Source organism: Diadema antillarum, unplaced genomic scaffold (genome assembly GCF_040938485.1).
Source record: "Diadema antillarum isolate AM-2024a unplaced genomic scaffold, OU_Dant_1.0 scf00000022, whole genome shotgun sequence".
NCBI lineage: Eukaryota > Metazoa > Echinodermata > Echinoidea > Diadematoida > Diadematidae > Diadema > Diadema antillarum.
In genome coordinates this window covers 5068064-5191851 of record NW_027270911.1, presented here as the reverse complement: position 1 = coordinate 5191851, position 123788 = coordinate 5068064, and the positions used below count along the sequence as shown (strand labels likewise).

Here is a 123788-nt window from a genome sequence, read left to right as displayed (position 1 = left end):
ATAAGCATCTGTAATGCTATGATTATTCATGGATGGTGCCTGCCAGTACATCCACCTGACAGCAAGCCTGGTATTTGGCAATGTTAACAGAAAAAGTTTGTTAATGTATTCAAAACAGCACAATGAAATAGATGCTTCCCAAAGTGTTGATTGACGAACCATTCTGGTCACTTCATGATCTACACAGGTTCATTCTTTGTTAGAATACGAGTTCCATAAATTGCTATGTTGGGCAAGCTGCTGCATTATGTCTCTTTGAATTTAGTGAAGTGCCTAACCACCTGAGAAAAATGAAAGGTCATTTGTACCCATGTGCACATGAGCTATCTCCGAACTGGCTTATTGCTGCAGATTTAAAAAAAAATAATTTATACAATCAAATGAAACTATTGAAAGTTTAGTAATATACAAAAGTGAAAGTTCAAAGTCAAACACGTTTTTATCAAACACTGACATCACTCATAATCACTTAGGCAAATTAGATTTTGATGTGATGTCTGTCCTCACAAGTATTGATGAAAATGATAATCATGTAATGATTTGCTGGGTTGTTTAATATTAAACTTAATAACTATACCCCCTCTTCTTCATAAAGTCAGCTTTGTATAAATCACAACTGTTGGAGTGCAGTGTGACAAGAAAGATGATATCCTGTATATGCCGTGTATTTCACAGGGTTTTTTTTTTTTGCGAATTTCGCGAGTTAGGTGCTGTTTGCAAATTTCAATAATTTGCAAAAAGTATTAACTCTGAATATGATGTGAATGTGATAAACACATGCACATTGCTCTATTAATTACTGTACTCCACAATTTGCAAATGTAACCACTCACGAAATTGTCAGAAACTATCGACAGTCAGGAAAAATTACTGGCTATATATGGACCCAGGTGTATGTAGTCTTCTTGCATCCATGTGTTTTTCTTGGAAGAGATAGAGATGTCTTTCATTGATATAAGTGTGTTTTATTCATGTGCAACTATTGAACCCAATTAATGTGGCAACAGCAGCTGTTTTAAGGAAGAAGTTGTGAGTGACAGAAAAGTGCCATAAAAAGTGTGCCTGCAATCATCTTGATTCATGGAAAAGATTGAATGCTTGCACCTCAGTCTTCATCATTCTTCAGAATATATGCCTGTACCATCGTCAGATCAACCAGTCCAAATACCATTTTCTTGGCGTTTTGATGATTCTGGCGAGTTTCTCTCTATGTAGTGATTGATGGTGATTGCAATTATATTTTTGTCAAAAATGTAGCTCGTGAAAATCATTCTTCACATTTAAAGGTCCGGAGTTATATGTATGCTAGAAATTTAAGGGTCATGCAGGTTTTGCGAGAAGTAACCAATATACCTGTGACTGCATTTAATGAAACATGACTTGTATCCATTCCTCTGGACATGCGACTGACTGATAAGTAGGTCTAAAGTAGAATGACTTGCCTGAAATTTATGTACAATTTATCTCTATTTCACCAGAAAAGAGCCGCACCAATAAGTTTGAGTTGTTGGTGGTAATTGGTGTGTTCTTTTATACAACTCTATTTTGTTGTGATGTTAAGCTAGCATAATTACATGGTGCAATATGAATTTGATTCAATCAAAAAAAGGCTTCAGATTTTTTTTTTTTTTTAATTGTGAAGACAGACTTTGAGATGCTACTTTTATGTTGTACACAACAGATATCCTGTGTACAGGTTTTTGTATATTTTGCCACATTTTATGACCTGATGTATTTAATGCAACTACAAGTGTTATGGAATTTATATGATTATTTGCAAACCAAGTACTTGCGCAAATTTTGTATCTATGCTTGATGATTCACATTGACGAATAAACAAGATTTTATCCTATGTACAAATGATCTTGTTTGTATAGATGCTATAATTTGTGTGCTTTGTATACAAAGATTCCACGAAGCTGAAATACAGTATCAAATGTGCATACAGGTCTGCTCAATACAAGACAACACTACTAAAGAGCTAAAAAGAGGACTTTTTACATCTCTTCCTCCACTGTCTCACACGCACAAGCAAGCAAAAACACACACATACACACTCAACAACACAATTACACACCATGACACATACACACACACACACACACTCTCTCACACACACACATACACACACACACACACACACACACACACACACACACACACACACACACATTCATTATTAAGGTGGTTCAAACTTTGCAGACCATGGTGTACAAATTTAGACCATGGTCTAAAATAAAGTGGGAAATATAGGTCTACGTTTTACATGTGCGTATCAATGCACATTTGTTACTGGGCATCTGTTTTCGTATGCAATCTGTAAATCATATTTTAAGCAGAAGAAATTTGCATAAACCATGGTTTAGATTTAAACCATTTTCATGAATTTGGGCAAAAGGGTTTTCAACAAGCACTGGTCCATGATGTATGTTCTGCGACACCAAACTCTTGACCCAAACACCACAAATTTCATCTGCAGACTTACGGATCTCAGGAGGTGGCAATCAACCCACTGTGAAGCCCTTCACCTTTAGTATTAATCTATACAGTGGACTCCCGTTATAACAAAGTCCTCAGGACCGGCGTTTTCTTTCGTTATAATCAAACAAATAATAAGAATACATAGATCTAATGTTGCGGCCTGAATTTTTACTTCATTGTAACTGGAATTTTGTTATAACCATGTTCGTAATATAACGGGAGTGCACTGTATCAAACCTGCTAGATGATGGGGCAATGTCAATACGTTGTGTTATTATACCCCCGCCACACATAGTGTGAAGGGGGTATATAGGAATCACCGTGATGTTGGTCGGGCAGGCGGTTGGTCGGGCAGGCGGGCGGTCGGTCGGTCTGTTGCAAAATCTTGCGTCGCGAACTCCTCCTACAGTTTTGTTAAGCAATATAAATGAAACTTGGGGTAAATGATGATATTGAGGTATAGATGTGCAAGACATGTTTTTTGTGTTTGTCGGACAATGCGTTGCCATGGTAACCATAATTTTACCAAAACCTTGTGGATTGAATAACTTATATAGTATTTGAGCAATCAATTTCAAAATTGGTATCTATGATGATCTATAGGTGTAGTTATGCAAGACGCTCTTTGTGTTTGTACCTGACAAAGCGTTGCCATAATAACCGCATGTTTTCTTCGAAATCTTGTGGAGTGAACAACTTCCAGTTTTGAAGCAATTGATATCAAATTTGGTAGGCATTATGGCCTTGAGGCATAGATGTGGAACATATGATTTTTGTGTTTGTTGGACAAAGCGTTGCCATGGTAACCATAATTTTACCTTGTGGATTGAATAACTTCCACATCATTCAAGCAATTAAGGTCAAATTTAGTATGTATGATGATCGGGAGGTGTAGTTATGCAAGACACCAATGTGTTAATATAAGAAAAATGTGTTGCCATGGTAATCACTCATTTTTGTATCAAATTGAACCATTTTATCTATGAAGGTGAAATTTGGTGTGTATGATGCTCTTTAAGTGTAGTTTTGCAAAATGTCCTTTGTATTTGTATCGGACAATGCGTTGCCACGGTAACCGCATGTTTTTTTTAAAATCCTGTGGAGTGAACTTTTTTCAGTGTTCAAGCAATTGCAACCAAATTTGGTAGGCATTATGGCCCTGAGGTATAGATGTGGAACACATAATTTTTGTGTTTGTCACACAAACCATTGCCATGGTAACCACAAGTTTACCAAAACCTTGCAGATGGAGTAACTTTTCCATTATTCAAGCAATTAAAGTCAAATTTAGTATGTACAAGCTGTATCATGATCTAGAAGTGTAGTTTTGCAAGACACCAATGTGTTAGTTTAAGGAAAATGTGTTGCCATGGTAACCACTCATTTTTGTATCAAAATAAACCATTCAAGCTATATATGAAGGTCAAATTTGGTGTGTATGATGGTCTTTTAGTGTAGTGATGCTGGGGGAAAGCATGTTTCCATTTGCTGTAAGTTTTATACTCAGTGTCAACTCTGTAATTGTACAGTAAACTTAAATTATTCTGTTTCCATTTCGACAAGTGCACAAACTTGGTATTAACGTCATTACCCTCATGACATCACATACTATAAAGCAACACTAGGGGCGGGGGTATTAATCACCTTCAATGATAATTCTAGTTACCTCTGCCATGCAGGTTATGTTTTTGTCTGCGTTGATTTGTTGGTCTGTCTGTCTGCAACATAACTCAAAAAATTTGTGAACGGATTTTCGATGAAACTTACAGGAAAAGTTAATATTGGAACAAGGAACAGATGATTAAATTGCAGTAATGTGGATCCACATAACCGTCTGGCTCAAGGGAACTATTTTTTTTCAAGGTTTTTCATTGACAATAGGGCCAGGGAGTTCAAGCTGCACGTATATGAGGTGTCTATCTATGCATGCACTGATCATGAGTGTGAGTTTGATTTGGTGCAGCATGCAGCTAGCTGCTGATGAGGTACACTCTGAGACACAACAGAAAGGCTTCTTCATCAGTGGGAAATAATTTGGGCGATCTTCTTCACGCATGTATGGGTGGAAATGAGCTGCTTGGCAGAGGTCTATCCTCTCCAAGTGCTTTTTTTTAGTTACTATCATTATCAAAGGTACATTTGTGTTTATATGTATCTGCTTTCCAGTTCTATCCAGCAAGACTTCACACTCCTCTGTGTGTACCAGGCTGAGCGCATGTTTTGTTTTTTGTTTTTTTCTTGCCGAAATGATGCAAGCTTGAAGGCATTCTGACACACAGAAACTTCCCACACACACTGCTTTAAAGCAACACACAATGCATGTTCACACACTCCACGCAATGTACACTAGAATCACACAAACCAATGTGGTAACAGTGGAAACTTTCACACTAATACATTTATTTGTGTTTTATTTCTTGGCACTGGGCCACTTTTAGTGAGCTTCACTTGATTAATATTATAGATATTGCAGATGAAAATATGATAGAAAATGAATGTATGTACATTGTACATTATTATTTCAAAATATATGTGCATGTGTAATAATTTCTCCAACAGAGTGTAAAATGCACTGAAAAATTTCCTACTTACAAAACTGCTAATCACAAATATTCCACTGGCTACATCCAACATCACTACATATAAATCTGATAGTTCCCTCTGAATCTTTTTCTTATGTATACAACAAGTTACTAGTATACATAAATTTCAAAGTAGTTCATTCTCTTCTTAATCACAAGATGTGTAATTGACACATCACAAGGTACATACTGGTAATCAACGAATTACAAGCAATCTGTGTGGTCCTGCTGTACAAGTTGCTGTACTCTCAACTGACACTAGCATACAATCAACTTTGCATATTAAAGTTGACCTCACAAGCATTGGGACATTGGTGAAGTCAAGAGACGAATTCCACCCTGGATGGACATAAACATGTTACGTTTATTGTGTGAATCGAAGAATTTTCTTTTTATAGTCCCTTTGGATTCAACTAAGGCCAGGTTGACTGTATTTTGATTGTGCTCGAGTAATATGAATTTGTTGAAACAATTCATGGCTTTGGTACAACACATTTAGTCACTTCTGGAGACTTCAAACCTGAAGCCCGTTTCATAAAACTTGTTATCAGTGACAACTGCCACATTTCTATGACAATTTGCTCTCAGCCAATCAGATGCAGGGATTTTAGTAGCTTGTCACATCTGTGACAACTTATCACTGATGACAAGCTTTATGAAACGGGGCCCCTGATTAACTTTTTTTTAATGTGTGTTAACTGTATCTCAAAAATTTACGTCATAATTCAAGAAAGCATGAAAGAATTGAATTAAAATGTTGAAGAATTTTGATCCTGTAAATAAAATCTAAAGACTTTAAAACCAAAATGTATGATCGATTTATGTAGATTACACATTCTTGAACAGGAGAATTTAAAGGAATGTTGACAGATAATGGCAAAATGACAGAAGTACCAAGGTATGTGCATATGATTGGATGATTTTAGCAATGCACGAAATTGGGGTGCATCATCAATGACTGGAAAGGTTTTCTAGTGGCAAAATGACACCATTGAACATGAAAATATACGGACATACTATCTGCAGACCTCTTCAGTCTCTGATGTGGGAACATGAATGAATCAAAATAAAATGACAGATTCCTCTACACGTGTAGTTCAGTGGGCATTTTACTGAGTCTCCTGGAAATGGAACAGGTAATCAACAGATGCGCTACACTTATCAGAATTTCCATAATTCAGCACAAGAACTGATCACCAGTCGCTCGTAAGTCGTTCGTAACTTTACGAGCAGCTTTATGAACCCCCCCCCCCCCCCCCGGTTGGATATTTTGCATAATAAATGGTGTAGATATCACAAAGGCAGCTGCTCACAAAATAAAGAACCTAATCAAAGTTATGGGAACTGCATTTTTTTTTTGGGGGGGGGGGCGGGGGAAATGTGAATTACTGAAGCTGAACTTAGAGAACTGAACAGTGAAACCTGTTTATAAAGACCAACAGCGAGAGGCAATTTAAAAAGTTTTCCTGAGCAGGTGGTCTTTATACACAGGTTCATCAACATTTGCAATGCTCTGAAATGGAAACACATCTGGTCACAAAACAGGTGGCCTTTATAGAGGCAGGTGGTTGCCACAAGGGTCTGGCTGTACCTTAGTTGAGACAATGCATCTGAGTCATCCAATAATACTGTTTGGTGATTCTGATATTCATCTGTTTGGTGTGGGGGGGGGGGGGGCACTGTATTCAAAGTTACTGTTGGTAGGAATTCATTTAAAGGGGAGGAAAGACAGGTCTATTACCACCGTTGCCAGGAATTACAGGACACTCATTTCAAGTCTCGGCGCTGAAACCTGTCCTTCGTCAAGATGTTTCGTCCAGCTTTGGTACCTTGGAAACGGTCGCCTCGCGGTCTCGCTGCTCGGCCATGTCCAGGATGGCCGCATCCAGTTTCTCGTACTCTGAGAGTTCGTTGTAGATGTGCGAAGAGATGCGTACGTAGAGCGCCCCCTTCAGGGCTTTGACTGGAACCTTCAGCCAAGAAAACAAAGGTGGATGCTGTCAAGGGTCATAATACAACCCATTTCAAGTTCAAACGTCTTAGATGCTATTTCCTACTGAATGTACAGTAATTATTGCCACAGGCGAGGTTTTTATGACTTACGACACTGTTAAAACACTGCTTAGAATACTGATGAGCAAATTTACTGTCTTAGCGGTGTTATAACTCACATATTTACAAAAGAAGCTACAACGAAAGTTTCAACAAATTTAAAATGGTGTTCAGAATACAACCCCTGGTCTTTGCCTGTTTGCCTTTATGCAGCAATAGTGCTCTTGGCCAAGACACTTCATCTGCATCGTCTAGACCTTGAACAAAAACTCTCATTTCTGTGCCTGCTTCTATGTTTACTGCAAAACCAGAAATTTGTATGTGCATTTTACTTTAAAGGGTGTGTACAGTTCTGGTCGAGGTGTAGATTTAGCTTTAAACATTTTGCGAGATATTCAGAAACCACTCTATGAGATGTAAGGGGGAATGCAGTTCTAAGGGGTATCAAAAGTTTATTCGATGAAAATTGGTTTTGAAATGACTGAGATATCCAAAAACAAAGTGAAACAAAGAGATCCTAATAAAGTTGTGGCATGTCACCTTTTATTATTAGCACTTTTTTGATATCTCAGCCATTTGAAAACCAATTTTCATCAAATAAACATTGAATCCTTCTAAGAATTACATGCTCTTTCATATTTCATAAGAGGCTTTTCATTATCTCACTTCGGAATGTCAAAACATGAATCCCTACCTCAAACAGTACTGTACAGTCCCTTTAAAGTATACATTTTGTAATCATATGCTTAGTGTCCACTGGTAGGAATCCAAACTGAACTCTTGTTTACACACTGATGAGATTAAAAACAAACATACTGCTGCCATACCTCTATATTATATTGACGATACAGCTCATTTTGAATGGACTCTGCTACAGAATAATCCACCGTCTTGTTTGCACTAAATTCTTGGGGCAATCGTACCAGGGCCATGGAACCTGTGATCATGCAGGGAAAAACAAACAGAGCCAAATACAATGTATGTCCTCCAAATCAGCCATTTTTGTAGTCCAAATACCTGAATGTTATGATATACAAGTATACAATTCTTTCTCTCCTAAATTCATACATTACTAGTATACTATTATTATACAGTCACTTAACTTTACAACATATTGGCACGCTGGCATACTTTCTTATTCTTAACTTTTGGATGTGACCATTTTATCAACTTCCAGATAATCTAATGTGCATCCCTTAATTGTACAAGGTATTGTTTATTTTCCTGTTGCCAATATAGGGCTTCCCTCCAAAATTGACACAGCTGCTCAAGTGCAATTATTTCTTCTTTGGTGTGTCACAAGCTACTCAAATAATCTGCAGGTTATCAGATGTGATAAGATTTTTGGTTTGATATCCAATATTTTGTTTGTTTGTTTGTTTTAAAGAAGGTCAGTCTGCAGAAAATAATAAATAAAAACGAAAGAGTGATGCAACATTTCAGCATTACACCAGTACACTAAAAGCAGTACAGCTGACTGAATGTCTGGTGAGCTGAAGAAGCGCATCTTGAAAACATAGCATAAACATTGCAGTGTAAGGCGGATATTTGTATAGACAAAAAAAAAAAAGGAACAAAATGATACTAACAAAATTTCAAAAAGCTTTCCACGTTTCAAAGGAAAAACAACTGGTCAGTAGTAGGAAGAAAGCAAAAACAAAAACAAACAAACAAACAAAAACAACACCAGAAAAATTTACCACACATATCCAGAGGAGCCAATAACCCAGAATCCCAGGATTTCACAAGGAGGACAGCTGAAAATAACAAACAAACAAACAAATAAATTATTAATTTTATACAAGGTAACTTATTCCAACAGCCAGATTACGAATCATGTTCAGACATTCAAGCATGACTAGGCTAATGTATATTCTAATGTCACAGCCTTCCTTTGTGTGCCAGTTTCATTACCCACAATCCCCCTACCAGCAACAGTCTAACAAAAAAACATTCACTATTTCTTAAAGACATAAAATCAAAGAAAAGAAAAGAAGAAGAAAAAAAACAAGACTTGATGGATTTAAGGTCATACATCTACTGTGAAAAAGTCACAAAAGTTTGCATGGTTGAAGAATAATGCCTCCCAACATACGAAATCTTTAAAAAAATCATAAAAATCTTTGTAAAAATCTTAAAAAAACAAACATGACATTCGAGAATACACTCCCCTTTAGTACAGAGAAAAAGGGTTGGATTTTTTTTTTTTGGAGTTAGAATAAATTCACTGGAAATCTATAATATTCAATCCCCTTCCATCATAAAGAAGTTTATAGTTTTATCATTCTGAGGAAAGGTCTGAATTACTCACGTTTACAATATACCAGCTTATAAAAGGAATCTAATTTTAAGGGTTGCAAAAGAGACCCACAAACTGAGTGCAGTGGAGGTCTGATTAGAAATTGCCTGGCAGGTTAAAACAAAGTGCTTGGGCACCTTAACCCGTTGAGGACGGTTTGATTTTGCTACAACACGCATTTCCCATAGACGTTTGCCCGAGTATACTCGGGACTCGTCTTCAACGGGTTAAAGGAATGGTATGATAGAGGTTGGGTTGCTTGGGCACCTTAAAGGGATGGTATAATATTGCTTGGGTTGAGATGGGGATTCAGGTTTTAACATTTTGCCAGCTAATTTAGAAACCACTAATATGAAATATTTAAGAACATACCATCCTAAGAGGAGAGGAATTAAAGTTTATTTGATGAGAATCAATTTTGAAATGCCGAATACATGAGAAAAACAAATTAAACAAAGCGGTCCTCATGAAAGGTGTGACCCACGTTTTACTAGGACCACTTTGTTTTGCTTTGCTTTCGGGTATCTCAGCCATTCCAAAACCAATTCTATTAGATGAACTTTTAATTCCTCTGGGAATTGTATGCTCTTTAATGTTTTATTAAAAAAGGTTACTAATTATCTCGCAAAAAGTTAAAACCTAAATCCCCATCTCAATCAAAACTATACAATCCCTTTAATGGGTTCAGGAGAAACATGAGTGGATGTGATTACCTGCTTCGATGAGAAGACTGTGCATTTTCTCCCTCATTCGGTCAACACCCTGGGCCTGCCAGAAATCTAGTACTGTGTGAAGTGCCAAGAAAGGGCTGTAGTCCCTCAAACCTGTACAATGCAAGCAAAAGGCAGGAAAGAATTTAAACGTTCATCTAAATATGACTTGTCAGAATGTAGAGGAAAGTGCAGTCAAATGTCTTTTGTTAACCCATTGAGGACGGACTGATTTTGCTATAACATGCATTTCCCATAGACACCTGCCCGAGTATTCTTGGAACTCGTCTTCAACGGGTTAATCATTATGGTAATTTAGCAGTGATTTACAGATTATGTCAATACAATGGAAGAATCTTGGTTTGGAATTTTTTTTTTTTTTTTTTTTTTGGGGGGGGGCAGAGCGAAGCACTTTGAAGAAGAATAGCAGAAAAGGAACTACAGGTATGGAATATTTGACACATAATTATTTTGATATTCTTTTGGCCACATTAGTGATGAACATGGTATTACAAATCAACACAGGTCAACAGGCATTTGTATTCAATTCAGTTCAATTCATTAGAACTAATCACTCATTGATAAATACAGCTAGTAACAATTATGAATAGTATTGAACAACAATTTGATGTGACAACTGAAATGTAATGCATGTATGTTTGCATGACAATAAGTTACTGACGGTTATGGACCTGAAGAAGCACAGCTTATAATTGGGGCCATTAACATAATAATATACTTACAAATCATAAATACATTCTAATCACACACAGAACACAAAAGAGACTTGCAACACAAACACTGAGGATGCAGTGTAGACACCAACTCAATTCTTTTGGTGATCAAAAAAAAAAAAAAAAAAAAAAAAAAAATCTTTGCTAATTTGATACTGGAATTCCCTCAAATAAGATTCCCACAAGTTTACAGTAAACGACTACAAAGTCCCATTTTGCAAGATTTTTTACATTTTGATAATGTTTCACGAGAATTCATATCATTACATAGATCCTTAATACTGTGTTTACACCATGTTCTCAGCGACCATAGTAGCCCCGTATGCTCGAAACATAGTGCGCCATGGGTAGATGAGACATTCTCCTGTTGAACGTATAGCTATAAGATGCTGTTCTCATGGCATCTGTCAGTCTAAACTATCAATATTTCCTTCCTCGTCCTACTATGGACCGCCTCTACGTTTTGTTACGGCCCGGTTCGTGCTGTCATGTTTTGTTGCGTTCACCAAGTTTTATTACGGCATACAAGGTTCCTCATTGGCACCAGGACTGTCGTGGCAAATTTTTTGACAGTTTAAAAATCTGACATGACATCCACGGCAATCACGGCCTGTCAGTTTGCCTATCCTGTCTCACTGCGTTGTCTCACGTCCATCCCGTTTTGTCCACGGTGGCCTGAAACGTGTCTGCCGTGGCCGCTGGGGGACATGGTGTAAATGCAGCATTACATTACTGAGTCACTACGGCTACTTGGCTGGAGATTTCGCTGTCTCTGCCCACCTGACCAGATGAACTCTGAGCTAAACCCACTGCCGAATCCGTGCGAGACGACGAGGGGTCGCGTCACCACCCGCAGCTCCTGCCTGGCGTAGAGGAAGGCACACCCCTTGGGGTTGCACAGCCACTTGTGGGCATTGGCCGTGTAGTAGTCTGCGTTCAAGTCCCTCATGTCCAGTGGCAGTGTACCCAGAGCGTGGGCTCCGTCGATCAGAACTGGAACACCTCTACGACAGCAAGAGCAACAAGATATGGGATTTTCCAACAAGATTTTCTCATGGAAACAAACAGTTCTCTGAGTATATTTCACAAGGTCCTCACAAAAATTCCACTCAATTCCTTACATCAGAAACATCTGGAAATCAGTTCTGATATAAGTAACATTGAATCACCTTCCCCCCAAAATAGATCACAAAATGAAATTTTAATTACCAAAATTAGAAATTAAGAACTCCACAAATCCACAGGAAAGGTCTGTTATTCGAAGTGATATTCCTATCTTCTAAAGGTAGCACAACAAAAGCAGCTTGCCATGAAGACTTGGTGTGAAATCAAGGAGAAACAGAACAATAGAGATAGCTACTTATGTATCCTACAGTTATGTATCAGAACCAGTAATGAATGCATTCCTTACTGTGCCTGATAAGATCAAGGAGAAGCCTGGGAGAAGTGAAACACACAATTCCCCTGTTGGATACAACCTAAAAGAGGCCAAAGAACACCTACTTTTCATGACACAGCTGGACAATCTGCTTGACCGGCATGATGAAAGCTGCATTACTAGGAATGTGGTCAAATACCGCAAGCCTGGTCCCTTTACTTTGGAGGAAAGAACAGACAAAAAATATGGAAAGCAGGAAAACAAAAATCAGCCGCCTCACAATTGAAGTTGACAAGAACTACTACATATCTTTGGTGACATGCTGCATAATATCAAAGATTGTGTTGAATAGCTCATCTGACAAATATGTCCTTTATTGTCCTTTAACTTCTGGTGTCAAAGCTATTAATTTCACACAAAATTACATATTGCTGCTCATGCTCAAAGTCTGCATTGATCATGTGGACATCTTTCTATCTCCACCATATATATGAAATATTAATGGATTTGAAATCACTACTAATCAGACCATGTTACGTACATGTCACATGGAAAAAAACACAAGAGTTCATGTACATTTTCTGTTGTAAATGAATCATAAGATCTCAAAGGTCAAGGAAGAAGACTATGCTGTACTTGTCATCTTTTTCTTCATGACAAAAACAAAAACAAAAACAAAACAAAACAAAACAAAACCCAAAACAAAAAACAAATAAACAACCCTACAAACACCACATCAAATAATCACTAAGCAATGAAAAAAATAAATCTAGCTTTCTAATTTGCTGATATTTACCCCAGTCTTGAAGATATGAGATCCAAAATCTGTGAGGAAAAAGTGAAATACATAATATGACATCAAGTTTAGACAATTTTTTTCCTTCAAATCAGGTACTTAAATGCAATCATACACTGATAAATTGATGTTGGATGTTATTCAATTAATGCTATTTGGCTTCAACCTTAAATGTAGGAATGGGATTTATCAGTAACTTTTGCATTCCACTGAGTTCAATGAAGTGAAAGTGTGAAATGATTGAGAAACCATGTGCAAACACTAACAAAAACTACTATTGTATAATGTGTCTTTCATCCATCGGCAACTGGCCATGTAGCATGAAAAGATCTATCCTAACATGGTGTTTGAAAAACACAGGTAAGATTTCATATTTCAATAGGCAATGACATATGTAACAAGTACAATGTATGTATAAATATACAGATGCATACAAATCTATCTATCTATTTAGTATATCAGGGTTCAACATTAACTTTTTGTCCTCTGGTGGCCTGTTTGGGCCGCTACAATCTTTAAATCTGAAAATTTTGGTGCCCCAAAAAACAAGAAAACACAACAATCCATACTGAATCTTACATGTATGTACATGCCTGATCGGGCCACCAAAAGATAGTCTTTTTGGAAATACGGCAGCCCGAAATCAATTATTAGTAGCCAAGGGCCACCGTTAATGTCGAGTCCCATAAATATTTTCTATATAGAATGACATATACATGTACCTCTTGATTCGATGTCAGAGGAAGACTAAGGCACTCCTCCTGATATACCAAGTTCATGACCTCTGCCGTATGCTTCAGCAGTTTTTTCACAGCACCTGCACAAGTCATCCCAACAGCCAATGGTCATTTGACTAAATAGCAGAGGAAGGTACAGGTGGTCATACAAGACTCTAACATACATACACACAAACACACATCGTTGAAAAACTGTCAAGAGTACAAATTGTGTATCGGAGACAGACTTGTGCATTACAACAGAGTATGCCTAGACAGCATCTTAAAGGGAAATTCCATCCTGAATTTCTTTTTCTTCTTCTTCTTTTGTTACTGTTATTTTGTTTTTGCATTGTTCTAACGTTATCTAGTCTTCTTGTACGAATAGCACCTGGTCCAGTACACTTAACAACACCATTTTAAAGTGACTTATAAATGCAATTATTATCATTATTATTATTATTATTACCACTACTACTACTACTACTACTACTACTACTACTACTACTACTATAATTATTATTATTGCTCTTATTAAATCACATTGCTTTGCATAAAAACAGCAAAATCAGAGGAGATCTGTAAAAATTTGGGGTATAAATCAGATACACAAAATTTATGTACTGATTAAGATTAGAGAGTGAGAAAAGTTGGCAACGCTGTGTGACGCACTAGTAAGTGTTGCGCAACTCTTCATTCATTTTGTATGCAAAATTTCACTTATTTTCATATTTCTCATATATTTTGGCACAGAGCAAGCTTATCCACTGAGGAGGAGATGCAAAAATGTCTTACTCTCATTATATACCCAAAACAGAACTGAAGAAAATTTTTCCCCAGAGAAAAATGAAAATTTGTGACTTTTTGTGTACAAACAGCATGGAGAGCTACTCAACATCAATATCACACTCAATTGCCAATTTGTCTTGATCTCTTTAGCGTTCATTAGAATTCAGGTGCACTATGAAGCATAAATAATTACAACTCACTCTACATAATGACAAGACACCATTCCTGTCATGCCTTGCTCTGTTTGTATACATCTTTTAACTGTTTTCAAGCACTTCACAAAACATAACATGTAACATCGGTATTCTATTACTCGGCTTCATTTGCCATGACTAAGATTTCTGATGTAGAATTACCATAAGTTGTATCCAGACAGAAGATCTTCTCCCCTTTCTGGAATGGAATGCTCCATATGACAGCATTGATGGCTGTGGTGACATTTGGCACTAGGACTATTCCAGTTGCATCACTTCCTGTGTGAAAGGGGTGAAATATCAACAACAGAAGCAATTGACATTGTGACAATAATCACAATAGTAAGTATGATGACAATGATAAGGCACTACTACAATTACTACAATAATGATAATACGCACAATGGTAATTGTGCATTTGTGACCCGCTACAACAAAATGATCCTAAAGTCGGGCGAGGTCGATTATTTGAAAATTGCATGACACAATTCCCTAATCTTTCTGCTTTAAATTGATATATAACACATCTTATAAAAATAATCGGCTGCGGAGATATCGATGTTTAAAAAAGAGCATGTCGAGACGTCTGGGAAATCACTGTTTCGAGAAAAGCGCCCTAAAAGTTCTCCTTGTGACGCAATCACGATCAAGGGGCGACACAATCACGATCAAGGGACACGCAAGTCAGTATTCACCTCCGGACAATAGAAGGTAAGCCCTAGCAACCCCCGAAATGTTCATTCAAACACAGCGTCGACGGTCTCCTCACCGACCAATCAGTGACCAGGAGGCCAGGAGAAGTGGCTGGGCATAGCGCACCCCGCCAGCACGCACCAGTCGACTGGGCAGTGTGCGAGCTTCACGCTTCGGTTAGCGGCAAGCAGCAAACTGACCAATGACATCACTCTGGTCGTTGTTAGGGGCGGAGCCTATGTGTAGCGCTCAATCCAAATGTTCGAACCAGTTTCTGCTTCGTTGAAACGCCAAAAAAACATGGCCCAGAAAAACGCTATTTTTTAGTCTTTCCTTCCATCATTTTGCTTCAAAATTTCGACAGATGATAGAAGACATGTCAGACTCTAATAATATGTCAAATTCAGAAAATCGTAAGTTTTGACCAATTTTGATGCTCTGACTTCAAACTCGATTTTCACGGCTTCGACCGTGCGCGACTTTAGGACCATTTTGTTGTAGCGGGTCACATTTTTCTTTTTTTCTTTTATCCCACGCTAATAAGTCAGAATCTTTCAATTTTAATCTCACAAAGATGCATTCAATATAGCACTTACAGTAAACTGTTGTATCTTGCAGAATCCCCTCCACAAAATGTAATGTATTGGCAAGCCGAAGCCTTCAGTATCACAACCAGTTACCCAGCAACAGAGAAAGCATGAAACATAGCACTATTCAGCGAGATGCGTCACCTCCACAACTCACCGACAAAATTTGCTAGCCTCCTGGTGACGTAAGCCATGTGGGGGAGCACCTCCCGGTCAAAGAATCGCAGGGGCTGCCTCTCCACGTACCTCTGCCACCGCTGCGCCACGTCCAGGGCATCCTTGAGGGTCGCACCAAAGGCACCATGATTCAGGAAAGTGCAGTCCTGTTTCAAATGCGCGAGATGAAGAGCAAAGGCTGGGTTAGATGGTGATACAGGGAAACCCCATTATCACAAGCTCGCTCAAAATGAGGTAGGTACCATTTTCAGGGGCGGATCCAGGGAGGACTGCACCAGGCACATGCCCCCCATTATTTTTTGTTGAAACAAAAGAAATTAAAAAAAAAAAATGGGGGAGGGGTGCATGCGCCCCCCTTTAATTTTGTAAATGTGCCCCCGCTTTACAGAATTCCTGGATCCGCCCCTGACATTTGGCGAAGTGAATTAGGTGGTCCTGATTTCCTACTACACTAACTGTATTTAGCTGGTCTCTTTTTCAGCATGTTATTGACACAACCAGGCTCTGATGTAATGAGGTAAAATCAGTGATCCCAATTACTTTGACAACTGATTGAAAAGCTGCCCAACACGGCCGTTGATGTAGAGCAATTTGTCAATCAGTTGCAATTAAAACAACTCAAAGCAAGAATCACTCATTTGAAAAAAAAAAAAAAATATGCCTCAGTTGCTGCCATAAGGGATCAGGATCAGGTAGAATCTTGGTAGCCTATAGCTAAATGCAGATGACACCTGTTTAGCAATCAGCAGTGCATTGCTCTAAGTCCAGTATGTATACCCATGATTTTTATCATGGCTACTACTATAACTCTGAATAACTGGTGCTTATGTACGCTGATGAAGGGCACTCTGTCAATCAATTGCAATAAAAATGACTCGATGCAAGAATTTCATTAATTTGAAGAGAGAGGGCGTCTTCAACAGTATATGGTACAGTTGGCAAACTTTACTCAACTTACTTCCAGCAAGAAGTGTTTCTGTCGCACTTCCCTGCCAAACTCGCAGTCTGTGAACTTGGGCAGTTCAAAGGGGAAGTTAGGTGGCTCGTATAAGTCCTGCAAATCAGATGAGATCACAAAGAGATTATTAAATGCCACATCATAGTAGCAGCTGTTGACTCTCTACACACCAGTCATTGTACAACATCTTGGAAATATACAGCAAAATATCAAATTTATGTCATGTTAAACACATATATTAAAAGGTCAACATTCATCAAAATAAAGCATGAGTCGTCTGGTTTTTCTTGTTGTTGCTTTTTTTTTTTGCAATCACATAAAATTCTAGCATTGACTTTGTTCCATAGGGAATACTTATTAGGAAATATGACAGATTTGACACTTTCTGAGACAGTCAAAATCTCAGACACTAGATTTATTCAAAAAATATTTCATGACCTCATACCCACATCCAATTAAAAAAATATACTAATTAAGAGACTCGTAGACTACGAAGATTGAACTTCGATTTGCCTGATAGAAATAACGACCTCTACTCAATGCTGTCGTATTCTGGTAATGAATATTTTTAATATTAACTGCCCTCATTCATATCTTGGCAATACACTCACAGCTTTCCTTGTATATCGAAGTTTGCACTTCATTTCTTTCATTCAATATCATCGGTCAACATGTGTGTCACGCTGTGACCCTTCACCTTTAACCCATTGAGGACGAGTCCCGAGCATACTCAGGCAAGCGTCTATGTGGGAAATACCTGTTGTAGCAAAATCCAACCATTCTCAATGGGTTAACCTTACCTCTGGTGCTTCACATAGCTCCTGAACATTTGAAGAGTGGAAGGAGCCGAAATCTCTCTTGGCACCTGCCAACATCAAGACACAAAATAGTCACTGAACAGTAAGAGAATATCTCATTTGGTATTCAAGCTTTTGGACAGCACGGGAAATCAACTGGAAAAAAGACTGGGAAAATTTGCCCACATTTCAAAAATTTAGTTTAAAGCAGAGTTTACTATCTACTTGTACTTTTTAATACAGCCATGTTTGCGGTCTGTTTTGAGAGGTGCAAGCAATTCACCCAGATTTTGTGACTAGCATGTCCTTAGCTAAGTTGTACACAAATCATCCATGGTTTGGGATTGAAAGGCACATCAGCTATAGTAGTAGACAACTCCTCAGGAAAAAAAACAAAGAAAAAGTTCTAACAAGAAAATGAATCTCAGCAAAAGTAAGAAAAGCCAACACTATTGTAGGAGTCTCATGCATATTTTGTAAAGAGATGTGACTGCACCTACAGAAGCATTAACAATTACTCCAACTTTTGACATTTTGAGGCCATGATATATATAAAAAGTTAATTATAAAATGCATCTTGATTGTCCACCTTTGATTTTATCATTATGACTATTAGTAACATGACATGTACTGTATGCATAAGAGATTGACAACACTTCTGCAAAGTCATTGTTGCCTAATAGTTTTAAATTATGATTGGCTCTCATGTAGATGACCTATTTCAGACTAACTGTTGCCAAGCACTGACTAGTCACATGATGAACACACAATTGCCCATGCAACATAGATGAAGATGAGAGCGATACAGATTTTAAGCAAGCCACCAATAATTCAACCCCAACACCGTCCAAACTTCAACCGCCTGCTACATGTAGAAATCTACAGTATATGCTTCTGCGCCCACTGAATTTTGGCACGGGAGGAGGTTGAACCTTGGTGCGGGTTTTTTAAATTTGGAAATCCATTCAGCTTTATGGTTCATTCATCCATACTGTGAGTAGTGTTACTTACTGATAGGCTCACTTCTTTCTGAACAGTCCATTTTTCACTCAAAATGTGACCGACATTTTCGGTGTACTAGTACTGGCCGTCAAGCTGGTCTGGGAAGGAATACAATATCAAAGGTTTATGATCATGAGGTAGAGGGAAAGCAAGGCTGCACACTAGCACTGGTCCGATGGTCCTGGGACCAGTAAAAATCACTGTCGGACCAGTAACTTTTTCAGGAATGGACCTGTTAAAAAACAGAAAAACTGTGCACCTGCTGGTCTGCCAGACAGGTCAGCCCAGTAGAAAAAATGGGTTAGTGTGCAGCCCTGGGGAAAGACATTCAACCAATTGTCTGAACCAGTCATTCAGTTCAGGCATAAAATAGAGATGAAATGAACAGTGATTCATTCTCAACTACTACTACTAGTATGGCAGCAGCAAAACACAACATAAAAACGGGTGAACAAAAGTTAGAAAAAAAAGTCTTGTTATAGGGGGCTAGAGTCCAAGTCATAATCATTGGATTGATATCATGATGTTTTCTCTTTTATCAATATTATAAACAATATTATCATGTTCAGACTCCAGTTACCTTATTAAGGCATGCCTTTCTTACAAATATTCTACGCAAATTTAAGGTGTAATTACGAGACTGGCAGCTTTTTGATGTCTTTTTCAGAATGTAATCTCTTCAAACAGAAATACCTTTCCAATGTTTTCTAGAGAACGTGATGAAATACACGACACGAATGCATCGATTTCTCACACGTCATGCATCACGCACGTACGGTTCCACGAGCAGCCACGTCGCCGCACTCTCTGGCGTGGGACTCCGTCAAAATCTGCTCTATTCAATCAGCTGCTCTTTGCGGCGGTTGGCGCAAGTGGGTTAGCGGCACACATTTTGTGGAAGAGTCCACACTAAATGAACCACAAGTTGTCACAAATAGAATGGGAGTTCTGTAGAATGCCTCTAAAGCGTCCACTCTACCTTGCAGAAAAAGTCATCAACCTCATGATCAAGATTATTTGCTGCAGAAACTCAACTCACCTGCATACCGCAGCAGTCAAAACCCTGATACCGTCCGCATGAACATAATAGCCTTTCCTCAAGGCGCGTATACTAGAGGTAGTTTGCACAGAGAGCTCAATAATGCTCTTCTATGGTTTACACTAGCTTTAGTCCATGGGCCAAGAGCCGAAAAATGGGTTGTTGGTTCCATCCGAGGTGGCAAAACCTTTTTGGTGTCATTTTGTTTGTCGGACATAGATACGCTTATCAAGCTATGATAGCATTTCCAAATGAGTAGCTTAGTCATAATAAATGAATTTTTAACCAATTTGGTGTCGTTTTTATATCCCTATACTTCTGAATCGAAACTAACCGCTATACAAATACGAGCACTGCCTTCTGCAGTACACAGGTGTTCTGTTGTTGTTGTTGTTGTTTTTGTATTTGGGCGCGTCATTCAAATATGAATATTTACGCCTTTATCTTTATAATATAATTATTTTACATATAATAAATCAATAAAAATTATAACTTTTTACTATCATTTTTATGCGCGCTATGTGTCTGCTGTTATACGGTTGGGACAAATAAGTTCTGGTGCATGCTGATGGCAAACTCTGATCAGCCCGGCTCGTTACATTGAGCAGGCTTCTCGGTCGCGCACACAGACCTAGATCCCTCATTTGCCGCACTCAGGACCCTCTGCCCAACGCATATGGTGCACAAGCAAACTCCCGAATACGATATATAAACATCAAAATTATAATATTATTTCATATATACTTTCCATGAAATAAACATATAATTTACAATAATTAATTTTTTTTTCATTATGTAATAAGTAAACGCGGTGCGCTTAGTCTTTATTCAAGGCAGCGAAGGGAATATCCAAAGGGTTATGATGTCCACAGCTGTCACGCGGTGCGCTTAGTCTTTATCTAGAACAATGTATCGTTATCATATCTAAAGTTCCTAATAAAAGGGATTATCTATACTGTTTTTATACCACCCTCTCAACAAATACATCAGTTTTAAACAAAAATCACTCTGTTCATTTACAACATTATTGATTATAATGTATTGTAGTGTACCGGTACATTGTTTTTGCATAATCTTTCATTGTTGGATGGAAATAAAGCGACATTGGCGTGGTATTAGCATTTTCAACGTAGCGTTTTCACCGGAAAATGATAAATAATTGAAAAATACACTAAATTCACGAGAAATTGCTTTGTTGTTGTTGTTGTTTTTAGATAAAGGGATATACACTGTATTATAAGCTTTGGATATTCCCTTCGCCGTCTTGAATATTAGACTAAGCGCGGTGGACATCATAACCCTTGGATATTCCCTTCGCTGCCTTGAATAAAGACTAAGCGCACCGCGTTTACAACAGAACACCTGTGAACATCATACAGAAGACAGTGCTCTTCTTTGTATAGCGGTTGGTCTCGATTCAGAAGTACAGGGATATAACAACGAGATCAAATTGGTTTAAAATTCATTTACTATGACTAAGCTACTCATTTGGAAATGCTATCATAGCTTGATAAGCATATCTATGCCCGACAAACAAAATGACACCAAAAAGGTATTGCCACCTCAGATGGTACCAATATCTGGCCTGGCCCATGGACTACTTGAACAACGTGCCGTCACCAAGATCGACTCTTTAACCCGAGCGGCTTCCTGTAAGGCCAGCGTTGTGTTGTCTTTTTGTTTTTTGTCGAGCAGTTATGGAAGGGACGCTATAGTTTAAAGGACAAGTCCACCTTCATATACATGTGGATTGTGTGAATGCAATAATATTAGTACAACACATCAGTAAAAGTTTGGGGAAAATCGGATAATCCATTCAAAAGTTATGCATTGTTAAAGTATTTGCGCAGTCACTGCTGGATGAGAAGACTACTAAGGTGTATGATGTCGTATGCGTACAACGATATAAAGAAAATAAAAAGAGAATTTCACAAAATTTCACTTTTTGAATAAAGTGCACATTTCTTCGACTTGTTACTGACATAGGTAATATTATTCTCCCTGCCTTCTGAAAGAGAAAAGTCAAGTGTTCTTTTGTTACGCGAGAAAAGTGAAAATAGTATGTTGAATTTTCTTTATTCTTTCTTTATATTGTTGTACACATCTGACATCACAGGCTAAAGTAGTCTTCTCATCCAGCCTCGGCTGAGCAGAAACTTCAAAAATTCATAACTTTTGAACAGATTGTCTGATTTTCCTCAAACTCTCACTGATGTGTTCTACTAATATTGCTGCATTCACTCAACCCACATGTCCATGAAGGTGAACTTGTCCTTTAACTTGGTTGAGATGGGGCTTCAGATTTTTATCATTATTATTTTTGTGTGTGTGTGAGATAATGAGAACCACTCATGGAAAAAAAAAACCCAACAACATATGATTCTAATAGATAGCAAAGAGCAAACAATTCTAATAAAGAGCGACTGAAAGTTTATTTGATGAAAAACGGTTCGGAAATGGCCGAGATATCCCAAAACAAAGTGGTCCTAATACTGTAAAAGTTGGGCCCAAACTTTTACCAGGTATTTGGATGTCAAAACCATTTCAAAACCGATTTTTATCAAGTGAACTTTGATTTCCTCTTAGAATTGTATGATCTTTCATACTTCATGAGTGGTTTCTCATTATCTCCTCAAAAGTTTAAAGTTTTAAAAATATTTGAAGCCCTGTCTCAACCAGCACTATCAATGCCATCATTGCAATTCATTAGAATTGCAAGCAATTCAGTGGTAAAGGCCTCAGATCAAAGAAAATGTGATGACAATCTGAGGTTTCTTACAGATTCATCTTCATGTAGGTTTTTGATGTGATATCATTAATACAATTTGTTTGTGTATCAGGTACATTGTTTTTCATGAGTATGTATAGCATATCAACAAAATGCCTGATGATGATGGGGGAAATTCTCACACAAAAAACAACAATCAAGATCATATTTACAACTGCATCTAACACACACATCTATCTATCTATCTATCTATCTATCTATCTATTCATAATATATGTATACATATCTTGTGTGTGTGTATGTGTATAAAGCATATATTTCTACAGTGTATTTCTATTTCTATAGAAAAGAGGTAGATAGATGCATAGAAATACTGTAAGTATTTTTAAAAATCTAACTTTGTCAGTGAAATCTTCTCTTCAATCTGCTGGCTGTGCTACACACAGTGTATATTGTTCACTCTCTCCCGCCCTCTCAGCTTTAGACTGTGCTGCTTGTGTTTACTATGTTTTATCTGTCTCCACCAACAACTGCAATGGAAATGGAGTCACAGATGAAACACATTCCAATAGACAACACGGGACACGGGCAGATTTTATCAAATAAAATATCAAATCTGTATTACTGAACATCACACCGTTGGTGATCACATCGTAATGACAGGGAATGCACACATAGAGAATTGATTTGTTTCAAATCAACCACAGCAGAAACAAAACAATCTGGTTCCCTTGCATCCAATTCTGAATTGAGTAAATATTTTTTTTCCCTGGCATGCATTAGGTATGCCCACATCACATAGCAGTTCATAATAAAGTGGGTAGAACAAGGTCGTAAGTCACAAATTGACCTCTTAAAGATGCTTCCCCATCTTGAACAACTATATACAATTACACTTTTTAATAACATAAACATACATTTATGAGACTTTTCTTTGTCTACTGCATGCTGCTCAGCTCCGGCTAGGACAGAGGTAAAACAAACAAAAAATGCTTCAGAAATACTGCAAGTAACCACTAACATGATAAAGTGACAATACAGTGTATACATACATTTGTTTAGCTCAAGACTGCAAAATACCAAAATAGCTGTAAAATACTAATACAGCTGTATTGTGCAATAGTATAATAGTGAGAGAAGATGTCCTTTTCTAATCTATGTCATTAACAACAGGCAATTGCTTCAATGAGAAAAAAAAAATATGATCAAGGACCTATCGTTTTACCTACCAAAGACTTCCATGAAATACAGATGATGTCCCTGCAGAATCATTTTGAAGGGGCAGCACTACATTCGCATTCAAAGTCCAAAACAAAACTTCAAGTTTTATACATATACTGTATCTTAAATGCATCGTCCATTTGCAAACATGTTATCATTGGTAAGAATTTCATTACAGTGTTACTGGAGGGGCAATGGTCATCATCAGTGGTCAGTTTTCAAAACATGTTTAATAAAGAATTGACATTTCACCATTAAAAAAACAAAACAAAAACAGAATTACCAGGAAATTTTGTGGTGACAGCTGACACAACCGTTACAGTCAATGTCAATAAATCACACACTGTAAAAGTGGATATTTTCGCACGACTAATTTTTCGCGCTTGGCTGGGTAAGAAGAAATTCGCGTGTTTTTAATTCCGCGGAATAAAGACATCACGCACAGGTACATATAGCAGGCAAAAATATTCGCATGCTTTCATTTTCACGCTAGTATCTGGTTGCGCGAAATGCGCGAAAATGTCAAAACTGCGAAAATTTCCACTTTTACAGAATTTGACAAACTAACAACCCAACTGGAAGCCTAGTACAGTGTACTCCTGAAGATTTTTGCCATGGACAAGCAGATAAACATAAAAAAGAATGCTTAATTACATCTACAGATCTTGCTCTCATGAACAGTTGGACCCCATTTTTAATTTCTTTCACAATCTCTCATTCTGGGACAGGAGTAAGTACATATTACATACAGATCAACCTTATTAAAAGACGGTGCTTGAAAACACCTACAATTTGCAAATAGAGTACATTTCTCATAACCAAAAAACAAAAACCCTCATGAAATACCAAAGCAGTAAATCTGAACTCCAATTGCTCATCAGTGACAACCAATTCACCTATAATAGTTATGATATTCTTCAAGCATAGACCAGCACTTAGTACTTACACACCTTCCAGAAATGTTTTCATTTCCCTCTTATCTAATAGTCTGTCTCTGTGACATATGGAGCCACATAGAAGCTGAATGACATTCATTGAAATATCTTTTCATTCCAAATGAGCCTCACGTTAAGTTAACGATTAATTTGAGCACAAATTAGCAAAAAAGATAATTCTTGGCCTTTGACCTTTTAGGAAAGACACCAAACACTTATAAACTTTGAAAGATACCTCTGGGATGTGTACAGAAATCCCTGCTCTTAACAAATTCATTCAAACAACCACTAAATAACCTTCACTTCTTTGAAATACATGATCCAATAAGATATAGGAATTCCACAAAACAAAACAACTAATGCAACTCTTGAACTGTATGTCTCTTGTCCACCTGTCGCAACCATCGATCACAAACAAAATCATGCCTATTTCATAATTCAACCATCTTGATTATCTATTTCTGCATTTAATCTTGAGCTGAAAGAATGCCCGAGGCAATTTTCACTTCAAACTGCCATGGCACTGACACAGTACGACATAAAGATGGATCCAACAATATTGAATGCACAGGGAAAAGGTCTCCCTAGCAACCTAACAATTAATAGCTGTGCAATTGATCCATTTTTGTTGTTGCTGCTGTTGTCAACAGAATTTGGATGTTTTCAAACAAGACAAAAAGTTACATATTTATGAATTATTGCACCTCAATTTTTTGCAATGTTTAGCACAAGTTTCAGTAACATCTTGTAAGTATCATGCAGGAAGGGGGACAATGTTTCACAAATTTGCATTAGAAAAATTGCTATTGCTTCTTGCTGTGCTTTGAATAATCAGGCCATGAATTCATAATTTGAATCTTAATATCAGAATTTTTCAGCTTCATTGTCAACTCGTGCAGTATCATGGTATAAGAATGCAGAAAATATGAATATTTCATTACTATGAATATTTCACCAATATGAATATTTCATTAATATGAATATTTCATCGAATTATATTTAGAATGCATTGAAGAGAAACAATGAACGCATACATTCAAAAGTTGACATTTGTCAATGCAAATGGAATACTTCATAATTTCAACATTGGTTCTTTGGGGTTAAATCTGATGGAAAGTTGCATCAGAAAAACACTAAAAGAGAGAAAAAATGGAAATGGATAGAAATAAAAACCTGGAACTTCACTGGCAGCCAACCCACTCACACTTTCAAATAAATTTGAGTTTGATATTTCACTAGTGACTTTGTGTATCACTGTTGAGTGCTTCATTATAGATTACATATCAGTCAATGGCATTGTTACACCGTGAAACTCTATGAAAAATCCACACAAATAAGACATTAAAACACTAATAAATATCATCCAAGTCACACTTCACAGAAGTACATGCATGATTACAAACAGTATATTCATATACACACTGATTGGACGTTTAATGTTCACTAGAGCTCATAAATGTCCTTTCGTCTGGTCACAGAACACAATTTCTAATGAACTTCTAACTGCCCTTCACAGAATGTCAGTTGTCTTTTAATCTATTCCTTTTTTCCATTCAGTTCATCTTGGATGTTCCTAAAACAGCAGTAAATGTTCCACACGGAAAGATCACAAGTGTACTCTCTAGACTTGTGCTCTTTTAGAAGTGGCCAAAGAAAATCACAAAACACAACAGCAACCTGAAATGGCAGTAAAGACGCAAAATCACGATCAAATCATGAAAATATGTTAATCTAGACATTAATGATTCTGTCACTGGAAAAGAAGATCTTTGAAATAAAACTCATGAACAATAAAATCAAAGTCCAAGATCTTGCAACAGTGAGAATTAACTTCAAACAGTTATAAAAAAAAAAAGAGCGAGAGAAATGAACTTTGGTGAAAGTTTGATTATCAATAAGAAAATCAAATTGCAGTGTAGGTGATTTACAGCATACAATTAAAAGGGGGTGTGAAGGGGGTGGAGCTTGCAAATGGGGTGAGGGGGAACTTGTATGAGGACAGAAAGGCAGAGGTTACATGCATTTTGAAACACTATACAGCATTCCACACACAATTCTTTTAAATCAACTTTGCCGTGACAGTGACAACAGACTGGATGAGGTATAGCTGCAATGAAGTCTCAGCTTTAGTGTGTTTGGAATCACAATTAAATTTAAATCTTCGCATATCATCATCTGGACAGAAGAAAAAAAAAATAAGTGAGGGGCAAGGACTCGTGAATATGCACTGCACTAAACAAACACACTAGATAGGTATCACAAATTGAATACGAGACAACAAAGTCATGTTTAGGTCCATGAAAATCAATGTGATGACTTAGCATCAGCAGTTTATTTTCATACACATTACTTGGGTTCCTCGACATCGACATCAAACTTGTTGATCATATCACATTATATGAATATTCCACTTTGTGTGTGTGTGTGTGGGGGGGGGGGGGGGGGCTGAAGAAGGGTCTAAACACAAAAGTTTGATGAAAGATGTTGAAATTTCTTTCCCACCCTTGTAAATTTTACACTCCAAAAACACACAAAGATGTATAAGGTGAAAAAACTGTTTTCTGGGCAAAGTAATTTCAAAGCACAAAACCAAACATAGGAAATGTGATGATGATTAATGATTTGGAAGAATACAAGCGTTAACATTAAGATCTTACATTGGGCAGGTTTGGTGGGCATGTGAGTTTTCTTGAATACACATATTTAACTCTCCCCTTTGCAGTTTGATGTTTGAAGTGACATTAAAACAGTACATCATATCAATGTGATCGAAAGTATGAATTCAAAATGAATGGCACCGCAAAGTAATATTGATGGAATCGGCGCATTCTCATTTCCCACTGTTTAACCCCCTCAAAACCAATATCCTTAAACTATCATTGACATTGTACATACACCAGATACCCAAGGTGACAAGTGGGTTTAATAATCATGAATGGTTTCCCAATAAAACAGATTACATAATTAAGTCAGGAAAACAGAAACAAATTTCTCTAGCCTTCCTGTGTGCCTACACATGCATCTTTTCTCCTTTTTAACTTACATTATCACGACGCAAGTCTTTCTGGAGATTCAAACATGTATCACATGGCGCACCTCAATAATGCCATATCCCTTTTTTGTGAAGACTGTCACTACAAAAGTACATGTACTTCCTCTTCATAGAATGGCAGAGTTGAGTTCTCCGTCTTATCAACTATTATCATCTTAAATTGCAACCACAAATTTACTAATAAGTGCCACATGAACGCTCACATGTTTTAAGAGAACCAAACTTTATAACTAATTATATAGCATAATCACCACATATATATATATAAATTTTTCATATTCTGTATACTTTTTATCTATAAATGATAATCATACATTAAAATACATAAAAAGAAAAAATGGGACAGACGACGCGTCAATTACACAATTTCATGCAAGTATGTCATACTTTAAACAGAGAGGCAAGTCCCCATAAAATAAATACTGCAAATACAGAGAAACCCTGATATAACGAGGGCGCTGGGACCATTGCTAAATTCACCTCGTTACAAACGATACCTCATTGTAAGCGCACTCGTTATAACAGGTTTTCCCTGTACTGCTACACTACAGAGTTGGAATTTTTACTTCATCCAGAACAAGAAGGTAAACTATCTCGCACATCTCAAATCAAAAAAAAAAAAGGAAAAAAAAAGTAAAAGAATAAATACATAAGTAAAGACATTGGAGATGACATTTAATGCCATCCAACTTTACTACACATTTCCTTCTTTCCTCATGCTAATTTCAGTCACTTCTGCTCCTTTTTTTTTTCTTTTTTTTTTGTTTGTTTCATAGCAGAGGTTTCTATTGACATTCTGTGGCATAAACAGAAGTCCACGCCAAGCCACCTTTCTTCTGGGCAACCTTCGTGCAGCAACTCATGGGTTGCGACGGCACAGTCTCTGGTATATGTCCAGAGGAGGAGTGGCCCTGGGTATAGAAACAGAGCGGCCACTACGTAGGGAATCCGGTGCAACAGAAAGCGACCAGCATACTACCACATCTACAGCTCGTAGTGGTGTCCCCTTTAAGTGACTGAACGATCACAACCACCATATAACTCAAGAGACGGCATAATATCAATGCAATGCAAAGATACAGTTTCACGAGCGCGGAAGTCCGATCCAGTACGCTACCAGCTCTCAAAAAGAGAGCGGCGGCTGGACATGCAAAAAAACTTGCAGGCACGACAATACTGAATGTCTCCACACCAGGAGCACAAGTAATGCTTTGAATATCATGATCAAGTTATTGTTAATGAAGAGCATTCTCTTCATGTTTACATAGTAATGGAAAAGGGGAAAAAAATATTGCTTCTGTCTGAATTAGTTCCAGACAATAACAGCTAACAACCAAAACGTGTTAGAGTCCATTATACAATTTAATCCACTTTTTTTCATTCTTCAGTGGCAACTTGCGGTTCATTCTTTCTTAGCATATCATTTTCTTCTGCTGTCAACAGGAGGCTTGGGGTCAAAGTCCACCCATGATGATGTTGTCCTGCGACTCTCGTAAGAACAGGCTGTCCTTCGACTGCGACTCCAGCAGCACCTGGCGGTCCTTGTCCGTGCCCGAGAAGTGGACGATCACGTCGGCGTCAAACTGCGATCTCCTCACGTTGATGTCCAGGAGTCCCGGGTTGGACCGGCTCTCAGCCAATCTGTGTGTGAGGAGAGGACAGTAGAGAGAGTGCTGGTGTGAGTGATGAGGGGCTTGCTTTAACCCTTTGCATGTTTCCAGTGTCAATTGGCACAGACAATACCATAGCATTGTACACACTGTCCTAAGATTTTGGCACAGAAAAGGTTCACAGTTGAAGGCCATCACTAACAATATTTCTCCTTCTTGCCCCAGTTAAGTATGTCTTTTAATAGGCAAGGGGCCATTTGCACCAGACAAGTGCATATTTTTATCTTACTTGCTCAGCAATGAGTTTTATTTGCCCTGGGCAAGCAGGAGTGTAGGTATGTCAGGTTTATAGTTACTTGGTCTAGTACCAGTTGGTCTAATTCCCAGATCTTCTGTCTGACACCAATACAACTGAATGTGAACCCATTCATCTACACAGGATGAGAACATGTTGGACAAGACCAGACAGGCATTAGATAAAGTGAGATTAGAACAAGCCAGTATTTCCTAGTTTGCAGTACCCCAAGTCTGATACTAGCTTTGCTGTGCCAAGTGAAGTGACAACTGATTTTTGTCATTTGTTCTGTTTTGTTTTTTTGTTTTTTTTGTTTTTTTTTTGCTGTTATTCAGATGAGGAATTTAGTCAGTATCTCACACACAGTTATTTCCTCCTATCATATGCAATACAAGATCAGCGTACACCAAGGAATTAGACTTATGTACATATTTGACACTAATAACGGTTTCAATTTTGCCTCGCTCTATGTTGTTTCCATGTGGAATTCCACAAATTTTCTGCACATCCCCACACATAAGATCTTTTAACATTCTTTTCTTAAATATAATAAGTCAGACACTCGAATGTCACTATTGTTTTTTGCTTGTTTGTTTGTTTGTTTGTATTAGTCTTATGGCCATTTTCTACAACGCTTTGCTGCTCAGCAGAGTCAGCTTTTTGTTTCTTACAAAGCCTCTGCACATGCAACTGGAAGTAAAATGATAAAGTGAGTGACATCAACCGGTAAGGATGAATATGTCAACATTCACCAAGTCATTCATGACAATTAGTAGAGCACACACAAAAGCTCTTGGTCTCTCCTCTACCATAAAGCGAGATTAATGACATAAAGCAAGATTTCACGACATGAAATTTTCAGGGATTGGAGCAACGACCTTGTTCAACACATGACATTTTTGCGAATCTTGGCTCTCGCAAAATTAAAATGCACGCAAACATTCCTTGTTTTACTTTAATTAGAAAAACGAATCACTTCTCATCTGAGGAATGTGGTAGCGTAACAAATAAATTGATCGCTCATGGCTCTAGCTCACTTATGATTATAATGATAAATCATTTATTAAGCGCAGAAACTATGTCTATATATTCTACTGCGCTTCAAGAGCTCTTAAATTCCTATGTTGCATAATGCTGGATGGGAAGTAAAAAAGAAAAAGGCCTATGCTAAAACAAAAAAGTTGTCACTTTTGATTTAAAGCTGTCTAAAGTCTGACATTTCCGAATGTCTAATGGTAATCTATTCCACAATCTACGGAGATTATGACCATGAGTCTGAGATTTAATATTCAATAATTCACTGATATAACTAGGGGCCTGACCATTCAGAGCTTTATAAACCAGCATCAATATTTTGGCGAATGGGCAGCCAGTGCAAATTGTATTGAAAGAATGTTATTTCTTCACAAAATTTTCCCTTTAAAAAACTATAAATGACAAAAAGAAATGATTTTAACTGTAAACTTACTTTGAAAAGCAGTCATCTAGGTCCACTTCTCCTCCAAGATTCTGAAATGAAATAAATAAGACAAAAATGGATGCAATACACAGATTATCTGATTCTGAATGATTCATGTAAATGTTTTCCATACAAAGTATACAGTAATTCAGTGCTTTCTTGTTTTGTTTTATAGTTTTGGGTTGTTTGCTTGTTTTTAGTTAGTTAGTTTTTTTTTTCTGGCAAAACAGCAATTTAACTGCATAAATTCTAAACATAGATGTTCTTTTGGCCAGTATTTTTCACATTTCTTATGAGACTAAATCTTGATTTGTCCCCTCCCCCCCCCCCCAAAAAAAAAAGAAATAATGAAAATCTTCTCTGCAGAAGATTTTATTTTCTGAATTTTGATTAGTGTAACCGCCATTGTGATAAGTAAAAATCACTGCAGTTTTACTAGAGACACATTTAAACTGCCAACAGTTGATAAGCTCAGGTTTGAGTTTCTTCAGTTTGTCTCCCTCTGCAAATGAAAATTTGTTAAGATCGCAACTGCTGATCTGTAAATTAACAAACATGTCGGAAAAAAGGAACCAGTGGGACATGTTTTTTATTCACAGATCAGCAGTTGCGATCTTAACAAATTTTCATTTGCAGAGGGAGACAAACTGAAGAAACTCAAACCTGAGCCTTCACCCCTCTGAATAATATCTTTCTTTCAGTTGATAAGCTGTTGTCTGGCTGTCCTCAAAGTTGCTACAAGTATTGGAAGTTGCTTGCAACTGGTGCAAGTAGTTGTTGTTTTGTTTTGTTTTGTCTTTGTTAGTTTTGTTTTTTTCTAATGAAAAAGGGATTCATTGTTTTTCTCCCGGTTTGCTTCTTGTAATATTGGGTCTAGATTGACACATGCAATAGACGACTTCTCCCCTGACCAAATCACCTGATTGACGCAAATAAAAAAAAAAAGTGACAGTGCAAGAACTAGACAGAACTCTGTGACTATAAAGATGATGAATTTGATGTGTTCTCTGATTCAGCTATTTCACTGCAGTTCCCAACTTGTAAAGATTAACTCTTTAAAAACAATTCTAGGAGTAATGAGGGGGTCGAACACATCTGAATGATTATTTCCTTCAGCAAAAGTCCTCTTTACCATAAATGGAGATTACATCAACTTTGAGGGGAGATCCATTGAGAATGGGTCTCTCCAGAATTCATTAATTCATTTTCCCCCTTTTGGAACCCAACATGGCCAACGAGCGGAAGTATTTAGTTCCACATCCTGCGTCGACTCTATTGATTGCGTCAGACGCACACTCTCCAAACACACAGGCACCGCTCGGCATTGGCTTGGCGCCAGTCGGCCTGCGCCACCCCGACAATGAATCAATGAATCACCCGCCATCTTAATCCCCCGTCTTGAATGTGTGCCAACTCCAACCCCCTAACCCTAAGCTCCCCCTCCTCTCCCCCCCCCCCCTCCCCCACATACACCCATACTCTCATAAGATGTCTACAATTCAAGGACCTGACATTTTTGGCAGACTTCTCCTGTGTTATTCTTCGACATTCACAAATTCCCAGTCAACATCCTAATCAGTAAGGTATTGGCACAAACCTTTACCTTCACATAACTTCCCCCAAAATCCCCCCCCCCATCTACCTTTAATTACACCATTCAAATCTTCAGTAATTCAGTGCACCATAGAAAAAATGATGAGAAACTAATAACAAGATTATTTGTGTGTGGATATTTGAACAATTTTGCAGAAGTACCTCAGTCTATGACATCATGAACAAAGAAAGCATAACTGACACTGGCCCAGTGCAATACTTTAGTTTACAGGAAAGCGTCCACATTTGCAACCTATTACCCATGGCAATAGGGGAATAAAATACTGGAAGTCAGATTTTGAATGTTAATCCTCTGTCCCAAGTGAGATAGAATGCAAGACTCCCACACATCGTACTGTGTTCCTGCTTTAAAACTTTGTGATTCACTCTGGCCTGATTCCTTACCATTTCTGTCAGCGAGGTGGCAACCTGGTCTACTTGTTTGTTGCTGTCCACCGGATTGTGGTGGTGGTGGCCGTTGCCGTTGAACACCAGCGGTGGGGGCCGATGCTTCTCTAGCCTGTGATTGGTCATCGTTGACGAGGGCGGGGCGGACGAGGATATCAGCGGTGTGTCGAATGAGACTGTTAATACTGACAGGGAAGAATCAGAAATTAAAATCAGCCTCGTATATGTTAAAGTGCATGTCGGTCTCATGTTGAAGCGATGCATAATAATGCATGATAAAACAAACAAAAAGCCAATCAAAATGTGCTTTATGTCCATGATACATATCATAATTCTTCGTACAATAGCAAAACTAACCTTCCCCTGGTAAGAGTGCTACATAAGTAACTATGTTGTTTTGTATTGTATCGTATCATATCGTATCGTATTGTATTGTATTGTACAGTATCATATCTTATTGTATTGTATTGTATTGTATTGTATTCCCCTCAAATCAATTATTCTTGCATCGAGCTACTTTTCACTGGAACAGACTGACACATTGCCCCTCATTGACGCAGATACACACCAATTATTCAGTATTTCTTTGTTGTGTGTATGTCCATGATTTTTATCATGGCTACTGCTCAAAAACACTGAACAAATCGGTGTGTATTTGCATAGATGATGGGCAAATTATCAATCAGTTGCGATAACCATCACCTCTCTCACTCTCTTTAACCCTTTCTGGGCCAACGAGTCAAATGTGCACAAATTTCACACACAGAACTATGGGTAAAAAATTAACGTTGCACGTGGAGGGTTAATTAAAGAATGCTTATGGTTTCTACATAGTTCTGATGCCGGAAGTGTCGGCGGAGCCACTTTAAGCAGAGGACACCATTCTGCTGGAGGACACTGCTAAGAATAGACTTCAGAAACAGGCCAGATAGGGGGCGGGGGGTTGGCGACCAAAAATACACGAAGGTCACTCTCGTCGCAGACGCCCCGTGGGGTTTTTGTTGACACGCGGGGGCACAGGAAGGGCATGGAGTCGTTCGCGTCATCGTCAATTTGATGAGTCAAGGCGGGGAGGCAGACACCAAGAGTCGGATCATTCATAATAATAACCCCCCTGTACCTCTTGCGGCGGAGGCACACAAAAGCAGATAAAGGAAAACAAATTACTGAGAATCTATCCCCCCCTCTTTCTCCACGTCACATTTTTGTGCTGTCACTCAAAGATCTCCTTGTATGTGATGTAGTCAAGCTTCATGTTAGGTAGTGAGGCTTACTTGGAAGACTTTTCAAGAAAATATTTCACTATCTTTCTAAGAATTTGACTGCTTCGTGATCCTACACGGAAGTTGACCCAAGCAGCCACTTGTCACAAGACCTTTGTATGGATTATGAGCATTCCAACTTTTGTAATAAGCACATAGGCCCGAATTCATGAAGGCGGTACAATCTTGTCCATGGTTTAAATTTTTGTCAACGAAATGATTACTTTGTAATGAAATGACTGATTTCGTAACGAAATACTCCACGCAACACTTGGCACTCAATGGTCTTTGTCCATGGTTTAAACCATGGACAAGATTGTAACACCTTCGTGAATTCGGGCCATAATGTCTTATCTGAGGAAACTGACTAGTCCATTCCCGTGTTCCATTGTGTGATCTCCTTTTGGATAAAGAGATATAACTTTGTTCATTATAACGGGAGTGCGCTGTAAAACCACGACAAAACTGAACCATATCTGAATTGTTTTAGCCCATGATTTTATTCTTTCTACTAAAATCTTCACCAGGCATATGGGTATTGCCCTGTTTTCGTGGTAACCCGGCCATCTTATGTTGTCTTGTATTCACTGTCTGTGAAGGTCTGTGGTTACTGATTAATAAGACATCTAATCCAGTGAATCCATTGGTGCTGTAGCTGCATTCGTATGTGTATCGGTGCCTAAATATCCCCTTCCTGGCACTTCTTGAAGGAGTCTAAATGGACACCTAAGAAAACTGAGCATAAATCTGACATCACATGGTCAAAGGTTGGCAGGTCCCATCTACTGTGGTACCCAGTGCTTCTTGCTACAATACCACAGGGAATGCGCCCCAGAAGAAGATGGCAGGAGTGAAAACTCACCCTTTGTGGGTTTTGGAGGGGGCTGTAACGTGGGCGGCGTGAGTGGAGAAGCACCGGACGACCAGTAGCCCTGGCTGGAACCATTTAGTGATGAAGGGGTGGAATCTGGGGTGCATCCTGGAATGGCTTGAGGGGCTGATTTTCTGTGTGGTGATCCTGCAGCACAATATGGGGTTAGGGGCAATAATGAAGTGAATTTAGTGACAGTGCTTTTGAGAGCTGTAATAAAGACGAGAATCAATACAGTTGAACCTCTCTTATCCGGCCTCCCTTTATCCGGATCTCTCTATTATACGGACGCAATCTCGCCGTGATTTTTATTTATTTTTTGATAATTACGGGAGGAAAGGGGGATTCCCAACTCAATCTAACAATGGCGACCTACAGTCGACTTTGCCGAGCCGTGATGATCGAATTTTGAAGCGTAGTTTCGTCGACTCATACTGTTTATTTTCAAGATCTACTTGATACATTTCTTAATAATTATTTAGGTAAATCATCCCAAGAATTTATAAAAGAAAATGATTTCATTCTTGCAAACACGAACCTCTATTTTGGAGTCTGTTACTAAGTGTAACAATGAAAAGGTTCCAGTATACACATTACTAGATGTGGTACGTACAATGGGCTACATCAGTACATGTGTATGTATATGTACATGTATAAAGCATTGAGTCTCCCGTATCCGGCCAAATCCCTTATCCGGATGAGCCCCGGTCCCGACTTGTCCGGATACGAGAGGTTCAACTGTACAACACAACAGAATTACCAAATACTTTTCTCTGACACCGAGAGCCATCTCCATTGTGATCTCTTTGAATCCATACATCTGGGTTATGAAATAATTGATGATTGAGAGCTTTCTGGAGAATACCTGAGGCACTCAGAATTCACAAAGATAGCCTTGATACTTCCAGTCCATATATGGATCATACAAATTTTGACAATATAATGGGTTGTGATACATGGCATATATGCCAAGAGGTGTCCTTCATGTATACAGTGGACTCCCGTTTTAAAGAAGTCCTTGGGACCAGCAATTTTCTTTTGTTATGTCGAAATTTCGTTATGCAAACAAATAAACAATAAAAATACATAGAGTGGATAATGTTGTGACCCGAACTTTTACTTTGTTGTAAATGGAATTTCGTTATAACCGCGTTCGTTAAAACGGGAGTGCACTGTAATGAACAAATGCTGAAATGCTTATGTTCATTGTAGAAAACATGTAAAACACAGGAAACACTATAAACACAGTGATTCTTGAAACAGGCCGACCCCGCCCCCTACAGCAATGGCGACACCCACCTGTCTCCGACAACGAAAATTCGCTCAAGTCATCCGACGTGCTGTCCTCTCTCTCCTCGTTCGAACCGGTGCTCGTCTTGTCCGTCCGGCACTTCTTCCAGTTGTCGTAGGCGATGTTGAAGGCCTGCGCTACTGTCAAGGTCAGTGCCTCCGCCTGTGGTACGGGAGAAAGTAAGAATAAGTGAGAGTTACTGAGTAATATGCTTCTAGAAGGGAAGGGACGATCATAATGATACAAATCTGCTACATTTTGCGAGGACAAGAATACATCAATGAACAAACTAGTGATAGTCTTTTATGGTAATGTCAAACCCTTTGTGTTTGACAACATTTTTGTCAAACTGTTTCATTCCACTTGAAATACATTTGAGGTTAATGAATGAATGAGGACTATGTAGATTCCCAAAGAGAGAAAAATAAAGGTATGTTCGTGATGTCAGATCATGCGATCAAGAGAATTTTACTCATCTTGATGCTCATGATTTCAAAGTCATCACTTTTGTTTTTTCAACAGCAACACAGGGCCATTTTTGTGCATGTATGTGTACAGGTTGTGTATGAGTGTGCGTGTATTGCATAACCCCATCAAAGTGAGAAGCTTCCGATCCTTGTATTAAGATTGATTACCATTTGCATTTGACTCAAGCCAGAAATAGTTTTACCACTTGTTTAATAGAGAATACATGTTGTACATATTGTTTAAATGCAATCATGATAAACTAACCTTGTATCCCCACATCTTCCATGAACTAAATCATTACCAACATTATCATACTTATCATTATCAAAGTATTAAAAGGATAGTACAATCAAGTGTCTTTCTCCCAGAAATAGATCCTTTGAAATGAAAAAAAAAAGTGTTGAAAAGGATTAACTCTTTATCCATATGTTTGCTTTATGTGTTGTTGTTATTTTTTGTAAATAAATGTAAAAACCTTCCAAAGCACTACACAAGTATCTTTGAAATCCAATACTGGGGCCATACCCTGTCACATATAAGAAAAGCAGCAATAAAGAGTACACAGGAATTTCCTGCCCTTTCTTTGAGATTTTAGAGCGCCATACCCTCATCTCCTTCCCCTTGTAGTTACTTCTTTCATGCGAAATAGATTACTTCATTCTCTGCCACATGGAATATCTCATTACAAGACACCCAACAGGAAGTGGACAGCACAGTTAAAATCTTAATGAAAAGCTATCAATGCACACATAACTATTTATACACTTCTACTACGATGAGGAGGGAAGATTTGTGCGAAGGCCAAATTTGTTCCTGTGAGTACACCTGTTTCTTTGAGTTGTCTCTGAGTCACTTATGGAGGAGGGCCTGTCAAAGCGTTCAGTAGTGTCACATGTCGGCAAGCACACATTGCCTTTCCAATCTCCGATTCTGTCCTTTATCTGCTCTGTGAATGTCATTTAGAGAATAGCCTCAACCCCCCCCCCCCACACACACACACACACATCCCTTGCCCGCTGCAACTTGAATTACGCTTTCCTTTCAAAAAATACAAATTTCTTGTGCATTTATGAAACAGAGCAGAAACTTGTCTGTGTTTTCTGTGTGTAATTTCTTAATAATCCTGAATAAAAATCCCATCAGAAAACACAGACATGTTCCATGAATGAATGAGCGACTTGCTAACTTGTCACAGAATGAACCGCTGAGCAGTCTAGTTGCTACAGGGTTAAAGTACTGTTGTAAATTTTGCAATGCGAATAAGTGCTGCAAGCCTTTTACAGTGGCAGAGACTGCATGCACACGTACTGTATGTAAAGCCCTACTCAAAATGTGATTACCGGTAAAGTTCCTGTCCCTCAATTTGGTAAATTTCTTTTAAGTTTCTTCCTGAGTCAGTACAGATATTAATTAATATCTTTATGCAGCTTGTACAAATCTACTCCAAGACACAAAGAACATAGCGAATATAATGGAGAAAATAGAGCGCTGGAAGGACATCATCCATGGATATGGGGAATACTACCCAACCTACAAAGTGTATTCTGGTCAAGTAAAGTCAGTAAAAAACAATATTTCTCTAATGAAAGATATATGCAGCGAATTTCAGGTGCCAATTAAATGACAGAAAGATAATAAGTTCTGCAGTAAAATTCCCCTCTTTTTTTAAACTCTTCATGTGCCACAGTGTAAGACCCCCGTGTGCCACATTATTCTGAGACTGAACTGCAAGCACGCTTTGGTAAAACATTCTGCTTTTCAAATCCATGCAACTTTTAATCAATTTTGTTATGCTGGACATACGATGAGCAAAGTTGTAGAAAAAATTCCAAGCTTTGCTACTATGTAAATCATCAAAAATATATTGACTATTATTTTACAAATAACCAGTAACTATTATTGTACAGGCATGAGTTTTGCACAAAAAACAACAAAAGAAACTGGGAATTTACACAAAAATCTAATAGGGAACACTGCTCGATATTCAATCACCACACAATGCAAGTTGTGAAAGGATCAGAATCGCGTGCAAAACTTTCATTGTACTGTGGCATTTGGTGATTTACATCGGATCAGTTTGGGCGGGTTTGTGCCTTTGAGCAAACTATGCGAACTTGGCACGCCGTCGACTTGAGTCGGGAATGCGAATGTGGCATACAAAGAGTTAACAACTTGAAGGGTTGAAAGCAAAACTATCACACATCAAAGATCAGCCACCGCATTGGCCACTACTAATGGCTTTCAAATTATGAGCAATCACACGATAGAAACTTAACATTGCCATTTAAAGCTATATCACTAAAGACGCTACTGTCTGCATTCATATGGCTGCTATCAAGTTTACAACTTATAATGTTTCAAGAAGTAAGCACAGCAATTAATAGAGACTATAATAATCAATGATGATTTTAACTATTTAGCTTTATTAACTGATGTGACATCGGCAAACTGGTGTGACGTAGAACTCGAGAAGTAAAGCTCACCTTGAACTCTGTGGTTGTTTATTCCACAGTGTGCACACGGATGTAAACAAGGGTAGCGATATGACCCTAGTAAATATTATGGTTTTTGTACCTGACGTTACCTTCAGAAGGGCATTAAACTGCACATGTATCATCGAAGTTCAAACATACGAGGCAAAGTTTGAGATAAGCAACATACATATACATAGCTTTAGAAAGATAATGCACCGAAGGACCTTCTTAACGGAAGGAGGACATTTAAGGACATTCATTGATCTTTTTTTTTTCCCCTTTGCGACCAACAAACTAAAACCCCGTTTCCTGACAAATTGCAGAACAAGTAATTTATCAGCGGACAAGGTTTTCTTCTGACTTTGAATTTTGTTACACGGCCGTCTTCTTGCCCACACATGTTGTCTTTATTAGCAGGTCGCATGAGTAATCAAAACAATCTGGTTTCGGATCACGTCTTTTAAACTTGTGTAGCCCACCAAATATACTGTTGCTGCACGTACATCCTTATACGCTGTACATTGTAAAGCAGGCAGGATGAATGCTAAATATTCTATAGGAAGCGTCTTTATTTTGGGGGTTTGCTTCTAGATGCATATAATGATATTAGGCTTGATTAGATTGGTCGGATTTGACTCCCAGACATCTTCAGCACTTTAGGAGAAAAAGACGATGTAAGTAAATTTTAATAATGAAGCGCTTTGTCTTTAACTTCCCAAAGCTACCAACAAAGGGAGGTAGTGTAATGAAAATACGAACAAAATATTTATACACACTATGCCAATCTTATACTAAAATATTGACTACCAAGAAAGTAAAAAATGCCCCAAAAGTTATGGAGAGGCTCAGGGAAGAACTGCAAATTGCTATCAAAATGTATCACTGCTATGATTGAGGACTGAAATATTGGGTACATGATGACAGGCTACATTGCAAACCAGTTTTGAAGCGTCATCAAAAGGTCATGAAATGCGAGCCGCAGACCCCGTCGTAGCCAATGATTACGAGCCAGACGGGATCCTTGCGAAATGCGCTCGTGTGATGGGTCGAGACCGCCAATGATTAAAGCTGCGCATGGCTGCGTCCTCAGAGATGACACGAGCAATTTGGAAACGCATCTAATGTGTCAGTCTGCTCTTTCAATATCCATTACAATGATACTTGGACACACACATGGAAAAATGATCACTAAACGTGCATATCGCACTTATTCCATACTTTTGCTTGTCGGTCTGTTTGTCAGTCCATCTAGTAATCTATACCAGCCACTTTATCAATCATACCAATCTTGTTTAATATCTTCCTACCTACGTAATATACCCAGTGCATTACATGTATCTCGCTATGTTTCTAACTTCCTATATTCTATCTATCTATCTATCTATCTATCTATCTATCTATCTATTGGATCTATCTATCTTTCTACCTATCTTCTGTCACATAATCTGTCAATCCATATATGCCCATCAACCTAGGATTCTATCAATTTACCTTGTTTTCGGAATCTGTGTGCGCACTACAATACAATACAATACAATTTGGGTACTTACAATGTACAGAGCGCTCTTACAATGAGTAAACATGTATCACAGCGCTTCACAGATTTTAATGTGAAGCACTATAAAATGTGAAGCAATACTATGGAACTGTAAAAACATACAGAATGAAATTATACCGGATCGTGGCTGCTTACCACTTTTCGCTTGCCGCATAGATAGGCGTGGCACTCGAGGACTTCTGTTCGGAAATGACATGAGATGAAGCCGAAGACCTTTTCGTTGTTTTTGTCCGCTGTACAGTACGATATTCTGCGGAAGAAAGGGTGAAGAGAAAATGAGCTATCATCCAACAATGCACCACAAGAACACGATTTGCCATATTTTCCAGATGTCAGATCAATTTAGAGGCTTAATAAGATGAATAAAAACACAGTTGACTCCAGAAAGAAAGTTTTCATCAGAGAGGCAAACGAGTGGAACATGGATGCTTTTACAAGACTAGACATTATCTACTAAATCTTGGCATCAGTGATCCATCCAATTATGATGTGCCAAGATCCACGGGTATAGACCAATGGTTGACTGTAAGCAAATTGAAGGAACATGTCAAAGTGCCTGCGCTCGTTAAGACGAGCGCTCCACCCCATCCTGGTTTAGCATAGCAATTTGCGATGCATTTTGTATAAACTTGGTACGCTAAATTTCATACATACATAGAGTTGTGTGCCATTTCGTTCACAGAACATGTCCATCAATTAAACTTTCTTTTCGATCTCGAGAAGGGAAATTATTCCCAAACACTTGGGTTAATATATGTCATTATGATGGTGACAATCCCAGTACTGCTTCACTGCCTGTACAGAGCAGAAAATGTTAAACTGTGTCTGCTACCAAACCTAAATTCTACTGAGAAGGTTGCGTAGCTATGTATGTTGGCAAGGGACTGAACGGCACTGTATCATTGCAAACTTCATTAAAACATAATATTAGCCAATCCATTATTGGGGACGTTTGCCCTAATCGAGTGGCACTTTCCCTGAAACAGCACTAAATTTAGGATTCTTGCTACGGCATAGCGAGGCACGCCAAGTCGTGGGAAAATACGGAGAGATGGTCTCATGAATATTTTGCGATTAACTTATTACACGAGCCTGCGACAACTCAGTTATGAAATTCCAGAAATACGACCACGATTCAGAGAAAAAGGTTGCAAAATCTGACAGGGCATGCAAAAACTCATGAATGTTTTATTGACAGATGTGACTTCATGGTGTTCAAAACATTATGTACACCATTTTTTTTTTTTTTTTTTGTCAAACATAGTTGGAGATGACTGTAACGTTAATGCACATACTCACAATGAACACTTTTTTGCTTGACAAAGACACAAGTACATGTGGCAAGTATTACATGTAACATTCAACCAAATGCTTTCCCCATGGGTTGTGATGCACCCTGACCCCAAGGGAGCAGTCTGTAAACAAGCTGTAGATCCCTCCCCAAACCCTGAAACTACCCAACCACCTGGAAAAACAAAAAGGAGGGAAGAAAATATGAAAAGATTTGATCCTGAAAAAAAAACAAACATTCAAAATACATACAAATTGTAACATGTGTCACACAGATGCTAACGGGCAGTCACACAGAACCCCAAGCCCTTGAGTCGAACTCCTCACCTGTGTATCGTTATCTCTTCCAGATCCTCGTTGGTCTCGAGGTCGAAGGGTTTCAGGGAGGTTGGTGTGACCGTCAGGGCAACCTTGCGGACCTTTCCCGAGCCATACTTTGCCTACAAAGACACACAGAGAATACCAACATCACTGAATGCGCTGCAGGGGAGATGCCACTTGGAGCTATCACAAACTCCAAACATATTATGTTGAAAAAAAAAGTATTACTTTCTTCCTATTTTTCCCTCCTCCCCACCGCTCTCGAGAGAAGAAGAGACAGAGTGAGTATTCAAGACAGCGGGGAAAATAAGGTTCAACTATTCTTTTAGGCAGAAAGTGAACGTTTGCATCTCCAGCCTATGGATCGACTGCACCAACTATTCAGTAAAAAGGCAAAGCTGTCACACAAAATTCATTATTAGGTTATTTTTACAAGGTTTATGGATTTTCTTTTGATATGGATTTATTCTCAGGACAGGATGTGCTCTTCAATATTCTAAACAAATATTCAAACAGATCATCATACATTAGGTACCAGTAACATACTGTACGAGCTAAAATTTTCGCGTACAGATATTTTCGCGAATTGCAACTTGGAGGACATTTTCGCGTGTTGTTAATTTCACGGTTGCGAGGGGCTAACTGAACGTAGTAATTCACGCATTGTTATTTTCGTGTGTTGTTATTTTCGCGGTTCAAAGGCGATTCGCGAAATTCGCGAAAATAAAACCACCGCAAAAATTTCAGCTCGTACAGTAATGACAATGCAAAAATAGCCTCAGATAAAAAATGCACAAGAGGCATTGTACATTGTGCATTTTTGAAATTCCAGTCAGTAAATATCAAAATAAAATTCCACTTCAAATATGCCGATTGCAGAATGCAGCACATTATAAACTATACACTGAGAGAATTTTATGAACGACAAAGAAAAGCCTAAAGATATGAACATGGCTGAACACTGACTGGGCAATGGGTGGGGGATAACAAAATATATTTCCTGCGTGACTGTGTCAACTTTAAAGAAATTCTCTCCTCTGCTACCGATCACACGACATTGTCATACCAGAGTGCATTATCTGCCAACAAATAAGAAGAATTTACAGTGTCAGCCTCACAATACACGGACATCACTCTGCCTCAGGCATCACTTTAAAAGCTGAGTTCAACATCAAATACAAATATTCTATGTAAGCCACTATTCTATTTTTCATGTCTCCCCCCCCCCCCAAAAAAAATAAATAAATAAATAATTTCCTTAGAACTTTTTTTTTCTGTTTTTACATTGCCAAGTACATTATTCTGTGCTTTAACATGTTCCTCATTCTTACCATACTGTACATGTACCATAATTCCAGCACCGCTCATATGTAAAAGGGAAAAGAATTCCCCGTGATGTACATCGGAAACCCATGCTACCATGTCATATGGCTCTAATCATCAACTTACAGTGTTCCTTTAAGATTGCTAACTTCTGAGTGCATCTACGTGTACACAGGAATAAACTTCAAACTAAGCATCGAAGATTGAAACTTCGAGCTCATATCTAAGTTTAGATATGAACATCATGTGTACATAGATGAATTGTAAACTACAGAAGAGACCACCTGAAGATCGAAATGTAAAATCAAAATGGAGAACCAGTACTACTACAACATGAAGAGTTGATATAAGGCACCAGAGAATTTTTACAGACAGCTTATCAGTTCTGACACATCATTAGCTCACAGTGTTTGTGCACAGTTGAGATGACTCCTGTCCATTCTTTTCCTACATTGTAAATCCCTCCCATCCCCAAAATAAAGTAAATGCACAACTAAACCAGGTTGAGTCAGTCTGACCTAAGCTAATTAAAGGACAAGTAACGTTCACCTTCATAGACAGGTGGATTGAGTGAATGCAGCAATATTAGTAGAACACATCAGTGAGAGTTTGAGCAAAATCGGACGATCCGTTAAAAAGTTATGAATTTTTGAAGTTTCTGCTCAGTCACGGCTGGATGAAAAGACTACTATACAATGTAGCTTGTGATGTCACATGAGTACAACGATATAAAGATAGAATAAAAAAAATTCAACATATATTTCCATTTTTCTCGCATAACAAAAGAACACTTGACTTCTCTCTTTCAGAAGGCAGGGGGAATAACATTACCCTTAACATACATTTGTACGTCAGTAGCAAGTCGAAGAAATGTGTGCTTTATTCAAAAAGTAAAGTTTTGTGAAATTCTCTTTTTATTTTCCTTATATACAAATTGTAGTTGTATGCATGTGACATCATACACTGTAGTAGTCTTCTCTTCCAGCAGTGACTGCGCAGATACTTAAAATATTCGTAACTTTTTAACGGATTGTCCAATTTTCCTCAAACTTTCACTGATGTGTTCTACTAATATTGCTGCATTCTCTCAATCCTTATGTACAGTGTATATGAAGGTGGACTTGTCCTTTAAAGGGATAGTATAGTTTTGGTTGAGACCCAATTTCAGGTTTCTAACATTTTTTGATGAGATAATGAGAAACCTCTTATGAAATATGAAAGAGCATGTAATTCTATAAGGAATTCAACGTTTATTTGATGAAAATTGGTTTTGAAATGGCTGCGATATCCAAAAAAGAGCGATTCTAATGAAGTGTGGGACCCACACTTTATTACGATCGCTTTGTTGTACTTTGTTTTTGGATGTTTCAGTCATTCTTAACCCAATTTTCTTCAAATAAACTTTGAATTCCTCTTAAAATGGCATACTCTGTACTATATCATACAATGTACAGCCGTAAGTGTTTTCTTGGTATCTCGCACAAAAGTTAAAAGCCTAATTCTCATCTCCACCAATACTGTACCATCCCTTTAAGGGTGGCAAAGAAGCACCGCTGGCAGTTTCAGACTGGCACATGAACCTGTTCAGTAAAACAGAAGTTTTGAAAATACATTTCTTGCTAGTCATGAACCACAAAGTCCGGAAGAAATTTGAATCAGCTTCCTCCGGAACAAATTTCTTCAACCATGTTTTATAATGTGACAGCCAACTAATATTCAGAACTGTTTTCTATTTAAGTTCAATTGAATCAGCAGTTGTATAAATTTGCAGTCTGAATGTATATGTTTGAGCATTTCAAAGACAGAATATTCCTTTAATGTGCATACAAATGTACAATGTAAAACATTTTCAATACATTAATACACTGTACATAGAATAGAAATGGCTGTGGCAATAGTTACATTCAGACGGTGATCCTGAACTTCAAGGATAAGCTCATAGGTACAAAATGTAAGTAAGGGGCACCAAGCGTCGCATGGTCTCTTTCGTCGTGAAATGGCAATTTCGTCAACAAAACGATAATTCCGTCAACAAGATGGCAATGTCGTCAACAGAATGACAACTTTGTCATTTCGTGATGAAAGGGACCATGATTCAACACTTGGCGTCCCATACTCAACTACAATGTACCAGCTTATCCTTGAAGTTAAGGATCATTGTCTGAACATGTACATTGTAACTAACGAACAGCCCCAAATATCTGCTCTATGCTTTACACCTTACAACTGTACGTGTTGGCACTGTGTGTACATTATTAGGTGATACGCTATCAGCGTATCACCTATTGTGATTGTCAAAATCTCTCTTTATTTCTTTTTATTCTTCTTTCTTTCTGGACAATTTTGTGTCATCAATATCTCAAGAATGACATTACGGAATAACATGACATTTTCAGGGAACATGTCTCATGACAATATCTAGCCACAATAAGGTTTTCATGACAGTAACATATCTATGACGTCGTCTAGGCGCCATTTTGTGATTTTTGGACCATGTTACATGATCGATCATAACTTCATAACTAAAGGTCATTTCTGTATCATTTTTTGTGGACATAAAGTTCAGGTCACGTTCTATCTTACTTCTTTTGATGCTAATTACCTAGGACATCATTAAGTGCGCGTAAGCGCGCGTCAAAATTTTAAAAGGCTCAAAACAACTTTCCAATGGGAAATCTCGAAGTTTCAGACAATTTTATGCGTTTCAAACAATTTTGCGCGTGCGCGTCCGTCCGCGCATTTTCGCGCGCACAGCGCGTCAGCAACATGAAAATACACTTTTTTTGACAGATTTGGATTCCTGATACTTTGAGCAACAATATCCATTGATTTCTAATCGATTCCTACAAATAACAAAGCAATGCACTTGCGTCAAAGTTCAAATTTCGCGTGCGCGTCTATGTGCAAATATAGTGAAAAAACATGTCTGTTTATTTCGCCATAGCTCTTTAAAACGTCAGGTGACCCTATGTTTTTATTGCATATTACAAAAGCATATAAATTGGACATGACGTTTCAAGTATCATTATTTCCATAATTACATTATGACGTCATCATATCGTCATCTGAAATCAAAAAAGTGGAATTAATTTTTTTGAGGTACTGTTTCTGACATTCATTTGCTCGTATCTCTGTTGTTTAAGCTCAATATTATCCCAAATTCAGATATGTTGTACTTTGAACATTTGCCTTTCAAGTCCATGTCATGGTTTTGAAATTTGATGACGTCATCATGCTTTAAATTGTGTTTAAAGGTAAAGACGCAAAATCGGACAAGTTTACGTGTTATGTCTATGGGAGGTGATTTTTTTAGAAACCATGCATTGACTTGACAACGTTTAAGCACCTTTATCTCAGCTGATTTTGCTTCATTTCCTCTGAAACTTATTTATGTTGTAGCTGTGACAATAAGCTGCAGTAATCATGCATTTTATTCTTTGAAATCTCCTCATGAGGTTGACAATTTTGCAATTTAAAACTGAAAATGAGAATGGAATGCGGACCAAACGATTCCTGATTCATCTTTCACGTACATAAGCTTACGTTCCTCTAATTTTCTCGTCGAGACGTATGGTCGAGTGGTTAGAGGCGTCGTCTTAGAAACGTGAGGTTGCACACGTACGGGTTCGATCCTCACAAGAGCACGAAAGAAAATAATATATTTTTTTTACTTTTTTTCTTCAATAGAGTACTACACCTTCGTCCATGTAGAAATCACGTTTGCATGTAAACACACCTATACGCACACACTCACACAGTATACCTTTGTTTTGCGTTGGAGACTGCATTACTTCGACTGCTGCAAAATTATAGTTTTGCAGGTTGGGCTTTTCAAACTGATATAGTATACTGTCACAACATGAAATTTGTTCATATTAATTCAGTAACACAATGTAGTCGTGGTTACTTTGTGCTGATTTATACATGTAACAAGCTATACATTGTAAAAAAGGTATTCAGTCTTCTGTATTGATGATTATTTGTCAATTAGTGGTTTTTGTGGAGTTTCAGATAGTGATAAAAAGTATGGATGATAAGTGCAGCGATAATTCCTATAGTTAGTTCAAAGCTGTGTTACAGATGTTTGATACATACATTTAGCATTGTGTGTGTGTATATACGTGTGTATACAGGTTGGCCATATGACACATGCTAGACAATTACTCTTAATTGATTAGCAAACGTGATCAGCTATGGAACTGAATATGGTACTAATGTATGATGTTAATGATTCTGATTAAACTGTGACGAGTTTAAAGGGATAGCGTAACTGTGTGTAAAAATAAGGCAATTATAAGGATATTTTAGGGCAATTTGATAACCATGCCTATAATAATTTCATACAGGTACTAATGCCTGCCTCATATTCAAATGATAGATCGTCATGTCAATAGCAAACTGACAACGTACGATGAATGTGTTATATATTGAACAACTGTCTTTCAAGTCCATAACGTTCCCCATATTTTCCCGTCGAGACGTGTCGCCGAGTGGTTAAAGGCGACGTCTCAGAGACGTGAGGTTGCGGGTTCGAACCCCACAAGATCACGAAACAAAATAATTAGCTACTTTACTGTTTTTTTTTCTTCAATTTTGTATTACATATTCGTCCATGTAGAAATCACGTTCGTATATAAACGCACCTATACACACACACAGACACACACACACGCCATATCCCTCTTTTTTGTGTGTTGGAGACCACATTGCTTCGACTGCAGCAACATTTTGCAGGTTGACTTTGTCAAACCGATCATAGTATGTAATGACGACGACTGAGGTGTTGTACTTTGAACAATTTTCTTTCAAGACCATGTCATTGTTTTGTAATTTGATGACGTCATTACACTGAAAATTGTGATTAAAGGCAAGGTATCAAAACCAGCCGATTATAGGTTTTATGTCTGCGGGACGTATTTTTCCCAAGTTGCCAGAAATGGCATAGCGACCTCAGTCGTTACAAGGCCGCTTTTCCGTCTAGCAATGCAATAGATGTTCACACGGCCACGTTAGTTGAGTGGGCATTGACTTTCCCCCCGTTATATCTATACATTGTTGTTGTTTTTTTGTCTTACCATTTCCGTGGATGACCCGTGGTCGAGTGGTTACAGATACGGTTTCGCATGCACGCTCAATATAACTTCAAGGTGCCTATATCACATTCTTTTCTTTGTCGATCACAGATGACTGTCATCTCATGACCACAAGCGTATCACCTAACTCGTCCTCAATGTGACGAGTTTTCATGTCTCGTTATGTGTGCGATTTGATCATGGAGGAAAACAAAGCAATAATGAATAAGGTGAATTTGTGTTTTGAAGTTCATATCAAAAAGAGTAATCCAATACACATTCCACAGTGTAGCTTTGAATACTTGTTAAAGGGACAGACTGCATACCAGCCTATAGCTTCCTTGCAAGGCTCAAGTTATTAAATGTTGGTGTACAACTATAGATTCAATTTCAGGATCCTCATCTGAACTACAACATACTAATAAACAACCCCAAACATTTACTCTTAGATGCTTTAAGTAGAAACGTGTTGGCACGGTTTTCATTTATATATGTGTACAATGGAGGAAAACATAGTAATCGTAGATCGGGTGGGTTTGAGTTTTTAAAGTTCCAATCAAAATTAATCATCCGATGCAGATTCAAGAGTGTAGAGCTCTTTGAACATTTGTCAATGAGACAGTGTGCATACCAGCCTAAATACAATAGTTTCCTTGCAAGGCTCAAGTTATTAAATGTTGGTCTAATTATAGATTCAATTTCAGTTCATGGCTGGTGGTTGCTGACAGCATTAATGCACTTCTATTTTACATATTGAAGAAGTTTAGAAAAAAAAAGTATGAAACCTTCTGAAAGGACATGTGACCCCAAGCAGAAAGTTAATTCAAACTTACAGCATTAGGTTTCAAAGCAATTCTACACCTCTCTCATTACATGTTCAATTTCTATGAAACTTTCAGCACTGCTTGCCTTATTCTGCGCTGTTCATAAATTATACTCAGCAGGCAACTTGCACATGGCATGAAAATGCACTTCACAGGCTAACCAAATTGTTCACTGGCTGGCAACTTCGGGAGTATCATACACACTACATGTATGTCTTTTGATGGCCTGAGCGGAGCAGGGTTACTGGTACATCAAGCACTGGAAAGCAGAAGTACGAAGACCCAGATATTGTGATATGTGTGATCCTGAAGCAGATTCCTTAAAGTGTAGACTACATCCAACTGGAAGCATGCACTCACAATTAATTGCATCCCCCAAGCCTCTTGCAAAATTTGGGAAAAAACAACAACCAAAAAGAAGACAGAACAACATCTACGTCTATAAAGGAGGTTAAGAGGTTCACCTAGAGGTGACTCGCGCATACATGATGATGAATAATGCAGGCCCCAAGAGTGATATCCTAATCTTCCAACCCGGAAGATGGGGGGTGAGTGATCACACATCTCTGTGAGATGGATGTGTGCTAGGTACAAAATAATTTGCACTCTAATAGCTGCTGCCACAACAAAACTTGACTCTCTGGAACCTCTCACCTGATCTTGTACAAGCTGCTGCTGCTAACATAGCGCAAACCTAGTTTGCAGGCACAAACCCTTGTTGGTCGTAAAGGAGTCTGCGCCAAGACTACTACATGCACCACTTTGGCACTGTCCCATAGGCCCTGTGTTGAAGCTTCTCCCAAGAGAGGCTGCAGTGTAGTGGTGCGTGTATTAGTCTTGGCGCATGCAGACTCCTATACGACCAACAAGGGTTTGTGCCTGCAAACTAGCGCAAACCCACGATTATAATTACACTCCCTTGTTAATGTTGCTATACAGTCAACCTCCCCTATGTACATGTACTTTGAATTCAAAGAGACAAGAGAATATCCTTCAACTTCCTTGAATTTTGACTTTGTACACATCAGAATTAACTCATGAATGTTTATTTTCCACTCAAAGTGGCAATTTTCTTTGACTAATTCAATTCCTAAAACTTGTGCGAGTTTGACTTAATCATAGAAGAAGAAGAAACGATGTCCATAGAATTAAAGGTCAGTTCTTGGTTCCAAGTATGCAAGTACTGTATTGTTTGTACAATACATATATTACACTGAAATCCACATCTTGGTACTTTAGACATTCTCACCAAGATCTATTAAATGCAACAAACAAAATCTTTCTCTACCTGTAATTCATCTAATAATGGACATATACATCTTCTATCCTATGACATTGTCAGTGTGATTTGGTTATTAAATAACTTAAAGGGCTTCATATATATTTCTGATGATCACTGCACTAATCCCAAGCAATTACCACCGCACATACAATTTGTATTTGGCAAATTGTTTCTGTGACTATCTGAATAACTGATCAATTTGTGATGCATTATATGGAGAATTGAAAAGGAGCCCTTAATTGTCGTCCATCAAAACATCCTACAAATTTTATGCACAGATATTGATAACGCAAAAGAGTCAAAACATTCTTGTTATCAATAAGCATAGATACGAAAGCAGGTCTGAAAACAAACGTGATAGCATTGGAAACTCTTGTGTAAAATAAATAGCTCAGTTACAGAGTGTCTGTTTTCAGCAACACAACATTTATCACTGGTGAGCAAAAGAGCATCGTGCCAAGATGATCCTTTTCATTCCCTCTTCTTTTTGTTTAGTTTGTGGGTATTAAATGTAAATGTACATGAGCATGACCTTTGGTTGGAATGTTCAAATATTTGCTCTGGGATAGTAAAGATGCCACAATTCTGAGCCTTTGCACACTGGTGTAGTTTAGTGGGTGAAGCACAACACAAACACCATAAAGGGATAACTGGAGGGAGGGGCAGAGACAGATGAAAAAAAGGACAGTATCTACTGTTGTGTGAAAATTATTTGCTTCAGAACGGTCTCATATTCAAGTAATGTGCAGATTAATGCCCCGTCACTGACCAGGGACGCTTACCTGGAAACATTAAACTGCACATTACTTGAATATGAGACCATTCTGAAGCAAATAGTTTTCACACAAGAATAGATATATAATGTACTCTTAAATGAATCCCACAAGGATTGGAACAATCATCCCTCAGCAATCCCACTGATTCCCACTGATCAGTTACTCGCCATCCCCTTTAAACCGTGTAATGATACAAACATGCCCCATATGGCAACTGCTCAAATATTGCACTGGTTCAATAATAGTTAGTATGACGGAGGGGAATAAAAATTGGGTTCCGATGCAAATCCAACATACCCGATGGATTATCTTCTTGATTGCGTCTGACGTGTGCGCCTCGTCGTTGGGCATGTTGACGATCTCCACCCCGAGGTACTTTACGTAGAACGTGACGCCCTCGACCACCGGTTCGTGTGACTTCTCCCAGTCATCTTGGAACTCTGCGTAGGGGGGCGGAGACAGAAATGAAGTATGCCATTAATTCAATGGTACTACAGTCATAATCACCAGTTTGAGTGGTAAATACTTTTAATGTCCTATCTGACTCTTGAGTAGCTGAGCAAATTGAACAGACAATAAGATTGTTTGCTCCCTATCTATTAGTCTATATAGACGATAATTAATGTTTGAGATCCATGTCAAATGCGGGTTTACACACGCTGATAGGCCATCCAAGTTGAATTTACTCACTTAACTTGAAGCATACAAGCTTGTAGTTGGATACATTCCAAACTGTACCAGTCTCATTTTCAATCGAGCAGTTTTAAGAGTCAGTGAGTATAAAGATCAGAAAATCTTAAAATACAAATGTGAGTAAAAAAACCTAGATCTTGCTCCAAAGTCTTTTGAAACTAAATTTGCAATTACACAAACTGCACCTGTTTCATCTACACTTTGCTTTATTAAACTGTAAGTAAACACATATGTACAAGATTATTTAATATTTTTGTGGATACCGGTATGCACAATTTGGAAAATACAGTGGAACATAATGATGTATGTTCATACTGTAATTCAACAACTATGCATTATATGGCTTGTACATGAAAATGTACTTTACCCTTTACTTGTCCAGGCACTTGACTTTTTACAATGTAACTTGCTATTAAAGCTGTTGTACTGTAAAAGTGGAAATTTTCGCGGTGTTAAAATTTTCGCGCATTTCGCGCAACCAGAAACAAGCGCGAAAATAAAAGCACGCGAATGTTTTTGCTTGCCATGTGTGCCTGTGCGTGATGTCTTGATTCCGCGGAATTAAAAACACGCGAAACTCTTCCGACCAGGCCAAGCGCGAAAAATTAGTCACGCGAAAATATCCACTTTTACAGTATCATTCACATTCAGAAATCAACACACACTTCACCTGGTTGTACAGTAATAGTAATACTCATAGCAAGCCATTCAGGTGTAGCAATGTGCCTCAGTCTAAAGGGATAGACCACAATGACATAATAGGGATTAGGGGGATTAGGTAATCTATTTTAATAGATTATATATCAAACCGATTTCCAGACATCTTGATCTGAGCCAATTAGTAAAGAATGCACTGTAGGGGTTAAATCGTGCTGCCGAATGCCAACGTGTGTGGAATTCCCTGCCCCACCCACTTCCTTTTCATATCTCGAAACCAGGTAATGATATCACACTACGTTCTTGGAACTTATCACAGAGGCAGCCAGGGATACCATCAAAACTACTTGATTACGTACCAGTAGTATTTTCTACAAGGTGATTAAGTTTTTATCATGTTCTTCTTCCTTTTTTTTTAGGGGGGGGGGGGGTCATATGTTTATAAATATATGCAGGATGTGGTACAGGTTGACTCCGATAAGTCCTCACGGGAATCACGATTACGTAATCCTTTCCAAGATGCGTTGTACAAATGAATATTTATCCATTGGGCAAGGAACAATGCTCAGGATAACAAAATTTTGAACAACTGATGAGTGATGTCAAAAAGGTAGTCTAGGTATAAATGAAGAAAGTAAGGACCGTGCAACAGTTGTACATACACTTTTGTAAGTGACACGACAACCACAGTGCTTGAAATTTCAGATAAATTATAGGGAATTCAAAAGAAACAATCACAAGGGAAGGCAACCATTAGATTGATAACTGGATGCTAAAGTAAAGGCATGAGAATGCATTCAGCCAGGGTCTTTTCAAAGAAATTGCTTCTGAACCATGCTGAACAGAAGAAAAAAAAAAGTACTCAAGCTCATCAAAAAAACCAATAGATCCAATATTGTTGATTCAGTTCACTCCACTGATTAAAACTTTCAGAAACTTTTTGTTGATTCAGAAAATGAAAAAAAAAGAGTAAGTTTCATACATAAGTTTTCCCCGAGTTCTTTTCCCAGAATGATAGTGAAAGCAGTGACAAGCTTCAAAAAGGCATACAAAGTCATGCAGAAAACACTTTGGAGGCAGTTCACATGACAGACACATGCTCGAAAACACTGGTGCAATTCTGTTCACAGGGCATGGATGTATTTGAGTTTGTCACAGTGGAAATGGTTGCATTTCATTGAACCCTACTGGTGTACATGTAGATCAGTGACAAGCTCTCACAGTTCAAAAAAACAAAACAATAATAATAATAATCGGGTACGCATGCTTTGAATGCTTGTCACAAAAACACTTTACTACACACCACCTATGCTGCAAGGGCGTTGCCCCTACAATGTACAGGTATATGTTGTAGCAACACTGGCACAGGCATTTCAATGAGGGAGCAGCAAATATAAAACAAATCTCTGGCAACTGCCGGTGTTGCTCGACAGTCGTTCAGGACTGGGGGGGGGGGGGGGGGGGGACAGGTGAAGATGATGCAATGTTCTGTTTACATGAGATGTCATTTCTCTCTCTTCCCACACTTTTCCCCCACACTTTCCCTCATCTGACTCTCTTTTCCTTTCGAAATCCAGGAAGTTTTCAATTTGATTCGCAAACGTCATAACCTCCCCCCCCCCCTTTTTTTTGGCTGGGTGGCTCACTGATTCAGTATACCTACACTGTACTCCCAAATTAGGTCAAACAACCAAAAAAAAAAAAATCTCAGCTCTCTGACAAGGAAGGGCCTTGTCACTGCGTAACCATCCTGCATCTGCTGCGGAATATCTCATCTTTGATACTATATTTGGAACACGTGGGGGACATCTACAGCTTGCCATTTTGTACATAGGCCCTATACAAGTGAACATAGGGCACCTACAGTAATCATACAATTTACTGAACACTTCTTCATAAAGAGCTTGACAGAAATTGACCAACCAACTCCCCCATCTAGAAATTCAACTGAACAATGTGTAGCTCTTGTTGGGCTTTCCTGCTTGACATTGTCAGATAAATGCCTACCCTTTATAAAGGAATTAGAATGTATTGCACGGTTGTGGTACGATGAACTGTTTTTACTTGTATAAGAACTGCCATCTAAGAATAAAAACACACACTCAAAGTTAAAAACATTTTCATAGGTTACTATTTAGAATGCATGGGAGAGACAGATATCAAAGATTGCTGGCTGCAATAAGTTTGCAACTTCACAACCTTGTACGAAGCTTGTAATAATCATGGCACGGGTACACTATGCCCTTTTTTCAGTGGCGCTGAAAGTTCCAGAAATGCAAACTCATCAAGAGAAAAAGGGAGGGCAGGATTCTGGCATTGTGGCTTACCAGTATAATCCTATCCCTCCCCTCCCCTCCCTCCAACATTAACCCCCTCCCCTCCCCCTCCCCTCCCCCTCCCCCCCCCCCCAAAAAAAAGTGCACATCCAAGACACAGATGCCAGGGAGAATCAGGGAGGTGCAAAAGAATAAATGCTCAATGATATGTACACATGTATGACAGAGTAGTGGGTGTATCCGCTATCAAACTTGCTACAGCAAGCAGAATAATTTATCCCAACTATGCATGTACACTCATAAAAAAATGACCTTTATCGATTTCCACTAATCATTTCTAGAGATGTTTTACTTTAGGGTAAGGAGAGGGCACTGGAGGAAATGGAGCCTCAATCAGGGATTGGATTGTAATGATATGACCTCATCCATCACCACACTTTTAAACCATCACCATTGCTAATATGTACCAATGTAGTAATACCATCATGCATTACACCTCTGGGGAGTCTGATAGGACTGACCTTCATTCAACACTAACTATCATTCATTTACACAGACTTTTAATGGATTACGCATTATTTGGCAATGACTTGTGCTTTTTAATAATCAACTGTAGCTCCATTGAGGCGATTCTTGGTTCTACTTCCTGCTTTTTACGTTTCTATTATACATGATTCTCAGTTCCTGCCACAGTACAGCAATATAGTCTGTATATGATCTTCTCGTGACATGACTGATTACAATCCCACACATCATCAACGACCTTATGGCACAGATTTGATCATCAGTCACAAGTCAAATAAAGTTGGACAACTTTGAATTTCAGTTACTCCTCATCTCTGCACTGTATCACCCAATTCTAATACTCCACTGACTCCAGATTTCCCCTACTACAAGTGTTTGCACATCATTTCACAAAACAATACATCTGCTCACTCAATCGGTACCAATTTTGATTGATACCACATCATTGCATTCTCAGAGCATCTTGGCTTATTGCTCTAAGACTACAATGTACATTGTATGCAGATACTGTACAATTACAATGTGCTAACATCCCCATGTTCCTACTTGTATCTCCCCCCCCCCCCCAAAAAAAAAAAAAAAACTAGAAATGTCGCTACGGCGACTGATGCCTCCGCCATAATGCATGATTCTCCCAATAGGTGTATAGTACAATGTCTTCACAATGTGTGATGACAGTTTCACATAACTGGCAAAATATCGAAATAACAGGTTTATCAGAAATATCTTGAATGTTCACTTTCCACGAACTGGGTTTGCTATTATTGTCTATTAAAGAGTGCAGGTACACATATTTGGGGAATTGGAAATTTTTACTTGACTTCTGACCGACCTTATTATAAATTATGAAGAAAGAGTGTAATTACCAGTACAAAATATATATATTTTTTTCATTTAAACCTAACCTTTGACCTTTGACCTTCTGGCTGGAAATTTCCAAGAGAATCTCCATTAAGTAATACATGTACATATATTAAATTTTAAAACTAATAATGCAATCATTGCATATACTAGTACAGGTGTATATGAGGGAAATAGTAACATTTTGAGAAGTTGACCTTGACCTTTGACCCCTGACTATTGACCCATGACCCCTAAATTCCCTAGATAATCCCTGCCAGTCGGTACATGCATATGTACCAAGTTCAACGAAGATACATTGAACCATTTGTGAGAAAAGTGATATTGCAACATTTTCACCTAACCTTTGACCTTTTGACCTTTGACCTTATGACATGAAACTCTCTCTGGAGAATCTTTATGCAGTAGTACATGTCTACACTAAGTTTCAAGAAAATAACTGCAGGCATTGCATAGATATGGGGGAAATAGCAACATTTTTAGCATTTGACCTTGACCTTTTGACCTTTGACCTCTTGTCAATGTCACTAAAATCTACTCAACTAATTGTCCCATCATACATCATCCTTGGACCAAGTTTGGTGAAAGCTGCTTCATCCAGTTTTGAGTTATCATGTAAACAGATAAATTTTAGGATTTGACCTTGATCTTTGACCTTTGACCTCTGTCCGATTTCACTGAAAAACTAATCAAGTAATTGTCCCATCATACATCATCCTCCAACAAAGTTTGGTGAAATTTGCTCCATACAGTCTTGAGTTATCGCGTAAACGGATAAATTTCATGATTTGACCTTGACCTTTGACCTTTGACCTTTAGCCGATTTCACCTAAAATCTAATCAAATCATTGCCCCATCATACTTCATACTTGGACCAAGTTTGGTGAAATTCCAGTAAATATTACTCAAGTTATCGCGTAAACGAAAGCGGACGGACGTACGTACGGACGTACGTACGGACGGACGGACGTACGTACAGACGTACGGACGTACGGACGTACGGACGGACGGACGGACAACCCGAAAACATAATGCCTCCGGCACCACTACGTGGCGGAGGCATAAAAAAGTAAATCTACACCGTACTTTGTAAATGCATCCCATTACTGTACACTGAAGAATTGTTTTTTTGTCTTTTGCAGAAATTCTTCAACACGTTTAAAGGGAACAATTGAAGGCATACTACATCTATACAGTACAATCACTGAGTTACTTTTGGAAGTACCGGTATGTAATTTGAAAATAGAATCGGAAACTGTAGACTTTTTTTTTTTTTATAGCTAAAAACCTCAAACCCCCATTCTCCATAAACAGTAAAAGCATACACAATCTAACATTCATGGACATACTTTTGGAAGAATGTAATTTGAGAATAAAATGGGAAACTGAAGATTCCTTTAGCTAACAACCTCAGATCTACCCCCTCCCCCTTCTCGAAAAAAAGGCCCAAAAATTACATTGTACATCAAGCATACAGTGTACAAATGTATGATAATATACTGTATGGAACTGTACTTTAGAATCCTAAAAAATGCAAAATCAGTTTGCAAACACAATTACCTGTGACAGGTGCACGTTATGTGTATGAGAGACTCAAGCTTATCTCAGAAATGATCTAAAATTGCCTCTGCCAATGCATGCATGCTGGCATTCACATGGCACAGTGTACAGCATGTCTAAACTGTATACTGTTTCTTGGCGCCCTACCAAACCTCTCCTTTTGCCTGCACATTCATACAGTGTACATTTACTCATTGTTGCGACTTTATTCTCACATTTGCCCATTGTTTTAGTTGTTGTTGTTTTTTTCTTCTCAAAACATGCTATAGTACAAACATTCTGATACAGACCAACACAAATTGATATCATGAACACGGTACGGTAGTCTCTTTTTCAAGTTAGGCATTTCAATTTTGTATGCAAAAATAGTAGAGTCAATACAAAAGCTTGAAATTCATATGATATTGAATTGTGCACATGATTCCTACACATCTACACTATTAAAAATGTACATGTCCCTTGCAGTTGATACTTTCATTCCATCTATATTTATAAAGAAAACAAGGGTTTTTCCTTTTTAGATCTGTGACCGATTCACAGGATTATTCTACAGTGCATGTGTCATGAATATCAATTTATAAAAGAAATGTTATAAGGAGAGAAACATAACACCACACTTCAGTTCATAGAAAGATGGATCATTGGCGGATTGTGAAAGTGAACACAAACCCAGGATGACAAGAGTTTCTTTGCCAGAAAACAGTCGAAAAGTGAAATATGACTAGTGGTGAAACTGATCATCCGATGCCGATCCGATACCAATCAAGGAGCGGCGATCTTTTAACGATCGCCGATACCGATCAAGGAGGAGCGGCGATCTTTTAACGATCGCCAATCTTCGGGGGAAAAAAAGATCATTCCACTGTCATTTGGCTCACGTGTGCTTCATCAGTTTCTACTTAGCCCACACCGCAGAGGGTTTGGTCAAAGGAACATTTCACTTTGCAATTTGGTATCTGACCTTTGGGAAAGCAAGACACAAATCTACCTGTAGATTAATTCTGTCACAGCTTGTCCTTTCACACAATGTCATCATGTCTCCCCCCTCCCCCCCCTTTTTTTTTGTGGGGGGGGGGAGGGGTGAGGATTGGAGCTTCAGTACCAAGAGTGCCTTTGAAGTTGACCTTGACCCTAAAAATGGCAAGCTTAGCTAACTCTGTAAATTGCTCTGACAAAATCAGTCATCTCCCATTTTGATACAGAAAAAATTGGTCTTGATACAGTTATGACAAACAAGCAGCATATTATATTGGATGACCTATTTAGTTGAAAAACTGGACAATAATTTTGCACTTACAAGCATAGCCACTAAAACGTCATTTATAAAGGTAGCTGAAAGTAGACCACTAAGTATGTACGCCACTATTTTGTATGTACTGAAGTTACAAAACATTTGACATGACTTGTATGAAGCCTCCTCTGTGATATTTGGTTGGTATTGAAGTTGGTTTGCCGATCAAATGGAAAACCCTCTTAACCCCTTTCCTACAATTGTAAGTAGTGTGTTACAGTGCTATTATGATAGAACAGGGCCCCATTTTATCAGAAGATGTAATCGATTGTAAATTGAATAAAGTTAACACACAAGCTGCCATAGACTAATGACAGAAATCAACTACAGTAGGCCCTATATAATCAATTATAACTCTTCATAAAAACAGGCCCCTGGAGAACTTTATGACCACCTATCATACAATTTTTTTCTGCCATGATGCCTATTAAAGTAAACACAGTGATAATTTGTAATGTGGGAACAAAGCAACTGTCATAGAAATTACATGGGGGGGGGGGGGGGGGAGTGATTTATGTGATGATAAAATAACAACTGTAGGGTTGAGTGGGGAAGCCAGTCAGGTTTCAGTAACTGTGACTGGTTCTTTAGTCAGAGTTTGGGGCCTCAACCATCAGAAAGAATACCCCTGTTCATTGCAGCATTTCAGCTGCTAGGGATCAATGATCTCATAGACCTACTACAAAGATGCCGGAAAAGACACAGAATAACAACAATTTCGCTGATTTTATTAAATCTTGCTATTGAAAGCTAGTGTGCAATGAACTCAACAATGGTTAAGAGGAAGTTTTGAAGAGATAATGCTCTTAAACATGTAACACTTGACCTGTAAATGACACCTTTGGTGATTTCCCTTGCAGTTGGATAGCATCATACAGTACCGGTAGACCTATCCGTAAGCCTGCATATTATGGTCTTGTTCCAATGAAGCAAAGGCAGGGAATAATTTTCCAACTCATATTTGATTAGCAGTTTCAGCTTATGAACATTTCATTTATAGTATCTATCCTGTCCACTTCTATGGAAGAAAACTGCTACACAAAAGTTAGTTTGTACAAGGAGGTACTAATACCTCCTTGGTTTGTATAGCAGTGGTGTAAAAATGCATAGCAAATTGCGATGCGATACCAGGAAAATTATTCCCTGAAAGGAGAAATGACTTGATACCTAAACAGTGAAACTAGATTATTTAGAATCTCTGGTACAAATTTCAGAACACTCATTGCTATTTAAAAAAAAAAACTTGTGGTTGCCAATTGTGTGAGCCAGCGGTCACTGTACTTTTTCTGAAGAACCTTGGTTTGCCCCAGTGGTCAGCTACTGTACTTTTTGTGCAAGTTCAGTGGTGGTGGTGATTTGGGTCATTGGTCAGAAATGCACGGTAAGAACTTCACAGGACAAAAAGAGAGAAAAAAATTGATACACTTACAAAACTTTAAGCAAAGGCCTACTTGTAGTAGCTTGTAATAACTTCCACCTACTGTACTGTAGGTATTAAATGACTGCCATTAGCTACAGCATCAACATCAGCTTTCTGTTTTGACATTCCTTTGGTTATAAAATGTGAATTACAGCCAGTCAGATAGTCATTTCAAATGGATATGTTCCATGTCACCACAGTTTGACAGACTGTGATACTGGTTGCATCATTGACACTTGAAATGAGACTGTTCCTTTCATGAATAAAGCTTGCACCATCATGCACCTTCTATTTCTTATTCTTTATATTTTTTTAGGATGGTGGAGACTTTCAAATAGGGGTAGGCAGTAAAGTGCAGGCCTACAGATTATCCAATATTCCATTTTTTTTTTGGGGGGGGGGGGGAGGAGGAGGGAGATCAAGGCCTATAGCCCAATTATACACAACCAGATATCATTTTCTCTGCCACATCTGCCAGGAAGACTTCTTGTTGTAACTATCTTAAAAATTTAATACCCACACAGCAGCAAAGGAAGACCAAAAGGGGTATAGAATATTGCACCTTTGCATTCAAAGCCACTACTTTTAAAACACTTGGAGCAGTGATTTAAAAAAAAAAAATCACATTTGCTGCATTGATGTAGGTTCCGAATCCTACAGTGTAGGCCTATAATGAATATAACTTTGTAGTTCAGTTGTATCACAAAACACCCTACCATGCAAAAAAATTTGCAATGAAGCTGCAAATATAAGGAGCTTAGATATCACTAATTTTCTCAATAAACCATCACCTTGACAGTTTCATAATATTTGAGAAACAGTTTTTGATACCACTATTGTTCACATTTTGTATACTATTAAACAATAGCATACTTCACATTGATTATACTGATTAACATTTTCATAGTAGCACTAAGGCAGTTTTTGTTTTTGTTTTTGTTTTTTCATCTGCAGCCGGAGAGAAAAAAGTCTTTTGCCGCTTTCAGATAGATCCGTTACAAATGAGTAGGCAATCTTGTCTGTGTAGAAAGCCTACGCTGGTTGACATCATGGCAACAAAATGGATGCATCTTCCGATTCCCTGCACACGCCCCCCATTCATATCCCTACCATTGACTCATTGAGATGGCTCCAGGAATACACACTCACTGAGCCACCACTGTCTGTGGCCATAGCTACTTCTTGTGGTCAACGGCCCTCGGCAGATTTACTGAGAAAGTGAAACAACTTTTGTGTTGGAATTTCTGGAATGTGGATGCTTGTAATTCTCAGACTTGGGTCAACTACTGCTATGCCCACGAGGTGTGATAGGGGCAAGAAAGTCTGAAAGGCTAGCCTCGATGGGGAAATGCCCCCTTTCTGATGGACAAGTAGGTCTACTGCAGTGGCGGATCCAGAGGGGGGTGCAACCGGTGCACGCCCCCCCCCCCCCCCAAGTGGCACCAGAAATTTTAGTTGTGCTCCCCCTCCCCTTTACAGAATTCCTGGATCTGCATCAACGTTTGTCAGCGCTGACAACTTGAATCACCATAGTAACAGTCAGTGACCAGAGCATCTCAGCCAATCAAAACCAAGGATTTTGCTGAAAACTGACAAACGTTGATGAAACACCCCCCAGATCTGCCCCTGTACTGTGTATGATGATTATGGATGTACATAAATACTGTACCGGTATGTAGAATGCCAATTCACACTACATGTATAGGCCTACATAGGTCCATCATGTGTAAGAATTTTATATGCTTTGCTATCAAGCTTGAATACTCCCTGTGACACATTTCTCTAATCATGCTTGGCCCATCATAGTCTGGATGTGTTAATCCACAAAATTTTTGTTCAATGTCTAGGTTCACACTTGAAATCTGTAAACCTTCAGCTCCCAAACCCCTAAACACCACAAAGAGACGGGGTTTGACACACTTCATATGCATTTACTTGAACATTTGTAATCATATAGTATATGATTGATTTACTAACTATTTACACTGTTGTGTACCTCTGTCAAGTGCAATGGTATTCACCATGAACATTCGGCAAAGGGGACACATACAGTCTACACTGTCTGAACATGTCACAACTCTACAACGATTTAGAAACGTCAAGACTTTGTAAAAGCTGAAATTGCTCACAGAATTACCTGTTTGCAAGTCTCCTCCCCCCCCCCCCAAAAAAAGTAATAATAATAAACTAGAGATTGTAATTTGTCATCACTGACAAATTAAGGTGATCCGATCTTTTTTTTTTTCAATTATTCGAGTCCTGATACTGCAAAGTCTCAGCTACAACATATTAAAATCTGAAATTCACCGAAGCATAAGTAAGATAGTGCTCGATAAAGAGAGTCATGTCAATTTTCACATCTAAAAAATTCCCTCCCATAGAGATAACACGTCATAGCAAAGATAGAAAAAGAAGTACATATGACATTTGACCCCACTTTGCACAGACAAGATGGCATCTGAGCAAAAAGTGGTTATTTTATGAAATGATCCCTGTAACATGGTCTTTACGTGTGCAAAATATGGGAAAGATAAGACATGTATTCACCAAGATACAGGATGAAACATCTATGACCTTTGACCCTAATTTACATACCCAAGATGGCGTGTGATCAAGTAGTTGTAATTTTATGAAATAATGTTCGTGACATGAACTAAACATGTGCAAAATATGAAGGTGATAGGGGCTGTTTTTCTTGAGTTATTGCAAAGAAAGTTGCAAAAAGAAAGAAATATTTCAATACATCGAAGATAAACTTTAATTTCAACCAAGTTTTTTCACGTCATCCGACAACGTATGAAAAAACGAAGGGCACACTTACGATAGCCCTACATCTCAGCTACAACATATTAAAATCTTAGAGAAATTCACCGAAGCATAAATGAGCTAGTGCTCAATAAAGATAGTCATGTCAATTTTCATTTCCATAAAAATTGCACTCCCATAGAGATTACACGTAAACTGGTCAAATTTGACAAGGTTACCTTCAATCCATTTTTTGAGGTGATGTTGTCATCAAATCAAAATTGCGTAATTACATTTATGAAAGAGCATTTCATAAGCTACAACATATTGAAATGTGGGTGAAAATTGGCAAAGGATTAGTGAGATACGCTCGAGTAAACTTGAAATTTGATGACGTCATTTTGAAAATTTACTTTTTTTACTTTATTAAGAAATTTGACATCTTTTCATCATTTTATCAGCATAGCCAGCCCATGAAATGACATGTACAACTCATCACCTTTCAGAATATGTAAAGAAAATGGGGGGTCACCGTCCATCCTGACGAGTAAAATCCGATTTAAAATTGGCGGTTTTTTGGCATAGTTGCACTGTGTATCCCCATTGACGCGCGCGCGGAATTTCAACTTTGACGGGCCCGTATGACGTCATATTGAGTCGGATTGACTTGAAACTTGGTAGAAATATTCCTTGACATTTTAGGCATCCGATAAGTGTAAAAAAACGGGAAATTTCTATTGCATATGAGCTGTGTGTGCGAATATGTGCGCGCACGTACGCGTCCGTCCAATTTTTTCAATTTTTCAAAAAATGCTCCAAATGGTCTGAAACGTGTGCAAAAAAAATTTGAGCTCGATTGGAGCATACAAATATTTCAACGCGCGCGTACGCGCACGTTTTAAGAGAAAATATGAATTTTGAGAATATGAGTAAAATGCGCATAATTTGAAATGTATTTGACGTAGATTTCATTGCAAAATTCTATTCCATTAATGAGATATGAATGAAAATGTGTTTTCATATAATGACGTCATAGTGACGTCACGGTCGACTAATCACTATGATTTTATTAGGAGGATCGTCTTTGGACATGATACATGTATGGTATGATTTTGACATTGATAGGAAGAGGACTTTCCGAGATTACCTCTACACAACTTTTGCGGAGAAAGAAGAAGAAAAAGAAGAAGAACAAAGAATCAGTACAGATACAGAAGGTGATCCGAGAGGATACTCGGATCACCTAAAAATCCTACTCTTTTTATATCTGGAGAGGGTATCTGATTAGTACTTTGACTTGGAAGCTGACACCAGATTTATCAGCTTTAGGGAAAGGGCAGTATCTCCTTCCCTCCTTTCATTCTGTTTGAAGTCTATTTAATGTGTGGAGGTAGTAGATTAAAAGATTCCAATGCCTTTGTTGAATGCTACATAAGCAGTTTATCAAGATGAGCACATGGCCTTTTGGAATTGTGCGGCAAAATTTATAATCCACGGCCGTCGGCGAGGTAACATTCATAGTCTCTGGGGCTGCCGAGCAGACGGCGTCTGCCTGACAATACCAAACAGGAGCTGATCGTTCTTAAAACGCTTTCTCGGGCAGGGTAATTTGGTATTAAGACATTGAGCCAAATGCCAACCATCTCAGACAAGTGTGCATCCCTCCAACAATAAAGCATACTGCTCCGATTAAAAGTCCATTGATGTTGACTCGCATGAAGACCGGGTGGTACAAATTTGCATGTTTGGTGATCAACTGAAGTTTAAATCAAGAGACAATGCTATCACACAACACATTATCTTCCTACTGGCTTATCTTAACACCTGTAGACAGATAGACAGACAGATTAGATACAAAGCAGATAAGATGAGATAGATAAATAGATAGATAGATAGATAGATAGATAGATAGATAGATAGATACATTGTAGATAGATATACATACTGTAGATACATGTAGATAGATAAACAGATTGATACATTTATAAATAGGCAGATAGTCTATACAAGGATTGTACAACAGAATTGTAGATGGAGAGACAGACAAACAGACAGACAGACAGATCAATACCAGAAAAATACCTCAAATTAGGCAACATTTTTACAGACAGGCACTTAAAAACTACACATGCTGAAAACTTGAGTACCTTTCAACCTTACATTGCTTTTCAAAAACTTTTTTAGGGGAAGTTCATCCATACATTGTACTACCTTATAATTAATCTCTTTTTTTAAAGTAAACAATTACAAGAAATTCTGTATCAGTTCTTTGATCTGAAAACAGAAGATAACAAGACATGTTTAGCTGCATATTTTGATTTACACACACAAAAAAAATTACTGATAATCAGCAATTCTTGAATAGCTTGACTAATCAAGTACTATTCAATGTTGATTTGACACCTATTTTTCACAAGAATACTAAATGACAATTATTACCGGTACTTTTGTTTTAAGTCAGTTTGTTTGTTTTTATAACATATCCCCTTCCCATTATGTACCTATGCAGTGCTCAAAGCACTTTACAATGTGGCAGAGACCCAAACCACATTATTTTTTGTTGTCTAACCTTGAACAGGTCAATTACTGAATCATGCAACAGGCCAAGGGGTTAAACAAACAAAAACATGACACACACACAAAAAAAAACACAAGACGGCACGACTAAAGGGCAAGACATATCAAAAACAAAACACCAGAACATTTGGTGGCCGATGAGCATGCAGGATGTGGCTCAAGTAATTCAAATGATGACCAGGCGGGTCCTGCTACTGACTCATAACCTACATGAACCACCACAGCAAAATATGTAAAAGAATAATCTACAGTGTTCCTTTATGACTAACACAAAAATGCATTTAATGCAATATAACTATATGCTAGAAAACATATGCTTAGGCCTACATACATATGACTAGTCATTATCAGATCCACCTACAATGTAGTTTTCATTCCAGACCTTCCAATTCTGCATGCCGGTGGAAGTACAGGATTTTAATATTCTGAGGTTAATCACCATGTTTGGTATAAATGCTGCTGTGTAAGATTTAGATTCTTTTTTCACAAATTCTTCACACATCTTTGCAAAGTTTGACTGGAAGTTCTTCAGTTCTATCATGTCTTTACTCTCATGACAGCTTGTCAAAGTTAGTCGGCTAAACTGTAGGTACGGAGGCCCTAAGCCCTTTTTTCATCTTTTTAATCCAAATGGAATGTACCCTTGATGCAGCTGTAACCATGGGGGGGGGGGGGGGGGGAAGGGGAACACAATTAAACAAAACAAATTAGAACCATGATGAATTCGAGGATTTTTGCTTTTGGGTACTTTTGTTATGTTTATGTTGCTGTTTGATGCAACAATATGGGTTGCTTTAAATGACATATTGATGATAACGTGGCATCTGGATTCGAGCCAGTCATGCGGAATAAATTTGTGACATCACATGATCGTTTAGCTAGCACCTTGGCTGGCTTTCAAGAGAGCTGATGGGTAAGAAGGCTTCTGCCCTGCCGCCATGGGGTTACACGGCCGAGGGGTCGACCCGGTGGGACGATTGGTTTTTCAAACAATGTCAAGCATGTCACATTCATGTGTCACTCTCCTCTGTGGACGGGCTCACGGAGAGACCCAGGGCACACGAGTATGTGCACGTAGACTGGCAGGGCCATCGCCCAGGAGCATGATTTATGGGAAAGATCAAATATGGCATGACAGGGCCCCCGTCCAATCAGGAGCAACTGAGCCTCGCTGAACCAAAGGTCAGTAGACTCGGGCAGTCTCACAGCACATTAAAGCAAGGAGGTACTAGTTCACTAGTACCTCCTGATTAAAGCGGACCCCAAAACACCAAGCTGGGTAAACTTCAGTCGGAAGGTTTACTACAAGTCACAGATAACACAAACACACACAATCCATCCCTCATGTTTAACAAATGAAAGATTTTACTGGGTTTACATTGACAACAATGTCACGTGTATTGCAGTGATGGTCACAGCACCAAAGCTTCGATTCACGCCATCACGGCAAGCATTGCCAGCACTGGTAGTATTGACAATCACTGAAAGTATTTCCTCAAATAGAATTTCACCAATCACATACATGTATTCTCAAATAACGCATACAACTATAAAGCAGACCGGTATTTGCACCTCATAAAAATGTACGTTATTCGTGCATGCTACATCCTCTTGGGAAATATTTTGCATGTGTCATTTGTCAAATTCCAGAGTACAGAATTGTACCAAAGTCAAATCAAAACTACGAATACTGTAGGTAATCAACTCAGATGTATTTTTCCCCCACAAACAGTCATCTCTTTCTCCAACAAGTGGATGGTATTGGATTCTTTGGGTTTTGATCTGATTTGTTATGTTCATGTTTCAATTTTCAAACAAAAGGAGGATGGTTCATTCACTATTATTATAAAATCTAAAATCATATACCATTATTTGTCAGTCCTTTGAGTGGCCAAGCTACCAAACACTTAATTCATTCAACCATATGGCACAGTGTGCCTGGTTGATACCGTTTGCTGACTATTTCGACTCGGTCAATTGTAGTTTAGTTTATAGGCAACGCATGCCATCACATTGCACCCATTGCAAAAGAAATGTCTGTGTACCCTCCCCCCCCCCCCCCCCCCGTCTTTTTAAGAATTTCCTGTGATGCGATCTGAAACCCCACTCCCCATCCCAACCCCTCCTTACATACTAAAACTACCACATATTACTACCACATTGTGGTGCTAGTGGTACCAAGGAGGTACTAGGCAAGCCTAGTACCTCCTTGGTGGTACAATGTATTGCTTCCTCTCTGCACATGTACCACTTGCTTTCAAATCAAATTTATCTTTTTTTTCCCCCTCACAAAGTTAATAAGGACACATACTATCTATATCAAACCTACATTGTATGTATCAACAATGTTGATTGTTAGGTCTTACAGAATACATGAACGTTTACCTTTTCCCTTCTTCCCATGACCGTACAAAATGTACATTTACAAAGTGCTGGTCATGATCATGCCATTGTTGTGGCATACTAAACAAAGACGATGGTGGAACTGAACAGAATTCACAGGGTTAGCTGTATACCAAAGCTCAGGGAGAATCATGTGCTCCGTGGTCTTGCGCAAAAGCTTCAATGTCAAGATCCTTCAAATACTTGCAGTTGCAGGTATACAATGTGCACAGTCACCTTTCACTGGTGAATACTGTGTATTCTGCATTGTCACCAATTGACGCAGGAGTAGTCCAGAGTGAACACACCAATATTTTCAGTTGCGCTGGTAGCTCCATGAAACTTGACACTCACCATGATAGTGGGTCAGCTCTCGCCCTACTTTTGGAGACTTTAGTTACGTTCAGACGGGAGCCCTTAACCTCGAAGTTAGGAAACTTCGAGGTTAGAGCTTGTAGTTAGGGACCGTGAAGACGCACTCGTAGTTAGCAAACCTCGAGGTTTGCTCGATGTTTCGAGCCACGAGAAATCTTATGGTTAGCGCTCTAACCACGAGCCGCGGGGGGTCCCCACTCGTAGTTAAGCACCGTGTGGACACAAAAAACAACGAACTCGAAGTTAAGAGTGACCTCGCCGTAAACTCCAGCCCCCACAATTTCCCTCTGCTTCCGGGTCAACCTCCCAAACGTACACCACAAATACACTACACGTGAAAAACCTATGACGCACGACACAACATCATCTTTTCTTCCCATGCGCTTGATCTCTGAAACTGAACACGTCGAACTCGCTACTGTATTCTATATTCTTCTCCGACGCTTAAAAAAAAAAAAAAAAAAATGTTTTCGACGAATAATTTTCATAAAGGCATAAAGTCATCAGTGCAGTGCTATCTCTGCATACCATGACAGAGAAAAAGAGTACCTGCAAGCGAGTCCGACAGGGTTGGACTAAAGAATAAATAGACGCCTTGTTAGCAGTGTGGGCTGAAACTTCCGGTTTTGTGGTTTTAACATCGAGTGGGACCCACTCGTACATGTAGTTACGGGGAGCAGATGCTTAACCTCGAGGTTTCGTAACCTCGAGGTTAAGATTCGTCGTGTGGACACACGTCGTAGTTAGGGGGCAAGAGCTAAACCTCGAGGTTTCCTAACCTCGAGGTTAGGGCCTGCCGTCTGAACGTAACTACTGTAAAATATGCAACCAAGAGATACTATTGAGTAATAAATGGACAGATAAAGTCAAGACTGATATAAACAAAAGCTTGATAATAACAAGGACGTATTAGGCTAGTACATGTACATAATGTACATGTACCCAGAGCTACCAAGTCTCACGCATTCTGCGTGAGACTCAAGCATTTAGGGTCTGTCTCACGATCTCACGCATGGCACCCATTTTCCTCACGCATCTGGTGAAGTCTGCAATTTGGGCCAAAAATAAGGAGCATAGCTCAAAGGATTAGAGTGACAGTTGCAATTGAAGGTATATTTCCCTTTTGCCTTTCAAAATTAGTAAAAAATAGTCACTTAAGTATGCACCAGATCGTACCATTAAGAGCTAATAATTTAAAAAAGCTCCCTACCATGGGAGGGGGACACCCTCCTCGTTCGCGTGCGCATGCGCGCGAGATGCCGAGTCATAAAAATCTCACTCATAAAAGTTTTTTGAACTTGGCATCTCTGATGTACCTCCTTGATAATAACCACAGTAGTAAGCTGCAGTTGAAAGAGTATTATAATTCTTCATCATTGGATATATGTAGGTCTATAATTGTAGCATGAGCAGTATACAAATGTACTGTACAATTGTATGTACACCAAATATTTTGTGAGGTTTTTATTTTCATATTCACGCGTCAAGTGCTATTCGCAAAATTAAAAAACACATGAAAATATCAACTCTCATCCCGACATGAATGTGATGCGCACCCATACATTTTTTTTTTGTCCAGTACTGTATACCACAAGCATGAATTTAACCACTCGCGAAACATGTCGCAAAAAAAAATTAGACTCGTAAAATATGTGGCATATAAAGGAAAAAATAGCAATCATTAGAGGAATGTCGGAACAAGCATCATCTCCAGAGGTCATAATAGCTGGTTCTGTTGTTGATGTTGTTGTTGTTGTTGTTGCTGCTGCTGCTGTTGTTGCTGCTGCTGTTGTTGTTTGTTAATTCATATAGATAGTGAAATTTCAAGCAACCATCATGGCCATGGACAAGTTGGAATAGTTTGAAACATGCAGAATTCATCTGATGAGTTGTATTTCAAATTTAAGTAAAGTCCCTTCTGGTTGCAACGTGTTATGTATTTAGTTTGCTTATTTATTGTTTTGTATGAAGGACTCTAAGGTGTGAATGACTCTATGACTAACTCCACAGTCTTTTTAGTCAATATCACCATTGGTCTTATTAAACTACAAAATGTAATTTCAGCAGGTGGCCATGCAGAATGTATATTGTAGTAGTACATGCTATGAAATGCTTTCAGAGCACATTCCAAACACACTTTCTGTAAACTTGTGTCTCTGCCATGCTCCTTATAATGCCATGCTAAACCATGCCTGAGAGAAATTGAGAAAACCAGCTCAGAGGCATAATCACAGACTTTGGTGATTTTCACAGAGCAAAGCAAAATGCTCAAACTTGGACTTCCTCTTCAGAGTGTTGGACAACAGCTTTTGATAATGAGGTCATACTCGCTTTATACCTTTTATACCTTTTCTTCGCTTTTTACCCTTTACACACACACACACACACACACACATTACAAATGTATTTGTGATTATCTTTCATTTATTCACTCGACAATTGTACATTGTACACCGCTTATGAAAAGGCTACCTAAAAATTCATATGGTCTAGAGGTCATGGCCGAAATCTCTGCTTTTATACCTTGGCAAAGCGCTGTTTAGGGGTCTTTTTCTTTGTTTGTTGTTTTTATCATTTCTACAATTGTATACTAAAAGTACAGCAGAACACCCGGGCTAATTCGGAGAATAATATGATCTGATACGGCACAGTAAGCAGACAAACTGCTGTGCTCTCCTTTTTTCTTTTCTTTCAGTTTTTTTTCTTCAATTCGTCACACCTATACATTAGATTCAGACATATCACACAGGTGAGACAGAGTTTGTTTGAGATGTTTTCAGACAAATGGCTGGGAGAAGTTTTGGTAAATGCTGCAATTGGATCAGGGTTTTTTTAAAGGCACTGTTATCAAATTGTGGTGCTGAAATGAACAAAAAAAAATGTGTCTAACTTTGCTTGTTCTGAGCTGAACAATAAAATGTACTACTAGGGTGAAGAAATTAAACATACATTGTACACAAGTCTGAAAATTAAGATTTCACTGTTGAGGTAACTAAAACATTCAATACCAACTCTGAAATGACTTATTTTTAATCACTACCAGGTACTGTCTTTGGGGAGAAATGAGTTTGGTAAATCAGGCAACCAACCGATTTCTTCTTCCTTTTTGTTAAGAACTGAATGATTACTTTTAACAGCTTGATTTTTCACCTAACGCTTCCTTCATATCATTTGAGTAATATTACACAGGAAAATGAAAGCCTATACCTTAGAGTGGTACGGGCAAGGACATCATTGTTCCTCGTTTGATCTGCTATTAACCTCCACTCCAGCCCGACTCACTCATTCCTGCTCATGTTAAGTAGCACATGCAACTAAAAGTTTAAAATCATGCTTCATACAAGTTACTGTGTGCCTTTTGTCGTCATCCTGGAATAAGGACAACGAGAAGTTGTTCGCATCGCACACAAGGCTGTGGAAAAAATTTGCTTTTCCACATCTGGTTGTGAATCAGGCACAACCACCACACATTATTTCATCGTCATTATCATCGGGAATGTGCCACACATCTCGAGCGGCAAACCCTCCGTGATGTCATTCTTGTTTTCCTCGCATACATTACGATTATTCGTGGCCTGTGGCAAGACTGACGGGTTATGAATTTGCATGCACTCAGACATCCACGATTTCACTCACATGCAGTCAATTCTTTCCTACGGAAGCGTAAATGTCCAGCGAGAAGGTCACTCGTCCAAACTCGTCAGCAACCATGTTTTGCGCAAGAAGGTATAAGAAGGCAACTTTTCACAACTTGCCCAGGCACTTTATTCGCGATGAGAAGGTACAAGGTACAATTCTAGGAAGGCCAAAGGTGTACAGAGAAGTCAACTCTGCCTAGACATCTTTTACAAGACAAAATGAGGCCTCAGCAACACTCAGTGCAGAGACTTGCCTTCCCATACCAAGGAAAGTGCCCAGGCGAGTTTTTAAGCAGTTGCCTCCGTGTTTTCTTGTCCTAAAGAGAGCTGTAGCTGAGCCAACTGAAAAGTCATCTTCTCCCTGCACATTTAAAGCTTCCGTACACAGTACACTCCTTTCCCCCGCAAGCAGGCATTCCTTTGGATGTCAAGCAGGGCTCCCTTCTGCCTGGTACTCACCCAAGTAAGACTGGTCAGCGCCACCGTACGATTTCACTCGTTCTCTCAAACTCACCCCTACAATGATGAGGTGTACATGTAGATGAAGGCACAAACAATCAAACATTTCAATTCAAAGAAGCATAGATCCCTTTTCTTTTCTAAGGACACAATGCGGAGAATCACCACAATTCAAATACAGTGCATTCCTTCGATGAGCAACTGAATCCTGCATTCTAAATGTCAACTACAGTCATAAACTGCAAAACAGTACAGCATAATATATTCATGCATGATCCAACCAGGATAGACTGCTAACTGTGACATCTACCTTTTGTTTGAGCTCAATGGCAAGGTTGCTCAAAGGTATTATTCTACTTTTATTTGATATCATTCCAGTAGTTAGTGTCTAGTAGCAACTTTCAGTAGATATACAGGATGTTAATCTACATTGTACTTGAAATAGCACTATCACAATGACCATTGATTGTATGGTCACCTGCACTGACCACTGGGCTGACAATGAGATTATCCTAACTGTTAACAGTTACATTATTGATTGGCTAAAATGTACAAGTACTCCATTCTTCTCCTGACACCATCGTTAGTACCTAGTTGACTTACACCTACTAAGTCATTAACCACACAAAGGCTGTGGACACCATCATCTTTTAACCTATGTCCCTATGCTTCTTAACCCATTGAGGACGAGTCCCAAGTATACTCGGGCAAGTGTCGATGGGAAATGCGTGTTGTAGCCAAATCAAACCGTCCTCAATGGGTAAAGTACACAGCACTGCAGGAGATTCTTGGTCCAGTAGTCTGCAAAGACTACTGACAGGACATGGTCTCCATGGTTATTAACTGCCTGGATTGTGCTTTTTAGATACCAGTATACTTTCACGTTTCACAAGGGATACTTAAAGGTCCTGTGTACCTTTGGGAACAGTGATTCAAACAATTTTCAAGATATGACATTTAATGCATATTATGTGTAGGTCTGTTGTATCAAAAAACATTTTACCCTATAAAAATGTTACAATAAAGCCTAAAATATATTACGGAGATATCACTATTTTACTCAATAAACCATAACTGTAGACGGTTAAGTTTAGAAACAATTTTATCATAACCGTTAACATTTTGTATATTAAACAATATTTAACATTGATTATACTGATTAAAATTTTTACATCAATTAGTTGTTTCTATTCCAAACACATTTCAGAACTGTTTTGAAGCACTAAAGCTGGGTTTTTGTTTTATCTGCAATTGGTAAATAATGCCTTTAAATACAAGTACTTTCATGATTCAAAAGAGATGCTAGACTGACCATGACAGCCCTCATGAAATGATCACATTCCTACTCCCCTGCTCCCACAAAAATTTCTCTTTGAGACAATTTACAATTGACTTTAGCACAGGCTCTCGCAAGTACAATTTGTATTTATCTCTTTTATCTTTTCAGTCCCATCTGCGAAACATAGTACCAGTACCCTGCACCCAAGTATAAAATGTAAATATTTCAAGATGATGTTTCTGAGAGTATTATTAAACTGAAAGGCACATCCTTCTGATTGTAATGGGACCCCATCCACTGGCCAAGTTACTACAATGTGTGTAGTACCTTTTTGGTGCTCATGACCTTGTCTCTAGTCTGTATCATGTTTTTGGCAGGCCTACATTTGTACATGAAGGAATTACTGGAAAATGAAAAATAACTATTCAATCATTTTTAAGAAGCTACTAACATCATAGAATTCCAGTCTTCACTTGACTTATGTTCACTTTAATGGTGTATGAGCTTGAATCATGTATTGCTTCCATGTTCATACCTTGTGTTATACGTCAACTGTGTATGTGTTCAATATACATCAACAATCTACTGTGCCATTTCCATGTGAATGTATCTTTATGTTAGTGGTGTTGTCATTTTCATTTGGCTGGATGATGATGATGATGATGATGATGATGATAATAATAATATTAATAATAATAATGATAATAATAATACTAATAATAACAATAATAATAATAATAATAATAATAATAATAATCTAAACAAAAAGAAGAAAGAATAAAAAAATAGATCCTAGATGGGATGACAGGCTAGATAACTCTGTCCAGAATAATTGCAACCTGTTGACCTATTTTAAAAAAAGGAACAATAGTGGCAGACATTACAAGGATAGCAGAGAGGCTACAATCGTGTAGGTGACAATTTTAATGTCCGCCATTTCCTCTTAAAGATTATCTATGTGTACTAGTATGTGTTGTAGTTGATAAGAGTACTAGTATGTCCTTGTTCAAACAACATACATGTATACATGATGTAAACCCACTACCAACCCCCATTGTTTTCATGTGGTACCCAGCCTATCTGGTGCACTTTTATGATTTCTGAATCACGGTGATGTGATGGATTATGGGCCCAGAGGCAAAACTAATCACTTTTGATCATTCAAATATCGTACATACCATTTCTTCTCACCTGGCCTCATACAATGTATGAATTTATGCAGAAAATAAAAAATAAAAAATGAATAAATATTAAAGTAAGTAAACAAATAAATGATTCATGAATTCCCAGTATAAGAGTTGAGATTTATAACAACACATTTAGGGAGCCTACTTCTTTACAACTTACAAGCAAAGTGTTATTAGAGCGTACTATACATAAATGAGGACCTGTGAGAGTGATAATGATGTGAAATAAAATGAGTGCTCTATTCTATATCTTATAAAAAGTTATAAATAGCACATCACAATCCAAAGATTTATCAGCAGCAGGAAGCAAACTATCAGTATATCATAGTTCATACCGACCTCCTCGTAGGACAGCCTCCAGAGCATACAGCACTCTCATTTTAGAATAGTCTCAATGTCAAAATTGTCCGATGTCTTTCTTTGAATATCTCTGGAGAAATACCGTAGTTATGGGTAAACTCGGCATAGCGGGTAAACTCGGCCCCCAGCGCGCACGTTACAACTATCTATAAATGCGCGCGCTGGGGGCCGAGTTTACCCGCTATGCCGAGTTTACCCATAACTACGGACCACGGTACTTGTATTTGATATCTACCAGTACAGTAACGTTGTACAGCTACAGGTCTACACTGTCCAAAAAGAGGAATCATTTATCAGCTCTTTGGTCCATCGTCTTGTAAAGTTGCACGTCAATTAAATGTGATTCATCATGCGCTACACAGACCACAGTGCACTGTGTCTAGGAAGTGCAAATTTCATTTATTTAGTCTAGACCTAACATGTTAGATTCTAACTGGTTAGAAGGAAATGTTTCTTTCAGATTTTCATTTTTCCTGGGAGAAACAAACAACTAGAAAAGGATCTACTAGTATCACTCAAATTCAATTTTACTATCAGTGCTATTAAACACAGTTAGAATTTCTAGAGTAACTAGACACTAGAATTCTATTCTAGACTAGAGTCTAGACTTTGTCTCTTTAATTTTTTAGTCTTACGTCTATAAACATTAAACAAGGTATGTGTCTACTATCCTGGGATCTGCTCATAGATACGGACATAACATCTTGAAAGTGGCATTCGATACTCTAAATTTTTGGTATGAGAGTTCCCATTACATGTACAAACAATAAAATAAGAAACGTATAAACTGCATTTAAAAAGGCAAAGCCACGTTCGCGTTGCTGATACAGCATGGCACGAACCCTACAGCCTAAACACAGTAATCCATACACGTAGAGTACACACCTACCCGCACTGTCCAATCGCTGCTACGCGATATCATACCACTGCATCGTAAATGCAAGCCATGCCCGATGTAGTCTAGCAACCCATGCCGCATCTCCGGCGAGTAGGGCGGCTTAAAATTGATATTTTGTTGACAATGCAATCTTGAGAATTCAGAAGACATTAGGGTATCATTTTGTCTGCATTTTGTTCTATGAAACACTTACATAAATGTCCAAAAGTGAGGCAGAAAACCCCTGCCACGGCTATTGTGAAATTGATTTGGCAAGACGCCAACACGACAAATTTTCGTAGTCAAACGTGGACAAGACGGATGACATCAACAAAAGCCGGGACATGTGGAGATGTCGGTTGCATCATAACTCAGAATTATCACAACAAATACAAACAATTTAGAAGTAGATTACAGTGGAATACGAAACAAATATACTCACTTTTGTGCTTCCCTCTCTTGAATCGATTCTTCATCATGTTTGCAGAAGATATCTAACGCTAGATTAGTCTGACTATATCGTACAAGAGAAGGCTGGAGTGAGAAAGCAGATCCACGAAATCGGCGAAGCCGGTATCGTTGATAAATCGCGCCTGTTGTTGGTGATGATTTGTGGTGGATCAATGAATGATAGCCAGCTTGGTATGCTATCGACCAGCAGTACACACAGTCCTTATGTGCTCAGCCAGGTTTATTCACCATCCATGAACCGCGATAATGAGTTTCTATAAAAAAAATATCTCAGGACAGACAGCTTTCAAATTGTACTGTAAGCTGCAGTAATTGCAATGACTTTGATCACATACGTAAAGCCATTGGCATTGCTATTATATTCAGTGGCGCCGTGGCCGTGCGAGTAGATCGAGCAAAGAGGGAGGAGCGAAACCCTAGACGTAGTAAATCGAGTGAGTGTTTGTGTATGATCTTCTGCTCAGAATGACTGCGCAAGTCTGTGTGTGTTTTTGTGTGTGTGTGTAAATGCTTGCGTTGCGTGGGGATGGCGAAGGCCGGGATTCGGTATGTGTGTAATGTCGGCCCCCTTCTCTCATGTAAATTAGGTCATTGATGGCATTGCCCAAATATGGCACAGTGTGGTGACGTGTGCAAAAGACAAGTCGCGCCACTGCTGCATAGTCTCATTCAAAGAGACTCTGCTCGTTTCTCTCAAACAATTACTGAGTAGCAGGCCCATCATACGCCGTGCACAGAAGACTTGTCGAGAGCATTATATTATCGTATATTATACTCACTCCTGAGTGATACATGCCATTAAAACCAAAACAACAACAACATGAGAACAATGATGATGACGATGCTGATGATAATGATGACAGTGACAACAACGACGATGGCAAAAATACGATGATGATGATTATACTAACAAGGATGGTTTATACTAATAGGTGTCTATAATAGCAATGCAATGCAATGCAATATAATGATAATGATTAATAATGATGAGGAAAACGGTAGTTTAATAAAAGTAACAATATAACGATGATATCAACAGTAGGTCCTATTGAGTATTAATAAATAGTGTTCATATTCTAGCGATATAAAATTGAGGCATGTTGCTAATTATCATTTCGGATCGAATTTTGCTTGCAGGCCCGAAAACTGTTCTGCCGCTGAGTCGTTTTATTTTCTCAGAAGTTGGTCTCCTAATTAAAAAGAAAAGAGGAAAAAAAAAAAGAAGGAAAGAAAATTGACTTTGACATTTATAAACAGTTCTCGATTTAGTAATTTTTGTAGAATTCCCATGACTACATGTTATGTAACGATCATCACTGCATGGTTTTATTACTAGCATGAATATTAGAGAGATAATTATTATAGGCCCCTATAATTTGTGACATTCTTTTTATATAGTTATTATTATCTAACATTATCATTCTCAGATTTAACAAAGGTTTATTTCTCATAAGAACAAAAGTGTAATTCAAGAAGAAAAATTGTGTTTATACGCTATGAGGCACAAAATGTACGTTTTCGCTATGGGCCTATGATATTATAAGATTATAAGATATTACATTATGTTGAAGGTAACGGGTAAAATGAATGTTTTCAATGAATACGAAGTACATCTCCGGGATGACATCTGTCAATAGAATAATGAAAACAATGAGTGACAAAATGATAACAAATGATAGTTTTGAAAATTTTATTGCGATTAACATAGATGAAATCTATTAAACTAAATCAAGATTTTTAAAAAATGAATTGGAATAGAGCTATCAAAACATAGAAGACAAAACAAAACGAAAATCAGCCAATCAGCCTTCAGAAGCCCAGCCTCCATGTTCACGTGGTCCTCGCTCTTGACCCTCCTATATCTGGTTTAGCACTGTTTTGTTTCTGTGCGTCTCTCAATCAGCGTGCGTTGTCCATGGACTTCTGACCGTTATTGACCGATCAATGTTTTTGCGATAAAGATGTATTTTGTGCAAGCAAAAACAAAAACAAGAAAAATATAAAACTTGTGTGCAGATTCCACACCTGTGAATACGTGGAGCAGCGCAACAGCCAAGCAGCCCATAACAAGCGCGCTTCAGCAGTTACAGCCCTCTGTAATCGGATTGCCGGGGGAGGGGGTTCATCTTTAAGTTTGTTTAAAACTATAAATTGGTGAGCTGAATCCCTCTAAAATATTTCCTTTCTTATTCTTTTGAATCTAAGGGGACTGCACCTTTTTTTCTCTCTTTTTTTTGGACGTACATTCAGAAACCACTTGAACTATGCTATGAGTCTTGAAAACTGTATAATAAGTCTTAATTTGAGGAACATAAATAATATCTACAAGCGGAGTTTGAGCTGACTGAGAAATTCCCTTGCGGTAAGATGTGCACATTGGATTTGAAAAATGGACGTCCAAATATTTCGTGTATCTTATATATCATACACCTTACTTTCCATCCTTTAAGACCAATTATTTCTATAAGAGGATATCATAACAGGTAAACTGGACCTTTATCATTGTGCTGTCAGATGGAGTATAAAGTATTATTATACGACGCCCTCTTTTGTTTTCCGTCAGTATCAAGAAAGGAACTGTGCTCAAAACGAACGATGTTGGGTCATGCACTAATGAAATGGATTTCAAGAAATCCCTCTCTCTCTTCTTTACCTCGAAATGTTGGTTTTCTTCAAGTGTACGGTCTGTATCTTTGAGCACATAAATTCCGGAAAACCCTTCAGAATGCATGCACAATATAGTATCTACACCATGCAGTGTATCCTTTTTTTCCCGATGAAAGTCAAAGTGATTTAACGATATCTTGAATTTTGTATGTTTATGTTGTTGATTTTAAAGGTTTGCCTGCTTTGTTCTATCTAATTGATTCTCTTCACTATGTGTAATATCGCCTTAGAAATTAAGATCGGGTGAGATTAGGGTTTGAAATGTATAATCGTCAATACAGATATCATAAGGACGATATTATACGTATACAGAGAGAGAGAGAGAGAGAGAGAGAGAGAGAGAGAGAGAGAGAGGGAGAGAGAAAGGTTTGAGATGAACAGACGAACAAAATGTTGTGACACTTGTCTTTTCAACTCGCGCGGTTATAAGACTTTCTCCCTTTTTGGGGGGAGGGTGCGTAATTGTTCTCCAGCTGGTCTCCCTTCTACCCATTTTCGGAAGAAAACAACAAAACAAACATGTTGTCCTAGAGCTGTTTGATAGGCATGCAGAATTTGGATGTGAAATTATTTTCTTTCTTTGCATTATCAATCAACCTATCTATACGCATGATGTCGATACAACGTGTTTTCATGTATAATTTTCAATGGGGGAAATTTATCAGTTGAGCTGCAGTGGTAAATGTCATCAACAAAATATGAAAATATGAACTTCATTCCATCCTTGCGAAAAAGTTAGAATAGAACGAACCTGGCCACTTCGACAGCAAAACATTTATAGCTTATATATTTCGGTGCTCCGGCTTGATACTTTATATATTATGATATACAAACACTTTTCAGTATGTCTTATGATTGTGACCAGTATGTTAGTCAAATAAGATATTGTTGTATTTTTTTTTCATACTTTAGCTGTGTATACATTAACTAAAACCATAATCAAGGTATATATGACATGTGTATTGTTCAATCATTTTATTTCGAAATTAAATCAAGTAATCTACTTGAGTGCACTGGCCCTCTTTTCTTTTCTTTTTCTTTTTTTTTGCAAATCATTTTTGAGGTTTTGCGTGCGTCATCTTGTGTCCCCTTTCTACAATAAAGTCAAGGTGAGTTTTGTATGGGGTTTGTCTTTTCTTTTATCATTCTAATGTCTTCCTAACGGAAGTTGTCATGATAGACTCACGGTTCTTTTCCCCCGTTTCTCGCAGCGTGAATGTTGTGGTCTTGATCCAAATGTTGGCCGTGCATGTAAACAAATCATTATAACCTCACTCATGTAGGGTGCAGCCAGACAGGTAACATGCATGCGTCATGTTTGCCAAGCTCATCAGGAATCAAGGACAATAAGGCAAATACACGAAATTTCCTGACAATGTATGCGGGAATTTCCGTGAAAACAGTAAAGACTTTAAAAAAAGAGACAAAAAATAGGAAATGAGAGATAGAGAGAAAGCAGTGTCATAATACTTGGCTGATTAAAGAGATGATCACCACTATAATGTATACCATGTGTATTTGTATAGGTGCAGCTGCATTACACTTTTGTGATGTATTGTTTGCAATTCATGACATTTCACCTCGTACAAATCTATATATTATTATGCTTCTTTTTAATTATTTTGTAGTATTTGGATATGGAAACAAATAAATGAGATGAAATGAACATAAACGTGATTTTAAATACTTGTTCCAAGCGTGTATGCCACATGATGATTCTACCATTGTGTGTTTAGTCATGGACGTCTCTATTATACCGCTGTTTAGTTGAATTATTAGTGCATATGGATTCTGATTTATTAGTTATTCAGTTTTGTTTAAAAAGTGAACAAGGGTATATATGTTCAGAGCCCAAGGGCCTGCTTTTCAAGTGAGCCCTGTTACAAAAGATAGATGGCAAGTAAAAATCACATAGTACAACAACAACAAAATAGAAATAGTAAATGAACATGTATCATATAATATGCAAGATGCGATATCTGCACAAATAAAAAGTAAGACAATTAGGATAAAATATAAAAGCGGTCATGGCGGTATATAAGAAATTTTCAAACGCAAGGTCGAATAAATCAAGTTACCAAAATGTACAAAACAATAAACAATAAGAACCAACATGATACCGTACCGAGCAGAAACAATAATGTAATGTGTATAAACCAGTTGCTCGATGCCATAACTTATAAAATACTGAGTTTAGGGTGGATTATAAGGTGATCAAGTTTCTCTTTTAAACCTTTCAAGGTAGTTAGACGTTAGGATAAAACTTGGAGGGCTGTTTAAAAAGGAACAGGCGAAATTTGATAATACACTTTTTTTTAATTCTGTTTAATTACGGGAACAAACCATGCAGGATGTAACCACAGGGCATATAATTATAATAATTATTCTTGCACCGTGTGTGACTTGAAGTTTACGTTGTATAGCCATATAGAGGGCATAATCACTTTAGAATTATAATTATGAAGATGGAACTATAATCCATACAAGACTTATCATTAATGCGGCAATGGAGTACTGATATTTGGTGCGTTGTTGCATGACACACTTTAATATTGCAAATAGTCCAAAAAGTCCAACAAAAACAGACAGACAAGCAAACAAACAAAATGCAAATGACAATGTGAAAACAAGATGCGGTGCCATACACAGATGAAAGAGGAAAAGATGTATACAAAAGATAACAGCGCGTTAAGAAATCATCAAAGGCAAGGTCGAATAAATCATGATATAAAAACATACTAAAAACGATAAAATGAGCAATAAGAACAAAAATGATACAGAAACAATAGATGTAACTCATGTAATTATAAACTATTAGTTGCTCATTGTATGACAGTAGGGGGTTTATACGATATTTGCAGATCGAATTTGTCTTTTAAACTTTTCGAGACGGACGTTTGAATAAAACTTGGAAGGTTGTTGAAGAGGGAGCAAGAAAAAAAAAAAAAGAGAGGAAAATGTAAGTTGTGTGTGTGTGTGTTTTTTTTTTGTATTTTGTTTTAGGTATACGGGTATACACCAAGGGCAGGATAAGACACATCTCGTTACATGTGACTTGATGCCTTTAATATATAGCCATATAAGTAAGATGCCCTCTCTAAACAAAATCGAGTGAAAATATTCACTCTTAATGGAGTGAATACAAAAAAGAGTGAATTTAGAGTGAAATTGGAGTGAATTTTGAGTGAAAATGTTCATTTTCACTCGTTTTGGAGTGACCTCAGGGATCACTCCAAAATCTTCGAGTGAATTTTGAGTGAAAATGTTCATTTTCACTCGTTTTGGAGTGACCTCATCGTCGGGATCACTCCAAAATCTTCGAGTGATCCCTGAGGTCACTCCAAAATGAGTGAAAATGAACATTTTCACTCAAAATACACTCCAATTTCACTCTAAATTCACTCTTTTTTGTATTCACTCCTTAACCCTATAAAGCCCAAGGGGGGGCACATTGTGCCCCCCCTACCAGATTTTCGTTTGCCACTCCTTCGTCCTTAATCCGATTTCAACCAAATTTGGTGACTTTTCCTGAAATCTTATTGCGAACATTTTGATATATAATTTAGCTATATTTGATGTTGCTGGTTGCCATGGCAACCATAAACTGACAACCATGTCAGTCAGATTTTGCATCTTTTTTCTGTTCCCATTTCATTTAACAGCATTACAGTGTATGAAATGGGTGTTTCTTGGCTGAAATTTTTTGAACAAGCAAAATTTGAAGTAATTATGGTTCTGGAAAGTTTTTCTTATTATTTCCTTTGTTTTTATGTGACGAAGGCATAAAACAATAGATATAATAGAGATAATTGAAAACAATAATATTATCTACAGATTGCCCTTATATTTTGAGTTATTTTGATTCCTTCACCCAAGTTATGCCTCTAGTATCATTAGTTTATCATATTATCAATTTGCAATCTCAAAATTCCACTATTATGCAAATATGAAATGTCATAACTATACATGTACCCATCCCAAACATTTCATCTCAGGTCTCATAATGTATCACTACGTTCATATGACTAGCGCCCCCATGTGGTGACCTTGAGAAATTTCAAACATAACAAATAATAAAATTCCACTTGCTTATCATTTGTGGCAAATATGAAAATGATTGGTCTATAATAAGTCATATGTAATGGGGATAAGGAAATTATACCGAAAAATCATGTTTTTAGCATATTTCCTATGTATTCCTTTATATTTTTGTAAATAGCGCCCTCCATGGGTGACCTTGTGAAAATTCAAATGTACGGTCATGTAGAGTATGAGTTACTCTACCCACGTGCCAAATATGACGATGATACATCAAATAATAAAAAAGTTATATAGGGGGGCACAATGTGCCCCCCCTTGGGCCTGTGAGGGGTCAAAATAGCTTGGGCTTAATAGGGTTAAAGAGTGAATATTTTCACTAGATTTTTTTCTTAGAGAGGAGATAATTCCTTCAAGACTTTGTATTCGGTGAAGTACATTCGACGCGTTCCTGTACACTTTGTTCAGCAAGTTTTAAACGGGAGAATAATAGTCTACCTACATGCAGTACGAGTTGGGCAGCCTTGTTTCGTACCCTTTGTAATTGAAGAGAGTGATAATCGTATCGTGATAGTTTCGTCAATCTATTGGCATAATACCCAAACTGTGGAATTGTAAAGTTTTACATTGTTCTTATATATATTTGCAACCACAAAAGTTACATTATCACCTGGTTTGAGCATGAATTTGCAAGATAAAAAATCCTGTTTCTGGTTGATAAGTTCGTGTGAAAACTTCTACCCCTAATGCAGTTATCAGTGCATAGGTCTAGGTCATTCTGACAAAATGCCACAAGACAATAATTTGATGGAATGACATTTTTTTTTAATGTTTATATTATGGTAAAAAAAAAGAATAATAGTAAAAAATGTGTGAAGGTCAATTTAACAATTTTTACACTGTCGTTCTTTGTTGAAAATGAAATAAACGAAACGAAACGAGCTGTTAAGCATCTTTAACTCATTGCAGAATTATACTTTATTCAATGAATCCTTAATTCTGAATGATCAAAGGTTTTATCTATATGTTTATTTATTCATCTATCTATCTATCTATCTATCTATCTATCTATCCATTCGTTCATGCATTCATTCAGTCATTCATTGAGTCAGTCAGTCAGTCATTCATAATGTGTTTTTATTTCAGTAGGGCAGCTCTGTAAGTGACTAAAAAACGTCAGTTTTCTCAGGGTAACTATTTTCCTGAGCAATAATTATGTAGAGCCTATATCTATACTCTAGGGAAGATTTTTTTTTCTTTCCACCTGGTTTGGTAGCTGTCTGTGAAATACCTTCTCGTTCACAGGAAGTAGAATTAATAGATAATATGAATGAATAGATGCATTTACGAAATTAACTGTTCACGTACAGTCCATTGTGACGAGTGACTGAACAAATTAATTGTGAATATGACAAGAATTATGATACATTTTCTTATACATTGCCGTGAGAGATCAGTGGCTAGGATACCTACTCCTGCCTATAGGCCTCACGCTCCTAATTCAACTCGCGCATTGCCTACCGGGAAGGCAGTACAAAGATGAGGTAATGTTATTTTTTACCAAAAAAATCATTAAAAATCAGTCAAGTAGAAAATTGCCACTTTTGGTAGTGTTTGACATTGCTTGAGGACAGGAGCTTCTGCAGGTTATAAAGAAGTTGAATGAATCAGGGTTTTTGTATTTTTAATGATTTTTTATTGATGTATGAGGTAATTTGCTATTTTTATCATTTTTGAGAGTGACTGGATGACTAGTCTCGTATGGAGGCTCTTAACTTTTTTTAGAGCTGGACAACATCCCAAAATATGTTGTTTGCTTGAAAGCAGAGAAAATTTCACTTCATCTACTTCAATTTAAAAAAATTCTATGATTCGATTGATTTTTCATGATTCATGGAATATGCTGCATTTAACACAGGTTTATATGGGAGCCCGGAAAAGGAGCGTGAGGCCTATACTGTGAGACTGGTAGGCAGTGGGCATGAGAGTCGTCTGCTAGAATGCGATGTTCTCGCCAGCAAACGGCGTGCAGAGTGTACGGGAAGGTTCCCGGGGTTACTGCCATGGTACCTGCTAGCTTAAATTCGGAAATATTCTTTAAGGGGTAAGTCAGACCAATAGTAAACAAGTGTAGAAGTCTAGTCCTATTTCTAAGGTAGCCCTTGCCCTCAACTCTTACCATAGAACTAAAATTGAATCCATTGCCGACCCAAAGTTAGATTTCAGCCCCAAATCAGATTCTAACCCCAAATTTAACCCTAACATTAGCTTTTAAAACCCTTACCCTATTCAAACCCAAACCCAAACCCTAACCCAACTCTAACCATAGTCCTAAGGTTGAATCCATTGCCGACCCAAAGTTAGATTTCAGCCCCAAATCAGATTCTAACCCCAAATTTAACCCTAGCTGTTAAAACCCTAACCCTAAAACCCTATTAACCCTAACCCTAACCTAACCCTAACCCTAACTAACCCTAACCCTAACTAACCCTAACTAGCCCTAACTAGCCCTAACTAGCCCTAACTAGCTCTAACCCAAACCCTAACCCTAACCTAACCCTAACCCTAATCCAAACCATAGCCCTAAATGCCAACCCAAAGTAAGATTTCAGCCCAAAATCAGATTCTAACCCCAAATTTAACCCTAGCTGCCTAGTAATATGAACAAGGCTCAAATTTAACCCAGTCTAAGCTAGTGTAGAACTATAACGTTAGTCTAAAGTTAGACCGAGTATGGTAACTTACGCCCTAGCCCTCACCCTGCCTAGCTTCCCCTCGTCCTAACTGTGGGCCTATAAATATATCCTTAAGTTTACTTGTACACCTCAAAACTAGCACCCAGTGACAGTGTAACTGTATTATTTTCACTTTTACTGTGAAAATGGAGAGCTATGTGTGTAAAAACTGTGATGGACGTGCTTGGTCCCATGCAGACAGTGGTTTTTTGTGTTGGAAGTTTCCTTGCTGTACGAATTCATGTTCACCCACCAGCCATGTGCCATTTATTCACCACTCATGGTCTACACATTCACTCCATTGCATTTCATTCTAACAACGAACTCAGCATCATTCTCTCAGAAAAATGTAGCAGGACTATCAGTTTTCAAAGTGTCATAGTCATTTACTGACATTTAATGAATAATATATCTGTGTTGCAGGTTGTCATACACAATATTCTGGTCCTGGATCTGAGGGAGCCAGCAGGTTTGTTCATGAACGTTTTTATACAACAGTGTTTGTTTGTTTGTTTCTTTGTTTCTTTGTTTCTTTCTTTCTTTCTTTCTTTCTTTCTTTGTTGTTGTTTTTTGAGGGGGGGGGGGGTGTTTTATGGCGACAAGCAAGAAGATTTGGATATGAATGCGGAAGAGTGGAGCAAACATTATTCCAAACAGTTAGAAATTAAGATGGACAAGAGTGCGGGTGATGATCCAGTGGTATGCTGGCTTACAGGCCGAGTCAATAAGGCTGTGACCATGTAAATGTGTTGGAATAATAATACTGGAGAACAGTGAATAAAGAACACTTGCATTCTGACTCCAGATCAAAGCAGTCAAGCATCTCACTAACCCCACAAAACATAAAATGTATAAACCTGTACTCATGCTCTCTGTTGTTGCCCTTATGTAGGGCCATTCTGTAGGCATGTCCTGGAACCCCCCCCCCCCCCCCCCACATTTCCCATCCTATCTTATTCTATCCTTCATATTCTAACCTCTGTGAACTCTAATCCCTACCTTATATCGAGTTTTACAGTGATATATATTTTAAAAGTACATCATAGTATATTTATGGCCTGGTGGTGGGCTCAAATGCTCCATGGAACAGTGAAATTGAACTTCCCTTTCTTGCTCATTGAACTTAAATATTTACCTTGATATAATATGAATAATCATTTTGATATTTTGGGAGGTTTTCAGGGTATCCAGCATTTAAACCTTCAAATTGGACTGAATGAATGTCATTGAATTATTGTCTATTTGGGCCCTACATCCAATTTCACCGAACCCAAGGTATAATGCCAGCAAGGGTGCATTGATTGGATTTCAGTACATGGTGCATTGTAGCTTGATGGGGTCCACTCTGCTGAAAACAAGCATGAAATGTAGAAAGTTTTATATCGTTGTAGTCGGAATTAATATCTCTACAAGATGAAAGCGTTCAAAAAGTGTTTGGAAGTGTGGTAAATGGAAATATGCGGTATGTTATTGTTGCGTCAATGCGTTGAGGCGCGTTGTGTCCATGCCAATGGCGCAGTGTGCGTGTGGTTGGCATGGGCACAACGCAACTTTTATTTTTCATGTGAATATAATGACGCAGATTTGATTGATTCTTGATTCTTCACTTTCACTTGAGAGAGAATGGACATACAAATGTATTCTCTATGAGCTCTGCTATGTTGAATAGTTGATAGGCCTGTATATCTGTTATTCACTCTGTATTCGACATGTAGCTGAGGATAGTGCGGAGTTTAGACTGTCTATTTGATTTGCTCAATAAATCATTGCAATTTCAACTCATGGAGACTGTCATCGTCAGCGTCATCATTAACCCGGCTTACAACAAATGGTGTCAGGAGTGGGATGATGACAGCCTGACGGAGTGATCCACTTCATCCAGTTGAAGAACCGTGATCGACGAATAACAGCCTCGAGTATGACGGAATAATGGTCCACGTTTCGCTCCGAGGAGACCTGCTGTTTTGACGACACTTTGGTAGCGGACAGGAGTATGCAGGAGTGATCTTGATGGTGTACGTTGATCAGCCCTGGTAGAGCAACGCTACTCTGTGAGGCAACTTCAAGATGATCAGGCTCGTCGGTAGCAGATTGAAGACTGGAGCAAACGGTGCATCGAGAGTTTGCCGTAGATGTCTATCAGCGCGAGTGTACCACAGGAGCAGCAGAGTGTATATCACAGTCGAGCAGCAGGACATCGATCAGGACGTGACAGTTGGAGCTGATGGCATCTCACGCACTGAATAAGACGGTATTTGATAACTTTCGTTTAAACCGAATGGACTTCAGGCAGATCCCCTGACCTACATTTGGGCATTACGTTTCATGTTTGAAAATGACGTGTCTTATAATTGGTCAGTTTAACTGCGTCTTTAGTCATGTGTGAACAGTTTGTTTATAAGGATGTGCAAAGTGATAATTGCTCTTCGTCATCATATCGACAGGCAATAGGGTTGTGTGTAAATCTCGCTCTAGACCATGCTCAGATTGAAAAGTTTAGTGGGTATTGTGAAGATGGCACTGAAACACCTTTTTCTAACTGGATGGAAGGATTCAATTTTATTATTGAACCTTTCCATTTCAGTGATGAGGAGAAGGCTTGGGTTTTGGTAAGCAACGTTACGGGGCCAGCAAGAGAGGAGATTCTTTATTGTCTGTCTGACGAGAAGCGGGAGAGTTTCACAGAGATTGTAAAAGCTCTCCGTCTGTGTTTTAGTCGAGAGAATTCTCACTATTTGCGATGCTTGTTCTATAATCGTGTTCAACGTGATAATGAAGACTTGGCAGACTTCAGTAGGGCTCTCATGCGTCTTTATGCCAAATTAGTAGATGCTGCAGACGATGAGAAGGAAGCTGCGGCTCTGAGGCAGCTTAGGGATGAAGCTCTGTCAAATCAGTTTGTCAGTGGAACACGTGATGAGAGAGAACGAATTTTGTTAAGGCGTTTGCACATGAGAAATAGGGGAGACCGATTTGAAGTGCTTAGGAGAGAAGCATTGTTAGTTCTCCGTGAAGACTGTATGCTTGAGGGAGATGGGCTGAAAACTGGGAGTGCTGATGCTGGAACACAAGGAATGTTCACTGACCCGGTTGCTCAGCAGCTAGATCTTTCCTTAGATACAGCTGGACAGGAGAAGGAGGATGTCATATCTCTTTTGGATGGGGGATCGCAGATTCTGGGTTGCGTTGATGTAGATGAGGGTGGTGCAGAAATTGATGCTGGGGGACATGGACATGAGTTATGTGATGAACAGGTTGATGCAAAGGATTTAGATGCTGGGGTGCTTCTAATTGCAAAACCTGTAGGAGAGGGTACCAAGAGGGTTCCCGAATTATCACTTGAAGGTCAGGATGTCCAAAAGCATGCAAAAGTGCAGCCACAAAGAACTAACGTAGCGCCAAAGGAGCGGTCAATTCCAAAAGGGGAGAATACTAGTATTTCTCATGGTGACATTGTTGTCAATAATGTAACAACAAGGGAGGCATGCATACCTAACTGTAACGTGTGGAAACATGGATGTCATGTTCAGGGAACGGTATGGGGGCCCTGGGAGTCAAATTGGAGACCGGATTTTGGGTTGGTCGCTGCAGGTTAGAAATCCGCTGTCCGTTCATGGAATTTGTTGTGAGTTGATTCGCTTACATACGTTCATGACTGCAGCTGAAACTTGTGTACCATCTCAAGTAGCAATGGATTTAGGAACTATGCGCATTTAGAGATGCAATATCAATGCGAGAAATGATTATCAAGATATTGTTGTTTTAATTGATCTGTGATTGATAAGAAGTTTTTAATGAGATATTGGAATAGTGATATGAAAGTATTTTAAATCACTATTACGTGGAAAAACGAAGGAACTATAAATAATAGCCATTGTTTTCATTGTTTTTATGGCAGCTGAACAACATGGCATTCTGACAATATTAGTGGTTGTTCAGTGAGTCAGGGACGTTTGATAATGAGAAATAGTTGGTCGAGAATTCATACTTTGAATGATCCCTTAATTTGTGTGAAGTTTTGTAAATGAGCAAATCGCTGACTGTGACGATATGACACATAAAGCGGGGAAGTTACCGTATATCATAGCGGAGAAGCTTATTTTTGTTAGTTGTGAATTCTAACATTCTGTGACTTCACTTTGTTTCAACTGTGAATTTCGTGATATGTGTTATATTGATTCATTGAGAAGTACATTACTTTTAGAAAATCGATTATTATCATACGGGTCGTATGATATAATCGCGGGGAAGTTGTTGTGTTGTTGTATGCATTTGGCATGTGTATTAAGAGACTTGTCTATATATTGCGTCTCGATAAATTTGAACTATACACATTGATGTATGGTTTTATATACAATGTATAGAACATGTTCTGTTACGGCATGTTTGACGGGTTTTCATGCATTGTTTTCTCGGATATTCAGTACATAACTGACAATGTGGGACGGCTGAGTTCTACATCGAAACGGAACTGAAGAAAATTGTAACGTATTGATGTGTTATTCTCTTGGCTCGGAACATTTATGCCATGTATCAAATATGAGTTTGTATGATTTACTGTAAATTTGGAAGATTCAAGAGTTTCAGCTCTTGGCAGATTTCATGTGTAAAGTTCAATTTTGTAGTATTTCGACGTTTGTATATTTGACTGGAAAAGCGGGGAACACACGCTTTCCTGAAGTATATTTTTGTATAGCATTATGTGCTGTTAATCCGCTCTTATATAAAATTGCTGTAAAGTGTAATGATTTGACATGAAGAGCGGGGAATTTTTTGTTATGTATCATTATGTATAATGTTATGAAAATGATATGATGTAATTGGGATTATATAACCCATGGTTGTGTTATATAATCGCGGGGAAGTTTGTGGTAAATGGAAATATGCGGTATGTTATTGTTGCGTCAATGCGTTGAGGCGCGTTGTGTCCATGCCAATGGCGCAGTGTGCGTGTGGTTGGCATGGGCACAACGCAACTTTTATTTTTCATGTGAATATAATGACGCAGATTTGATTGATTCTTGATTCTTCACTTTCACTTGAGAGAGAATGGACATACAAATGTATTCTCTATGAGCTCTGCTATGTTGAATAGTTGATAGGCCTGTATATCTGTTATTCACTCTGTATTCGACATGTAGCTGAGGATAGTGCGGAGTTTAGACTGTCTATTTGATTTGCTCAATAAATCATTGCAATTTCAACTCATGGAGACTGTCATCGTCAGCGTCATCATTAACCCGGCTTACAACAGAAGCACTTGACTGCTCTATAGGCCTCACGCTCCTAATTCAACTCGCGCATTGCCTACCGGGAAGGCAGTACAAAGATGAGGTAATGTTATTTTTTACCAAAAAAATCATTAAAAATCAGTCAAGTAGAAAATTGCCACTTTTGGTAGTGTTTGACATTGCTTGAGGACAGGAGCTTCTGCAGGTTATAAAGAAGTTGAATGAATCAGGGTTTTTGTATTTTTAATGATTTTTTATTGATGTATGAGGTAATTTGCTATTTTTATCATTTTTGAGAGTGACTGGATGACTAGTCTCGTATGGAGGCTCTTAACTTTTTTTAGAGCTGGACAACATCCCAAAATATGTTGTTTGCTTGAAAGCAGAGAAAATTTCACTTCATCTACTTCAATTTAAAAAAATTCTATGATTCGATTGATTTTTCATGATTCATGGAATATGCTGCATTTAACACAGGTTTATATGGGAGCCCGGAAAAGGAGCGTGAGGCCTATACTGTGAGACTGGTAGGCAGTGGGCATGAGAGTCGTCTGCTAGAATGCGATGTTCTCGCCAGCAAACGGCGTGCAGAGTGTACGGGAAGGTTCCCGGGGTTACTGCCATGGTACCTGCTAGCTTAAATTCGGAAATATTCTTTAAGGGGTAAGTCAGACCAATAGTAAACAAGTGTAGAAGTCTAGTCCTATTTCTAAGGTAGCCCTTGCCCTCAACTCTTACCATAGAACTAAAATTGAATCCATTGCCGACCCAAAGTTAGATTTCAGCCCCAAATCAGATTCTAACCCCAAATTTAACCCTAACATTAGCTTTTAAAACCCTTACCCTATTCAAACCCAAACCCAAACCCTAACCCAACTCTAACCATAGTCCTAAGGTTGAATCCATTGCCGACCCAAAGTTAGATTTCAGCCCCAAATCAGATTCTAACCCCAAATTTAACCCTAGCTGTTAAAACCCTAACCCTAAAACCCTATTAACCCTAACCCTAACCTAACCCTAACCCTAACTAACCCTAACCCTAACTAACCCTAACTAGCCCTAACTAGCCCTAACTAGCCCTAACTAGCCCTAACCCAAACCCTAACCCTAACCTAACCCTAACCCTAATCCAAACCATAGCCCTAAATGCCAACCCAAAGTAAGATTTCAGCCCAAAATCAGATTCTAACCCCAAATTTAACCCTAGCTGCCTAGTAATATGAACAAGGCTCAAATTTAACCCAGTCTAAGCTAGTGTAGAACTATAACGTTAGTCTAAAGTTAGACCGAGTATGGTAACTTACGCCCTAGCCCTCACCCTGCCTAGCTTCCCCTCGTCCTAACTGTGGGCCTATAAATATATCCTTAAGTTTACTTGTACACCTCAAAACTAGCACCCAGTGACAGTGTAACTGTATTATTTTCACTTTTACTGTGAAAATGGAGAGCTATGTGTGTAAAAACTGTGATGGACGTGCTTGGTCCCATGCAGACAGTGGTTTTTTGTGTTGGAAGTTTCCTTGCTGTACGAATTCATGTTCACCCACCAGCCATGTGCCATTTATTCACCACTCATGGTCTACACATTCACTCCATTGCATTTCATTCTAACAACGAACTCAGCATCATTCTCTCAGAAAAATGTAGCAGGACTATCAGTTTTCAAAGTGTCATAGTCATTTACTGACATTTAATGAATAATATATCTGTGTTGCAGGTTGTCATACACAATATTCTGGTCCTGGATCTGAGGGAGCCAGCAGGTTTGTTCATGAACGTTTTTATACAACAGTGTTTGTTTGTTTGTTTCTTTGTTTCTTTGTTTCTTTCTTTCTTTCTTTCTTTCTTTCTTTGTTGTTGTTTTTTGAGGGGGGGGGGGGTGTTTTATGGCGACAAGCAAGAAGATTTGGATATGAATGCGGAAGAGTGGAGCAAACATTATTCCAAACAGTTAGAAATTAAGATGGACAAGAGTGCGGGTGATGATCCAGTGGTATGCTGGCTTACAGGCCGAGTCAATAAGGCTGTGACCATGTAAATGTGTTGGAATAATAATACTGGAGAACAGTGAATAAAGAACACTTGCATTCTGACTCCAGATCAAAGCAGTCAAGCATCTCACTAACCCCACAAAACATAAAATGTATAAACCTGTACTCATGCTCTCTGTTGTTGCCCTTATGTAGGGCCATTCTGTAGGCATGTCCTGGAACCCCCCCCCCCCCCACATTTCCCATCCTATCTTATTCTATCCTTCATATTCTAACCTCTGTGAACTCTAATCCCTACCTTATATCGAGTTTTACAGTGATATATATTTTAAAAGTACATCATAGTATATTTATGGCCTGGTGGTGGGCTCAAATGCTCCATGGAACAGTGAAATTGAACTTCCCTTTCTTGCTCATTGAACTTAAATATTTACCTTGATATAATATGAATAATCATTTTGATATTTTGGGAGGTTTTCAGGGTATCCAGCATTTAAACCTTCAAATTGGACTGAATGAATGTCATTGAATTATTGTCTATTTGGGCCCTACATCCAATTTCACCGAACCCAAGGTATAATGCCAGCAAGGGTGCATTGATTGGATTTCAGTACATGGTGCATTGTAGCTTGATGGGGTCCACTCTGCTGAAAACAAGCATGAAATGTAGAAAGTTTTATATCGTTGTAGTCGGAATTAATATCTCTACAAGATGAAAGCGTTCAAAAAGTGTTTGGAAGCACTTGACTGCTCTATAGGCCTCACGCTCCTAATTCAACTCGCGCATTGCCTACCGGGAAGGCAGTACAAAGATGAGGTAATGTTATTTTTTACCAAAAAAATCATTAAAAATCAGTCAAGTAGAAAATTGCCACTTTTGGTAGTGTTTGACATTGCTTGAGGACAGGAGCTTCTGCAGGTTATAAAGAAGTTGAATGAATCAGGGTTTTTGTATTTTTAATGATTTTTTATTGATGTATGAGGTAATTTGCTATTTTTATCATTTTTGAGAGTGACTGGATGACTAGTCTCGTATGGAGGCTCTTAACTTTTTTTAGAGCTGGACAACATCCCAAAATATGTTGTTTGCTTGAAAGCAGAGAAAATTTCACTTCATCTACTTCAATTTAAAAAAATTCTATGATTCGATTGATTTTTCATGATTCATGGAATATGCTGCATTTAACACAGGTTTATATGGGAGCCCGGAAAAGGAGCGTGAGGCCTATAGTGCTTAATTTTGTTCTTCAAAGACCATTGACCTGTGAGGAATCATTTGATCACCTATTGTATGACTCCAGTCGACTTGCTACTTGGTATAAAGGCGGAAGAAAGAAAGAAAGAAAGAAAGAAACCGCATCAAATTATTATGCTCTGTATAGTAGAGAATCATTTTTTTTTTTTTTTTTAAATGAAAAACTTAGCGGCTAAAATTGGCAACGCGAGGTTTGCGACACATGTGAGAATAGTGTGTACATGAAGTTTACGTACAAATTTTGTACAGATGTACTATGTTTAGTACCCTTTTCCACAGAGGCAAGGTGCTCTGTGCCTTGTGTGCGTGCCTAACACAGCAGCTGGCTGGACTGAAATTACCCACGATGAACGCAAGGCAATCATGACAGAAATTGAAGGCATGGACTCTCACAAGCAGAAAAAACATACTTCGACGAAGGGTTCTTCGTCAAAATTCAAACACAAGAAGCGAAAGCTCCGTGAAAAGAAAGTGGTTTTGAAGAAACTACAAGTCGAAAAGAAAGAGATCAACCAGCTTATTGAACAATATGACCAGGTATGGTATGCTTACTCCTTCTTCGGGTCGTTTGGAAAAGTTCAGTCCCACGCACCAGTAAATATGTTGGAGCGTGCTGTTTGCATCAACCATCACAAAGTACTATTTATTGCCATGCGCAGAGGTCTAGTGGTGTTAGAACCTCTAGACCCTATATGTGTTAGGAATTTGATAAACACCTCCGCCAAGGAGGTTACCAGTAAATTTTTTACCGGTGTTTGTTTGTTTGTTTGTTTGTCTGTCTGTCTGTCTGTTTGCATGAAACTTACAGGAAAAATATAAATTTAGAATCTATTATTAGCCTACTTATGAAATTACGACTCCAACTTCTCGTCTCCAAGGCAAGCAAACTTTGGCAAAGAATGAATACAAGTATTAAATTTAGGCCTAACAGTAAGATTAGAAAACTCTATTAAAACTATAACTGGTAACAGCTAGATCTAGTCTACACAGATCACAGATGGTTATTTAAATTTTGGTCGAGGGTTTCCAAAATGAAATTTAGTGATGCGGATAACTGAATCTTTGTGAAGAATTAAAATTTAAATTTATCCTTTGCAAATTGGGTCAACAAACTGAATGAGTTCAAGCTACGCAATAAGAGTTGTGCGTGTGCAAATGCATGTTACTGAGCGCAGCCAGCTGCTGATGAGGATGAGACAGCAGCTCAAGGTAGACTTGCTAGACACGACCGAAAGGCTTCATTGTCACATGGAAATTGGGCGATTTTCAGCATGCGTATATGGGTGGAAATGAGCTGCTTGGCAGAGGTCTGTGCTCTCTGAGTGTTTTTCTAGTAAGAATCACTATCATCTTTTTTGTTTTTGTTTTCTATGGCAATCTGCTACAATGCTAGTCTGCCAGGGCAGTGAAAATTCATAAATCTTAGTGACTGCCATTTGGATTCATGTTGCTGCCCTTACATCACTTACATGAAGTAGTCTGGCCCAAATAATGGCTCCATTTGTTAATTCATTGTTTACTTGTCTGCATTGAATTCCAATTTAGGTCTGGCACAATATCTCTGTCTCTCACATTTCCATTTGTTGTCTTCTATTGCCTGCGACAAACACAGATCACACCAGCTGATATTGAGAAGTTCTCTAACTTCCCTCTGAGTGGCCGCACCAAGTCTGGGTTGACCGATGCTGGTTACGAGGTTCCCACAGAAATTCAGCGGATGACCATTGGGCTCGCTCTCCAAGGCCATGATGTTTTGGGAGCTGCCAAGACAGGCTCTGGCAAAACCCTGGCATTCCTCATTCCTGTGAGCTTAATTTTGCAATGTGAAGTACACTGACCATAGTTGCCACTCTTCAAATTTCTTTCAAGCTAGGCATGGGTGGTGCAATAGTCGGGTGCTAGATTTATTCAATCATGTTTTCAGCTCTGCATGGCCTTCTGCAAGATTGTAAACAAACAAACAAAAAGAATTGTATGCGTGTAACAGGTGCAAGTTCATGATGAATTGAACGTTGATATAACAAGCAAAAAGTGGTTCCAAAAACTATCCAGAAAAAAAAGCTTTCATAATTATATCGCCTGTAAAGCAAAACTGATAAAGAATACTTCATCCAAAGTTCTATGAGTTGCATACATAGTGCACAAAATGATGTGTAGAGAAAAAAAAATGCTATAAGTGTTGTTGTACCCCTACAGAAAGACCAACTAAGTCATCAAATGTCAGCCTTACATCATTTTTTTAAATGCCTTTAAAAGCAAAGGAACAAACAAACAAACAAACAAATAAGAATGCACAATAGCAATACATTGGGCGTATCACACCTTTTTAGTGGCCTTGCTATGCAAAGAAAAAAGATCATGATTGAGTTTCTGCAATTTTTTGTTGTTGTCTCATATCCACTTTGTTTTACACCATATCATCATAAAATGGTGTGAATGTAAATCTGAAAAATTTACCACATAATTTTTGCTGTCTTTATGTTCTTGTGATGTTGTTTTCTTCTTTGATCAGATACTAGCATCACTGATGCACACAGCTGTACAATACCTTCACAATGCAAGATTTCATGATTTCCACACAGTCGAGTCCAGGCATTTTTCTGAATGACATCTTGGTTTGCAGAAAACTTTCATTAGTTGGGGAGATCATACAATAGGAGATTCAGGCTTCTTAGGACAGCCCCTCCCATTCAGTCATAGCAGAACACGCCCTCAACCCAAGACACAATATTGGATTGGAGGATGCAACAATACTGGCCTTTGAAAGGAATTTTTGGCCGAGAAAAAACAAAAGAGTCCATCTGGATAAAAAGAATCAAACCCACACTCAATAGGGATTCCGGATACAGCCTATCACGAATCTTTGGTCCAATGATCAAGGAACAAGCAGGCAGTGCTAAAACGGTACAATCACTTGGCCTGAAGAAGTCTACAGGAGTGGATGAAAGCTAGCCACCAAATCACTGAAGGTTGGCTGAAGCCTGAATCTCCTATTGTGTGACACCTTGGTGTATTTATTTATATATCTTTTTTTTTCAACCATAGATTCTGGAATGTCTGTACCGTAACTCCTGGTCGATGCTGGATGGCCTCGGTGCCCTGGTCATCTCTCCAACCAGGGAGTTGGCCTACCAGACGTTTGAGGTTCTGTGCAAGATTGGTGCCAAACATGATTTCTCAGCTGGCCTTGTCATCGGTGGAAAGGTATAGAAGGGGAATGGGGGCCGACAGGGGACTTCAATTTCTTCCATTTTTTGAGGGCTGAAATATGATTACAACATGCTTCTGAGTTCTTTCCAGCTGTCAGTATTTGGTATGGTTTGATCAGAAATGACATGTCTATTTCTTTTGGACTTATTGGTGTATTAGCCCGTTGAGGACAAGTCCCGAGTATACTCAGGCAAGTGTCTATGGGAAATGGGTGTTGTAGCAAAATCAGCCCATCCTCAATGGATTAGTGTTTCATATGTAGCATTGTATGTGGGAGTTAATATAATTGTGCCTGTCATGAGCGCTTTCATACCCTGCCAAATTTTGTCCTCAGCTGTGGTTTCTCAAACAGAATGACCGTAATCTGTGCCAGGTCTTTTATTTGTGTATCACACATTGTATGACTATCTGAGAGATGTAATGAGGCATCCCAAAGAACATTGGCGATTGCATTGTCAGTGATCTGAGAAAAATGGATGTCATGGAGATATACAGAGATGTATACATAATTTGTATTTGAAATACACTGTTTATGAGCCAGCAAATCACCTGAGCATTCTTTGCATCCTTGCCACGATCCTCTAGGACCTTAAAACGGAGATGGAGAGGCTACCAAAGACCAACATCATCATCTGCACTCCGGGCCGCCTCCTCCAGCACATGGATGAGACTGCCTGCTTTGAGAGCCTCAACCTTCAGATGCTAGGTGAGCACCACCACCCAGTTCTGACTAACCAGGCACAAGAGAATTCCTCAGGGTGATACTGTCAATAGATCTCACAGTGTTACACTCTGTCAGTTGTTTCTTAACCCTCTTCGTGCCACATTACATTACTTACCTATAAGTTTGTGTATGAAATTTGCTCACTGGCACAGAAAGGGTTAAACAACGTTAAATTTTGGAGTAAAAAATGGCTTGAGATCAAGCCCCTTTTGACTCCCAATTTTAATACCGTACTGGCTTTGCCACTTTTGAATAAGCAGTTTTCAGTATTTATTTATTTAATTTGATTTAATTTATTTATTCGTTTTGCTAAATAATCATAGACTTTGCTAATTTATTGTGGACATTATGTGCTGGACTATTTAGAAGAATATAATTGGTCTAGCAAAGGGATGGGATGGGGGATATAGCAAAGCTAAACACTAAAGATGTCACTGAACATTTAAGAGAGATAATAATTTAATGATATGTATTATTATGATGACAATAAACAAAAGTGTGCTAGCTAAGATGATAAAATGCTAATGCGCCATGTGAACATTTGCAGAAGAAAAAAAAAGACAGCATTAGTGCTTCAAAATAGTTTTAGAATGTGAGTTAGGGATAAACATAACCATCATGAAAATGTTAATCAGTATAATCAGTGTTGAGTATTGCTAAATAAACAAAATGTGAACAATAGTTTTGTTAGAAAGCATTTCTACAATAAACTTGCCCTGGTGTTTTATTGAGAAAATTAGTGATATCTCCTTATATTTGTGGCTTTACTGCAAAATGTTTGTATGTTAGGGTGTTTTGTGATATAACTGAACTACACATATGCATCAAATGTGATACAGCTGTAATTTGAAAATATTTTTAATCACTGCTCCCAATGTTAATAAATGGCTTTAATGATGAGCATGCTGATACTTGATAGCAATGGCATGATTAATTATGAAATTGGTGGTAATGATAATGAAAATGATTTCAGAGTTGAAGATGATGATGACAACTGTGATGATGATAGTGATGACAGTGATGTTGATTAGGATGATGATGATGATGATGATGAGGATGATGATGATGATGATGATGATGATCATGAAGAAGGATCTCATATACACCGTACATTGTTTTTATGTTTACAACCAGTCTTGGATGAGGCTGACCGCATCTTGGATCTTGGCTTCCAGAAGACAATGGATGCAATCTTTGAACATCTCCCCTCTGAGCGACAAACCCTTCTGTTCTCTGCCACCCAGACAAAGTAAGATTTCTTTTTCTTTTTTTTTATGTTGTCATGAAACTCGAGTCATGCATTCAGTTATCAATGAAATTGAATGTGATTTATCGGTGTTCAACTCCTCTCATGCTTCAGATCGCATTGCCTCCAGATTGACAAACAGAATACTCAGGAATAGTTCTTTCTCTTTTTAGTTCAGTGTTTTGCTTGCTTAAATTACACTCCACTTTATTTGGAGGCAAAACCGTACTATTTTGTGTATCAATGGCTCATACTTGATGTTATGTTCCAGGTTTAGCTGTCTGAGTATTTATCAGTGTTTCAAGAACTGTGTCTTGATTTCTTGTGTGGTTTGCATGAATCTTCATTTGAAATATCCAGGAAAGGAGAATTCTTCCTCATCAACTTCATCGAAATATGTAACGATATTCAAGTTTCTTTAGCCTGGAGAAGAGTGACTTTGCCATGTTTCCCTCTTTGCTACTCATCATTCACCTTATGGGGAGTATTGATGTGAACATTTCCTCTTTAGCTTTCAGTTTGCAGAGATTTAGTTAGTTGATCAATTATGGAAACGCTGCGGCTCCATTCTTGTAGGATTTGTGTGTTTGTGTTTGTGTATGTATTTTAAGTGTTTTATTCTATGATTTGCAGCGAATTTAAGAGTGAAGCACTCCTTAAACCTTTCCAGACATCCAAGATTTCAAGACAGCTAGTTTCATTGTATCAAGAATCCAATCTGAGGAATGCATGGCTCCATTCTCTGTCAATATTACATTGTAGCATATTGGAAATATCATGCTCAGCTACTGTTCTTCAGCATTTACAAAATGTTGTCTGATTAGAAATGTTGTGTATAGTGTCTTTATGCTGGTGTGTTTTGTCTAGGTCTGTGCGTGACTTGGCGAGGCTGAGTTTGCAGGATCCAAAGTATGTGGCAGTTCATGAGCATCACACTCACAGCACACCTGTACAGCTCGATCAGGTAATTAATCACATACCACGTTTATCACATTAAGTCTAGGACAGGTTCACCTTCACAGACATGTGGGTTGAGTGAATGCAGCAACAATAGTAGAACACATCAGTGAGAGTTTGAGGAAAATCAGACAATCCGTTCAAAAGTTATGAATTTTTGAAGTTTCTGCTCAGTCACGGCTGGATGAGAAGACTACTTTACCTTGTGACGTCACATGTGTACAACGATACAAAGAAAGAATAAAGAAAATTCAACATATTTTCACTTTTCTTGCATAACAAAAGAATACTCGACTTCTCTCTTTCAGAAGGCAAGGGGAATAATATTACCCTTAACATACGTCAGTAACAAGTCGAAGAAATGTGCACTTTATTAAAAAAGTAAAGTTTTGTGAAATTCTCTTTTTATTTTCTTTATATCGTTGTACGCATATGACATCATACACTGTAGTAGTCTTCTCATCCAGCAGTGACTGCGCAGATATTTTAAGAGTTCAAAACTTATGAATGGATTGTCCGATTTTCCCCAAACTTTCACTGATGTGTCCTACTAATATTATTGCATTCACTCAATCCACATGTATGTGAAGGTGGACTTGTCCTTTAAGTCTCGGGAGTTTTGCTGCAGATGTTATTGTCTTATCAAAACTGAATGGGCACTCTAAAATTTACGGCATATCTTGTATTAGAGAAATAATAGATGGAGTTGGCTGAAACGATTGAATCTGGACAAAATCAGAATGAAATCTGCACATTTCCTATTTTAGAAAGAAACAATGTCATTTTCTCAGATGTTTTCCCGATTTTATGAATTGGTCATGAATTTATGACTGATACGTAGATTTAGTTGTAAAGTGAGTTTTGAATAGCCTGCAACAGAAACCAATAATTTGATCATATATGAACAGCAAGGGCTTATGTCCAAGATAATTTTTGTCTTTAACAAAAAAAAAAAAAAAAACCAATGACAAAGTGCAATGTGACAAAAAAACACAGTCAAAATGTTGACAAAGCACTGTCTAAATGTGGTTTGTGGGACTTAATGGGTTAAATTATATTACAGAGACAGGGCTTTGAAATTTTCAATCAACTCTCTTTGTAGTACAATTTTGTTGCTAACCCAAGAGAGTGAATTGAACATGAAAATGATGTGATACTCTGTGTAACATTGACAGGTGAGGAAATGCAACATATGACTCTTCATTCTGATTGAAGAGTTTACTGTCATCATTTGGCTAGTTTTAGTGAGGTCAGCGTTCTAATTCTGAAGGTTGAATTTAGAAATGTCACAATATTTTGTCTGCAGTATGATGTGTTTGATAGTGAGGTTAAATTTCAAGGTTGCATTCTGAGATAACATTTGATGAAAGGGTCTCCAGGGAGAACAGTGGAAGAACAGTGGAAGAACATAAAAGATTTCACCTGTAAAAGTAAGGTTGGCAGAATGTCTCAGGTAGTTGACTTTTGTCATCCCAAAGCATTTATGAGGACTTCACTGGTTATGAGAGGAACAATTCAAACACAAACAGGTTGATTTCAGTTCATTGACATTTTTGTTGAATTGCAGTTTTTTTGGGGAAAAAAATGTATACGTAGCAGGAAGTCCATGTGTTCATTATTGTTACTTTCATACTTGTAAGACAAGTTGAATTGAGTGGCATAAAATGAAATGGGATAAAATAGAGGAATCCTTCAGTTTATTTAACAAAGTTTTGGACACAAGATTGAGTTGGTGGTCGTGAGAGTTCATGTATCTCTTTTTCACTGAGTGACTATAAATCCTGTATCAGTCTGTTTGTTAAGTTATAAATGATAATTTTGTTGTTGTTTGTAATTACGTCATCCTTCAAAAAAGAAAATGAAGAATTTATCATCTTCCTTCCCTCAAATGATGACCACAATTACTGCTGCTGTAATGAATCTTGTGATATTTGCAAGAAATTTTGGAGAGGTCATGTTTGCCATTAAGATCCTAGAATCCTAGGATTTGCTTGGGTCTGCCCTATCTAGCAGTAGTAGTAGTGATTTGTGTTGTTCTTACCAAAACTTGTCTTTCTTTTGATTCTATCTTAAATATGAAAAATTGAATTGTTGAGTATTTTACTTTTGAATTCAACTATCCAGGTTTATAAACATTCCTTTCTAGCACTGCTAAAAAAAATTATTGAAAAATAATAATGGTGATGATGATGATGATAATAATGATAATAATAATAACTATGAAAAAGTGGAAATCATTGAAATTATGATGGAATGCTTAAATTGGCAGCAATGTTTACTGCAGTCTGCTCTGATTAAACAACTTTATTTCTGCCATGTCTTCCCATTGACTGTATCTAGAGCTACATTGTGTGTGAATTGGAGCAGAAGCTGGACGTCCTATATTCGTTCATCAAAGCTCATCTCAAGCAGAAGATCTTGGTCTTCATGGCCAGCTGCAAACAGGTTAGGAGAAGAGTTTTATTAACCCATTCCCTAGCATCCCCATTGCCTTTGCGCAGGACCCACCAGTTTCATGTATACAATGGGTTAACACCTTCACACACACTCACACACTCGCTCTTATATACACACCTATGCAAACACCAACACAAAAAACCTACACACACACACACACATATACACACACACACATACGAACGCTCTTTGTTTTATTATTATTATACTCTTTATTCGCTTCTTACAAAGCACATATACTATATACAATAAAATATTCCTAAAAACATGCAGATACATTGTATATACATGGATACAGAAATCGTCGATTGAGAATGATAAGGGCGTTAAGTTGTCACAAAACCCATAGTGTTCGAGTCAACTTAACGCCCTTCTCATTCTCAACAGACGAAATGATGTATTAAACACACACACACAAAAATAACAGACACACACATGAATTTAAAAATACCTTCAGGGAGATCCAACAGACATCCACATATTTTCTGTTATTAATACATTTGATATTCAGTGTTTTAAAAAAATGAATTTTAAAATTCAAATTGCTTTATTTAAAGGATAATCATACAAATATACAACATTCACATAAAAAGTAAACAATGGAATAAAGCAGTTTTAACAAGCACATCTTGGAATTGTAAAGCAGTAGGACCTAATGACTATATTTGAATCATGAGAGCTTATGCACTGGAAACTTTCTAATTCTTTGATTATGAAAGTGCCATACAGTTAATTCAAAAACTAGGTTTGAGTCCAGAAGGAACTACTAGTATTCTTTTGTCAAGGCCCTCTCGCTGTATGGTGAAGAGAGCCCAGCCAAGTGGATTTGTGCAAGGGCCTTTTGAGATCTGCTTTGCATCCTTTTCTTAGCCCCTTGAATTACCGACTTTTGCTCCCCAATTTTTTGGGAGGAAAAGTTGGCCAATCTGCATGTCTGTCTGCCCGAGTCTGATTTGCATACCGTGAATGCACGCCACAAACCTCCACAAGTGGTCAGTCATGCATGCAAACAGGCCAGACAACGCCAAGACAAAGGATGTGGGGAGTGCGACATTCCACTGGTTGACGGGAACCTGGTAATATGACTATTCAGTAGGGTTCATGTGTCATGAATAATAATGTGTGAAGCAGATCTCAAAAGGCCCTCGCGCTGTCACACTCATCTGGCCTTGCTTCACTCTCCCATTACAGTGGGTGGCCTTTGACAAAAGGCCAAGAAGGTACAAGCTTACTAGAAAATGCATGCAAATGACAAAAACAAAGCAAGTGGCTAACAGTCTACTCTTTAGGAAGCATTCCTTGAGTGTACCCTGGTATAATTTCAGCCAGTTACTTCTGAGCAAATTCTTGTCATGAAAGTCTACACCAGGCCATAATGAAAATATAAAAAAAGGAAGCCCTTATGAATGTAGTCCAAAGTGATTTTGAATAAGGCTCATCTAAATCTTGTTTTATTAAGCATGTTCTGTTGTTGAGTCAAAAGCTTCCTGCACTAATATTTGCACAAATTTATGCTCCTTATTTAACCTTGCATTTTCTAAAATTTATGCACAGGTGAAGTTTGTCTTTGAGATGTTCTGCAAGCTGAACCCAGGCATTTCAGTGATGGCGCTCTACGGCTCTCTGCATCAGCTGAGGCGGGTCGCCGTTTATGAGGAGTTCTGTGTGAGGGAGTCGGCAGTCTTGCTGGCTACAGACATTGCAGCCCGGGGACTCGGTAAAGCTTGGTTTTTGCACTTTTACTCTTGTGTCTTTTGTGTGTTCTCATGTTTACCACCATCACTGAAATAGAATTACTCAATAGGTGCTGAAGACTTTGTATGCTAAAATATGCAAACATGGATATGAGTGTATGGGACTGGAATGTTTGTTTTTAAGAACTCACAAAATTTTAATGTGTCACAACTGTGATTTGCTAGAAATCAACTTCCAGCAGTTTTTCGTAAGCTTCCTTGGACACTAATCAAGGGAAGCACATGTCAAATGTACAAGTATGCAGAGTGGTACATTGGACTTTGGGTTGTTGTTTTTTTTATAGGATTTACATGGTAGCAACTAGATTCTCATGATTAAAAAAGGAAAATGTCATTTTTGCTTGATTCTCTATAAGTTATATAAAACCACATCATACACTCATCAGGAAGAATGAGGTGCTTTTCGTATATTTACATCATCACCCAGTTTTCATGATCTGGGTTTTTCCGCAATAACGGGGGTGGCCAAATTTACAATGTACCTCACTCTAACAGCTACTGCTCTCACATCTTTTCAGTGTCTGGCCCGATTTTGGGCGTTCTCCTCCCTTTCAAGAGCAAACCTACCCAAACTCCTCCTCCTCCTTCTCCACCTGGCTCTTCCAAATCCCCTTTAATAGTCATCCTTGCTTTTATGGCTCATTCATTTTAAAGGCGCATAGTCCCGGTAGTGTAGAGGGCGCTATTGATGATACTGCCGATCACCGTTAGTATTGATACAAAGATTGCCGAAGTTGAGCTGTCATCAAGAGTAAAGCGCGTAGGTGTTGCTAGGTAACGTTGCCTTCGTTGTCTTCTCTGCGCATCGCGCAGTCTGTAGTACCGGTAATGCCAGGGTGCGTGCATACATGTATGTGCTTCTTTAATTATGACATCACAAAAGAAATTTGCTGAAGCTGTCATCCCCTCGGCCGAATCATGTGTTCATGAGCCGAAATGTGATCGGACCACTGACTACAGTGAATCAGACTTCTTCGGACTCGGGGAAATGGGTCATAGCGTAAGCGCTAAAGAGGAGTCGATAGTGTAGGTCTTTATAGGAAACTTGCACCGTGTACCTGCGTATGCATTTGACAAAACCACTGGGACCGTGTGCCTTTAAGCTCTAGCACTTTCCTCTGCAGATCATGATCATCATCTTCCCTCATTATTCAATGAGAAGAAAAATTAGTGGTGGTCTTTTATTCGTGGTGAACCATTTCACTTTGGTTGCAACATGCTGCCTGACTGCGTCTTTCCCCTCTCCGTGGTATTTTCCCCTCCCAGACTTTCCGGCCGTCCACTGGGTGGTACAGCTGGACTGCCCCGAGGACTCTAGCACCTACATCCACCGGGTTGGGCGGACGGCCCGGTACGAGAAGAACGGTGAGGCTCTCCTTGTCCTCCTACCCTCCGAGGAAGAAGCCATGGTAGCGGAGCTGGAGAAGAGGAAGATACCCATCGAGAAAATACAGTGAGTGGCCTGTGGTGGCGCTGTTTAGGTTCACTTGTCATCAATATGATTATGCACTCAAACATAATCATATGTGTAAGTGTGAGCAATGACATAACTGTATCTTTACCTGCAACAGTATCTGTTCTGTAACCATAACCATAACACATCTGCAACGATGCCAACCCTCCCGATTTTGCCGGGAGACTCTCGGAAATTCACTCCAACTCCCGGTCTTACGGTCACCTACATTATCCTCCCGGAATTTGCAGTTTCTGCCGTAATTGTTATTTTTTACTCTTTTTTTTTTTCCGTTACGGCAGTGTGTTCTTATTTTTTTTTTCTCGGAATGATTCAATAATGCATTGTACAATCAACGATTTCTTTTTTTTTACAGCAGTTGCCAGTTTGACAAGAAAAGTGTTACACTGATCATTCTTCTAATGCGTATTGCAAGCACTAGTACCGACTATCGGTATTATCCTGTTCAAAAATACGATCTTTAAATTGGCTTGCAATGTCCGGAAGTGATCGCTAACTTCAGTTTATGGCTTGAAGGAACGGAGATTTTTCTGCCATAGAAAAGAACATGAGTTGCACACCGCTAGTAAGCAATATTCCATAGGTTAATACAACGTGAGCTTGATCTGAAGTAAGCAACATTTTTAAGGCGCCTGTACATTTGTTCGCTGCTTTTTCCGTATCTTTAACCAGACCAACACGTGTCGACGATCATGATTCAGTGACTGTTGCTGTAGTGCTGTGTGCGTGTGTAATTTTGTAGCAGTATTGCATTATTGTTTATTAAAGTGCGGAGTGCATGCATGCTGCAACTTGCTATCTACTTCAGCTAGCAGCCGATCCGTCGTGTTACGTTAAATGTTCAAATGTTCGACATCGACTCGTAATCATACGTAATCGTGACCGAAACTATGAAAGTTAAAAAGAAGAAATGGTCACAAAAATTCAAAGTGCAGTACAGTCAGGAATGGCCGTGCATAGGGAAATCACAGATTGGATCATTTCACGCATACTGTTCAGTATGCAGTACCAGTGTAGATATCAGCGTAGAGCATGGGGGTCGAGTAACTATACACAGCCCAGTCACTGTGGAAGCACAGCGTCTGGTCGGGCTAGGGGGTCGAGATGACAACTGCCGGCATGTTCATACGAAGAAGCATTTGGATATCGCGAAGACGCATGAATCATGTTCGCTGTTCAAATATATTCCTAAAGCTGGACAGGAGGAGGAAGATGTGACCAAAGCGGAACTTCTATTCACAGAATTTATCTTGGCGCATAATCTTCCAATTGCAGCCTCAGACCATGCTGGACCCCTCTTCAAGATGTTCCCGGACTTGAAAATCGCCAGCAAGTACAGTTGTGCTAGAAGTAGAACAAAAATTTAAGATTTACACACACATTTACCCACATCTTAGTTAAATGATTTTTTTTTATTATTATTGACAAGAAAATATCAGCCCCACTTATTTTATGTTACCTATCATTTGTAGACATACAGCTGTACATGTATTGTAATCCTTTCCCCCTCATTTTTCCCCAGCCTATATTTTTTTCAGAGGTGCATATGCACTTTTCATTATTTTGATTGCTATAAAAAAGTCAAAATAGTGTTAAAATAGACTGACAAAATGGCTTATCCCAAAGAGCGTGAAAATTTGATAATCTATGTCTTCTCATTTTTTTTTTTTTCATGTAAAGTTAAAAGTTATGTAGGGTCTAGATAGACTTTAAAGTCTAGACACTACATTATTAAAAAAAAATCCATTGTTATTTTTCTTTTTGGTAATCTAATTGTGCTATCAAAAAAGTGGGGATTTTTACAACTTGAAAATGTTGCAAAATAAGCCTCAGATTGCACCAGAGAGCATAAAGAACCCCAGAGCTTCCAGGGCCCTAAAGCGGGCCCTGGACCCCAACGCAAGGGTCGAGCGCTCTGCGCTCGAGATGTGCGCCTTGCGTACATTATTTGGTGTCCGTTGCAAATCCTCCCTGATTCTGATTTCCAAAAGTTGGCATCTTTGCATCTGTAATTGTAACAAAAACCAAAACCATTAATTTTACCGTCGTCATCAAGCCAGAGCTGTCTCTTCATTGTTTATGGCAGTCTGAACTGTAACTTGTAACAGTAACTGTAATCATACTTGCAAAAAAGTAACCATAACTGTTACCATTAAAATGTCACCATAATTGGCGTAATTCAACCAGAACAGCTTCTTGATGGAGGCGAGCCACTATCACAACCCCGGAATCTTTGTATACTTATTTTCACATCTTTAAGTCAAGGGTACATCAAAGGTCATGAAATCATGTCTGGAGACGTGAACATAGGGCGGGGGGAATCAAACTCTGTATGTAATGTGTAGGAATCCAGAGTATTATTCACAGCACCACATCCACATTGCTCCCAAAAGTATTGAATTGATGATGAAGATTGATTTGGCGACACCTTAAAATCCACACAGAACAGACAACTAAAAAGCCATTCCAGTGGCTCCATCACCCCCCCTCATATCAAGTCATACCCTTATCCTGGTCTAAAAACACCCTCCACCTCTCGTATTGTTGCAGGGTTAACCCCAACAAGAGAGTGACGGTGGAGAAGAAGCTCCAGTCTTACTGTGCCCAGAGCCTGGAGCTCAAGCAGTCCGCCCAGAGGGCCTTCATCGCCTACCTCAAGTCTGTCTACCTCATGAAGAACAAGGACGTCTTCAAGGTCCACAAGCTGGCCCTCGACAGCTTTGCCAGGTGAGACCTCTCAAGGGCCTTGGTTCTTCAAAATCAAAGAAGTCTGATAATCTTGTTTTAATAGTGACGTTGAATGTACATTGCTGAAAATTCCCTTAGTATTGAAAGAAATATGAAATTTACAGTTATCTCACTAAAAACTCCTCAATTCAGGTACATACTGTAAAAGTGGATATTTTTGTGCGACTAATTTTTCAAGCTCGGCCGGGTAGGAAGAGTTTCGCGTGTTTTTAATTCCATGGAATCGAGACATCAAGTACAGGAACAACATATGGCAAGCAAAAATATTCATGTGCTTTTGTTTTCACGCTAGTCTCTGGTTGCGTGAAATGCGCGAAAATTTCAACACCACAAAAATTTCCACTTTTACAGTACCTACATGTAAGAGAGAGTACAAGTGAAAGTGTTGATTGTGTTCTGAATTAATGTCTGACATCCCTGTACCTTCATTGTCAACTTAACCCATTGAGGACGGTTTGATTTTGCTACAACACGCATTTCCCATAGACACCTGCCCGAGTATACTCGGGACTCGTCCTCAACGGGTTAAGGGCTCTTCTCTGGATGCATTAGATCCAACATCTGTGAGTTTGGGTGACTGTAGTTGCAGTAAGGACAGAGATGATATTGGAGAGTTTTCACAAGATTCTTGTGTGTTTACACAGTGATTAAGACAATGTGTCATGAAAATGCCAACTGCTGTCATGGAGTGGGAAGATGGAATCAGGACCAACAATTCATAAGAGCTACTCACCATATTGTGATTGAGTGAAAGGATTGCTTCTGTCCTTGCTCATGTTATTACTCAATACCATAGAAAACGAGAGAGATTACTGTATATCGAAGGTATTATTTTCAGGAGCAATGTTGACACTAGGCCATGAAAATATCACTATGAAGTAATGAAGTGGTCAAACAAGAGTGTCAGCATATGTAATCATAGAGTGATTTGCACGTCAGTGTCCATTTTGCATTTTCAATTTTTCATTGGTTACCCTATGCTTCGTGTTCATTCATCAGGTCGCTCGGCTTGGCCGTTGCCCCCAGGGTACGATTCATCCAGCGGGCGGAGAAGCGGAAAGAAGAGCAAAGCAGGGATAAGCGAGCATCATCAAGAAACGAAGGAATAGTCCAAGCAAATGCTGGACACGAAAGGACGCTTTCAAAAGCCTCAATAAGTGCAAAGAAGAAAGGGGACGAAAATGAGGAGGATTCGTCGTCATCAGAAGGAGAGCTTGAGTCTGAGGAGGAGAAGATGCCCAGAGGCGTGGCATCTGAGGAAGGCTACAGTTTCCATGGCGACGGGGATGAGGATGAGGACGACTTGCTGGTCAAGAAATCGAGCGGTGCATCAGAGCAGGTGATTCATTTTCACTCTTAGAGTTTTCTGCAATGTGCTGTGCAGTCGTAGCTTCAGACGGAGAAGGATATTTATTCATTTCTGAGCTTTGGGATTACCCGTCTTATTTTCTTGAAGTGTGGAAATATTGAATTTAGTTTCCAAACAAGAGAGTTGTTAACTCTCTCTCAAAAGTCAAAGGTAGCCTTGCTTTGCTTAATTTTCATCGATGGTGGTATGTGAGCACATTCAACGTGCAAAATGTTATGAAATGCTGCTTGTTATTAATGGAGTCATTTTTGAAATCACAAAAATGTAAATGGAAAACAAGATTGTGTTGTAGTGACACCAACTCTGTTCCATATCAGATTGTAGGCAGAAACACCAACATTTGAGGGCATTTGATGTGTCTCCAGGCTACAGTCCCTGCCATGTCAAAGTCTTGTTGATTCAAACATGTGTTCATTTTCTTCATTTGCTCCTTCAGATTGGGGCTGCCGGAGACGATGACGACGAAGATCTGGCCGTGCCCGAGAGGCGGTCGAAGAAATCCGACAAGCCCCTCACCAAGTACGCCCTGGCCAAGAAGATCAGGAAGAAGAATCTTACCATCAACACCAAGAAGATCTTTGATGAGGACGGAGAGGTAGGCAGCAGATGGAGATGTAGCACATAAGTTTGCACTGGTAGTGCTGGGCAAGTAAGAATCCCCCACAACTGCTTGCTGTATTTACAAAAGTGATAACGTCACCTGTGCTTTAACGCTACCGTCGCGTTCTGGCCAATTTGAAAAAAGAAAATAAATACAAAATTGAAAGGAAAAAAAAAAATATATATATATTATTATGTGGATTATATGTATAATTATACTGATACATGTGACACCTTCAGGTATATCTGATGAACTCATTTCTGTGTAAGTTCAGTGTTAGTTCAGTGTTAGCTTAGTGTATATAATGACCGTGGGTAAGTATACCATACTGGATACAGTGCTCAGAAGATGAACGGGATCTGAGAATTGCCTTTGCCATTCTGAACCTCTGAAAAGTGAAGACATCTCTTAATATACCACCCTGTTTGCTCCAAGATACATGTCCTTGCTCTTACACTGCTTTTGTGTTGTTGTTTTTTTTAGATGGATTTTTTTTTTGTAGATAAAGACTGATTTTGTTTAGTCAAGAATTGTGCTCTTACTGTGGATTAAACACACCACCTATCTTCAGGACCTTTCAGCTAAAAAAAAAAAAGAAAGAAAAAAGAAAGAAAGAAGAAGAAGTGTGCATGTGATATAGACCCTACAGATAAATATTGTGATTGTGACCAGAAAACCAACCACATGAAAGCTTTTTTCCTTTACAGTCATTTGGTCTAATTTCTAAAATAGTCCAAAAGAAAAGAGTAAACTACTCTCACTACATTTTTCTCTCCTCTCTCTTCATTCCCCTCCGCCTCAGAAACAAAACAAAAAAATCAACTTTGTGTTGCTTTTTGTATGCTGTGTCTTGGGTTTTGTTGTTTTTATTTTGAACAATCATGATGAAGAGATAGACTGATCCTTTAAATGTGTGTCGCCCATTTCATCCGGCTCAAGGTTCAAGCCCAGTGGCCTCCAGCCCAGCCCACCAAGGCATCCCGTCTCCATGACGATGAGGAGGAAGGAAGCGGGATCGACATTGAGAAGGCCAAGCAGTTCATGGCTGAGGAGGATAAGCATGACAAGCAGCTCTTCAAGGAACGCATCAAGGCCAAACACCTTGTGAGTCACTTTAGTCATCGAATAGAAATGAGAGGAATATATAAACATGTTCAGTTTTGTGAATGAAGATTATGTGATTTGAAAAGTATCAAATTCATCTACAAGTTCATGAAAGAGCTACCAATGTATTGGTTTTGACTGACTCAATAAGATGTGTTTGTTTTATTCATGTAATGATAAACCTTTATTGTCACAACTTCAATTTAACCATATGACTTTAGTCTCAAGTTCAACCTCAGTATAATGAGAATGGAATCTTAAAGTAGTTGACTACTAGTACAATTAAAGCTACATTAATACATTTGAAGTTGCGAATGACAGCTACAAATACTTCCCATATGCCAACTGGGGATATTATGAAAGAAATCTTTGAAGATATTATCACAACCTTTTACAACTTAATTCTCTAATGAAAACAGAGATACACCATAAAGATGTCATCAGATATATCCTGCTACCTTTTGAAAAAAAAGAAGAAGTGCAATTAGAAATGTCTACTGATACAATCATTGGAGTAATTACCTTTTTTGCCTTTTCCACCAGATGAAAAGGTTAAAAGAAAAGAAAGAGAAAAAAACCAAGAGAGGGCGGAAGGACAGTGACGATGAGGTAATTATCTGTTTGTTTGAATTTTTGACTCTTGAATCAATCGCTTATCACCTCTCATCTTCTCTAACCTTTTGCTGGGTGCCACTGTGAGTTTTTCACTCTAGCCGGGTTCACACGTACAAACTAGCGGGATGACGATCGCGATGCACATCACGGGTTTTTTTACGAGTGTCCACACGTACCAAATTAGCGGGATAGCGATCGCGATCGGTATACCGCTAATTTGGTGAGCGTCCACACGTACCAAACTATCCCGCTAATTGCCGATAGAGATAACAGCAAAGCCTGCAAACTGGGTCACACAGCGCCCTTCTCTATCACTGCCTGCGCGCACTTACCTTTGTCCATTGTCTTTTACGCGTCAGTGGTGTGGTTCGCGCGCTGTTGTTGTTGTGCTCCAAAGAGGTGAAGGACCTCTTCGCAGAGGCCTCGCTGTTGTGATGTGCGCATTGCATGATGGGATATAAAACTTGAGATTCTAATCCCGACCGTTCACACGTACCAGCACGGGGCCAATTATCCCGCTAATTGACGAACCAGCGCAAGATTTCTTGGGATCAGCATCGCGATGCTTATCCCGCTAATTTTCGGATTGTTTCTGTCCACATGTGCAAAAAACTCGGGATGACGATCGGGATGCAAATCTCGAGATTTGTATCCCGCTAATTGGTGTACGTGTGAACCCCCCTTCTGTGTCTCTGTGACCAGGCATTTATTGTATCCCCCGAACAGAGTTCGGAGGATACTATGGATTTGGCCTCGTCGCGCCGCGTCCGCGTCCGCTGCCACCGCCGCCGCAGAGATTTCCTTGTGAGCGCTCTACCAGCTGCGTTTCTTTTCCGATCATCTTCAAACTTGGCATGAAGGTGTATTATGGTTAGACGAAGACACCTATTGTTTTTGGTGATGGCGCCCTCGCTTGTTCCGTCTTTATACATGAAAAGGTAAATCGAATAGGGTCTGCTTGTGAGCGCTCTACTGGCTGCAGTTCTTCTTCGATCATCTTCAAACTTGGCATGAAGGTGTATTATGGTTAGACGAAGACGCCTATTGTTTTTGGTGATGGCGCCCTCGCTTGTTCCGTCTTTGTACATGAAAAGATAAATCCAATAGGGTCTGCTTGTGAGCGCTCTACTGGCTGCAGTTCTTCTTCGATCATCTTCAAACTTGGCATGAAGGTGTATTATGGTTAGATGAAGACGCCTATTGTTTTTTGGGTGATGGCGCCCTCGCTTGTTCCGTCTTTATACATGAAAAGGTAAATCCAATTGGGTCAGCTTGTGAGTGCTCTACTGGCTGCAGTTCTTCTTCGATCATCTTCAAACTTGGCATGAAGGTGTATTATGGTTAGATGAAGACGCCTATTGTTTTTGGTGATGGCGCCCTCGCTTGTTCCGTCTTTATACATGAAAAGGTAAATCCAATAGGGTCTGCTTGTGAGCGCTCTACTGGCTGCAGTTCTTCTTCGATCATCTTCAAACTTGGCATGAAGGTGTATTATGACAAGACAAAGATGCCTATGGTTTTTGGTGACGGCGCCCTCGCTTGTTCCATTTTTATACATGAAAAGGTATATCCAATAGGGTCTGCTTGTGAGCGCTCTACTGGCTGCAGTTCTTCTTCGATCATTTTTTTGATCATTTTCAAACTTGGCATGAAGGTGTATTATGGTAAGACGAAGAGGCCTATTGTTTGTGGTGATGGCGCCCTCGCTTGTTCCGTCTTTATACATGAAAAGGTAAATACAATAGGGTCTGCTTGTGAGCGCTCTACTGGCTGCAGTTCTTCGATCATTTTCAAATTTGGCATGAAGGTGTATTATGGTAAGATGAAGAGGCCTATTGTTTTTGGTGATGGCGCCCTCGCTTGTTCCGTCTTTATACATGAAAAGGTAAAATCAATAGGGTCTGCTTGTGAGCGCTCTACTGGCTGCAGTTCTTCGATTATCTTCAAACTTGGCATGAAGGTGTATTACGATAGGACGAAGAGGCCTATTTTTGGTGATGGCGCCCTCGCTTGTTCTGTCTCTATACATGAAAAGGTAAATTCAATAGGGTCTGCTTGTGAGCGCTCTACTGGCTGCAGTTCTTCAATCTTCAAATTTGGCATGAAGGTGTATTATGATAAGACAAAGATGCCTATGGTTTTTGGTGATGGCGCCCTCACTTGTTCCGTCTTTATACATGAAAGGTAAATCCAGTAGGGTCTGCTTCTTGATGCTTTGGGTTCGGGGGATACATGTGCTCGGCTGCGCGACCCGCCGAGCACGAAATTTCTAGTTTTGTTTTTATCTTTTCTTCTTTCTTTTTTTTTGTTAGTGGTAATCAAATGAATTCATTGTTGTGGAGTGATCATAGGATTTCTGCGTAATGAATGTCTATTAAAGGCAAGTTGGTGTTTTACATTGCAGCACTTTCGTACCTAGTAGCCCTACATAATGCTTTGGTTATATGCCTGACCAAAGTCAAGAGCCTGATATATAAATGCAAGTGGGTGAAGCGTCTCGTCTATTGAGTATTCAAAGGTCTGATCAGTAATACAATGCTTCCTAATGTGCACAGACTTGTATACAGGCGTCTCCCATTTTAATGAAGTCCTTGGGACCAGCATTTTTCTTTAGTTTTACTAGTGAAATTTCATTATAGCCGAACAAATAAAGTATATAAAGATTTATAAAATGGGTTCAAGAATGAAGCCAATAGGAAGCGCTGAAATGAGTCACGTGTGCTTTGGTTATTCTAGTCCCATTGCACTGCGTGTTAAATCCTATTGCCGATCGTCTGTGCGCGCGGCGGCTCCTTTGAATTAATTGCATGCATACGCGCTGTCAATCCTGTAAACAACTTCTAGTTCGGGCTGCCGGCCGGCCGGCCTTTGATCTTCCCTTGTGCATAACATGTGTGGCGTACGTATCATACGTACAGTGTACAGTAGACCAAGCGTTGTGGGACCGGACGCGTACATGGAGTCACTTTGAAGGGCAAATCCAACGATTTAGCAGGTTAATTCTCACGCCGTTTTCAGAGTATGTTGTCTAGTAGGCCTATATGAGGAGTCTATATCAAGTCTTTAAGGCAAAGGGTGCATATTCTATGTAAAATAAGTAAGTTTTCATGCGGGAACTTAAGTGTCCGGAAACCCAACCCCCCATCATACTTATACTGTATGTGCGGGATTTCCGAGTGCGACGTGCGTAAATGTTTGGGACGAACATCTTCGGACGTCTTGACCCACAAAGGTACGTGAAAAACGCTGAAAAATGCTGTTAGTTTTCGAATTTTCGACTCATTTTATAAAACAAATGATGCACAGGATTATTTCGTGGCGTTAGTGGAGGCGTATAGTGCACTCGAGGGTATTTACAATCCTTCACTAACGCACTCTATCCTGTGCATCATTTGTATAATATACGGTAGATGATATCTTTGGGACCTCAGTTCGTACTTTGTTGTAATGAACTTTTGTTATTAATGGTTTCATTATAATGGGAGTGCACTGTGGTGCCATTTTACCCATTGTGGTCATCTTGTAACGTTGTTTTAACAGGATGAGGGTGTACATCTTGGTACAACCCTAAACGTTGAGGAAGAGGAGGAATTTGATCCCATGAGCCTACCAGACCCTGACAAGTTCTCTGCCTTTGTCAGTGATGAGGAGGATGATGACGATGCCCACAAGGATGTCGACAAGGAAGATGTGTCAAAAGTCAAACTGGAGTAAGTTATCATGACGAGTATGTCCCTTCTGTCACCTGAAACTCTACGTATCCAACGTACCCATGATGTGTGTTTTTGTGCTCTCATAAACGGTTCAATCAGGGATATTGTAGTGGTTCACTCTAGGCATGCGGGGATACATTTCACTCCGGACATATGCCTGTTTGTTCAGAGTATTTAAAACAAATTAAAAAGCGCCTTCTTACAGGCCCTAGGGGTTCCTTCTAAAGGGTATGTAAAGCACCATTCCTTTCTGTATATTTAGAACCTGCATGTAGACAAATACTATAGCACTTCGCACTTTTCAAATAGGGAAATATGAACATTTTTACACATATCCTCAATTGTTGTGCACACACTTATGCACTACATGAACATTCCACAGACAGATTCATTTCATTCATGGTATTTTGCAATGGGTAATTTTCTTAAAATTTGTGAAATAATTTTGATTTCCATTATCCATGTTCTAAACAGAACAATCCATTATCGCGATGAAGAACAGAATACTTGATAATTAGTTTCAACATTACCTCTGATCAAGTATTCATCGAGCCTCTTGATTTGTAACACTAGCTGCATCATTCTTGTGTACTCTACAGGTCTGCAGAACCGATCAGCAAAGCTTCAAAGAGGAAATCAAGCAAAGAAAGCACAGGAAAGAAGAAGAAGAAGAAGCAGAAGATGTCTTTCGAGGAAGAAGAAGGCATTCCCATGGATACTGGGATGTCATTACAGGACGATGAACAACTTGCTTTGCACATGTTGTCTTCAAACAGACTCTAGGACATTTTTGAGAGCTTTCCACGATGTAAGAAGAGGATATCATCAATTGTTAAGACCGCTGACCCAAAATGTAGTTGCCTTTGTACATGGCAGTCTTGTCTTTGACACGGGTGGGACTTATACATGCCTACTTTGACAACTGGACAGCATTGCAAAACTGCACTAGAGAGATTCCTTGGGAATTTTATATTATCACAAGTCTTCTGCTGTCTTTACATAGCTTTAGATTTGCGACTCGCATTTTTAGCTGAAGATTGCGTTGGCCATTCCTCCCCACTCCCTGCATCGTGTTGCAAAGTAGCTTGCGATTACATGAGAACACCGCCTATACAAAGTAAAATGGCGAACCCATATGATCATTGCCTCAAGTAGCTCTTCGCGTCATGTATTGAGCAGATGCAAACTTGTTCCAGATCTGACCGTGCAAACTCCAGACAACACGAGGTCAATGTTTAAAGCAAATGTCTCAGGGCCAAAACATGTTTTGGTTTTTTCCTCTGAATGTCCAAGTCGCAAAAAATCTAAAGCTCCCTTTAGTAACCATGGGAAGACTTAGCTCCTTGTATGTCTAGATTCAGACCATTATCATATAAATAATAAAATATAATAAATATGGCACTGATTTCTGCAAAGATTTCAGTGTCTGTTCATGGAGCTATTCTTTCAGAAACATTGCAGGGGAACTTTGTTATAACAATCTGCTTTGGACTGTTGAAATGTCCTCATTATATCAGGTGTCTTGTCACTACAAAGATATAAACAGAAAATAAAAGGAACAGGACCTACAAAATAACCCTGTGATATCAGTTACCTTGCTATATCCAACCTTGTTATAATGATGTTCACCTGTAGTTTTTAGAATGATTATAAAATTTATTACTGGGTACTGAAATGATCAGTAATGAAATTACCACCTTTATCTTCCCACAAAGCAATTAAGTGGAAAATTTACTGACATAAATAACTATAATGTATAGTTTTGAAGGGTTGGAATCCCTACCATCACAGATCACTATTGCTAAGGAAGCATTTGTTTCAGCAATCTTTGATTCAGTAGTGAAATACATGTATCTTCATCCATCCTTTTTATTTTATGTAAGAGTTGGAATACAGTATACCACATCCATCATATTTCACTTTCCCCTCCCCAAAACACCAAATGATTTAAGAGGAAATCCATCCCAAAATAACCTTCAAAAGAAAGAGAAAATTGTTCCTTACAGAACGATACAAGAATGACAAAAATCGGATGAAAAATAAGGAAGATACATGTATGACATTTTGAAATTTCACATTTCTTTGGAAAACGTTTTTTGAACAGTCCTTAAGAAAATTCAAATGAGCGAGTTGATGTCATACCTATTATTCATGTATTTTATGTATGAAATTCAGAAAAATTGTTATTTTTAGCTAATACAAGTAAAAACATGTTCTCATTCCAAGATCTATCAGAGTTAGCATTTGTTTTTCTTTATTTTGGATGGTTAGTTTTAGAATTATACAGCAGAAATATGAGATTTTTGTCATTTCTCTATATGAAATGAATCAGAAATTGTTAGAACATGACATTGTCAACTTGCTCATTTGAATATTCATAAGCACTGGTCAAGAAATGTTATCTGAAAAATGTGAAATTTCAAAATGTCACATCTTCCTTATTTCTTATCCAATTTTTGTCATTTTTGTATTGTTCTGTAGGGAATATTTTTCTCTTTCTTTTGAAGTTTATCTATTTTCAGGGTGAATTTCCTCTTCAACACTTGCAGCCACAACATTGATTTGTTGATGATTTGAGCAATAGCTGCATGCAGATACAACTGTACCTGAATCTAGAACTTTACTCTTGCATAGAGCTTTGTACCTGTACACTGTAACTTTGCAGATTACTGCTTTTAATGCTGGTGCAAGTTTTGATGTGGTTGTCTGTATACTCAAAAGCAGTGCTCCTGCAAAGGGGATTAAGTCACAATATTATTACAAGTAGTCTGAATATTCCATGTCTGCCTGAACTTTTGGTCAAAGTACTACTGTACACCTAAATCCTAAAAAAGAAAAAACAAAAAACAAACACACACACAAACCTACAAGAATTCACACACAAAGATAATACAGCAGCTTTACCAGACCTGTGTAGAAGGTGTAGGTAAGCCTTCTTTCACTTTTTATGTCTTGTTTGAAAATTGTGTATGGTGGATTTGCAAATCAAATACAGTGTACAATGTACATGTACACAATGTACACGTGCCTCTCCTTTAATTTTAGGAGCACACCATTCACTGTTATGCAGGCAGGCTTAATTATTTGTATCAATGGGCTTACCAAGTTGTGCTCATAATAAATCTTTTTAAAAACAGGTGATATCTCACATTCTTTTTCTTCGTCCATGTGCATGAGGGTGAAATGTTGTCATACAACAGAACTTTGGTGTATTCATTGTTCAGTCTGATTGACTGTTTGTCTGTACACTGTAGTGTGTTGATGTAAGGTGACAGGGAGCGAATACAACGTATCATAAGCCAACAACTTCTGCAGTGTCTGACATTCAGCGTAGAGAAAGTCATAATTCCTCAAGTGTCTCCATGATGTAGATACGTAAGCAGAGACTCCAACTCTCCCGCCGAAAGCCCATATTTGCAAAATCTCCTGTTCTCCCGCTTGAAATGATTTCTTACTTAGTGTCATCGTATATTGAAAAATGAGCCTTAGATAACATGAAATAGCAGCTAGAACCCTAGAGCTGGACCCCGCCACAAGAAATTTTGCGCTTCGCGCACATCAAGTTCGAGTCTCCCGTTTGCTAGGGGTTTCAGGCGGGAGAATCTCCAGATCAGGTGCTTGGGGTTGGAGTCTCTGTGTATGGTGACCACACACAGTCATATGACCATAATTTGTGCAATACAGAGTATAATATCAACAAGACAACATAAACCTATGATACACAGAGTATACAAGTATCCAAATAACTCAATTATCATGTTATATATTTACACAGCATATTTATTCAAACACATGGGGTCATATACAAATGCAAAACAATGAAATAGATAACACACAGCAAAAAAGGGGGGGAATAAGAAAAAAGGGCAGGTAACATTAATTTTTGTTCACATGTAACATGCACATATTTTTTACTTGGAACAGAGTATGATTCCTCACAATATGTATACCATTTGCAAATGATTGAGATCAAGTGGCTACACCACAATTATTTTCTTCAAATAAGTATAGGTATACAAGGGCTAGAGTGACTGTTGCCACAACTGTTTGCAGCCTATCCAAAATTGAAAAGATCACGTCAATTACCTGCCTTGGCAAAACAAATGTAACCAATGTGACTAAAAGTAATATTTTGACGAGTCCATGCAGTTTGTTATACCTTGTCAAAAAGAGGTTCCATCACCTCTCAGCTTTAGAAAACATCAGCACCCTCTTGGGGTTGGCTGACTTGCGAGTATAATCTCTACTCATGGTTGCAATCGTACGGCCAAACATGATCCATCATTCTTTTAACCTTTAAATATCCTACTTATTAGGTGATCCGAGTATCCTCTCGGATCACCTTCTGTATCTGTACTGATTCTTTGTTTTTCTTCTTCTTCTTTTTCTTTTTCTTCTTTCTCCTCAAAAGTTGTGCAGAGGTTATTTTTCATTGTAATCATACAAATGCTTATTTCCTTTTTTTTGGTAATTTCTATCACAGAAGTGATACGCTATGTCCACAGAGATCCAACACTTCATACAATTGTTTTCAATTCCAGTTCCAAATTCACTACATGAAATGTGATGCAGATGTTGTGGAAATGATGTTGATGTACAGTTTATCATTTTTCACGTCCGATTTGGCTTTCTTTTCTTCTTTTTTTTTTATAAATAAAAAATTCTTTTCACTGTGACTATCACAACTTCTGCAAGATATAGCTGCTTTGTTACTATTTTTCAAAAGGATTGTTTTTTTTTTTCATTCATGTGACTTTCACAAACATTCATTATCAATGCATAAGATATTATGTGTACATCTATGAACCATGAAAGTACAAAACTGAAGCCCTACCTTACCTTCATCAATGTTCACAGCAAACATGAGACCATAATTGGGGAAAATTGATTAAGGCGGTATCAACTCCATTAAGTTAGTGTGAAGAGATAAGACACAGGCTGCAAGAGAGAGAGATGGAAATTCCTGCAAATACAGGGGAACCTCTTTAATAACGAAATTTCCATGCTATATTGGGTATTTGTTATACAGTGGAAACTCGATATAACGAGATGGTCGGGACCGAGTCATTTTCCTCGTTATAGCCGATATCTCGTTATATCAGTAGGCATAAAGAAGGCATAACATAAAGACATTAATTTGCACATGTGGGACTACCCATCATATTTCAATCAATACTGATAACTTGATATTGTGTGTGAGGGAACTATTCACCTTTATGGGTAAGAAGATGTTTTTTCGCCAAGGAAATCCAATATCAAGAATGTGTTTCTTATTAATTGTAGATGTTTGAATATGTAAATTCATATAGCTTGCGATTGCGTCAAGATCGTCTGTGGATTAGTATGTGGTTATCGTATGGGTGTGTGTTGTGTGGAAAGCTTGAATATGGTCTGCACAATGCTGTGTGTGTATGTGACACATTCTGTATGTACATTATGACTGCGTGTGTGTGAAGACGGGGAATTCCCTACGTAGAAGGCCAATCACAGCATCAGATTGCCTCACACCTGCCAAACGTCATGATGATGTCATGTATACATATGGTCGTCCCACCACATTTTCTGCATGTATCAGTGTGCGCGCACACACACACTTACTCAAACAACATGCAGTGCTAGCTGGAGTGCACTGAAGAAAATGATTATGTATGTACAAGACAGTTTTTGGCGCATCAAGCTTTACAATCTCGGAAGATGATAGCACAGGCGAAGTAAAGCTTTACCGAAGGCATTTTGCTTTACCTCGCTATAGCAGGTTTGATTGACTATGTTTTTCTTTGTTTGGAAGTCACAAAATTTATCTCGTTATAGCAGTTATTTCGTTATAGCCGATCTCGCTATAAGAGTAGCATTTTACATAGACTTGTGTGGAAGGAAATTTGGGACCGGGGAAATTCCCTCGTTATAACCGATATCTCGTTATAGCAGTGTTCGTTATACCGAGTTTCCCCTGTATCAGGAATAAAAACAAAAGAATATCAAAGGAATGGGACCCGCAACATTACCTCATGTCGGGTATCTTGCTTACATCCGACCTTGCTACAACACGGTCCCACTGTATAGCAAATGTTTTGATATCTGGAGCTGCTGAAATTGGTATACAAACAGCCGATTGTACACACTTTGGGAGCTGAACCATCGATCCCTTCCCCCATTTCAAACTAAAAAG

The 123788-nt window shown here is 38.5% G+C and overlaps 4 protein-coding genes across 4 annotated transcripts in view; 1 reads left to right on the top strand and 3 right to left on the bottom strand.

The window, feature by feature from the left end:
• Window positions 1–6865: 6865 nt before the first annotated feature.
• LOC139731516 (uncharacterized) lies at window positions 6866–18985 on the bottom strand. The gene is made up of 13 exons (XM_071642403.1): window positions 18955–18985; window positions 17947–18011; window positions 17147–17242; window positions 16169–16334; window positions 14894–15010; window positions 13755–13849; window positions 13033–13061; window positions 12362–12454; window positions 11639–11862; window positions 10128–10238; window positions 8816–8872; window positions 7943–8052; window positions 6866–7033 (listed from the first exon to the last, which is right to left on the bottom strand). Exons 1-13 carry the CDS (start codon window positions 18983–18985, stop codon window positions 6866–6868), a joined length of 1362 nt encoding a protein of 453 aa, XP_071498504.1.
• A 10303-nt stretch (window positions 18986–29288) lies between these two features.
• On the bottom strand, window positions 29289–77793 carry LOC139730673 (uncharacterized). The gene is made up of 9 exons (XM_071641534.1): window positions 77702–77793; window positions 52395–52537; window positions 42827–42939; window positions 41345–41459; window positions 36718–36871; window positions 35410–35565; window positions 33283–33470; window positions 31294–31334; window positions 29289–29561 (listed from the first exon to the last, which is right to left on the bottom strand). Exons 1-9 carry the CDS (start codon window positions 77736–77738, stop codon window positions 29375–29377), a joined length of 1134 nt encoding a protein of 377 aa, XP_071497635.1. The 5' UTR covers window positions 77739–77793; the 3' UTR covers window positions 29289–29374.
• A 12181-nt stretch (window positions 77794–89974) lies between these two features.
• On the top strand, window positions 89975–118483 carry LOC139731505 (probable ATP-dependent RNA helicase DDX10). The gene is made up of 17 exons (XM_071642392.1): window positions 89975–90515; window positions 95967–96184; window positions 97260–97451; window positions 98693–98851; window positions 99443–99563; window positions 100716–100830; window positions 101695–101791; window positions 104125–104229; window positions 105796–105958; window positions 107262–107448; window positions 110020–110196; window positions 111217–111556; window positions 112023–112181; window positions 113127–113291; window positions 113835–113900; window positions 117447–117616; window positions 118219–118483. Exons 1-17 carry the CDS (start codon window positions 89975–89977, stop codon window positions 118400–118402), a joined length of 3159 nt encoding a protein of 1052 aa, XP_071498493.1. The 3' UTR covers window positions 118403–118483.
• A 5154-nt stretch (window positions 118484–123637) lies between these two features.
• The window catches only part of LOC139730663 (prefoldin subunit 3-like), a 7286-nt gene continuing 7135 nt past the window's right edge, over window positions 123638–123788 (bottom strand). Inside the window, exon 6 of the mRNA XM_071641525.1 lies at window positions 123638–123788. This exon is cut by the window's right edge and continues 235 nt beyond it. The gene's annotated coding sequence lies outside the window, so the exon portion shown is untranslated.

Excerpts from the sequence above, each read along its gene's own strand:
- LOC139731516 (XM_071642403.1), bottom strand. The coding sequence starts at position 18,985 with ATGGACTGTTCAGAAAGAAGTGAGCCTATCA. Across the intron at positions 15,011-16,168 it reads GAGGCTAGCAAATTTTGTCG|GAAGTGATGCAACTGGAATA; the intron begins GTGAGTTGTGGA and ends CCTTTCACACAG. Across the intron at positions 8,873-10,127 it reads CAGTCTTCTCATCGAAGCAG|CTGTCCTCCTTGTGAAATCC; the intron begins GTAATCACATCC and ends TGTTATTTTCAG.
- LOC139730673 (XM_071641534.1), bottom strand. The coding sequence starts at position 77,738 with ATGATGAAGAATCGATTCAAGAGAGGGAAGCACAAAA. Across the intron at positions 52,538-77,701 it reads CAAGAGAGGGAAGCACAAAA|AGTTCCAAGATGACTGGGAG; the intron begins GTGAGTATATTT and ends CCCCCTACGCAG. Across the intron at positions 29,562-31,293 it reads CTAGATGACTGCTTTTCAAA|ATTGGCTGAGAGCCGGTCCA; the intron begins GTAAGTTTACAG and ends CCTCACACACAG.
- LOC139731505 (XM_071642392.1), top strand. The coding sequence starts at position 89,975 with ATGCGTCTTTATGCCAAATTAGTAGATGCTGCAGACGATGAGAAGGAA. Across the intron at positions 101,792-104,124 it reads CACCTGTACAGCTCGATCAG|AGCTACATTGTGTGTGAATT; the intron begins GTAATTAATCAC and ends GACTGTATCTAG. Across the intron at positions 110,197-111,216 it reads GCCCTCGACAGCTTTGCCAG|GTCGCTCGGCTTGGCCGTTG; the intron begins GTGAGACCTCTC and ends TTCATTCATCAG.